The following is a 134,405-nucleotide window of genomic DNA, read 5'->3' as shown; positions in this document are numbered from 1 at the left end:
CACACACACACACACACACCCTGTCCAGCATCAGTCATGATGTATAGACTGATTAAAACTTGTTCATACAAGTTAAGGAGTACCACCCATGACCTCACCAAAACAGATAGAGACTACGGGACATATGAAAAGCATCTCAGAAAAGGCAGGCTTGTTGACTTACTAAACATACCAGACCAACCAAAGGATGCCACTCTGTCACCTAGCTCAGGTAAAATGGGGAACATGTGACATTGGGGTGGTGGTAGCCCCACTAGCCAGTCACTCAACTACCCAATTGCTGCACCAAGGAGCAGACAGGCAGAGAACTTCAGTGTAGTCCCTGCTGCACCATATGTCTATCTCTTGAGCTGCGCCCTGTGGATCTGGGTTGGTCCTGAGTTTTCTGTCAACTTTCTATGTACCAGCTCAGCTCTGCACCTGGGCTCTGCTGCCTACAGCAGCTCTCCGAGTTCTTTAAAATCGTACCCTTAACCAGCCAGGCATGGTGGTGCACGCCTTTTATCCTAGCACTCTGGAGGCAAAGGCAGGAGGAACTCTGTGAGTTCAAGGCCAACTTAGTCTACCTAGTGAGTTCCATGACAGCTGGAGCTATCAGTGAGACTCCATCTCAAAAATTAAAAAATTTAAAAAAGGAAAAAAAATCTAACCACTAGACTCTTTCTTAGCATCCATGTCAGCTCTCTACCTCTGCCTTCAGGAAGGTGTCTTTGAACTGTGATCTATATATAGTTGTATAATGTGTAATACATGACCTAGGTTAATATTAGTAAATAGGATTATAAACCGGGCAGTAGTGGTGTATACCTTTAATCCCAGAACTTGGGAGGCAGAGGTGGGCAGATCTCAAGTGAGTTCAAGCCACCTGACCAAGTCAGCCTGGTCTACAAAGTGAGTTCCAGGACAGCCAAGGCTGTTACACAGAGAAACCCAAATCCCCTTCTCCCCCACCCCCCAAAAAAAATTAAAATAAAGGCTGGGCATGGTGGTACATGACTTTAATCTCAGCATTCAGGCAGCAGAGGCAGATGGAACTCGGTGAGATAGAGGCCAGCTTAGTCTACTGGTGAGTTCCAGGCCAGTCATGGCTGCATAGTGAGACCCTGCCTAAAACAAACAAGTAATAAATCAATAAACTGGAATAAAGGAACTGTGACCATCATGGCCATACTACTGTCAAGAGAAATCTGGACAACTCTAAATTGCAGCCAATAAAACCAACTAACGTAGTCTGTGAACTTGTTTTTTTTTTTTTCAATAAACTCTGACATCATGGAAAAACACAAAATATGTTCATGTTTCTGATATGATGTGCTTATTTTGGGTCTTAGGAAAGGGGTTTATGTTCAAACACATACATTTCAATTGCTATCACTGTACGTCATACAGAGTTAATCTAATGAATGAACTATTTTGTTTTCATGCTGGGATGCTAGGGGCAAACAGACGCTCCCCATATCAATTTCACTCTACATCTGACCTGGGCAGCCCCAAGATCCTCTGGAGGCTACAGTCTGCTGAGGGAGCTAGAGAGAGGCGTACCGGCCTGAGGGTTAGGTCTTGACTGTATGGGTGATTCAGCACAAGGTCTAATTGGTTGCCAGAACAAGAGGCTGAGCCTGGAATGGCAGACAAAGATAAATGGCTGTTGAGGAGTCCTCATCATTTTTGGAGAAGCCAGAAGGGTTCTTCCTATCTGAAACAGTGTAGAGATGGTCATGCCCTGCGGCTCCCTTAATCCCTAGATGAGCTCTTTACTAGATATAAGAACAAACGTAGTTAATAGTTTTCTTGTTTAACAAGAGAAAAGCATAAAAGTCTTTTACTAACTTTACATACACATTGTGGGGATGTTCATGACATAGAACTGTTTTTTTCTGCGGTGTTTGGGGTGTGTTTTTTTATTTGTTTGTTTTTTTTTTTCAGTAGGAGTCAGACACACTGAGCTGGGACTCAGATCAGTTCCTTTGCTCGGCTATCATCAGGAAAGCATCCTTTTGGAAATACTTGGGAACTAATAAAGACCTAAAACTGGACAACACAGAGAGCAAGAGATTCTGGAACATTCAGTCCTAACTGGGATGTCTTCATCAAACTCCTTCCCTCAGGGCTCAGGAATCTATGTGGAAGAGGAGCCTGCAGAAAGATTTAAGAGCCAGAGGGCATGGAGGGCACCAAGGAAACAGTGTAACCACAACAGGGCTGACACACATATGAACTCACGGAGACCGTGGCCACGTGCTCGGGGCTGCACAGCTTCAAGCCAGATGGAGTCCCAGCACTGAGAGAGGGAGTGGACATGAACTCCCATCCCCAACCAAAAAGCTATGTCCCCTTGGCATCCACTTTCAAATGAGAAATCAGTTTTCTCCAGTGGAGTCTCACTGGATGTATTAACCACACTTAAGGTGAAGCACGCACACACACACCACAGGAACACACACACACCACAGGAACACACACACACACACACACACACACACACACACACACACACACACACACCACAGGAAGAATACTCACCTGTTTGCCGAGACCCATAGGCAGTAGATGGCCAAGACAAGAACTCAATGGTAGTAGACTTCATCTCATACTGCCTTTGTGTGTGTGTGTGTGTGTGTGTGTGTGTGTGTGTGTGCATTTTTGACCTACTGATCTTTTGCTTATATATGATTTCACAATTTGTATTTTTATGGGTTTTATTTGTGTGTACATTTATTTTTTGAATTTTAGCTTTTGGCCAGGCAGTGGTGGCGCACACCTTGAATCCTAGCACTTGGGAGGCAGAGGAAGGTGGATCTCTGTGAGTTCGAGGCCAGCCTGGTCTACAGAGTGAGTTCCAGATGTTAGGATTCTGCCCCCACTCCAGCTGCATAACTGCACATGTGCAGTTCAGGAGCTAAGCAAGGGGTCTTGCATCTTACGTCATCAGTGGTCACGCAATCAGTGCATGCATGGTGTAGCTCCCTAAGCCCACCTGCATATGTTCACGGGAACCCTTAAAAAGCTGGACACAGACTTCTCCTCCTTCTTCTCTCTGTTCTCTCCTGCCCCCACTATCCCTAGCTCCCTCTCTCTCTGTTCTCTGCACTTGCTTCTTCCCCAGGCCTGGTTCTTTGTCATTGTGTCCCGTCCCCCCCGTACCCCTCACCTTCCTCCTAATAAAGGTCTGATACTGGGTTTTGTCTGGGCTCAGGACCTTTCCATACAGTAGCCAGTGCCGCTTATCATTTCTAAACAGGAAAAAAAAGAATGTGGATTTGGATGACAGAATGATGGGGAAGATCTGGTAGGAATTGGGAAAATGGATCAGAAAATATTGTAAGAAAAAAAATTTTCCAACATAAATACATAAATAAAATAAAAGTGGAAGTCACAGGACAGTTCTCTCCTACCATGTGGGTCATGGGGATCTGTCAGGCCTAAGTGCCCTGACCTTTTGAGTCATCTGGCCAGCCTATGAGAGGGAGAGATTAGAATAAATAACCAAAGTATGATGTGCCCACAAATTACTATCATATTTTTATTTTTTAAAAGGCAGAATCCAGGATGACCTTGAACTTCTGACCTTCCTGCCCCTACCTCCCAAATGCTAGAATTAAATGTGTGCACTGCCACACCCCCTTTATGCTGTTTTGGTGAGGTCATACCAAAGGCCTGGTGCATGCTCGTGACGCCTTGAGACAAAGGACAGTAAGTCTGTGAAGACAAAGATAAATTCATCTGTGAATAACGGTGGTGAGGTCTAGGGCTGGCTTCAAGAGATAGGGGTAACACAGTTAGTACAAGGGGTGTGTTCACTTCAAGGTCCAGGCAACTCAGTTTGGTCAACTCAGTCAGTTAACTAGCTTAAGTTAGTGGCCACAGCAGTTCTCTGCTTCAATGTGAGAACATATGTTTCCCTAGAGACTCACTCTGTGGCTTCTTGCCTGTGAGGAAGGAGGCCAAACAGCCCTTTCTCAAGTTCCAGCCCTGGAGAGGCCTAACCCTGAAACAACTCCAGCTCCCCTGTGGGAGCTACCACCTCCCTCACTGCAAGGGCTTCCGGTCTGCTGTGGACCCCACCCCATTCCAAGCTAACGGGGAGTCGGCCACGTTCTTGGAAGCTGTCAGAAAATAAGAATCTTGGAGTGAGAGCCAAAAGATGTGGCTCCCCCAGCCCTAGGAAGAGAAGGTCACCTGCCTGCAATGTCACAGTCCAGACTGACCCTTCAATTGGTGTGACCTTTGGCCTGGGGAGCTCTGCCTGCTGTGCTCAGGGTGGCCGAGCAGAGGAGGGGTTCCACAGGCGAGACACTCAGAAAGGGTCTCCCCCACCTTTCACCTTAGAGCAACTTTGGCTCTGTGAAAAAACTATTCCCCCTAAACTGAGACCTAGAGTGGCCCCACCAAGTCATTTCCCATCTCTGAGTCGGGAGCTGCTCACTGGACTGCCTGCTCATGCTAAAGTTTAGTTGGAGTGTTAGAATACTGCTCAGGACAGAGACCCTGCCACAAGTGGCCTTTCGGGGGTCGCTGCTTCTCTTGAGAGGCTGCCAGCTACAAACTTACAAAGCTGAGGTTTTCCTTCCCCCAGCCTCCCTCCGAAGGGAAACTGGCACTGGGCGGAACCCTGGCAGCACCCCCACTTGGGACTCACGAATTTCTCCGCTGTGCTGAAGGATTCTAGGACCAAGGGCAGAAGCTGGGTCTGGGCAAACAGGGTGGACATTCTTCTTGAGGGGTGTGTGGTGTGTGTGTGTGTGTGTGTGGTGTGTGTGTGTGGTGTGTGTGTGTGTGTGTGTGTGTGTGTGTGTGGGGTGTGTGTGTGTGGTGTGTGTGTGTGTGGTGTGTGTGTGTGTGTGTGTGTGTGTGTGGTGTGTGTGTGTGGTGTGTGTGTGTGTGTGTGTGTGTGGTGTGTGTGTGTGGTGTGTGTGTGTGTGTGTGTGGTGTGTGTGTGTGTGTGTGTGTGTGTGTGTGTGGTGTGTGTGTGTGGTGTGTGTGTGTGTGTGTGTGTGTGTGTGTGGTGTGTGTGTGTGGTGTGTGTGTGTGTGTGTGTGTGTGTGTGTGTGTGTGCCCGCGCTGCCTCCCGTATTCTGGGCCCTTCTTTCTCTGTAAAGTCCGAGCTCCAGGGGCCCTCACCCTCAGACCTAGCTCTTATTCCTCACCTTCCCAGCTCCGGTGATGTACTCTCCCACAATTGCAGGCCTCTTCCTCCCCCTTCCCCCTCTTCGGGCATCTCCCTCCCCCGGGCCTTCATTCGCTTGCTCCCCTCCCCCCATCCTTTGGGAACTCCCTCCCCCAGGCCCCGTTCGCTCAGTCCCCTCCCCAGCCCGCTCTACCCAGCAGTCCCTGTCACTTCTCGGAAGAGAGGAGGCGGGAAGCTGGGAAGCAGCCAGTCTTCTCTGTCCTCCCACGTCCCCACATGCCCGGGTGCATCACAGTTCTCCAGCTCTAGCCCCTCACCCACCCGCCCTTATCCAAACGGGCCTGCTCCCTGTGTGCCCCCTTCCTCTCTCCAAGTGTTCCCCATACATTCCCACGAACCCCTTCTTTGACCTCCAGCGCTACTGGCTGAATGCCCTCGTACTCCCACCCCCCTGCCCTCCCGCTCCCCGGACCCTGTCCCTTCCTGCAGCCTGGAGACTAGGGCCTCTGTATTCGAGGACACTGTGGACTCAGCCTCCCGATATTGCGCCCAGACACCAAGCACATGAGAAAATGCCACTCGCTGCCAACAGCCCTCCCGAGCACTCAGGCAGCTCAGGACTTCCTAGGCGCAGCCAGACGCAGATCCTGACCGGGGGCAAAGCCCTGAGCACTCTGAGACCCAAACAGCGAGCCTGCGGCGCCACCTGGTGACCATTCTAACAACACGGACCTCGAGGACAAGAGGGGTGGGGCCCAGGGGCGGGAGCGGGAGGGGGATGGGGTGAGGGGTGCGAAGGAGTAGGTGAGGAGGGTGGGCTTCCCCAGAAGACATCCCTTTCATTTCGAAAGGACCCCAGGCGCCCGCATTTCTTCCAGATGTCAAGCATTCCTGGTTATACTGAAGCTAAAAAGCCAGCATGGTAATTGGAGAAAGGTGGAATTGCGACATGAAAGAGAGGTCCGGGTCCTGTTGGCCCTAGGGTCTGGAGCAGGGTGTACGGAGCATAGAGATGGAGAGGATGTGAGTCACAAAGGCTGTTTGGCACAAGTCACCGAAACCCACTCATCTCCGGGAAAAGGTACCCACCTCCCCAAGAATTAGGGACAAAACAGAGAATCGGGGTCAATGACAGGTTCCAGGACAGAAAAGACCCAAAGATGAGCCGGGGAAATCCCAAAACGTCATAAAATCAAGAACTCAGAAAAACAAAGCCCATGAAGGTAGATTATGTCATAGCAACACAGGAACCAGACAAAAGAGCCCTCTTGTGGTCAAAGCTGAACAATTTGAGCAACTAGATGAGCAGAGGGGGGTTGGAATACCCAAAAGCATGAAATTAATGTCTGGGAGTCCAGTCTGCGCCACCAAATCGACGAATAGGAGCAGTTCTCACGAAGAATCCTACAGCAAAGAAGAAGTTCCCCCGGAGACTTTAAACCTCGACTCTTTCCTCCGCCTTTCCCAGAGCTCGGCAGAAATGGTTGTTCTGAAGAGACACAACAAACACATCTCTTCGATGCTCTGTGTCAGTATCAGCGGTCCTGAGCCACAGAGCAGAGCGTGAGGACCCCATGGGAGGTGACCTGAGGACATTGCCTTTGGAGTCTCCGTTTCCAAGCCCCCAGTCTCAGGATTTCCCCACCCTGAGGAAAACAGCAGGCAGCTCTGGATGGAGCAGAGACCTTGCACAGGCTGACCAGTCTTGTTCTTAACCACCTGGGACATCAGAGGCAGCCTGTTATCACCTGAAGAGACGTGATGACTCCGTGTTCTGTAAGACTCTAGACAGATATCTGGGGCAGAGGAGGACACTGGGGGAAATACGAGAAAACTGAGGAAAATAAACAGAGCAGGAACTTCAGTTTAAATAGTGTGTCAGCCTGGGGAGATAGCACAGAGGGCGAGAACACTGATTGTGCAAACCTGAGGACCTGACTTCCTGGCCCTAAAAGTCAGGCCATGAGGGCCTGTAACCTGAGCACTGAATGAATGGAAGGCAGAAACAGGATGACTGGGGTTTGCTGGATAGCCAAACTAGCCAAAACCCAGAAGCCTCCAGATTCAGAAAGAGATCTTGTCTCAAGACGACAGGACAGAAATGATAGAGAAGGACACTTGATGTCTTCCCCTGGCCTCTAAGTCCACGAATACATGCACTTACACACACACACACACACACACACACACACACACACACACCCATGGAGTAATATATTAATATTACAGTAGAAAATACATCACAGAAAAGCAAAATTATGGCTTGAAACTATGTATTATATGTTCTGAATTTCTATAAATGTATATACTGTTCTAAAAAGTTATTATTTGGGGGAGTCTATGACTCTCAGGCTGGCCTGGAACTCACTGTCTTCTTCCCTTAGCCTCCCATGATGAGGTTACAAGTATGTACTATATTTTGCCTTGATTTTATTTTATTGTTTTTTGAGACAAGATTTCTCTGTGTAGTCTTGGAACTCACTCTGTAGATCAAGCTGGCCTCAAACTTATAGAAATCCACTTGCCTTTGCCTCTCGAGTGCTGGGATTAAAGACATTCGCCACCACACCTGGCTTTTGATTCCATTTTTTTTATTGTTTTGAAACAAGGCTTTTTTGTTTGTTTGTTTGTTTGTTTGTTTGTTTTTCAAGACAGGGCTCACTATGTAATTCTTGCTGACCTGGAATTCGCTCTGTAGACTAGGCTGATCTTGAACACACAGACATCCATCTGCCTCTGCCTCCCAAGTTATAAGATTAAAAGCATATACTACTGGGGCTGGACAGATGGTTCAATGGCTAAGAGCACTGGCTGCTCTTCCTGAGGTCCTGAGTTCAATTCCCAGCAACCACATAGTGGCTCACAACAATCTCTAGTGTGATCCGATGCCCTCTTCTGGCATAAAGGCACATATACAGATAGGGCACTCATACATAAAATAAAAACTTGTTTGTTTGTTTGTTTGTTTGTTTTTCAAGACAGGATTTCTCTGTGTAGCTTTTGGAGCCTATCCTGGAACTTGCTCTGTAGATCAGGCTCCAGGCTGGCCTTGAACTCACAGAGATCTGTCTGGCTCTGCCTCCTAGTGCTGGGATGAAAGGCATGTACCACCACGGCTATTTTTTCAAACTGCTACACAGCTGAATGTTGTATTTGTTTGCCCAATCCTTCCCTGACTGGGCCCCCAGAAACATTTGGAAGACCCTTCCAATTCACAGGGCCCTGAGACTGATTGACAAGGAGATTCTGAAAGCCTCAAGGGCTCTGGTAATACTGCCACTGAAGTGTGACTCTAGCAAGGCAGGGCCAAGGGGCCTTCACCTCCAAAGATGAGGGAAAATGATGATTCCGGTGAGCAGTAGTTAAAGAAACAAAGAACCAGGCATGATGGTGCACACTCAGGAGGCAGAGGCAGGCAGATGTCTCTGAGCTAGAGGCCAGTCTGCCCTACAGAGCGTGCTCCAGGCCAGCCAGGGTTACAGTGAGACAGAGAAGAAGAAGAGGAGCAGGAGGAGGAGGAAAAGGAAGGAAGAACTACTCACAGCAGAGGGGGCTGGGGTGAATATTTAGCAGGTAGTCTTGCAAGCATGAGGACCTGAGTGGGATCCACTATAACCTATGTAGCAAAAGCTGGGGATGCCATGCTTATAATCCTAGCACCAGGAAGGTGGAGACAGGCAGGACTCAATGACCAGCCACTCCAGGCTTCCAAGTGAGTTCCAGGCCAGTGAAAGACTCTCTCTCAAAAACCAAGGTGGGGACTGGAGAGATGGCTCAGAGGTTAAGAGCATCGACTGCTCTTCCAGAGGTCCTGAGTTCAATTCCCAGCAACCACATGGTGGCTCACAACCATCTGTAATGAGATCTGGCGCCCTCCTCTGTATACATAATAAATAAATAAATCTTTAAAAACAAAACAAGAGCCGGGCGTGGTGGTGCACGCCTTTAATCCCAGCACTCGGGAGGCAGAGGCAGGCGGATCTCTGTGAGTTCGAGGCCAGCCTGGGCTACCAAGTGAGCTCCAGGAAAGGCACAAAGCTACGCAGAGAAACCCTGTCTCAAAAAAACCAAAAAAAAAAAAAAAAAAAAAAAAAAAAAAAAAAAACAACAACCCAAGGTGGATGGCACCTGAGGAATGACCGCTGAAGCCATCCTCTAGTCTCTACATGTGCACCTAAATGTGCACGTGAGATCGAGCACACACACACACACACACACACACACTCACAATGCCACAAACATCTTTGCTGCTAGCTAGTTTGTAATAGTGTCCAGAGGCACAAAATCAAAAGGCAGCTGTTAAAACTCAAGTTCCATTTGCTTTTGGGATACCATCTTACAAGGACTCCAATTTGCAGTAAGGCTCATTAAGGAAGGGAATGGTTCAATTGCCTTTAGCCTACTGGCTATGGTGGGTTAGGACTTCTGTTGGTCTTTTCTGTGTCGAACACACAGATTGCAAGCCCAGTGCCACTTTGAGATCTTTGGCAGCAGTTAACTCTGCAGCTCACACACAATTGAGCCTGTATGATAATGAGTATTCAGAGATGGGTAATGCCTGGGGGGCACTCACCAACCTAAGACAGAGTGCCTGTGTGGCCTGGGCAGGCGTCTCCATGACGGGTAACGTGACCTGCTGACGTCCCATGCAACCTAAGTCAGAAGCTCATTTATTATTAAAAGGGGGACCTGTAGGGCCCTGGCCCCCATTTTGGGTAACTGTTGCCTTGCTTGCTGACCTTGATATCCTCCCTATGCTAATTCCTTCCCGGATTCCACCCTCCTGAATGCTTAAGGAAAGTTCCTTGTCTGTGTGTCATGCATATTGAACGTTAACAGCTTAGATGCAAGATTTTAAAACATTGGTAGCGAACTTCTGCCCTCTGGGGTTCTCCCATTGTGCTGTAAGCCTGTGTTTAAGACCTCCTCCCTCCTTCAAAAAAACGGCATTCGACATTAAAAAAAGAAAAATCATATATATGTATATAAAAAAAGTTTCTATCCAAGCCAATCAGAGTTACATCGTGGAGCAGGGGTGGGTGGGGGGTGGGGAGGTGGGACGGGGGTGGGGGTGGGTGGGATGGGGGAGTGGGGGGGGTGGGGGGGGTGGTGGTGGTGGTGGTGGTGGTGGTGGTGGTGGTAAGGAACTGAAACAAAGTGTGGTTCACAATTGTAACCTCAGCACAGGAGGAAGCCTATGAGTTCAAAGCCAGAATTGGAGAAAGAGACACAACATCCCCCCCCCACACACACACACCCCACTGCCAAATGAACACTTCTTTCTTTCTTTCTCTCTTTCTCTCTTTCTTTCTTTCTTTCTTTCTTTTTCTTTTTCTTTTTTCTTTCTTTCTTTTTTTTTAAGATTTATGTATAGTGTTCTTCCTGCATGTGTGCCTCTGAAAAGCAGCCAGTGCTCTTAATCGCTGAGCCATCCATCCAGCCCTGAACCTAGTTTCTTAGAACATTATTCACTTACAGAAATTCAGTAAGTAGAAACTTGCCAGACAGCTAGGACATTCATAACCAAGTACTGAAGAGTTCTGGCCTTAGGGCATGGGGACAGGCCCCAAGAAGTTCAGGACCAGAGAAGAGGCAGACACTCCCACAACTGCAGAGTCAAGGTTCTGGAGACTCACTGACCAGCGTGTGGTCCTGGGCAGTAGCAAGTCCAGTGGATCCCCAAAATTTGAGTCAGAAGAACATGAACCAGACAAAAGTGACCCCATCTAAGCCAGAATGCACTTGGTTTATCTCAAGCTGTTATCAATGGCATTGCACACATTCCGGCACAGCCAGCATCCACAGTCAGTGGTGAAGTAGTACCACCTTAGTGGTTTTGCCTATTCATAGCCTGCCAGAAAACTTCGTAGGGAAAAGAAACTAGGGTTACCCGAGGCATCGTGGCAGTTACAACCCACAAGGCCTAAAGCCAGGGTAAGTTGGATCCATACATAGAGAAAGAAATGAACTGCTCACTGCTCTGGAGGCCAGAAGTCTGAAATCAGGGTGTAAGTATGGCCAGGTCCAGGATCACACTTCCTTCCTTGCTGCCCAGAGATTCCACATTGCTCTGTTCTTAAGAGGGGTGGGAACTGAGCTCCCTTATAAGAGACCAGGACCCCTCCATGACTTCACCTAATGCTAGTTACCTCCTCCAAATCCTACTTCATACCATCACGCTGGAAGCTAGGACCCCAGCATATGAAGCGGGGACTCTGCACCTATAGTAAGAGCCAAGTCAGACCATCACAAGACGGAATCTGAGCCTGGGAAGGGGAAATAGGCAGATCTTCCAGGGACTTTGGCTCTGAATTGGTGGATTCCTAGAAACCTGAAATCCACTTGTCAAAGGGGCTCATGGAGGACAGGGCATTCATGGGCTCTCACCTAGGCCCAACTCTCAGAAGGGCTGTGGGTTCCTAGACCCAGGCTGTTTACTCCCCTATGGCCCAGGCATAGAGGAAGAACCCTGTGTAGATTCCCCAGTCCAGGCAAAAGCTGTTGAAATACCTACACCTGGAAACTGGGACAGCATAAGTGTACTGCCTCCTGTTGAGATGCCTGCACCTGGAAATGGGGACGGTACAAGTGTACTGCCTCCTGTTGAGATGCCTGCACCTGGAAACTGGGACAGCACAAGTGTACTGCCTCCTGTTGAGATGCCTACACCTGGAAAACGGGACGGCACAAGTGTACTGCATCCTGGAGCATGTGTTCCCATAAAAGAATTGCTATGGCTCCACATCACCCTGCACTTCGCCTATGTTTGGCCTATGGAGAAAACAGTACTTCTTAGAGAATGAAGATTTGTTATTGTAAATGTGATCAGACCATAGCTCTTGCAACTGCCTTTCCTGATTAGTTTCAGCACACTTACATCTCTACCCCCGCCTCCACCCCACAGCTGTACTGATGTGCAACTGCCCTTTCTCCATACTTGTTATACAAGTGTGAAAAAGTATGAAAAAAGGGTGAAAAAGTGAGGATGAAGACATTCCTTTCAAAAGACAGTTACACTTTCATGGCCCTATCTCCCAGGAACAATGCTCTAGCCCAGAATTATCTCCTAGTCCATAGGGACCTTCATCATCTTTCCTTCCCATCACAGTCAGTGGCACAATGGTGACTAACTTGGCGGACAGAAAGTAGACCTTACTATCTTAGTAGAATTCACATGCCGAAGAGTGGATGCCACAGAGCCTGGGATGCACTGTCTCTGGAATTCCAGGGTATTGACTTGAATGAGAATGGTGCCCATCGGCTCATATGTTTGAATGCTTGGTCCTCAGTTGGTGACATTGTTTGAGAAGGATTAGGAGGCAGGGCCTCGTTAGAAGAGATGTATCAGGGGCTGGAGAGATGGCTCAGAGGTTAAGAGCACTGGCTGCTCTTCCAGAGGTCCTGAGTTCAATTCCCAAAATCCACATGGTAGCTCACAATCATCTATAATGAGATTTGGTGCCCTCTTCTGGTGGGTAGGCATACATGCCAGAACACTGTATACATAATAAATAAGTAAATCTTTAAAAAAAAAAAAAAAAAGAGGCGTATCACTGCGGGGGTTGGGGGTGATCTTTGGGGTTTCAAAAGCCTATGCTATTCCTAGTTCTCTCTGTGTGTCCAACTCACATGTCCAGATGTAAGCACTCAGCTACTGCTCCAGTGCCATACCTGCCTGCCTGCTGCCATGATCCCCAACATGGTGATCATGGACTCTCTAACCTTTTGGAACCGTGAGTCCCAATAAATGTTTTCTTTTAATTTGCTTTAGTCATGGTGTGTCTTCATAGCAATAGAAAAGTAACTAAGACACCAGGGTCCAGTGCATCTAGTCTCTTCAAGCATAAGACCACCACCACCTAGTTGTCCCCAGCCTATATACTCTAGCTCCTCCCCAAGATCACAGGCAATTAAGGCAGAGTTACATACACTAGATGGTAGAGAACAGCTGGATACTCAAGTGAGAGTCTCATGACTCTCTCCACCCCTCTGTAAGGGGGTACAAACTGTCAATAAGCCCAACTGGGATGGTCTTTTGCAAAGGGCTCAGTTGAATTTGAAGTTTATTGGCTCGGATATCATTCGCTCATGACGGGGTGCTCACTGCAACTCCCTGTTGGGGAATATTATTTTAAGGTGTGTTACTTTTGTTTATGTTGCATTTATTTAATTCTGTGAAGGTATGACAGTTTGCCTGTCTAAAACACCTGATGGTCTAATCAAGAACTGAATGGCCAATAGCAAAGCAGGAGAAAGGATAGGTCCGGCCGGCAGGCAGAGATAATATATAGAAGGAGAACTCTGGGAGGAGAAGCAGCCAGCCCCCCATCAGGGGCCAGCCACCCAGTTACACAGCAAGCCCCAGAGTAAGAGTAAGATTTACAGAAATAAGAGAATGGGAAAAGTCCAAAGGCAAAAGGTAGATGGGATAATTTAAGTTAAGGAAAGCTGGCAAGAAACAAGTCAAACTAAGGCTGGGCATTTGAAATTAAGAATAAGCCTCTGTGTGTGATTTATTTGGAAGCAGGTTGTGGGCCCCCCCCCAAAAAAAGCAAAAACAACCAACAACAACCCCCTAACTGAATAACCCAAAACAAGAGAAGGCTCCACAGTTATGAGTACTTACTGCTCTTACACAGGACCAGGGTTTAATTCCCAGTACCCACCTGGTGGCTCACAACCATCTGTAACTCCAGTTCAAACAGACTGCAATGCACTCTTCTGGCTGCAGAGGGTACTGCATGCAAGTGGTACATACACATACATGCAGGCAAACACTCATACACATAAACTAAAAATAAACAAAACCTTTAGTTGGAGCAAGGGACAATAAGTCCAGGCTGTCAACAGACTAACCCAGTGGAGCCTCTAGCTTGCCCTTCAGATGATTATTGCATTTGGCAAAGTGCTGCCCTCACCAGAAGAGAACTATTCTGGTTCCAACTGGCGCCCTAGATACTGAGCATCTCTCCTAAGCCACTGTTAGAACATCTGACCCACTAAACCCTGGAGTGGAGTTTATGGTAGTGTCCCTCACTAATGAAATGTGATATATAGTGCTGCCTCAAGGAAGCCCTGGAGGTCCAAGTAGGCAACTCCATCAAGCAGATCACACTGTTAAGTCCCTCTGAAGCTATCCATACCAATGTCTCAGTGGGAAGCTGCCCCATGAAAACACTGACCCAAGCACCACTTCAGCCAAGGAGACAGGAGATGCTGAGAAGAACGTGGATGGGACAGCCCATCTGTGGAATTATCACTTCTCCCCCAGCCCCAGCACCCTGCTCTTATCCAGGAGGAAAAAAAAAAAAAAAAAAAAAACAAGCACTGTGGCAACACGAATACATGTTAGACACAACCTCATGTGCTGGTTAATTTTTTTCAACTTAACACAAACTGGAGTCACCTGGAAAGAGGGACCCTCAACTGATGAACTGACTTGTGGGCGTGTCTGTAGGGCATTTTCTTAATTGCTAATTGATGCAGGAAGGCCCAGCCCACTGTGGGTGGTGCTATCCTTAGGCAAGGTGGGCCTGGACTGGATAAGAAAAGTAGCTAAGCAAGCTGGTAAGCAGTGTTCCTCCATGGTCTCTGCTTCAGTTCCTGCTTCTAGATTCCTGTTTAAGGGCCTACCCTTGCTTTCCTTAATGATAGACTGTAATCTGTCAATTGAAATAAATCCTTGCTCCCATAGCTGCTTTCTGTCAGAATGTTTTATCACAGGAACAGAGAAGCAAACGAATACACACCAGAACCTGGATTTCCCATCACAGGCTCATTCAGTTATGGCTACTGCTGAGTGCCCAGTTGCCAGAGCAGAGAATGTCAGCAACCCTTCCATCCTGAAGCGGGCAGAGCTTTGCTCTCCCTGGGATAGGTGCTTACTCTGGTTGTGGATGCACCCTCCCTGGCAGCCTAAGGGCTTCTGCCCAAATGGCAATTTATGGACTCAGAGGAAGACCTACTCCACACAGCATAAGTCTCTCCAGAGAACTCACTGTCTGGCCATGTTCCCATTGAACAGTAAAATGGCTCCTAAAAGCTGTTTTGGTGCCAGCAAAGTGGCCACACTGTGGGGCTGGGATGTGCCCAGGATAGGCCTGATGCTCTGGATCAGTGCCCACGCTACAGCTCACCAAGGGTCCAGGGGTCAGGAGAAGAAGTAGTGTAATGATCTTGTTTCCTGTCCCTACAACTTTGGCTCTACTTGTCTAGCGATCTCAGATCCCAAGGGACCAAGTAATTCATCTCGGTTCATCCAAGACTCCCCTGGGGTTAAAGCTAAAAGTACTTGGTCTTTTGAGCCCCTTTCAGTCCTGGGCAAATGCAAGAGTGTTCTACCAGGGGACATATCGTACAAAAGGCTGTCGTGGAGGAGATCTATAGAGAGAATGGTCTGTGTGTTGTCCAGGATGCTAGGTCCTGTCAAGAGGAGATCAGGGCCATGTTATAGACAAGATGAGAGATTCAGAAGGCAGGGATTTCTTGAGGGTGTCCCTTAGCACCTGCAAGTCCCACAGGAAACAACTACAGAAAACCAGCTCCATCGTGTACAAACAAAACTGTTGAAAGCGCAGACCTTTTGGGAACACGGGCTTAGGTTTCCCCCATACCAGGGGAAGAAGCTCAGCCTTTTCTGAGGGCAAAGGTATCAGGATGCCCCATCTAAAAGGGCAGCTGTCGGTGCCACTACAGCCTGGGACTGAATGGTAAGTGCTCTCCCTCACCCTCTGGTGACCAACTCCTTTGCCTCCTTCTTCCTTCTCCGGTTCCCCTCCCATCTAACGCATGTGTTCACAGTGGCTAATGTGTTTCTGTTTGTAGCATTTACCTCTAGGATGTGCTCAGGGAGTATGACTCAGGGAGCATGACAGGAATGAATAGCACCCAAAGGTGAACTTTGCATCCTCTGGCGAAGCAGCCGATTTGGGTTAGGAGAGTTTAACTGTGGTTTTGCTTTGGTTAAACACAGTTGTAGGAGCTGGAGAGATGGCGCGGCAGTTAAGAGCACTGGTTGCTCTGCAGATGACTCAGGCTGAGTTCCCAGCACTCACATGGCCGCTAATCTCCTGGCAGTCATCCAGGAGATTCAACACCCTTTTCTGGCCTCTGTGGGCACCAGGCGTGCACACAGGCAAAACACCCATACACATAAAACAATAAAAAACTTTTTAAGTAAACAGTTTTTTGTTTTTTTTCAGAGTTCATGCACACTTTCATCAGGAGGGCTATTGTCTTTTTGTCAGCTTGGTTAGACTGGAACACTTCCCTCCATGGTTGGGGTGAGATGTGGTCATAGCAAGGTGTGGTAGCAAGAGGAACAGCTGGCTAGCTGGTCAAAGATTGCCTACTCAATTGCTCTGCCACCACCCTTTACCCTACTTGCTGGATTCCAGATGAACAGAGGAAATTCCCTAGCTGGGGACCAACAAAGGGTTCCACACACTTCTTTGCCAGTACCTGCTTCCCAACATCTGTTTTCTTTAAAGCGTTGCTTATTTTGTGTCTGCCTAGTACAACATGCTTCCATCCTCGGAAGCAGAGATCTTATCTCTTGTTACTAGTCTTCCAGCTGTAAAATACTGAGTAATGTCTCTTAGCTGAATGACTATGAAGATACAAAAGCAGCTACAACATGTGACGTGGAAGGGGTGTGTGCATGTGTGTGAAACAGACCGCTGTTTGAGACAATGTTTAGGATATATAGGTACAGGCAACAGAAACAAATCAGAATATTGAGACAATGTTTAGGACATACATATGTGCAGGCAACCAAAACAAATCAGAATAAGGGGTGAGCTGATGAGAACAGCAGCTGATGGTTTTTTAAAAAACCACTTTGTAAGGATAGAAATGTAACCAATTTGTTTTTATGTCCCAAGGATATATATACACAGTGATGGTAGGGCAATGTTAAAACAAAAGACAAGCCAGGCAAGCATGATGACCCACGCCTTTAATTCCAGCACTCAGGAGGCAGACGGATGTCTAAGAGCTCCAGGCCAGCTAAGGCAACATAGGGAGACCCTGTCTCAAAACAAAACAACAACAAAAAAGAAAGACAAAGAAAAAAAAGAGCAAAGCAGCCTCCCAAACGGGACCAGTGGGTTGAAGTGATGCATGTGGTGTGGGGTAGCTCCACTGCTGAGCTGGAGGCCATCCCTTAGAACAGGCACAGGAAGGTGCCCCGTCATCTCCGCTGGGGCACAACCACTCCAGGGTGAGGAGGTCTCTGAGTGATTCCACCACGTGCCGGATGGCATCTTTCCACTTAAGGCCATGACATCAGGGAGGAGGGGAGACTATTCAAATGCCCAGTCCACATTCCTAACCCACGAGTTCTGCAGGCTCACAGCAGCTTCTGCTACACCAACTGAAGTACCCTGGTCAATAGGCTGGAACCTCAAGAAGAACCGACTGGTGGCAAGGTGGAAGAGAGGCGGTAGTCCGGAGGGTTTAGATGCGCCAGCAAGAAAGCAAACAGAGTGCACAACTAAAGCAGTCTCGACAGAACCACCCTCCACCCACCTGTCCTCCATCACAGCTAAACGAACTAGAACATCCCAGCCTAGTTCAAGTCCGACTGAGACCTAAGCTGAGCTCCTCTTTGGTCCACAAGCATTCTCTGCGTGCTCATTATCCCCAAGGTTTTCCCAGACACATAGCCGTCTTCCCACAGCACCCCTCACCGCGGCCACGGCCTCCACGGTGACAGCGATCTCTTACATCCCTCTCCCTGAACGTCCCTGGTGTCCCTCACCGCGGATTCGGTACCCGCAACCCCCGCATCCCCGGGCGCGCGGCCGGCGCAGACCAGGTAAGTGCGCGCGTCGTGAGGACCACTGGCACACCCTAACGCGCCGCCCCGCCTCCGAGCATCACGGATTGGTTGTGCGCAGGCTGGCCGCGGCCGATTGGCTCTAGCCACGCGGCCGCCGGTCCCGTTTCACGGTGGGTAGCACCGCAGCGTGGATGCTGCTCGGTCCCGCGGCGGCCGGAGGAGCTTAAGCAGCCGGGAGGGGCGGGCGGGGGAGCGCCTCGAAGAGCCGCTCCCACCGCCCACCCCGACCGCGGCCCGAGCAGCCCGGGCGTCGCGACCAAATCCCGTAGCCCCGGCAACGGACAAAGGGCCATGCGAGGCTGCAGGCGCTGAGAGCAGCAGGGTGGGCCGGGGGATGTGGGGCGGGGCAGGCGGGGCCGGGGGGCCGCAGCGACGCCTCTGAGTGTGGCGTCGCGATGCCGTGGTTCCCGGTGAAGAAGGTCCGCAAGCAGATGAAGCTGCTGCTGCTGTTGCTGCTGCTCACCTGCGCCGCGTGGCTCACGTACGTGCACCGGAGCCTGGTGCGCCCGGGCCGCGCGCTGCGCCAGCGGCTGGGCTACGGGCGAGGTACGCGAGGGCGCGCGGCGTGAGGGCCCGGGCCTCCCAAGGCGCGGGGGTCTGACTGCCCAGAGCCCCTGCTGCTGTGCTCCTCCCAGCTCCGCTATATTGGGGGAGGGGTCGCGGCTCTGTTCGGCGGGACTCCCGATGACGTCAGCAGTAACGCCGGGGACCCTCTTGGGGCGCATCCCTAACCTTTTCTGACCCTGGAATCTGGCTTAGACCCAGTGGTGATGGAGTTAACGGTGGGCTATTGCGGGCACCCGTGCCTTTAGCCAAGAGGCCTGGCAGGCCCTTGCCTACTTAGCAGGGCCTCAGTTTCCTTGTCTGCTGGGAGTGGGGGGTAAGGGTGGCGTTGAGGGATCCAGCTGCCTAGAGTGGCCAACACAGTTGGAACCCCTGGGTACACCTGTGACTGTGGACTGAGATGCCTATGTACTAGGGACCAGTGCTAACTTGAGTAAATGCTTGTAGTCTGCACATTTAAGTAAGAGTGGGTAGAGGATGAACAAAGCAACTCAGGCCTGGCGAGCCCCGTGGGCTAGAAGCAGGGGAGAACCTCTGGAGATGGTGGCCATTGACCCACACTTCTGTGGAAAAGTTCCAGAGCAGGGCGGGCGTCAATAACAGCTAGGTAGAAAAAGACCAGGGAATGGATCTGAGGAGCCCGACCAAGCTGGATAGAGCCCAGCCAGGCTGTCTCTGATCCTTGTGAAGGAGGCTGGTGAGCTGAGATTACAAGGAAGAAGGTAGCGAGTGTCTGTCCTCCGAAAGACTCAGAGCAGTGACACTGACCTGTGACATCCTGGTCCACTCCACCCGATGGATCCCAGACTCCCTGTTCAGCCCTGCTCCTGTCTCTAACCTGCAGAAGTTCCTTTGCCTCCGCATGCACCTGGACACCTGTTTCCATTCATCTTCCACCAGATCCTGGGCCAAGGATCTGAGACAGATCCCAGCCCCAAAGAAAGTCTATGGGTCATCCCAGTCCATGTACCTTATAACGGTGACATCTTCAAGATACCCTGGCACATCTCTATCTGTCCCTAAGAGAAGCCTTGTCTTAGCTGTGAGCTGATAGGTCTGGACCCAGAGCTGACCTAGTACCCAATAAACCCAGCCGCTATCAGCTCCCCTTGTGGGTTTCTCAACAGCCACGGGCCTCCCTTCCTCCAGGCTAACTTCCTGAGCAATGTGATCCTGAGACTAACCAGGAAGGGGTGAAGACAGGGAGACCCACTGCTGAAGGTTAGGGCAGCTAGCTCTGATTCCTCCTAGGTGGGTAGGATCTCTCCTGGCTCCTGGAAGACCAGTGCTGCCCAGTGGCACTGCTAGAAGCAGCCTGGGCTGCACAGATGGGGTCCCGACCACATGGGCTTTACTCTGGGCTGGAGCTCCAGCTCTTGTCTGGCCGCCTGGGATCCCACCAGGCACTACACGGCTTGTGAGAAGCTGAGCAGCTGCATGTGTCCAAGGCTTTCCTCTGACCATGTAGTCAGTCTTCAGTGCAGGCAACATTCAGTGGGTGTCCAGCAGCCTGTGCCTCCAGATTTCTCCGAGTGGGATTGGGGCAGAAGCCTGTCTGCACACCCTCTGTACTGAGGCTTAGCTCCTGTAAGATGGTGATAGTGGCCTGGGCTGAAACCCCACTACGGAAGGCTCCCATATGCCAGATGCCTGGACTTAGCTTGATGGCCTGTGGGTATCCAGACCAGGCTATCCAGGCCAGGCTCTGGGAATTGGACCAAGCGAGTCTCAGTTGTCCACTTCCTGGCTGGTCAGGAAAGGATCGAGAATGTGGAGCAAGTGAGAGGTACCACAGGAATTTCAAGAGAGGCGACCACAGGCAGCCCCTCACCTAGAGACTGTTCAGACCCGTCTGTACCTGAACAAGAGCCTAGCTTCTGAGCTCTGCACTGAGGGGCCGATGTGGATGCAAAGCCTAGTTTGAAACAGGAAGGGTTCCTGGATTCAGGGTCTCTCACTGGGAGCACCAGGAGAGACAAGACTACGATGAAGTGAAACTTCCTGTCTTTGAAGACTCAAGTCCAGAAGAGTGGACACCTAGAAATGATGTGGGCATGAAGCTTAGAGAGAAGGTCCAGGAAGTGGGACGAAGCAAGGTACAGGGGTGTTATACCCCAAACTGGAGGGGCAGTTGTGGACATGTCTTCATAGAGATCTGGGGAGAGGCAGGAGGCAGGCACCCTAGCACATGGGCAAGGAAGGCATCGAGGGTGGTAGACCATCTGCAGTTCTTCCCAAGGCAAAGCCCTTCAGAAGATCACCAGATGGGGGTGAGCGTGTGTAGTTTCACAATTCCCTGAGTGTGTGCATAGTCCTGCTTCCAGCTGTCATCCAGGACTGGAGAAGAGCTGGTGAGGGACTCTTGCTTTGCACTTCCCACTCTAGGTGGGTTCTAGAAGAGCCCCAAAATGAAGGAGCAGGAGCTTCAGCAACTCTTCCTGCCCCCCACCCCTGCCAACAACAAAGATGTTGACCTTAGAAAGAGTCTGGGACCTGACACACTTCACATGCTCTCTGCAGATAGTGAGAAGCTGACTGGTGTGACAGACAGCAGGGGTGTCCGAGTGGTATCGTCCACGCAGAGGGCAGAGGACTCCAGTGAAAGTCATGAAGAGGAGCAGGTGGTAAGCAGTGACCAGGAAAAAAACTGTGCACAAGAGGCCACTGTCTGGGATGGATAGCTAGAGCCGTGGGCTGTATGTGAGCTTCAGCATCCCAACCTGGATGCTGTGTCTGGGTAGCAGTCGATGATCTGCTTATGTTGTGCATCCTGTCAGTGCATCATACACTTGCCTGGGCAAGCTTGCTATGTGGAGAGTACTTAGGTGATGTGCAAAAGGGGGACCATGAAGCTCTGCTTTGCTCTGTGTGTGTGTGTGTGTGTGTGTGTGTGTGTGTGTGTGTGTGTACACCTAGATGGACTGTGCAGTTGTGACACTTCCTGCCTTTAGAACGCTAACATGGCTACCCTTTCCTGCAGCCTGAGGGGCGGGTCCCCAACATGCTGTTTCCTGGAGGAGCTAGGAAGCCACCACCACTGAACCTCACTCACCAGACACCTCCATGGCGGGAAGAGGTGAGCTCTGTTGGGTTGGGTGGGACTGGGCTGGACGGGGCTGGGAGGAGGGGTGAAGCAGGCTGTATAACAGCTCAAGTCCCCTCTGGCCCCTAGTTCAAGGGACAGGTGAACCTGCACGTATTTGAGGACTGGTGTGGGGGTGCTGTGGGCCACCTGAGAAGGAACCTGCACTTCCCGCTCTTTCCTCATGTGAGTACCCCAGGAAAGGATGGGTGGGCAGAGTGGGCACGGCATGTCATGAGCTGTGAGTCAATGGTTGTTGCCCTACCGGCAGACTCGCACCACTGTGACAAAGTTAGCCGTGTCCCCTAAGTGGAAGAACTATGGACTCCGGATTTTTGGCTTCATCCACCCAGCCAGAGATGGTGAGTAGGTGGGGTATGCCAGGGGCAAGATGCCTCGAACAGTCCAGCTTACTGCGCCTCTGTCCTGTGGACTAGGAGACATCCAGTTCTCTGTGGCTTCGGATGACAACTCTGAGTTCTGGCTGAGCTTGGACGAGAGCCCAGCAGCTGCCCAGCTTGTAGCCTTTGTGGGCAAGGTAGGTTCTGCCCTCTTACCTCGCTCTATCTGCACCATATCTGTCTTCACTGGGCCTCCTCCAGCCTCTTCAAAATACAGGCTGAATGTGTCAGATGCCCACAAGGAAAATGTGATCACTCATCTGCCCCTTCCTTGTGTCACCCCTAGACTGGCTCTGAGTGGACAGCACCTGGAGAATTCACCAAGTTCAGTTCCCAGGTGTCTAAGCCGCGGCGGTGAGTGAGGGTGCATGCATCGTGTGTGTGTGTGTGTGTGTGTGTGTGTGTGTGTGTGTGTGTGTGCGTGTGCGCGCGCTCATATGTGTTGACATGTGAGAGGGAGGCTGGGTGTCACCTTTGCCCATATTACACAAGCATCATCCTCTTGAGGGACCATCCCAGAGGGATGTGAGAGTCTTTCTTCACTCTCCGGGCTCTTCATCTGTTTGGTGGGAGACAACTCCGACTTCTTATGTCCACAGGCTCATGGCCTCCCGGAGATACTACTTCGAACTGCTTCACAAGCAAGACGACAAGGGCTCAGACCATGTGGAAGTGGGTGTGAGTGTGGCCAGCCCTCTGGAGGAGCTCCAAAGACCACAGCTCTCCTCCCATCCACTTCCCATGTCCTTAATGGATAGGCACTGCAGGGTGGTCCACAACCCAAAGGGATTTCCAGTCTAGGAAATAAAGCAGATGTTCAGGGACATGGGCCAGGGTCAAGAGGGCACGTTGTGCCTGCTGGATGCTCAGAGTGGCTGCACTGAAAAGTAGCCCTTCACCAGGAGACGTGGGGGAGAGAGTACAAGCAGGAAGCACAGCATGTAAATGCTATACCCGGAGAACTGGCCCCCATCTTCTAGCATCTTCTGAGACTCTAAGAAGTCTGGTGGCCAGGCCAGGCCTGAGCTGTAATGCTGCGCTGAACTTCTCAGACTGTCATGTGAGGCGGGCAATGAGGTTTGCCTGCCAGGAATCCTTCCGGCCTCTGTGGAACAATGGGAAGCCGAGAAATAGGACATTGGAAAGTGTATTGTTATCTTTGTATTGCCATGATTATCACTGTAACAAAGTCCCTGACAAGAAGCAACTTAAGGAAGGGTTTGTTTTAGCTCACAGTTTGAGGGTGCAGCCCATGACGGAGCGGGAGTCCTGGCAGGAGTGTGAGGTAGCTGCTTAGATGGCATCTGCAGTCTGGAACAGAGAGAGATGAACGCTGGTACTCAGCTCACTTTCTCCTTTCTATTCAGTTTTGGACCACAGTCCATGGAATGGTACTGCCCACATTTTAGGGTAGGTCTTCTCCCCCAATTAACCTCATCTAGGTAATCCCTCACCGACATGCCCAGAGTTCGCCTCCAGTGATTTTAGATCCTGTCAGGTTGAAAATCAGTATCAGCCATCACAGGGAAGACAGGCATGTAGCTGGGAGGTAGGGAGAAGGGTTCCTCAGCAAGATGGAAGAGCTCGGAAGATGAGGTACAGTGACCTCAGTAGCAGTGGGGGTTCTCAGCCTCAGCACCATGGGATATTACCTATCTACCTCAGTAGATAGAGACTCAGGGTTTTGATGGTCCTAGGGAAGCAGAGGTATTGGTACAAAGGTCTAGGACAAGCTGGCAATGGAAGTACACAGTCAGCCCCCCAGGAGCCCCAGATCCACAGGGGAACACATCTGCAGGGAGACTCGGGAGCAGCCATGGAGCTGGGCTATGGGGAAGCCATCTGGCGGTAGATCCTAGGTCTGGGGCTGAGGAAGAGTTCGGCAGAGACCTCTGGAAGGCAACATGCAAAACCAGAGAGAAAAATGGGATAATAAATTATAACTGGCAGTCCTTGGAGGAAAGGGGGAGGGGGAATGAAGTTGGATGGGGTCTGGATCTGTCCCTTGAACCCCTCAACCTTTTGGGCCTTCTATCAGATTGCCCCTCCCTCCCTCCTCTCTACCCACCAAGCTTCTTACATCCTTTGAGGATTTTTGCTCTCTAGTCCCTCACCCCCGAACTAAGGAAAACCACCTACCACGACCCAACCTCTTTCCTATCCCCACACCCCCAGTGGCGAGCTTTCCTGCCTGGTCTGAAGTTCGAGATCATTGGCTCTGCTCACATTTCCCTGTACACAGGTGCGGGCTGGGTCCTTCCTCAGGGGAATGGCTGGGTTCTGATGGGCTCAGCATGGGGATGGTGAAGGGTAGGCCGAAGCTCCAGACATCCTTCTACTCTCAGATGAGTCATCTCTGAAGATGGACCATGTGACCCATGTGCCTCAGTCTCCCGCCAGCTATGTTGGGGGATACCCAGCACACGAGGAACCCAGTGCCGACATGCTGCGGCCAGATCCCAGGGACACCTTCTTCCTCAGTGAGAGGAGGCTCCAGAGGAGGGTGAGGTTGGAGTGGGGTGAGGCCCAGGCCACCAAGTGACTGACTGCCCTCTTCTTACAGCCCCTCGGATGGAACCCCTGAGCCTGGAGAATGTCCTGGAGCCCTGTGCCTATGCGCCTACCTATGTCCTCAAGGATTTTCCCATAGCCAGATACCAAGGACTACAGTTTGTAAGTGCCCAGTGGGAGAGGCTTCCTAAAGCAACCCTTTCCCCCAAGCCCTACCCCTGAGCTCTTGGCCCTTCCTGCAGGTGTACCTGTCCTTCATCTATCCCAATGACCACACCCGTCTCACTCACATGGAGACCGAGAACAAATGCTTCTACCGTGAATCCCCACTATACCTGGAAAGGTAGCTTGGGGTGGGGGGGGTTTGTCCCGTCGGAGTGAGGAGGAGGGGCCTCCGGGAGGAAGGTCTCTGATGCCCTTTCTCCTCCAGGTTTGGGTTCTATAAATACATGAAGATGGACAAGGAGGAAGACGAGGAGGAGGAGGAAGTTCAGCGTAGAGCCTTCCTCTTCCTCAACCCAGATGGTGAGTGCCCAATTCCCGCTGTCCACCCGGCCCATCTGCCAGATACTCGCTTACCAGACACTCTCTGCAGACTTCCTGGATGATGAGGATGAGCAGGAACTGTTAGACAGTCTGGAGCCCTCGGATGCATCCCTCCGGCAGAGCCACGGGACCCCCACCCCAGCAGCCTCCACTGGGACTACAGCCACCCCTACCCCACCTACAACCAGTCCTCTGGATGAGCAGACCCCCAGACACTCCCGGGCACTGAATTGGGCCCCACGTCCCCTGCCCCTCTTCTTGGGGAGAGCTCCACCTCCCCGAACTGTGGAGAAGTCTCCCTCAAAGGTGTATGTGACCAGGGTGCGACCTGGGCAGCGGGCTTCCCCAAAGGCACTGAGAGACTCACCCTGGCCGCCCTTCCCTGGCGTCTTCCTACGTCCCAAACCTCTGCCCAGAGTGCAGCTGCGGATGCCCCCACATCCACCGCGGACCCAGGGCTATAGGACCAGTGGCCCCAAGATCACAGAACTAAAGGCCCCAGTCAGGGCACAGACCACACAGGAGGGCAAGTTGCATGGACAGGGACTCATGGTGCCCACAGTGGACTTGAACTCCTCAGTGGAAACACAGCCTGTGACCTCCTTCCTGAGCTTGTCTCAGGTGTCCAGGCCACAGCTGCCTGGAGAGGGTGAAGAAGGGGAGGATGATGGGGCCCCTGGTGATGAGGCCACATCAGAAGATAGTGAGGAAGAGGAGGAGCAGGCCGCTGGGCGGCCGCTGGGCCGCTGGCGGGAGGACGCCATTGACTGGCAGCGCACATTCAGCGTGGGTGCCATGGACTTTGAGCTGCTGCGCTCTGACTGGAATGACCTGCGATGCAACGTATCTGGGAACCTGCAGCTTCCTGAGGCTGAGGCGGTGGATGTGGTGGCTCAGTACATGGAGCGACTTAATGCACGCCATGGCGGGTATGGGGCAGGTTGCTGCTTGGAGCGAGGGCATGCTGTCCCCCACAGGAATCTCAGGCCTTCCTCGGCTCTCACCGGCTCTCTGATCCCCTTTTCCCTCTGCAGTGATGAGTGTCTTACTGTTCTGCCTTGCCCAGGCTGAAGGGCTCCCTGGAGCCCCACTCAAGACTGGCTCCATACCCCTTCACTGCCAAGCTCCAGATCCATCACCTTGGACCTAGACTCTAGGATGAATCCAGACTACAGGGAACAGTTGTCAGGATTAGCCAGGTCAAGGGCAGACAGCCTTTTCAGGGACAAGAGACACTGAAGGGTCAAGGTCAGGACCACCAAACATCTCCTTGTAGAACACTGAAGGGTCTGGGGGACTCTAACTCAAGGGGAGACCCCAGGGCCCCTGCCCACTGGCCCCCTTGGCCTCCTAGGTCTTAGGAATCCAAGCTGTTTCTACCCCATTTTTAGGGAGATTAGGGCCATAATTTGTCTTTGGGGGAATTCTTATGAGAGTCTGTTCTGTACATGGTCAGCCTTGAGGAAAGGTAGAACCTTCTGTGGACCTCGATGAACATAGGGAGATCAAGACAGGGTGTCTAGCTCGTGGATAGAAAGAGCCAGGCTCAACGGGAAGTTTTGGACAGGTAGGGGTTGTACGGCTATTCCAGAGGACAAGAGCATGGTAGTCCTCAAATAGGGCAGTGATGAGGTGACCTAAGACTCTCCCCCCATTGGTGGTGCAGGATAGTCCCAGGTGGTTCAGAGGACAGGTTTCCTGAAAGCAGTTTGTAAGGACAGTCCCAGGGTCTCTTTAGGGCACTGTCCACCTCGAGTGGTCAAGGCGTGACCTTGTTTTTCACATCTGGGTGCTAGGGTGTGGGTAGCCCCAAGGAGTAACCTAGGGGAGAGGGGAGCGGGGTGAGTCACACCTGTGAGTCTGGGCCCATCTGAAGTCACACTGCTGGGTTCCTATAGAGAAGCACTAGCTGTCACCAGGAGGTAGGAAGCAGAATGAATAGCCTGAGAACTCTTGCCCGAGACAAAACAGAGATGCCTGATGGAGGTGGGGGGGTGGCAGGGGAGGACCAACACCCTCCTGATGGCTCCGTAGGAAGCTGACCATAGCAGGAGAGGACTGAAACAGCACCCCAGGACAAAGAAAATCAGGCAAAGGGAGTCATCTAGAGAACACGACAATCCTGGGCTCACAGCACCTCCTAGTGTAGCCTTCTCTACTTCCTGCTGGTCTGGGGAAGTGAGATGTGGGAAGGTCAGCTTGCCTCTGGGATGGAAGGAGCGGGTAGCAGGTGTCATGCAGTCTGAGGAGCGTAGCTGCGTGGTTCTCGGGGTGAGGTGGGGGGGGCGTGTGGGGGCGTTAAGTGGGATTACGGCCCTTGGCTAATCAACTCTGTCTCGCAGGCGCTTCTCGCTTCTGCGCATCGTGAACGTGGAGAAGCGCCGCGACTCTGCACGTGGAAGCCGCTTCCTCCTGGAGTTGGAATTGCAAGAGCGCGGAGGCGGCCGCCAGCGCCTGTCAGAATATGTCTTCCTGCGATTGCCTGGAGCGCGCATCGGGGACGAGGATGCAGAGAGTCCTGAGCCCCCTCCTGCCCCCTCCATCCGCTCAGACAGTCGCCCAGAGCTCTGCCGGCCCTTGCATCTGGCCTGGCGTCAGGACGTCATGGTTCACTTTATTGTGCCAGGTATGTGCGCCTCCAGGGTGGTGGGGGCATGCTAATGCCCAGGGTATGGGTGGCTGAAGAGGGTCTTCCAAAGGAGAAAGCATGCTGTTCAGTCATGCTGGCTCAGTGGCACCCTCTCTTCCAGTGAAGAATCAGGCTCGCTGGGTAGTGCAGTTCCTGGCAGATATGACAGCGCTGCATGTGCATACGGGAGACTCGCACTTCAACATCATCTTAGTGGACTTTGAGAGCGAGGACATGGATGTGGAAAGGGCCTTGCGTGCGGCTCAGCTACCTCGGTAATGATGATCACCACCACCACCTAGTGAGGCCAAAGATCTTTTCTCTTGGGGGAGGTGGGTTGCCCTGATCCTATCTACCTCCCTTGATGATGCCTGTGATTCCTTCCCTTCTCCCAGGTACCAGTACCTGAGACGAACTGGAAACTTCGAACGCTCTGCAGGCCTGCAAACCGGAGTGGATGCAGTAGAGGTCTGTGGGCCAGTCAAGGGCTTAGGGGAGAGAAATGAGGGTGCTGAGCTCACCTTGGGGGGGTGGGCAGGGCTCAGACCTCCCAACTTACAGGACCCCAGCAGCATCGTTTTCCTCTGTGACCTGCACATCCACTTCCCACCTAACATCCTGGACAGCATCCGCAAGCACTGTGTGGAGGGCAAGCTGGCCTTCGCCCCTGTGGTCATGCGTCTGGGCTGTGGGAGTTCACCGTGGAACCCACATGGTAAGGATCTAAGTGTTCCCCAGGAATTCCAGGTTCTCACAACCACCAGGGCAAAATCCAAGTCTAACCTCCCGGGTAAGAGGACCCAGAAGTGCAGGGTTCATAAGACCCTTTCCTCTGGGGACCTGTGAGTTCGTGGGTTATGATCAAATACCAAGCCCCTTAAGAGACTCGAAAGTAAGGAGGCTTCTTGGAATTCCTCCTGGGGTCCTCCAGTCTTCCCTGGGGAGAAAATGTTAAGGACCGCGGCCTGATGATCATCCTCCCCACTCCAAGGTTACTGGGAAGTGAATGGATTTGGCCTGTTTGGGATCTATAAGTCAGACTTCGACAGAGTAGGAGGCATGAACACTGAGGAGTTCCGTGACCGGTGGGGAGGCGAGGACTGGGAACTTCTGGACAGGTGACTGAGACATCTCATCTTCCTCCAAAACCCCTCCCGTCTGCCCCACTCCCAAGACCCCTCCCCAGCCCCAGGCTTCTGCAGTGTCTGGGCAGCCCTGAGTCACAGCACCTGAACCAGGGCTCTAACTTCCCACCCACCCATCCCAGGGTCCTGCAGGCAGGGCTGGAGGTGGAGAGGCTTCGGCTGCGGCACTTTTACCACCACTACCACTCGAAGCGGGGCATGTGGGCCACGCGCAGCCGCAAAGGTGCCCGCACACAGCGATCCTGACGACCTGGCAGCTCTCGGTGCCACTGGGTTTTGAGGCAGCAGCTAGAAGCTGCACCCTGAGCCTGATTCAGGCTCTGCTACCACCTGCGCTGGCCCCATCAAGCCTCCTCTGTGACTCCAGATAGGCAGCCCTCATGGCAGGGCTGGTACCTTGGTCCCCACACTCCCTGATGATTTCTGTGAAATTTTCCGTAGCAATGACATTGTTTTCAGAATTTACAAGAGTTCTGTCTGTTCTGTTTTTTATTCAGAATGAAATGAAATATTTTTTTTAGTTCTGACTTGTTCTGTGTGACTGGTCTCTCGTGAGGCAGAGCCCTGGTTAGCAGGGCGGCTGTGAGCAATGCAGCCCGCCCCTCCCATACCCACTTCCTGCCTCTAGCGGCTGTGTTTCCACCTGGTTTCTGTGGAGCCTGGCTAGTCAGAACAGACATTGCATGAGACCTTCCCACACAGGAACTGCTGCTGAACCAGCAGATGTGGAGACACCAAGTCTCCTGTGTGATCTCCATCTGTCACTCTGCAGGGAAGGACCCACACAGCCAGAGCAGACACACTGAAAGCCCCAGTTACCCACATTGCCTTCTCTATATCTAGTTCAGAAGAAGTGCCCCTGCTTACAGATGTTTTACAAGAAAAGCATTGGGTTTAAGAATAGATGTTCTAGGAGCTGGAGAGATAGCTCAGTGGTTAAGAGCACTTGTTGCTCTTGCAGAGGACATGGGTTCAGTTTCCAGCACCAACATGGTGTCTCACAGTTACCCCCAACCCAGTTCTAGGCGATCCAACACCCTCTTAATATCGCAGGTCACCTGGTACACATGTATATGTGAAGGCAAAAGACTCATATATAGCCGGGCAGTGGTGGCACACTCCTTTAATCCCAGCACTCGGGAGGCAGAGCCAGGCAGATCTCTGTGAGTTTGAGGCCAGCCTGATCTACAGAGCGAGATCCAGGACTGGACCAAAACTACACAGAGAAACCCTGTCTCGAAAAGAAAACACACACACACACACACACACACACACACACACACACACATAAAATAAATAATCTTAAAAAAAAAAACCCACACATGGGGTGGGGGTGGGAGGGGGGAGAACAAAGGAATCCGTGGCTGATATGTAAAATTAAATTTAATAAATAAATTTTAAAAAACCCACACATTAAAAGAAGAAGGTGTGGTGGCATACACCTTTAATCCCAGCAGTTGGGAGAAAGACTGTCATATCTCTGTGGCCCAGATACATAGTGAGACCCTATCAAAAAATAAAATAAAAAAGGCAGCATGCTACCAACCCTGGCAAGATGAATCAGCAGCCAAATCTGATGACCCAAGGACCCACATAATAGAGAGCACTAACTCCTGCAAGTTGTCCTCTGACCTCCACAGGCATGCCATGGCACATGCACACATAAATACATATTTTTTTAAGTACTGCAAGTTAAAAGAACCTCCTCTCAAAAAATAAAAAATAAAACAAAATGATGTGGGCTGGGCTGGAGAGCTGGCTCAGCAGTTAACATATGCTGCTCTTGCAGAGGATAGTATTCGGTCCCCAACTCACATGGTCGCTCACCACCATCCAGGACTCCGGTTCCAACGTACCCAACACCCTCTTCCGATCTCCACACACACCAGGCATGTACACACATGTGGTACAATACATACATACAGGCAGGCAAGACACTCATCCACGCACACATGCACACTCGTGAGCACATGCGCACAAAATGTGAGCTGGAGAGACGGCTCAGCACTTAGCACTGCTGCTCTTCCAGAGAAGCTGACTTAGGTTCCTGGCATCCACATCAGGCAGGTCACAATTTCCTGTAACTTTCAGATCCGGGGACCCAACATTCTCCTCTGGTCTCTGTGAACACCAGTACACAGATGGCACACACACACACACACACACACACACACACACACACACACAGGTATACACACATACGCATAAATAAAAATAAATTTTAAGGCTGGGCAGTGGTAGCACACGCCTTTAATCCCAGCACTCGGGAGGCAGAGGCAGGCGGATCTCTGTGAGTTTGAGGCCAGCCTGATCTACAGAGCGAGATCCAGGACAGGCACCAAAACTACACAGAGAAACCCTGTCTCGGAAAACCAAACAAACAAAAAATCATTTAAAATTAAAACAACAAAAACCAGGTGTGATCATGCACATATGCAGGCCCCGCCACTCAGGAGACTATGCAGGAAGGTCTCAAGTTTGAGGCCAACATGGACTATTTAGCAAGACTTTGTCAAAGTGGAGTGGAGAATATATGATACCAAGAAAGAAACATTTTTTATTTTCTTTTTTTTTTTTTTAATTTTTATTTATGTGCATTGGTATTTTGCCTGCATGTATACCGGTATGAGGTGTTGGGTACCCTAGAACTGGAGTTACAGACAGTGATATGCTGCCATGTGGGTGCTGGGAATTGAACTCAGTTCCTTTGGAAGAACAGCCAGTGCTCTTAACCGCTGAGTGATCTCTCCAGCCCCAAAGGAAACATTCTTAAAAGATAAGGAAAGGAAAAAGGAGCCATAAGTAAAAGGGAAATGAAGATTAATATCAGAAGCCCAAGTCAGCAGGCTACACTCACACCATAAATTCACATTAACACATTAAAGAGTTTCTCTCTCTCTCTCTCTCTCTCTCTCTCTCTCTCTCTCTCTCTCTCTCTCTCTCTCTCTCTCTCCTTCCCTCCCTCCCTCACCTAGGGTCTCTCTACATAGCCCTGGCTGTCCTAGTTCTCACCATGTAGACCAGGCTGGCCTCTAACTCACGAAGGTTCACCTTCCTCTGCCTCCCAGTGGATCAAAGGTGTGTGCCACCTTGCCCTGGTATGTTAAGGTGTTCTCAGTGAGTACCAGCCAGAGGACAGGACTTGTCCTGGGAGGACTTACATCCTAGCACAGTACTGGGTGGTGCTGTTGGGTGCTACACCTAATATGCACACTAGTATAATGTCCAACATCAGAGTGCCCGTTAATGGAAGTGCTATAATGAATAAGGCCAGAAAAGCAATTAACACATCTGAACAGTGCTGCATTTGTAGTGGTCAGGAGAAGCAAGCCTGCAAAGGTCTTCCTCGAGGAGAACAAGCAGATGTTTGAGGGAAATTTAGAAAACTGATGAAGACAACAATGGAAATAGATTTTATTAACAGCACTTAGGTAGAAAAAAATTTTAAAGGTAAATAAGAAGCTGGGCAGTGGTGGTGCACACCTTTAATCCCAGCACTCGGGAGACAGTGGCAAGGTGATCTCTGTGAGTTCAGGCCAGCCTGGTCTAGAGAGTGAGTTCCAGGACAGCCAAACTGTTACACAAAGAAACGCTATTTCAAAAAAGAAAAAAAAAAAAGTTAAATAAGATCTTTGCAGAAATAAAGCCACTTTAGCATTTGGGATATAGCTGAGTGGTAGAATGCTTCACTGGCATACAAAAATCCCTGGATGTGTTCCCAAGAACCCACACAGAACTATCAGTAATAATAAAATAATAAAGAACAACATACAGAATGAAATGCTAAATAACACAGATAAAAGAGAACAAGGCCTAGTGGCACATGGCTGTAATCCCAGGATTCAGGAGGCTGAGGCAGGATGATGGCCACAAATTAGAAGCCAGCCTGGGGCTGGAGAGATGTCTCAGCAGTAGATGGCTCAGCAGTTAAGAACACTGCTGTTCTTCCAGAGGTCCTGAGTTCAATTCCCAGCAACCACATGGTGGCTCTCAACCATCTGTAAGGAGATCTGGTGCCCTCTTCTGGCCTGCAAGGATACATGCATGCAGACATTAAACTGTATAATAAATAAATAAATAAATAAATAAATAAATAAATAAATAAATAAATAAATAAATAAATCTTTAAAAAAAAGAAGCATGCAGACATTACACTGTATAATAAATAAATAAATAAACAAATCTTAAAAAAAAAAGAAACCAGCCTGTTCTACAGAGTGAGTTCTAGCCAACCAGAACTATGTAATGAGATCCTGCCTCAGACAGAGAAAAGAACAACAAAAGTGACTCATGAAAAGACAGTAGCTGACAAAGCTCAAATAGAGAAGCCATAAGAGGTGGAAGGGGAAAATATGTGATAAAACAAAAGAAAACTTTCCCAAAGTAGAGGCCAGAGTCAAAGGAAGCCCCAGGCCAAGAGTGATCAGTACCTACGTAAAGGAAGCTGCTGGATTTCCAGTAAGACCTCCAGGACACAAAGCAGGCTGGTAGAAGGTTCTGCTAACCTGGAGGTAGCCAGCTGTGGAACTCAGCAAGATCTCTGATAAATCCCAACTATAGCAGTGGGCCTCAAGTGGTCGGGCGTGGTAGTGCATGCCTTTAGTCCCAGCACTCTGGAGACAGAGGCAGATGGATCTCTGTGAGTTTAAGGCCAGCCTGGTCTACATGGTAAGTTCCAGGACAGCCAGGGTAGGTAGAGAGGGCCCTGTCTCAAAAAAAAAGGGGGGGGGAGGGAGTCTCAGGCAAGCACTAGGGCTAGCCAAGAACTCCATAGAGGCAGTAGCCTTAGCCTTAGAAGAGAACTCACAGAACCAAAGAAGCAGTCTTCAAGACAGAATAAAACCCCGCCACTAAGAGAAACAGACCGTCCCCTTGGAGGAAGTGTCCAGGAAGTGGTCCAGACAGAGATGACTATCAAGAACTCTACCAAGACCCCATTCTGCCAGTGCAGTGAGCAACACCCCATCACCCCTGTTCTGCTGCTCCTCAAAGTTAGAAATGTTTCTAGATGCTGCATGTGATGGCACATGTCTTTACTCCCAGCACTCAGGAAGCAGAGGCAGGAAGATCTCTGTGAGTTCAAAGCCAGCCTGGTCTACATAGAGAGTTCTAAACCAGCCAGAGCTACACAGAAGAACCCTGAAACTCTAGCTAAAAAAAAGAGAGGCAGAGACAGATTCTGGCTTTCTTTACAATTTATGTAATTAACAGAAACTCATTTAGCCTTATGGAGCCTCAGTTTCACCATCTATAAATGGAGGTAGTCATAGCTCCACTCTTCTGGAGTTCCTGCGAGGATTAAGGGCAGAGTATGAACTAAGACTTCATCACCCTGCCTGGTACATCATCATTCTGGGGTCAGCATTAGCCTCACTCTAGGGACAACTCACTGCCGTGTGTCAGCTCTTCCCACCCCCCACACTTCTGCAGGATGCCACCCCGTCTTTTCTCTCCTAATTCCTTCTCTACAAAGGCTAACTACACACACACATACACACATGCACACATGCATGCATAGGCACAGGACCTCCCATTCTTACCTTATTGCTGTGCTGCTGTCTTTGGTACTTGGTTCTGCTTTGGTACTTTTGCTCTGCCCCAGACTGGCCATTACCCTGCCTGCCTCGAATCCCTGCAAATCCAGGAGGGACTATTAAGGGAGAAGTCCCGGGTGTCATGTCACAGGAGTCTCCTTCAGAAGTGCCTGGTGCACAGGAGGAGGTGAACTTGACCAGTGAATGGATTAATGTGGATGGACTGACAGGCAGGTGGACATGTTCCCACAGGTGTTGGTGATCTGGACTGGCACTCCCCAGCTACCTTCCACCCCTGGGGTGTAAGTCTGCGATTGGAGCATGGGCAGTGGTGGTGAAACCCGGATACCCGTGGGCCCAGGATGGGATAGGGGGCCATAATGCCTGAGAAGGTATAGAGCGACACCCATGGGACAAGTCCGAGTAGGCTTGAAAGAGGTGGTCTTCGGGCAGGCATGATGACGCTCAGGCTTCTGGACATCACCAGCACAAGGATGTGCACCACAGGTCTCTCAGGTCAGGCTACTGCACCCAGCCAGTTCATCAACTCATCCCAAAGCAGTGCTGGCATGCCCTCACCCTGCCCCTCGGGCTTCATGAGCACCAGGAACCTCCTTAACCTGTCTGTGCCCCAGCATACTCATGGCATCTGTGTTTGGAAGAGTCTGCTGTTACTATCCTAACACACTCCTAGGCATTTAACTTCCACTCCCTAGTAAGCCCGTCCCTCGCCCTTGTATTATTCAGTCTCCCAGCCCATAGGTTCGCTCACTGTGTCCCTCCCCCAGCTTTCCTCACATGCCCACCCACATGTAGCGAGCAAAATTCTCCCACTCCGCCGCCGTTCAAACCCCCCTCCCCACAGTTTGCTCCCCTCTCTGGGAGGTAACAGCCACTGGGAGGGTGGCAGAGAGGGTGACTGGCAGAGAGGGTGGCAGCCCACCAACTGCTTCACTCACTCTTCGTGATCCTGAGTTCCAGGTTCTAGGCCTGATTACAGCAGAAATTCAACCATCCATCTCTACGCTCCGAGTAAACTTTCTTTCTGCATCAGACCACCTCCTCCTGGAAGCCCTGCTGCATCCTTCCCATCCTCTCTCCAAGAAAAGGAAGAGGAACACTCACAGAAGTTGAGGGGAATCCAGTCACAGGGGTCAGATACAGATCCAAACCTGGGGCTCAGAGGAACAGACTCTGAGTATTACTGATCCTCTGAGCAATGGAGCCATTAAAGGAAGTATCCACAGTCCAAGCTTTTTAGGGACACTGAGCCCCAGAGGTGGATACAGCTCTCAGTCCCCATGTCTTTAAGGAGGCTGGTCATAGCTGTGGCACCTACAGCTCTCTGCCAGATAACCCCCAGAGCTGACTCTGGCCTTCTATCCAGTTGCCATCAATGCTCACCAGGTACCTCCTTATCTGGCTATAGCCAGACCTAAGCCATGTGTAATTATGGCCCTCTACTTTGTACTCTCCTGGAGCCCTCTGTCTCCTCTGCCCCGCAACCTGGCTGCTGTAGGGCTCTGGGTGGACCTAATACATACAGGGCGGGCCTCTTCAGACCAGGCGTGTGCCTCCAGGCCGCACGGCGCCGCACAAACTTGTCTCCCAGGATTTTTCCACACGAAACACGTCTCCCAGGGAAGCAACCGGTCTGATGAGATGGGTGTGCAACGTTCCCACCCCACCCTCGGGTGCCCCCACGGAGCCATCTCCAAACAGAAGCTGTTGCCCACAGGAGCTGGGCCCTGATGGAGCCCACCACAGGCTCTCGGACCCGGATGGAGCCCAGGAGGAGCTGTCCTACAGCCGTGGCCTCTAGAATGAGCCAAGGGGCCAGTGGGATCCAGGCCAGCAGCAAGGTAGGTTGCCCAGCCCTTGCCTCCACCCATGACCAGTAGACCCAAGCCAGACTATCCTGGAGGGGCTTCACCCTCGCCACGATCTCCCCAACAACCTCTAGCCTCTGACGACTCCCATCCTCCAGCCCTGCCTACTCACTTTGAGCTTGTCCCTGACGCTGTCTATTTTCTCCGAGCTCTCCCCACTTCCAAGCTTCTGCTCCTAGCCACCGCTGTTAAAGCAAATGTCTTTAAGGGACCAGTACTCAAGGCTCAGGGCCTGGCGTGGGAGAGAGAGGCTGAGCCCAGGGACTAGGTTCTGGGAAAAGACAGAGCCTCAGGATAGAGTCCCAGGAATGCTTAAGAAGCACATGGAGCGTGCGGAGGCAACTTGTCCCCATGCTCGAGTTCTCCTAGCTTCCTCCTTTAACCCTCCAATCTACCTGGATGCCAAGCCTAACTCACACGCTGACAGGGGTTCTTGGGAGACCTTCCAGGGACAAGCTCTGATGCCCCTCACTTCCAGCCCTCCCCCCAACCTCCTGGCCCCCCCAGCCTGGCAAGTGCTGACATGAGCCTAGGCCCCTCTGAGTCAACCCCTTGGGGCGGCTCCGCCTGCCTGCCCTGACTCATATGTTGGGAACGGGCCTCCCACCCCAGGCCTGGGGGGCAGAAGCTGGGGAGAGGTGCCAGAGAGGGCCAGGCAGCCCTTCTGAAGCCTCTGTAGAGGTGGGGGCTGGGTGAGTTTCTAGGTTTGCAGGTCATGGGGTGGACATTTGTCTACCTCACTGGGCAGTCTTACTGAGTTATAAAGCCCAGGTTTAGCACCTTCATGGGGTTGCTTTTAACCTTAAAACTCCAGCACCCACGTTCTTTATCCTCTACCAAGAAGACTCTATAAACATGAAACTATCTCTGGATGCCAACCCTGCCTGGACCCCACCAAGCCCGGGGCCCAGCTTGGAGGCTGCCTGGTCTTTGATGCTCTAGAACTCCCAACCCCCAGGCTGGGACACTCCTCATATGGCTTGGAGTGACAGGCCCCCACAGGCTTCCTGTCCTACTCTCGTACTTAGAACGCTGGCACCCACGGGGCTTGGGCTGGGCTTGGAAGGCTGAGAGCAAGGAGAACCCAAGTCCCGTGGCCCTGTTCTGGGATAGGAGGAAAGGGAAGGCCAGGCCATGACTTGAGGACGCGCTGGGCCTGTTCTTCCGCCCAAATTCCACCTTAAGCAGGCAGAGGCCCCTCCCTCCCACCTGGCCCAGGTGTCCCCGCCCCCAGCCAAGCTCAGGGCTGGCCGGGCGCGTCTGTCTACGAGAGCCAGCCAGGAAGAGACTTCTGGAACCGGGCCTTGAGGGACAAGACCGGGAAGAGGCCCAGGACAGGTGGGGTGGCGAGTCGCCCCTGTCACTATGCAAGAGGGTAACTTCCTGCTGTCTGCCCTGCAGCCTGAGGCTGGTGTTTGCTCCCTGGCGCTGCCCTCGGACCTGCAGCTGGATCGTCGGGGTGCTGAGGGGCCGGAGGCTGACAGGCTTCGAGCCGCCCGAGTCCAGGAGCAAGTCCGAGCCCGCCTCCTGCAGCTGGGCCAGCAGTCACGCTACAATGGGTCTACTGAGCCTGATGGCGCCACCGAGACCGCCAGAGGTAGGCCAACGTGGGCATGGTAGGCACCAGAGGGGGGTGAAGGCACTGGGGGGTGACGGCGGCGGGTGGAGGTGGCTAGGACAGGAGTGTCGGTGTCAGGGGCAGAGGCCATAGGAGCTCGGGGTTCAGGCCTTGACTCACCTCACTGAGGCCTGCTCTGAGTCACCGCCCCGCCCCAGCGGGCATGAGGAGCAGCCTGGGTGGGGCGTCCCTCCTCCCCAGCCAGGACAGGGGTCTGGGGGCTGAGCCCACCCACTCCCTAAGTTGGGAAGACCCAGGGAGGCAACAGAGAGAGCAGCCAGACCCACCTGTCGGCTGTCCTCCACCCCACCCCGCACCCTCCCAACACGGTCCCTCCCATCACCACAGAGCAGGGCTCACTGGAGGTCTCAGACAGAGGCCAGAGTGCCTTCCAACCAGATGGGAGTGACTCTAACAGTAGTATGAGAGAGCGATGATCCTGGGTAGAGCCCAGGTCTGTCTGGAGCGGGGGCTCCCCGAGGAATTACAGAACTGGGCCTACCAGGAGTGACCCAGATACTCTACATGAGAATAGCCTGCAGGGTACTCTTCAGGGGCTCTCTCTCTCTCTCTCTCTCGCTCTCTCTCTCTCTCTCTCTCTCTCTCTCTCTCTCTCTCTCTCTCTGTGTGTGTGTGTGTGTGTGTGTGTGTATGTGTGTGTGTGTGTGTGAGAGAGAGAGAGAGACAGAGAGACAGAGAGACAGAGAGACAGAGAGACAGAGAGAGACAGAGAGAGTCACTCAGACATGCTGGGCTCAAGGCAGTCATTCCCCAGGCTACAGCAATAGGGATTAAATGTAGACAGTACAATGAACCTCTGTTCAGAGGCCCAGACCCCAGTTCGCAGTGGTCCACATGATGTCTAGAGAGGGTTGTCTGGCAGAAGGGCTGGTCAGGAATTGGATGGCTGCCTGAAATCTTCTGAGCCTAGCCCTCCCTGGAACCAAGTTGATGCCCAGGGGTCATGGGGTGGGGGAGGGCACAAGGAGGGCTTAATTAACACCTGGCTACTCTGCCAATTAGGGGGCGGAGGATAGTAATTTGGGGGTGGGCGTAAGGTCCCCAGGCTGGGGTGTGCCCCCCTAGGCTGGCCCTCACTAGCGTCAAAGGGTTAACAGCCCCTGCCTAGAAGCCTCATTAACCTGGGTGGATCTGGGGAACACCAGACTGCCCACCCCCTGGGCGGGGTTAGGAGGAGTGAAGGCCCCTTCCCCACATCCATGCAGACCTCTGTGGGAGTAGCTTTGCTCAGGGAGCCCTTGCCAATGGCAGAGGACCCTTGGCAGAGGCGGAGTCCACCGGAGACCTGCCCACTATCACCATCAACTCTTGGGATGATGTTTCCTGGGTGACCTCACCTCTCTCACCTCTGCACCCACTGTCTCCCTGTTGTCCATTTTCTACCCCCCCCCCATGTGATCCTCTTTCTCCTCCCTCCCCCACCCACCCGTTCATCTCCACATCATTCCAAGCTTCTGACCGGCCCTCCTCACCCACTCACCCTCCTTTCTGTCCACTGACCACGGAGCTGGGCTGACGCCCTGTCCTCAGCTAATGTGCAGCTGGATGGGGTAGGTGTGGTCCCTGCCTCAGGCTCTACCGGGTGGCTCTCCCACTGTCCATCAGAGCAGATGGGTCCAGAGAGACTACATCCCTGGTCTGCATAGTGTCACTACCCTGTGACTGTAGTGCAGATGGAGTCTGGGCTCAAGGGGAGCTCACAGGAGGTCATTGTGGGTTGGGGCAGGTTGGGCTGGCTTCCTGGAGGGGGCCAGATGCTGTGCTCTGGCGGGGACTGGACAGCTGATGGAGATCCTAGCGCATTCTCCAGGCAGGCCAGAGGTCAGCAGGATGAGTTGTCTGACCTCCTTTGAGCAGAGAAGGAACTCTGGAGTTCCAGGGAAAGGGGGCCTACCAGAACAGATTGGCTGAAACCAAGCTGCAGCCATGGCAGGGCCATGGACAAGGCGGTAACCCCAAAGCCCACTTGGCCTCCCTGCCCTGGTCTGATGTCACTCTCGGGGTCGTGATCAGAGACCTCTGGCAGAAGGGAGAAGAAAAGCCAACACTTTGCTATCTGTCATGGTCAGGCCGTCTCTGTTTCCGTCCACAGGCATGCCCAGGGGTCAATACCACACTGTGCAGGCTGGCTTCAGCTCCCGATCCCAGGGTCTAAGTGGAGACAAGACCTCGGTGAGTCAGGGAGTCAGCTCTGAGTCCACACTGAGGGGGAGGCTCCACAGGGGAGGCTGGGAGCTCTGGATCAGAAGGGGAGGGAGCCAGGTAAACCCCAGATATCCCTTCTCTGTGCCCTCCCCTCCCACAGACCTTCCGGCCCATCGCCAAGCCAGCCTACAGCCCAGCCTCCTGGTCCTCCCGCTCAGCTGTGGACCTGAGCTGCAGTCGGAGGCTGAGCTCTGCCCACAATGGGGGCAGTGCCTTTGGGGCTGTGGGATATGGGGGTGCCCAGCCCACTCCACCTATGCCCACCCGGCCAGTGTCCTTCCATGAGCGAGGCGGGGCAGCCAGCAGAGCCGACTATGACACATTGTCCCTGCGCTCACTGAGGCTGGGGCCTGGAGGCCTGGACGACCGCTACAGCGTGGTATCTGAGCAACTGGAGCCTGCGGCTGCCTCCACCTACAGAGCCTATGCTTATGAGCGCCAGGCCAGCTCTGGCTCTAGCCGGGCAGGAGGCCTGGACTGGCCAGAGGCCGCTGAGGGCCCACCCAGCCGGACCATTCGGGCACCTGCCATGCGAACCCTGCAGAGATTTCAAAGCAGCCACCGAAGCCGTGGGGTTACTGGGTCCATGTCAGGTACTGGCCTGGAACCCGTGGCCCGAGCCCCATCTGTGCGCAGTCTCAGTCTTAGCCTGGCTGACTCAGGCCACCTGCCAGATGTCCGTGGACTGGACAGCTACACAGGCCATCGCACCCTGCAGAGGCTCAGCAGTGGGTGAGGAGCTGGGCTTGAAGAGGGAGGGGACTGTACCACAGTCTGGCCCACTCCTAATGTCTGCCTGACCACTGACTAACCCCTGTTTCTACAGCTTTGATGACATTGACCTGCCCTCAGCTGTCAAGTACCTCATGGCCTCAGACCCCAACCTGCAGGTGCTGGGAGCAGCTTACATCCAGCACAGGTGCTACAGCGATGCAGCAGCCAAGAAGCAGGTGACATATCCCACTGACCGTCCCCTGTTATCTCTCGATGACTGCCCCACTGGCCCTGGGTGCCCTTAATGACTATCCTTACCAGCCCCCAACCCTCCCTGACTTCTGGTCCTTGGCCCTTCTTGCTGATCACTAGGCTATCTGGGCAAACCTCACCTCTCCATATCCTCAGCAGAGAAAGGGCAGACATGTCCTGTTGGTATATACCTGCATCACCTATATACACCAGAGACAGATACATATACCTGTGGCACATATATGCATCATTGCCATGTACTTGGATGACCTCCATATACTTGAATATACATGCACAGTCCTGCATATATAGTCACCATTTCCATGCATCTGCACCACCAAAACACATTTGCATGTGTTATGTACAAACTTGCATATCACCTGCAACCATCTGGATCACCTATGTACATATGCACTTATTCCCATGCATGTGGACATGTCGGCATGCATCTTCAGTCCACATGTGCCCACATACACCTCTACCTATGTGCCACAGGCTCGCAGCCTCCAGGCGGTGCCTAGACTGGTGAAGCTCTTTAACCACGCCAACCAAGAGGTGCAACGCCACGCCACGGGTGCCATGCGCAACCTCATTTATGACAATGCAGACAACAAGCTGGCGCTGGTGGAGGAAAATGGCATTTTTGAGCTGTTGCGGACACTTCGAGAGCAGGACGACGAGCTCCGCAAAAATGTTACAGGTACCCTTGTCCCCCCAGCCTCTTCATTCAGTCCCCTCCTTGCTCCCCTCCTGTCTTTGTCCCGCTCCTCTCTTACTGTGCTCCCCTCTTTCCCTTCCTTATTCTCAACACTCCGTCTTTATCGTATGCCTTCCCTGTCCCAGATTGAACTTTGGGGGGGGGGGGTTATTGTTTGAGGGTTTTTTTGTTGTTTATCTTATTTATTATTATTTTGTGTATCTGCATGCATGCCACAAACACACATGTAGAGGTCAGAGGACAACTTTGGGAGTCAGTTCTCTCCTTCAGCCACGGGTTTTGGGGAATCAAATTCAAGTAATTAGGCTTCCACAGAAAGCATCTTTACCGGCTGAGCCATTTGCCAGTCCATTTATTTATTATTTCTATCAAGACAGGCGCTCACGATGTAGCCTTGGCTGTCTTGAAACTCATTATGTAGCCCAGGCTAGTCTCAAATTCATAGAGATCTGCCTGACTCTGCCCCCTGAGTGCTAGCTTTAAAGGTCTGTGCCATTACGCCCAGCTTATTTTATTATTTTTTAAAGATTCCTTGGTTTTTGTTTTTTATGTATATGAAGTTTTTGCCTGCATGTATGTTCATTTACCACATACACACCTGGTACCTACACATGTCAGAAGAGGACATTGGATTCCCTGAAACTAGGGTCACAGACAGTTATTAAAAGCCATGTGGGTGGTGGGAACCAAATCTGTGTCCGCTACAAGAGCAGCAAATGCTCTTATAGCCACTAAGCTATTTCTCCGGCCCCTGGTGTGTGTGTGTGTGTGTGTGTGTGTGTGTGTGTGTGTGTGTGTGTGTGTGTGTTCAATTTATTTACTTTATTTTATGTGTATGAATGTTTTGCTTGCATAAATGTCTGTACACAACATGCATGCCCAGTGCCATGGAGGTCAGAAGAGGGCATTAAATCTCCTGGAACTAAAGTTAAAGATGATTGTGAGCCATCATGTAGCTACTGGGAGATGAGCCCAGGTCCTCTGGAAGAGCAGTCTGCTCTTAACCACTTAGCAATGTCTCCAGCCTACCACACCCCCTTTGTATTGTCCCACCAAATTGTATTGTCCCGCCAAACTGGCTTCCATCTCACTATGTATCAGACACTGGCCATAAACTCATGGCAATCCTTCTGCCTAGACCTTATGGTGATGGCACATGCCTGTTGTGAGCCATCACAGTAAGCCCAGCTTATTGTTGTTGGTGTTTCCTGTCATTGTTGTGTGTATTGTCTGTTTTCCAGACAGGGTCTCACTATTAGTTCTGACTGACCTGGAACTCATAGACCAGGTTGACCTCAGATTCACAGAAATCTACTTGCCCGTGTTTCCCAAATGGGATGAAAGGCACGTACCACTATGCCTGGCTATTGTTTATGAGAGAGGGTCTCTCCATGTAGCCCCAGGAGGGCCTCAAACTCATGGCAATTCTCCTATCTTAGCTCCCTACATTCTGGGGTTACAAGTGTCACACCAACAAAACTCTATTTTTGTGGCTTCTCTCCTGATTTTCTGTGGTGCTAGGTGTGGTACTTACAGCTTCATGCACACAAGCAGGGCATACCTCTGGCTCTGTCTTTCCAGTCACCTCCACTCCCAGGCCTTCAGGTCCCCACACACCTTGTTAGTCTCTCCTGCTCGGCTCCTGCCCCATGCTTCCGCTTCCGAAGGTCACACTGAGGACCTCTCCAGCGGAGCTCTAGAGCAAGGCCAAGAAAGTGTGGGGCCAAGCGCTGAAGTGATGGCTCCGGGAATAACAGCGTTCGCTGTTCTTCCAAGGGACCCACGTTCTGTTCCCAGCACCTACCTCAGGCAGCTCATGACTGCATGTAACTCCAGCTCCAGGGGGATCTGACACGCGCCTCTGGACCCCACGGGTACCTGTGCTCATGTGCTTATAATATACCCACGCGTGGACACACACATAATTTAAAAAATAAATAAATCTTTTTTAAAAAGAAGCAGCCGTAGAGAGCCTCCTCTGCGCCATCCCCAGAGGAAGCAGAAGGGCCAGGGAGCTGACCCTGACCACAGCCTCGGCCCGTCTTGTGCAGGGATCCTATGGAATCTGTCCTCCAGTGACCACCTGAAAGATCGTCTAGCCCGAGACACACTGGAGCAGCTCACAGACCTGGTGCTAAGTCCCCTGTCCGGGGCAGGGGGTCCCCCCCTCATCCAGCAGAATGCCTCTGAGGCAGAGATCTTCTACAATGCCACCGGCTTCCTCAGGTGCGCTAAGTGGAGGCGCTGGGCCAGGAGATGCTGAGGGGAACGAGCCATGTGCCAGAGAAGGACCGGGGAAGCTTCTAGAAGAAGTATGTTCATTTGCCACCTAAATGGCAAGGACAGTTAGCCAAGCCTGCAGGGAGAAGTAAAGAGCAGGGGAAAGTTTAGGGGCTGAGGCAAGAATGGGATAGGCCAGGTGTGGCTACCAGGTATAGATGTCAGGACATTCTGGAGCTTTATGATTCATTAAATCAAGTCCCTTGTCCTGATGTCCATCTTCCGAAACTTTGAGGAGTTGATTTGGAGGTGGGTAATGTGAAGGGCAGAGGCAGAAGTGTGTGGTAGGGTCTGGGAACAGAAAGGCACAGGGCCAGTCCCAACTCAGGATGCAAAGATCAGTGCCTGATGATTTCATCGCCAGGACAGGGGCTTCAAGTTAAGGGTCCCTGAGGTGGCACTTCTAGGGTCCCTGGGGGGACTGTGTTGGTATCCCTGTGGGAGCTCTGATCTGCCTCCATCCCCAGGAACCTCAGCTCAGCCTCCCAGGCCACTCGCCAGAAGATGCGTGAGTGCCATGGGCTAGTGGATGCTCTGGTCACCTACATCAACCATGCCCTGGACGTGGGCAAGTGTGAGGACAAGGTGAGGGGCAGCTGGTGAGCCAAGGGGGCCCAGGGGCTTCGGCCCACTCTGACCACCCTCTATTCCCTGCAGAGTGTGGAAAATGCTGTGTGTGTGCTGAGGAACTTGTCCTACCGCCTCTATGACGAGATGCCGCCGTCAGCACTACAGCGGCTTGAAGGCCGGGGCCGCAGGGATGTGACTGGCGCACCCCCTGGTGAAGTGGTGGGCTGCTTCACACCCCAGAGTAGGCGGCTGCGCGAGGTGAGCACGGACCTGGGAGGCCAGGAGCAGGGAGTGCCAAGCCTGCCGCCCTGACCTCAGCTGTAGCCTTGGCCCTGGTTGACTCCTGTGTCCTCCCACTCAGCTTCCTCTTACAGCTGACGCGCTCACCTTTGCGGAAGTGTCTAAGGATCCCAAGGGCCTGGAGTGGCTGTGGAGCCCCCAGATCGTGGGGCTGTACAACCGGCTGCTGCAGCGCTGCGAACTGAACCGGCACACCACAGAGGCGGCTGCAGGGGCACTACAGAATATCACCGCCGGTGACCGCAGGGTCAGTGGGCTGACAAGCCCCACTTTAGGTCTTGTGCTGGGCACTGGGGCACATGGATGGGAGCCACACCCTAGGAGTTCATGGTCTACTGGGGGAAGGAACCCCAAGAGTAAGATATAGAATGAGATCCGTGCTCAGTCTGAGGAATGGGGCCCTACGTGGATTTGGGTTCTGATATTCTGAGCAGAAGGGTTACCTGGTCATGTCCTGGGTCGGTAGAATAGGCAGAGGTAGCAGGCAAGAAGTAAAGTGGTTCTGCCTCAGTCTTGAACAGGGCTGGCTAGGGATGGCTGGGGTGCTGCTGGGCTTTACCACATTCCCTACCTTTCCCTGCAGTGGGCGGGTGTGCTGAGCCGCCTGGCCCTGGAACAGGAGCGCATCCTGAACCCCTTGCTGGACCGAGTTCGTACCGCTGACCACAACCAACTGCGCTCACTGACCGGCCTCATCCGAAACCTGTCTCGGAATGCCAGGAACAAGGATGAGATGTGTGAGTTGTTCTGCCCCTGGTCCGGCACACAGCCCGTGCCTCCCAAGGAGCTGGCTTCCGGCTAGCAAGTCAGATAGAGTGGGCAGGTGGGTGTGCCAGCCCCGAGGGGAGGCGGGGGTTCTGGGTGCCAAGGCAGCAGGGAATATGTCAGACTGACCCTAACCTCTTATCAGCCACAAAGGTAGTGAGCCACCTGATTGAGAAACTCCCTGGCAGTGTGGGTGAGAAGTGTCCCCCAGCTGAGGTGCTGGTCAACATCATAGCTGTGCTCAACAACCTGGTGGTAGCCAGCCCGATTGCTGCCCGGGACCTGCTCTACTTTGATGGGCTTCGAAAGCTGGTCTTCATCAAAAAAAAGAGGGATAGGTGAGGAACAACCCAACCCACAGCAACATGGCCAAGGGACACCCTACCATCCGACCTCCTAACCTTGACCCTGACCTCTTGAATGTCCCCAGCCCTGACAGTGAGAAGTCCTCCCGGGCAGCCTCCAGTCTCTTGGCCAACCTCTGGCAGTACAGCAAGCTCCACCGTGACTTCAGGGCGGTATGTTCTACAGAGCCTGGGGACAGGGACTTGGGGCGTGCAGTCCAGTGCAAGGTGCAGATCACCAGGGGAGGGACACAAGCCTGGAATACAGAGACAAGAGGCCCAGGCCATGCCCAGAATATTATGGGGAAGGCAGGATTTCAGGGACAGCAAAGGCAGTCCTGACCTCTCTGTCCCCTCTCCCCTGCAGAAGGGCTATCGGAAGGAGGACTTCCTGGGCCCATAGGTGAAGCCTCCTGGAGGTGAAGTGATTCAGCTTCCAAGAGACAGGCTCAGCTCCTACTGTTCCACAACCCATGGAAGGGGAGCTGATGGCCACCAGACCTCCCTATCTCTGGAGTCCTGTGTGTACCCTTGAGGGACCAGGGCCCCCAGGAAAGAATGGGGGCTTGCAACTGGGGATTGATTGGCTTCTGCAGGGCAGGGGAAGGGGGCAGGGCTTGAGCTGCTCTGGTGCTCGGGGTGGTGATTTAGTCACAATGGCAGGGGTGGGACTGCCTGTGGCCTGACAGCCTTGTGACAGCTGGGAATAAAAGTGGTTTTGAACAGAACCCCAGCTCTGTGTTTCCATAGCTGGCCACAGACCCTCAAGTGTGCATTGTCCCCAAAACATGCCTACTTGTCCCAGAAGACGCAACTCCAGGCTCACACACCGGCCTCCCAAGGCAGAGGACACAGGGAAGGAGTCGACAGTCGGGATAGCCAGCCTTACTGTTATCCAAGGCACAGACACAGCAGAGCAGAGGACGTCATGAGCAGTATCCATACCACAAACACATGCAACACCCTCTATCCACCCAGAGCTGATGCTAGGAGGTACCCAAGGCTTGACGTCCAGGAGTATCAGGAACAAGGCTACCCATTTTTCCTTGTAAAATTATCAACAGTAGCTTCCTACTGAAGGACCTGTCGCGATGAGATGGGGCTAGGGGCAGTCACATTCCCAACCAAGAACCAAGAAGGGATACCAGGGGCTATCAGAACAAGGGATATGCCAGGGGTGGCTGAGGGTAGAAGGCAGATTTGGGTTTGAGTGGAAACCTGGTGCGGGTGGCGATGAAAGGAAGAGTCAGGGCGTCATGGTGGAAGCGATAAGAGACACAGCAGGTACCACCCAGAAGAGAAACGGGCCCAGGCAGGAGCAAAGACAAGTTTATTTTGTGACACCCTGGAGCCACACTCCTTCCCCGAGAGGTTCAGAGCTACAGGCAAGGGTTGTGGTCCTGGGGAGAAGAGGTGCCTGCCTCTACCCTGGAAGCTGCCACCGTGACCCTATGATCTGGGCTGCTAGGATAAGGGCTACACATCATCCTCAGACACAAGGCAGTAGAAGTCTGTTCGTGCACTGTAGTTCCGAGAGCCAAGGTCCGAGACATCCACTTCACTGCTGTGGCCCTCTCCCATGGAGACCCTGCTTGCATGCAGTGGAGTTGGCGGCTCCCCAAAGACAGGTCCTCGGACACCTGCAGGACACCATAAGGCCTGAGGCTGTATGTCTACAGCCAGTCTTCTACTAGGATCTGGGACAAGAAGGGCTTACTCCATGCTCACCCACCAGCCACAATGATACTAGAAACCCTGGAAGTTCCCCCGACAGAGGCCAAGGGGCAAAACACCTCCCCAGTAAGAGGCAGTTAGGGGCACTGCCAGTGGAGGTCAAACTTCTACAGGAGGCGAGATCTCTCCATCCCAGACTAGGACACTGGATGGAGCTGTGTCTGAACCCTTGATCTGCAGTGAGGCCAGGTGAGCATACCCAGGTCTCCCTCAGGGTCTGGATCCAGCTCTGACTCCATGGCCCGGCCCTGGGCAGCTCGTCCTCTCACGATTAGCATGGGATCTTTGTCGTCCTGGAGTCGGGTCTGGGGGTCTCCCTCCACCGGCCTGTATTGCACCTTCCGCGGCAGTGCCAGCTGTAGCTCTTTCCAAAAATCGGAGGAAGGCGTCTGGGGGGCAGATTTGGACCCTCGGTTTAAATACATGGGGATCTATGAACCGGAAGTCTCTAGCTACCCAGATCCAAAGAGCACACTGATGGTGCCTGACTTGCAGGTCCCCTAGCCCTCCAGCACCTGAAGCACCCACTCACAACCCCCCAGCCCTCGCACCACGGAGCCAGGCTTCCACAGCAGCAGGGTCACGAGGTGGCGGTGCTGGCGCAGGAGCCGGAGAGCAGGGTGCATGGGCTCCCGCCTCTGGCTCTCGAAGGTGATGAAGATAGGTCTGCGAGTGAGCTCCAGTAGGCGGCACAGTCCCTCCCTGCGGGGACCGGACCGTCAGGCGGGGCAGGACCAGGCCTCCCGGTCCCCCACCCCAAGCCAAGCGCCCGACGCACCGGAAGCTTTGGCTACACCAGGCCCGGCCCAGAAAGGCGTCTGAAAGAACCACGATGAGGCGCCGACAGCGGCTCAGGTTCACCAGGAGGTCGGCAGAGGGCTCTGTGGGCAAGGGCGTGGGCCGGCCGGTGAGAGGCGGGGCCAGTGACAAGGGCGGGACTCAGGGAACAGGGTGGGGATTAGGAGGTCGGGCAAGGGCGGTACCAGCGCGCGGCAAGAGATCGCGGTCCTCCAGGAAGAGCTTGTATCCCCGACGCCGCTCCAGCTGAGGCTTCAGAATAAAATTCACAAATTTGCGGTCCTCCGGGCAGTCGCTATAGGACACGTAGGCATCGTATAACTTCCCATCTGCAGAGGAGGCCATTCAGCGCGGCCAGTTATAGAGATACTACTACCCAATGTCCAGCACTTCTCTGAACAAGTGAATCAGACCCCAGGACTCTAAACTTCTGTTGACCCTAGTCTTGTGCCCTTCTGAGACACCGCCTTTCCGGACTGTACACCTAGAGCCCTCTTAGGGCTACAACTCCCTCCTCCCAGGCCGGAACCCAGCATGCAGCTGGCACCTCAGTAAGGCCCTTGGCAGAATACTGTGCCCTAATCCATGCAGGACCCTACGCACCGTTCATCTCCACCTCCCCATAGGCGTCTTGGTACCAAAGCAGCACATTCAGACGACACTTAACATAGAGCAGGGCCACCAGCAGCAGAACCAGCAGGACAAGGAGGGAGGCCAGCACTGCAACCACATGGCCAGCAGGGCCTGCAGACAGGGAGAATCACTATTCCTTCAACCTTAGGACTTCAGGAAACCCTTGCCCTCCACCACCTTGAACTCCCTCACCAGCTCTCCAGAGGCTGAAGGAGTGGGAGCTGACATTCCAGACAGAGCAGGTGAAACTTCCATAGTCCTCAGCATTGGTCAAGTTGAGCACCAGAACACTGGACACAACCTCTGAGAAGTTGGCGCCGACCCTGGGAAAACCAGGCCATACCCTCACCTGGGGACCAAGAACATCAGTGGATGCTCGAGTCCCACCGGCCTAGGATTCACCCAGGGAGATTGCAGATTTGGGCTAAGTGATCAGAATTTGGGCCTGGGCCCTACCCTCTGGTTATAGGCTTGGGTAGTAAACGGCCCATTCAGGAGTTAAGATTCTATCCCCAGACAGTCTACAAGATGTACAAGATGAAGAAACTTTGGACCTGTCCCCTTGGTCAACCCTCTATCTCTGTCCATGGGAACACTTTGCCATGGCAGGTTTGCACGGGTACTACATAGCTCTTGTCCAGGTTATGATGGTTTAGGGTGTAGGTCAGAAAGGCTGCTAGCTATGGTGTACCCTGGCAGTTACTCTAATCCTGGACACCCCAGTCTCTTACCAAAAGCCCTGATGGAGGTTGAAGTGGCTTCCATTGCCCAATGGAAGACCATCTTTTAGCCACTGTACTGAGGGCTGGGGACACTGGGGTGTAGAGACCACCCAAGCTGTGCAATTCAAAGCAACTGTACTACCAAGGGCAGGTCCCAAGGCCTGGTTTTCAGATGGCGAGAGGAAATTAGGGGCCCTGTCACAGACATCTGCAGAAAGAAAACAACAGGTCAGCCATGCTGGGATGCCTTCTCCCACTCTGCGTATAGATGCTCTGTGATCAAGGAAAACAAGACAGTAAGGAAGTGGTGTCAGTGATCACACTACATCCATCCATGGGTCCTGCAGGCCAGAACCCAGGCTTGCATTCTTCCCTCAGTAGTGGCCAGTTGTGTTCTTCTGGCCCTCATGTGACAGCCTTGTGCTCAGGGGGAACATTAACAGGCAGAGGAGTGGCCAGAGTCACGTTTGAGCTGAGCCAGCCCAGCCACAGGGGCCTATCTGTTGGTTTATCCCTGCTGGATGAGTCCAGCCTCCACATGACCCCCTCAGAGCAGGGTCAAACTCCTGCCCCCCTCAGCCTGGCTGGCTTCTACTGAAGAGCTAACTGCAGGGACTATGGGCAGCAAATGTGGAAAGAATACATATACTAGCATCTTTCACAGGGACAGGGCAAGCCGGAGCCTGGGCTTCCAGGATCCCCTCCACTAACCCCAAGACCTGCCCTCCCACTTCACTGAGGCCTAAAGGTTTTCATCTTCAAGTGAAGATGATGACCCTAGCAGGAGGCTGGAGAGGTATACTATGTCACCTCATTTAACACCCACACCCCAAGACACCCCCCCCATTGAGATTCCTAGGCTTACTGATTCTTTTTTCGGGTGGGCGTGGGGATTCAAGACAAGGTTTCTCTGGGTAACAGCCCTAGCTATCCTGGAACTCGCTTTGTCTCTGCCTCCCGAGTGCTGGGATAAAAGGTGTGCGCCACCATGCCCAGCAGGCTTACTGATTCTTCTATGCCTCTTCCTTAGGCCTTGGGCAGGAGAGAAGCAGAGGCTCTCATCATCCCTGCCCTGAGCTCAGAACCAACTGTTAGAGAGAAGAGATGAGCACAGGCCTTGACCTCTGGCATGTATCCAAGCACAGAGCTCAGCAGAGAGTGCAATGTGGCGCCAACCTGACAGGCAGAAACTGGGGTGGAGACTTGGTCATGGACCTCTCTGATCTACCTACCTGCCATGGCTCTTCCAGGGCCTCTGCAGGCCGAACACTGGTTCCACCCCTGCCTCCACTGGGGCTCCTTAACCGAGCAGATGGGTCCACTGAAGACTGAGAAGGACTCCTTTCTGTCTATTCAGCCAGCTGGACAGGGTCCCTGGAGGTCAGAGGCTGTCACTGTCCCCAGGGGACAAGTTAAACAGGAACAGGGTGAGTTAACCAGTAACTGTCAGCCAGCAGCAGTCCTTACTGGCTGCACAACAGATAGCTTCCTTGCGATTTCAGCCAGTCTCAGAGTGCTGTGTGAGCTCCTGCATATCACAAAGCCAGAGCAGACTCGGCCTCACACAGCTTGAGAGGGGCAGTTCCACAGACCACTTTCATTTGCCCTGGAGCCACTGTGGTGACTCAGGGATACAACAGACATGCTCCAAGAAGGATGTGACCTCAGAAGACAGCAGTTAGCCTCATTCCTGGCTGTCCCCTGTAATGGACTGCTGCTGTATGCAGGTGGGTGCGTGGGTGCTTGTCTCCTGGCCAGGACCTGGGGGTTAAGGGGATATGAGCCATAAGTGAAACCTAACTGTGAGATTTTGCTCTGGGTGCAGTCACACATGCACATGGGAATGGACACATCACACCTGCGGACACCTTGAGGTTCATCTGGGCCAGGAAAGGTAAATGGGGACCAGGCTACTATAGAGATCACTCTGAAGGGCCTTGGGAAGCCCTATTGGGTACCCCCTAAACAGATGACTCTTACCTAGGGTCCTGGGTCATTCTTAGCCCATAGCAATTATACACATCTGGGACTCTTAAAAGCTCCATAATGGCATGACTGCAGGAAACCTTCAGAATGCTCTTCCTTAGCAGCCCAGGGCCCTAAGTGACCCCTCTTTCCTTGGTGAACACCAAGTTCACTCTCTTTATACATTTAACTGAGTTCCTACTCTCCTCCATTCTGCACAGACACATGGGCAGCAGGAACATGGGGTCAAGCCCTGGGCTTGGCCTGCCTCAGATGCCCCCAGATGCCCCAGAGGCTTTGATGAGAATTAGTATCTTATACTCTCTCGCTTTGTTCTGCACTGGGTAATGCTCAGCCAGAAATCTCAGACTTGGCTAGACATCAGTCTCCTTGGGAGCTAGTTCAGGAAGAGGCACATTACTGTCAAGGGTGGCAAGGTGATCCTTCCAGAAACCCTTTGGGGTGAAGGGCAGTCCTACTACAATCCTGGAAGCAGAACCACTTACCAAGGGCCTGTAGAAGACAGGCTTCTCAATTGACCCCTCAGAGTGACCAGAAGTGGGTACCCCAGCCCAGCAGGTCCCAGAGCATGTCCTGCAATAGCCCTCAACCTCCTCAAGCTCAGAAGACCTTGACCCCTGCAAAGGCGGCAGCAGACACCGCCAGAAATCAAGACCAACCCTCCAGGATGTGACTCACGGAGGCAGCAGGTGCCCTCTTCCCTTTCCCATTCTACGCCTGCACAGCCCCCTCGGGCCCCCAGTCAGCCTCACCGAGTTCACCTTAGCCAATGTGCACACACGTATCTTCCATACAACACTCCCTTCACACAGCTTTTGGGCTGCACACACCTCACTTCACAGGATCACTCCCAAATACCTCAGGGGCCACAAGCACACCCATACACGCATACACACACACACACACACACACACACACACACCCACACACGGTGTGCCTTCATGCACCTCAGTACCATGGGCCTCTCCTCAACCAAGCCTACCTCCAAGGACAGACCACAAGGCCACAGGATCCCTCAGCAGTAGGGAGGCACAGTCACCTCATTTCCGGATCTTTTCCTCCAAAGGGGAGATGGTCATTGAGGTCAGTAGCATGCACTTGTGAGCAAATTGTCCCCTCTGCTGGGCCCCAGAGAGGAGCCACAGTGTTGTGGCTACCCACGATGCATCACCAAGCTTGGGCGAGGACCTGGCTTTTGTTGATATATATTTTAGTCAGAACTTTCCCCCTTAGTTTCCTGGCCTTACAGTCACATCCTCTCCTAAACCTAAACCCCACCCAGGTACCCACCCCTTCCCCTGGCGGGGCGGGCTGTTGGCGGTCCTTGCCCCGCCTTGCCTGGCTCTTCCTGTAACTCTAAGAGGCCCCTTCCTCCCAGGACAGCCCCAGTCCCTGAGTACTACATTTGCTCCTACTCTAGAGCGTAGGTAGCTACTTCAAGTGACAGAGGTTGGGGCGATGTGCAGAGATCCTGGCAAGGAGATCTCCAGCCAGAATAGTCCTAAACATATACTGGGTAGGAGACGTGCCTTCTAGATTCCATCTCCCACCCCACCTCACCCCCCGTTTGGCACAAGGTCTTACTGTGTAGTCCTGGTTGGCCGGGAACAGTCTGTGTAGACCAGGCAGGCCTGGAACTCACAGAGCTCCACCTGCCTCTTTCTCTTGAGTGCTGGGATTAAAGGCGTCCTCCAAGCCTGGCAGCACTCTCGTTTTTTTTATACTATACTCAGGAGTGGAGAGGAAGAATTATATTATATGCCCCACCCCCCAAAAAGCCCCAGGCATGACTCACCTCTGACCTACTGTAACAAAGGGGATCTCTCAGAAACTGGTGACCAATAATGAAACAATAGAGCACATGTCTCTGGTCCTTACCCTGTCCACCTTCCAGGCAATAGACTCCAATGAATGAACAGTTGTGACAGGCTATGGTATCTCATAGCTCAGGGCTGGGGTGAGAGAGCAGAGACCCCTTTCAAGAGCCAAACACAAGAGCCACAAGCCTCTGGCTCTGAGGTGGGATGGGGGGGGGACGACACACAGCTGGTTTCTCCTATTGTTACCACTGACTCCAGATTGACTTGAGCCTTGGGACCCAGTGGCGTTATTTACAGAATTGGACAAAGGTCTTCTCCAGTTCCTGTCCCTCTCTCTACCCTCACAGTTGCAGGAGTAGGTCCTGGATACTCTCCTGTGGTCTTCCCACCCTTGGTTCAGGCCACCCAGGAGTATCCTCAATTCAGGAGCAGGCTTTCCTGCCACCTTACCTGGTTATGACCCAGCCTTGTTCAAGCCCCTGTGGCCTGGCCTTCATGACCTCTGGGTGATGGTGCCCCTTAGGCTCAGGGCTGGAAAGGCTGAAGGGAACAGTTCCCCTTCCTCTACACTTGTGGAGCTGCTTGCTACCTGAAGCTGCCTTATAGGCCTCCTGAGTATCCCATGCACAGTAACTAGCTGACCTCACCAGAGGCAGTTCTGTACTTTCCCACATTGTGAGTAAAGAAACTGAAATGTGGGGCTGCAGAGATGGCTCAGCAGTTAAGAGCACTGGATCCTCTTCTAGAGGACCCAGGTTCAATTCCCAGCACCCACATGGCAGCTCACAACTGTCTGTGACTCCAGTTCCAGGGGATCCAGCATCCTCACATAGACATATACACAGGCAAACACCAATGCACATAAAATAAAAATAAATTAATTAATTAAAAAAGAAAGAAACTGAAATGCAGCAAAGTTCAAGAGCACCCAGGTCGGAAATGAAGAGGTAGGTGCCCAGTACTGAGGTCAGTACTCCCAAACACCTTTGCCCCCTAATAAGCCTGGCATGTTTGTGCCCCCTGCTCCTAGTCTCTGCCACCCTCTCAGGGTCTTGAGTCGATATCGTTCTCCTTCCCTTTGTCTGCTAACATCTACCACCCTCTATCCTACCCTCAAAAGCAAGGGTTGGGACCCCTTTTGGCAGCGAACGACCCTTTCACAGAGGTCGCCTAAGACCATCAGAAAAGACAGATATTTACATTACGATCCCTAACAGTAGCAAGATTGCAGTTATAAAGTAGCAATGGAAATAACTTTATGGTTGGGGGTCACCACAACATGGGGAACTGTATTAACTGGTCACAGCATTAGGAAGGTTGAGAACCCTGCTCTATCCAGTAGCCCAGCCTCAGGCCAGTCTTGCATAAAAGCCGGGATTGCCTCAAACACCTGCCCCTGCAGTCCTTTGGAGGCGCTCCAGGGCCCCGGAATTTAAATGCCAGCCTGGACCCTCGCCTCACTCAGCATTGCCTCCACGTTATGAGGTTCCTCGAAAGCCCAGGTCCTTCTCCCGCCAGGCCCAGTCCTTGAGCTCTCCTGGCACCCGGTGCTATGGGAAGAGTTAGTACTCAGGGGCTGCGGACCCAGAAGCCAGAGCCCGTTCCCCTCTTGCGGATCTGTTTCGCTGCTTAGCATCCCGCGGCCGGAGTGCTGCTCCTGCTCAGTTCTTGATTTGTGCAGCTCCTGGTTTTAGGGTGTGCTGGGTCCCCAAATATCTTTTTGTTAAAAAAAGGAGTGTGCCTCAAGGAGACCATCATGCTCCTACATCTTGCCTTTCGTTTTCTGTGGGTGGCACCTGACCAGTTTCCCCGGACCCAACAGGTGCTGCAAGCAGATCTATCAGGCACGCGTGCAGAAGACGGGGACGCGCACGGAGAGCGGAAGCGCGCCGACAGCTAGTTAGGGCGAGGACCAAGTGCTGGTGCTTGCTGAAGGCGGAAGCTCTGCTGGGGTCCCCTAGAGCCGGGGCCCCAGCCAGCCTCTCAATCTGCCCAGTGTGTCCTAAAATTGCTCAGGGTTGAGATAAGCTCGTGGGAGCGAAGGTGGGGTCTTGCGCCCCTGGCCCGCCTCTGTAGACTTGCGTTGAAGTCAAGAGGAGGCTAGTGACCACGTCGGGCAGAGTGAAAAGAGAAAAGCCAGGGAAGGAGTCTGGACGTAGCGCTCTCGAGCTTCCGGGCTGCTCAGGGGAAACCCGCCTGGTTCAGAGCTACTTCCTGCGGGACCATGGCCCCGAGGCTCCTCGGAGCGAAGTACTCCCAGGTTCCCAACCCTAGAACTGGAGCGGCTCCAGGAACCACAACCTCTACTCACCTCCAGGCGTCTGAGTTACGACTGTCACCCACCTGCTTTCAGACCTGGGACTCGCGCGGAGGCTGGCAGTTTACCTGGCCTAGGTGCGCAGCAGCGACAGACCCAGCGGCAGGTGCAGCCCCGCCCCGCAGGCAGGGCGAGGGCGGACCCTAGTGTCCCGCTTTATGCCTGAGGTTAATGCTAGAGACTGTCGGGAGTTCAGCCCCCGGATCTTCAACCTTCCCCGCTTTGGGGCAGTGGCCAAACCAGCCCAGCCAGCCCAGCCCGCAATGGGCCATCCAGCCGACCTTCATGGTGTTCTGCCTCTCTAGCCTGAGCTCTTCTATTTCGTCCAGGAAGTCTGTCTTGATCCACACCCCACCCATAACCGACCCTGTGTCTTCTCTTGCCACCCTAAAAATCCAGGTATTAGGAAAGGAGAACCTTCTTGATAAGGTGTGCCTCATAGATGAAGAGATAAAGTAAACCAGAGAAAAGCCAGGTGGTCCGAGGCTACCACAGTTCAGAATTGCCCAACAGTGGGCATCCTTCCTTTGTATAGCCCAGGGCAGAAATAATTCCTAGAAACTGGATCTACATAATGAGGCTCGGGAATCAATACACACAGGTTTATTTTGTTTGTAAAAAGTTTTATAGGTGGTGGGGATCCAGCTAGTGGGGGGGGGGGTGCCAGAAATTAATCTCTGGGCCTTCCACCAAGCAGGAGGCCACAGAAAATGATCTGGGGCCCCAAAGCCAGGAGGTCAGTGGAACTTGGGCTACTTTTACTGCAGTGGGGTTTTGTGAGCAGCCTGAAATTCTATGGGTACTAAGGTTACTCAAGAATTTTAAGTCAGGTCTGTGCCACGTTTGAACCCTAGAAAAGTTGGAGCAAACCCCACAGACACATCTGTGCTACTCATAAATACCCTAAATATACCAGTGACCCCCTACATATACATACATACATATATATTGGTTTACATATATACATGGGCTTCCTAGGGTGCTCATATATGCCTACATATATTCAAGACCTCCTATGATCTTCATTCACTGACATATATGTAGACCACCCAGGCCCCTACATATGCATGGACCATTTTACAGCCACCCTCAACACACGGATACATGTTGTCATAGACAGGGGCAAGCTGTAGAGATGAGGACTCCTTCCTTCCTAGTCCAGGCTCCTGGAAATCAGCATTTCTCCACCTGCCCCGGATTGTCTATACGTCTGTGCTCCTAGAACTGAAGCTACAGGAAGAATGAAGTTGGTATGGGTCAGAGGCATGGCCTGTCCCCAGGCACAGACCTGCCCCCAACCAAGTAAGCCACCGCATCCCTACCACATTTTCTCCCGAAGTATTCGGTACTTCTCCTCCAGAACCTTGTTCTTCACCGACTGGGGCACATCAGGCACAAACCATGCAGCAATGAGCTTGATACACAAGGCGACATGCTGGGGGTAGGAGGGGGGAGAAGGCCAGGCAAAGTCGGCAGCTAAGACGAACCTTTAGGATTTGGGGGCTGGGAAAGAAAAGTGAGAGAGCTGCCTTTACCTGGGCTCTCACAATTCTACCCACCTCAAAGAGGATGACGAAGGCCAGCCGGATGGCCAGAATGAACCAGAACTGCTCAGAGAAATTGTAGTCATGTTCGTTTCGGTAGTCCCGGTACCTGGGGTAGGGAAGTACCTAAAGTCAGGAATCAGGAGTTTAGAGGGCATTTATGGGGGAATAAGAGGTTCCAAACCTGCATGTGGTCACATTTTCTTGGCCTTCCATCCTGCTGTGGTCCTGGAAATCCTTGGTGTAGAAGACAGACAAGCTGTGGTTGACATAGCCCTTGAGGCAGCTGGGGAGAGAGAAGTGTGGGACTCTCATGACCTGAGGCCCCTCCTGAGAACTCACGTGCATCTAGGGGGCAGGAGGGAGGACATACCATGGGAGGCCTCCAACATTTCCCTTCATGAGAAAAGGCCTGCTGTCCAAGCACAAGGCCACACTTGGGAGGGGTGAAAGAGGCTGAGAGGCCACCAACTGTCTACCCTACCGGGCTGGATGAATGCTCCTAGGGCTGACCCAAAGATGCCCAGTCTGCAGGTGCAGTGGGAGCTAGACATATTTGTTCTCTGCCTTCCCATGCCAGAAGCAAGACAGAGGTGTACAACTTTGTGGGAAAGCCATTTAGGTACTGCCTGCTCACTACCAAGTGGGCCTGGTACTTCTCTCCCCACCAAGGGTTCATTAGTTATTCCTGGGATCCAGCCAAGGTATGTAGGTCATATAGACCGTTCAAGGAAGAGCCCAACCTCAGTGCAGTCCCAGCTACCACTGGCAGCACCCACGTATACCCAGGAGAGCCCCAGGTCTGGACTCCAAGGGCTTAACTGGAAGGGCCAGTCTGGGGTGGGGGGGGGGACGGCTTGACAGTTTAATGCCTTACTCTTCTGTGAAGTTCCTGTTCTGCCGGCACGGGCCATAGCGGTACTTGTAGACCACTCTGGGAATGAACTCAGAGGTGAAGGCGATGACCATCCCATTGGCAATGACTGCCAGCACTCCAATGGTCTCCAGTACCTGCAGCCAGGTCCCTGAACCACAGCAGTACAGTGAGTGAAGCAGCCAGTCCTGATCTTTGGTAGTCTCCCATCCTAAAAGCTTAGAGCCTGATTGGTCAAGGAACCTTGTGACATCTCTGCTCATGCCTCATTGTAGCTATGTGGGCCAAATTATCTACAGGGAGGCCCCCAGCTAAGACAGACCTAGTATGGCTGCACCCTCTTCTCCTTGACATGAGCAGTGAAGGACTCAGGTTTCCCCATCCCCATTCTTCCGGGAACTCTTCTTCGGCGGGTTGTTTATCTCCTGGACCCCACCCAAGTGAGGATTCCTAAACCTGGGCCCTAGCCTGGGGTTCTTCCTAATGTTTCTCCAGCATCTAGCAGCTAACCCCTCTGTTTCCCTGACACCTGTCGTCCTCCCTAGGGAAAGTCAGGATGACTGAGGGCTCTCTGTTCCCTCGCATGTGATCAGACTCCGGCTCTTCCATTTGGAGAGTCCCCTTGGAGGTTGCAAGACCTTCAGCCACACGCTGGAGGCTCAGGTGTACTCTGGCCTGCCTTTTTCTAGGGATTGAGCCCATGAGGCTTAGTCTCCGTATCTGGAACACCTAGGAACTGTCTCTGGAACAAGAGGGAAGGGCCCCAGCTGTTACAAGTTGCTTCAAGGCGGCCTGGCACAGACAGGTGAAAAACCTAGGGTTGGAGGTTGCTCTTCCCAGTGCCCTGGCTCCTTTCCTCCACTGTACAATTTGTATGCCCCCTGACCTATGTCCTTAGCCTTTCGAGGAACCAGGCGCCGCTGCAGTCTGACCATCTTGATGGCGTCCAGGCGGATCTCCACAAGGTTGCTGAAGAGTGCCAGTAGTGGTGCCAGGGGGAAGGCAGCCACAAAGATGGTGGTGAAGCCGTACTGGATCACTGCGGGGGATGGAAATGTCACCCCGGGTCCAGGACAGCCACCCGCTCTTCACCCCACGTACCCACCCCATCTGCGCAGCCCCCTGGAGCTTCACACACTCATCTCCATGAATTCGTCAAACAGGCTGAAGGTGTTGACTGGATTCATGCGGTAGTTACGCTGCCACTCCTCCAGATCTGGGTCCCTGGACTCACGACCATGTTTATGAGCCCGCATTAAGCGACATTTCAGGGCCAACCACCTGTGGGCACCAAGAATGTGTGGAACATACAGGAAGACTGCAGGGCAGGGGGACGGCACTGTGGGCACCGGGGCGGGGTAGGAAGAGGTCCTCACGGGCGCAGATACTCGATGCAGTTGCTCAGGGTTTGCTTGAGTCCCATAATGATGGCCATCTGGATGAACAGGTCCATCATGCAGCCACTGAGATGGCACTGTGGGGCCAGTGTGAAGGTCAGGGATGGAGCTCCAGGGAGGAGAGGGACTCAAGAACTAGGCAGTGGGGTCTTAGGACAGACTGACCTCCTCTAGCTTCCACAGCCCCGCCAGGCGCGTGGACTTCCCAGGGTGACCATTGATCCTAGGGAGAAAAATCAAGGCCTGTGAGGAAGTTGAATAGCACCCTGACGCTTGCGACCACGGGAAGGTAGAGTAACTGTGGTGGTTTGAATGAGAACGCCCTCCCCCCACAGGCTCATATATTTGAATACTTCATCCTCAGGATATGAGATGGTTTGGGAAGGATTAGGAGGTATGGCTTTATTGCAAGAGGTAAGTCACTGGGGTTGGCCTTTGAAGTTTCAAAAGACTCATGGAGGGGAAAGGGAAAACATAATCAAAATACATTATATTACAAAGTTTGTTGTTGTTTTTTCCGGCCCAGCGGTGGTGGTGCATGCCTTTAATCCCAGCACTTGGGAGCCAGGGACAGGCGGATCTCTGTGAGTTCCAGGCCAGCCTGGTCTACAGAGGGAGTTCCTGGACAGCCAGGGCAACACAGAGAAACCCTGTCTCAAAAAGCCAATAAATAAATAAATAATTTTTTTCAATTAAAAAGACAAAATAAAACACGTGAGTCCCAGTACTCTCTCTCTCTCTCTCTCTCTCTCTCTCTCTCTCTCTCTCTCTCTTTCTCTCTGCCTCAAGGCTGTAGATCAAGATGTCAGCTCTCAACTGTTCCTTCACTTCACTATCACAGATTCCAACCCTCTGAAACTAAGCCAAATTAAGCACTTTCTTTTATAAATTGCCTTGGTTATAGCGTTTTATAGTAACAGAAAAGTAACTAAGACAGGAGGTGGTTATTGGGTTATTACTGAAAGATCTGATTATGTTGCTTTTGGAGAAATATGGAAGACTTTGGGACTTTGGACTAGATAGATGGCTGAATGCTGTAGGCAGAGCTTAATGGGCCTTCCTAGGAACTTGGAAGACAGAGTACTGAAAGCCATGTGAATTATGGAGGTCTGGCTCAAGAGGTCTCACAAAAGATAACATGAGCAACTTGGCTAGAGACAATTCATGAGATATTTGGGCGGGTGGTGGGGTGGGGTGAGGTAGTAGTGGGGGTGGCTGCCTTCTGCCTTAGGTCTAAGAATTTGCCTGAGGCTAAATTGAAAAGTATTGAACTAATTTCCTTGGTGGAAGAGATTTCAAGACAGCCTAATATTGATTCTGTCATGTGGCTATTAGTAATCACTCTTATGCAGGTCTACAATGAAAACGAGAGAGCAGATGAAGAAGAAATATAAAATACTCAGTTTAAAGAGAAAAAGAGTACCAGGAAATTTAATGTTGGAGTCTAGACTGTGCTGAGATAAGGGGATTCAAAAAGGCCTGATCCGAAATGGGATAAAGGAAGGGGGCACTCAGAGCAAGACCACACCCAGCTGAGCTTCCAGGTTGTAGAAAGAAAAGGACCAAAGAATTTTCTGCTTTTAAAAAGCAACAATCAGTCAGGCACTAATGGCACACGCCTTTAATCCTAGCACTCCGGAGGCAGAGGCAGGTGGATCTCTGAATTCAAGACTAGCCTGGTCTATAGAGCAGGGGAAAAAAAAAAAAAGATAAAGAAAGGAAGAAAACCAAACTACTGGGATATAGGGCTTGAGAAAATATCAGTAGTAGCCAGGGTTAATGGCAGAGGCCTGTAATCCTAGCACTCAGCACACTGAAGCAAGAAGATTAAAGATGGTGAAACCTTGTCTTAAGACAGAGAGAGAGAGAGAGAGAGAGAGAGAGAGAGAGAGAGAGAATAATAAGAATGAAATGAAATTCACAAGAAATCTACAGGACCTATGTGAAGACAACTACATCCTGCTAGAGTCTGATTTGAAGACAGCTATACTCTGCTAAAGAGCATAAAGACTTGAATTGAAAAGAAAAACTGTTCTTTACTGAGAGGGCTTGGATTTGACCTAGTACAGCAGGATGACAGGGACAAAACGCTGGGAATGATCTCCAAGTCAGGGCAGGTTAAGGGACTCCCATGTCTTTAAACACACTAGGAGGTTTAGTGGGGGGGGAGGGTTGGTCGGAAGCTTGTGATTATTGGTAATATTTAAATGCCTTATAAAATTTAAGCACGTATACAAAGCAGCAATTATTTTCATCAGAGAAAACAGAAAGGCAAGCATTGACTGCACCAAAAGTGGTTCATCCAAACCAGGAAGGTGAGGCAATATTCATTTGGCTTCTTCATGAAGCACAGCACCCCACAAAAGGTGTGTAGAATATGGGACACTCCGCAGAGACACCTGGATGTTTCCATGCAAAAAGTAAGTCTGGTTGCTGACATGGCAAAACCACCTAGCCAGTGGGTGTCTGTGTGCAGATAAACATGTACAAACAAGAAGACCCACCAGGCTGAGCTGGGTCACCTCTGGGGCCTAGGGTCACAAAAGGTGTTGTTCTATATTGAGTTTCTAAGTATTCTGGGCATGGACTATTTTTTAAGCTAGAAGAACAGATCTGATCAGGCCGTGGTGGTACATGCCTTTAGTTCCAGAACTCAGGGAGACAGAAGCAGGTGGATCTCTATGAGTTCAAGGCCAGCCTGGTCTCGAGAGTGAGTTCCAGGACAGCCAGAACTACACAGAGAAACCCTGTGTCAAAAAAAATGAAAAAGAAGGAGGAGGAAGAGAAGAGATCTGACCACTTTTTTTTTAAAATATGAAACACTTTGCAAATTTGAATGTTATCCTTGTGCAGGGGCCATGCTAATCTTCTCTGCATTGTTCCAATTTTGGCTGCCGAAATGAGAACTTTTTTTTTTAAATTCAGGATCTTATGTAGCCCATGCTGACTGAAAACTCACTCTCTTGCCTCCAATTACTGAGCCCTGAAATTACAGGAGTATGCCACCACATCCAGCTTATGTGGTGCTAGAGGTCAAAGATAGGGCTTCTTCATTCTTGCTACACAGGCACTCCAACTGAGCTGCACCCCAGCCTCAAGATCTGGCCACTTTTATTTTTCATATTTATTTATTTACTTAGTTTTTTTTTTTTTTTTTTTTTTTTTTTAAACAGAATCTCTCTACTTAGCCTTGGCTGTCCTGGAGCTTGATAGGTAGACCAGGCTGGCCTCAAACTCACAGAGTTCCACCTGCTTCTCCCCCCCACCTCCCCCAGTGCTGGGATTAAAGGTGTGTGACTAAGATCTGGCCACTTTTAAAAGCAAGAAAGAGTCAGGAGGGCTGAGGCTGAAGGAGGTGCTGGAGGCTGGGGTGGAGGGCGGGCATATGGGACGGGGAGGGGTGTGTGTGTGTGTGTTACCTGCCTGGGGTGGAGGGCAGGCATATGGGACGGGGCTGGGTGGGTGGGGGCTTACCTGCCCAGAATGAAGGCAATGTAGATGAGAGAGGAGAAGTGAGCAAAAAACTGCAGAGTGAAGAACTTGACGGTGAACTTGCTCTCTCGCTCTGAAAAGGTCCTGGGATCCTCTGGAATGAGACATGGCCATCCTGTCTTTCCCTACACCAACAGGACAGCATGACCTACACCTCTCAAGTGAGAGTCCCAGAAGAGCAGGAAGCCCCCACCCCAGGTCTGGTCACAGCTCCACGACTCTCAGCCCTGAGTCCTCCCCAGCTCCCAGAGAGAGGGTGGCCTCTTCTCACCAAAGTTACAAAGCTTCTGGGCTACCCATTTGTTGACCTGAGGGAAGAAGGAACCAAGTGGGATTTCCCTGGCACTTCAGTCGAGCCCCCCAGGGCCTCCCCTGCCTGACCTCTACCTTAGTCATGATGACTATGATTACATAGTGTACCACGGCCCCGGTCACCACCACGACAGTGGTCACCTGCTGCTCCAGGAAGCTGCTGAAGAGAGCAGCGGCCAGCACACGGTAGACAACCAGCACATGGGCCATGCCAATCATGAAACAGATCTGCAAAGGGTTGGGGGTGGCCATGAAGGGTAGGGACAGCTGGGTCTCCAGCCCTTGCCTCAGTTCCCAGCAGTACCATGAACACGGACAGGATCAGAATGATAGTGCTGTTCAGGTAGGAATGGTGATGTGTTCTCAGCTTGTAGTCCGGATAGTTAATGAGCTCAAGGGCCATCTCTTCCTAGGAAGGTCACCAGACACACCTCAGATACGAGGTATGGGCCACACGGGCCACTGGAAACAAGCCACCTTGTTGCCGCTGGCCCCATCTTACCTCCTCCTCATCCCATCCGTACAAGTCCCAGTGCAGGACCACGCGGGCACGCTGCCGCTTCCAGATCTCCAGAAACACCGTGGCTGCAGTGAGCATAGGGAGCTGTCAGAGCACCACCTAGGGTGAGCCAGGGTGGCTGAAGAGCTCAGGTTGGCTGTCCCCAGGGCCCTCCAGGGATGCCTAGCAGCAACTCACCCCACAGAGCCATGAAGATGGCAAACATCACGGTACCCTCGTTGTCGAAGAGATGAGTGAGCTGAGGAGAGGAGCAGAAGGCTCATGCTGAGCCTCCTACCCACGTCCCCTAGCGGGGAAGGAAGAGCCCGGCCCGTCAGGGCATCCAAGTGCCTTGTCTTCCCCACTTCTAGACAGACATGCTGTGCCAACCCTTGCATACGCCCTGGAAAGACTCCAGTAGGCATCAAACCTTCGCAAAAGTGCACATTTCTGAGAGCGGCTGGTATCTGCGACTGTGGTCGCCAAGGGGGCACATGAAGATGTCCTTGGCCGCACAGATCTCTTTGCTGCGAGTATAGAGAGAGACAAGAGCAGTGATTCTCAGGTGCAGGGTCCACCCAGGCTCCCACCTCCATTCCTGGCCCACATGGAGACGGCAGGCCTCAAGCCCTAACCCACCTGATCTGGCTGGAATCGAACAGGGCAAAGCCGCTCAGGAAGATGACGAGGCCCACCAAAGCAGCAGGCACGAGCATGTAGGTGTACCAGCCAAGCCAGGCGAAATACAGAGCCACCTTCTCGCCAAAGTAGTTCCTGTGGGAAAGCTTCCCCATCAAGGCCACCCTCCCCAGTGGCCTCAGTACCTAGTAGGGTATGGTCATATGAGGAGAGGGTAGGAGGGGGAAGGTATTGCTAGCATCCGTGTGAGTGGGGACTGTATGTGTCACTTAAGACTGGACGTGCTGGTGATTGGAGCACAGATGTGTCTGTGGCCCACAGGTGAGCTGCTCGGTGTGGTATTACCTAATGTCATCAATCGGCTGTTTCCGGAACATGTTTCTCCATCGGGCCCATTTTTTCTTCAAGTCTTTTTCTCCCTGTGTCACGGGAGACAGATGAGAACTTGGCTTCCTACCTCAGGTTCCCACCCTCAGGCCCATTCTGAACTTGTCACCCCTCACCTCGTGCAGAGGAAACATGGTCTCAAAAACCCCATCCTTCACCAGGTCCTCGAAGGTCTCTAGGGGTTACAGGGAGCCTCAGTCAGAGAGCGAGCAATGGAGGGTAGGAGAATCCAGCCCACAGCAGCGCCCTCCTAGGCCACCTGTCCCTCTGTGCTTACCACCAGGTTTCATCTTGTTGTTCACGACAAAGCTCACAATTCGGATTCTGAAACCCAAGAATCTAAGAATCAGAATGGCCCCACGATGGCCTAGTGGACCTTGCCCATTAAGACCCTGCTTTCCACACACCCAGCCCTCTCTGTTCTAGAAAAGACATCCCACCAATACTGACCAGAACCCAGAGTCCATAAGTCACCCTGAAAGCCTGCTCAGGTCAGGTTTGCCTGGCCTCCAGGATGGGGTCCTGTCCTTACTCTCAGGTTTCCACAGCTCTCCCAGGTTCAGGGTCAAGAGCCTCCACCTCTGACCACACATGCTGAGTGTTAATGTGCACAAATCCTCTTACTTGGTTATGAATCACTCTGCTTATGTGGAAACTGAGGCTCAGAGGCTAGGGTACCTTGCCCAAGGCCACACAGGCACTTGTTCAGAGGTTAGGGTACCTTGCCCAAGGCCACACAGGCATTTGTTCAGAGGTTAGGGTACCTTGCCCAAGGCCACACAGGTATTTGTAGAGCCATATTCAGACACATCTTAAGTGTCTGAGACAGTCACCTTATGAACACATGGAAATCGCCCCGCCTGCCCGCCCCTCTGAGTCTTTCTTCGTGCCCACCAAGGTGTCTCAGCTCTTCTGATGTCCCCTCAGTCCTCCCCAGTACCAAAAAACTCTGTGTTCGCAGGACTCTGCTGCCTGGTACCTAATTCTCTGACTGCCCCTTGCCAGGGTCAACTAGCCAGGCCCCAGAGCGCTCTGGCTGGACGTGGGTAGGAGACACAGAAGGTCCAGGAAGGGGTGGGTGCGTGAGTGTTCCTGGGGGAGCGGGTGACTGGGGACACAGGAGGCTGTCCCTGTCAGGTAGCCAGGACCAGATGTCCAGAGAGAGGGTCTTGAGCTGATGAGGAAGGGATCTATGGGAGATAAAGACCTCAGAATCCACAAGGGGTGTCTGCTCATTTCACTGCTGACTTTGATTCAAGAAAAACCATGACAAGGAGTTCTCACAGGATGTCAAGAAGTGAGCTGTTGTTGTGGAACATTATTTTAACCGGGCAAAGACGTGTTAATTTGTTCATGCTGCACAATATTACAATATTACTTTAACCGTGTAAAGGTGTGTTACACTTGTTCAGGCTGCATTTGTTTAATGCTGTAAGGAAGTGTGTTTAATTATGTAAAGATGTGTTGGTGTTTCACCTTGCCCGCCTAAGGCATGTGATCGGTCTAATAAAGAGCTCAACAGCCAACAGCTAGACAGAGAAAGGATAGGTGGGGCTGCTGGGCAAACAGAATAAATAGGAGGAGAAATCTAGGTGTGGGGGAGAAGAACAGGAGGAAGAAGAGAGGAGAGAACAAGGGAGACACCCAGGGCCAGAAGCCAGGCAGCCGCCACCCAGCCAGCCAGGGGAAGCAGTGAGAGTAAGATATGCAGAAAAGATGAAAGGTAAAAAGCCGCCGGGCGGTGGTGGCGCACGCCTCTAATCCCAGCACTCAGGAGGTAGAGGCAGGCGGATCTCTGTGAGTTCGAGGCCAGCCTGGTCTCCAAAGCAAGTTCCAGGAAAGGTGCAAAGCTACACAAAGAAACCCTGTCTCGAAAAACCAAAAAAAGAAAAAGAAAAAGAAAGGAAGAAAGATAAAAACCCATGAGGCAAAGGATAGATAAAGAGAAACAGGTTAATTTAAGTTAAAAGAGCTAGCAAGAAACAAGCCTGAGCTAGATCAGGCATTTAAAACTAATGATAAGTCTCCATGTCATGATTTGGAAGCTGGTTGGTGGCCTAAAAGAAAAGGCCTGGTACAAGCTGCCGTTATTACTGTCACAAAATGAGAACTGGGGCACAGAGTCTTGCTCAAAGAGTGGGGTCTGATCCCCTGTGACATCCACAGTAAGACTGTATAGAGCTGTGTTGTCCTACCTCAGGTGGAATGTGACCCTTGTTCTGCCTAGACAAGAGCAAGGGTTCTCTTGCTCTGGACTCTGGATATGTTCTCACCTTGTGGTAGCTGGGATGCAGTTCATCTTGTTCAGTTTGGCTCTGGGGCCAGGATCTTCAGGCTTCATGAGAAGAGTCCGGTACAGGTCAAAGATCCCACTGTCAGCTCGGATCCCAAAGAACACCTTCTTCCGGTCCTTTATCATCTTGGGAGCCACAGGGGAATCAACTCATCCACAGCCACTATCCTGTCCCCTACTCCTGGGGCATGTGACAAGGCATGCCCCATGACTCTCTGGCCCATGATTTGGCCCCTGATGCAAACTAGCCCACCTTGAATTGGAAGCCTTTGCTCTCAAGCTTCTCCAGGAACTGCTGTTGCCTCTGAACCTTCTTCTGGATTTTCTGGGTCTGGAGATCAGCCACCAGGACACAGTCCCATTGATGAAAGGCCTCAAGCTGGAGGAAGAAGATGTGGGGTAGAAACAGAACACTGGATACAGACAGGAGGAAATGTAGATGTGGATACAGGATAGGAAAAGGTGTGGGGCAGGAACCCAGCACAGGGCATGGCTATGGGAGGAGGTGTAGGACCATAACCAAGTACAGGATACACAGTAGGCGAGGGGTCGGTGGGATCAGGCCTGGGAGGCCTGATCAAACTCACCTTACAAGTACCCATTTCCATCAGGGGCAAGTTGTCCCCATCTGACCCCACAAAGATCTGGAGGCTCTCATCACCCTGGGGAACAGAGAAAAATGGGGAGATGAGCATGTAAGCCCCTCATAAGCCTCCTCCTCCAAATGCTCTGAGCAGGCACACAGGCACACAAAGAAGCAAGACTCCCACTTTGTGCCAAGCTAGTTGGGAAATAGGTAATTCCTGGTGGAGGAGAGACTGAGAATGTCACAAGGTAAGGTAGCAGAAGGTGACAAGAGAACCAGCACTGTCTGTGTGGAAACACCAAGGGTCTCCTTCAGGGGCTTTTTTTTTTTTTTTTTTTTTTTTTTTTTTTTTTTTTTTTTTTGGTTTTTGGTTTTTGGTTTTTCGAGACAGGGTTTCTCTGTGTAGTTTTGGTGCCGGTCCTGGATCTCGCTCTGTAGACCAGGCTGGCCTCGAACTCACAGAGATCCACCTGGCTCTGCCTCCTGAGTGCTGGGATTAAAGGTGTGCACCACCACTGCCTGGCTCCTTCAGGGGTGTCACTGAAAGGAGTCCCAGTGAGCACCTGATGGGTGAAGAAACGGCAACCTCAGGAGAACCAGGGAGGGGCAGGTCAGAGGGCTAGAAGACCCCGGCTGCACACATTTTAAGAGTCTGAAGATGCCAAAGTCACTTGTGTACTGCTGGGGGTTCACACAAATTTGGGGGACGTTTTGCACTGGGATCGTAACTGGGCAGTACTAGGGCCTGTGGCCTGGCCACCCTTGAGGACACAGACAAGAACTTAAGGCAGGCATATTCCCCACTGCTGAGAACCACTAGTGGAATCTGAAGGACTTGAGTTTTTTCTGACTTGTTCCCTACTGGACCACAGTGAGGATCCCAGATCTTCTGGGAGATGTACTTACATTTCTCCCCACTGTGGGTTAGGTTCAGTGCCCAGAGAAAGCTGTGAGCATGGGAAACACAGTGGGCACCAGTATTACCCCAATCCATATGAGGAAGGTTGGGGTACATCCCTGGGAGTCGGGGATGTACAACAAAAGACGGAGGTGAATGGTGGTCCTGCTGCCTGAAGCCTATCATCCACCCACCCTAAGTCCTCAGAGAAGTTCAGAGGGTCATGTGAAGAGTGTCCGTCCAGGAGTCATGTCACCAAGACAAGGGCAAGATGTGTCTTAAGGGGAAGCTAAGAAGATGGTGACTAAAAGCTACACTGAATCCTGAGTGACAAGAACAGGTGAATAGTGACAAGAAGAGATACAAAGGTGTGTGGCTGCAAGTGCTGGGCAGCACAGGTGTGTCCTCAGACTTAGTCAGGGGAAGCTAATGGAGGGCTGGGGGACACCAGAATGACCTTCTAGCTCTGTTACTAACCGAAATCTCAAACAAGCTTGTTTTTAAGAAAGCAACCCCTCGGAATCTGCATCGACCGTGATATCCTTTTTTTTTAAAAAAAAAAAAAAAAAAAAAAAAAAAAAACAAAAAAAAAAAAAAAAAAAAACGTGTATAGAATAGATATTTTGCCTGCATTTTTGCCGGTTAAGTCTGTGTACCATTTGTCTGCCCGGTGCCCATGGAAACCAGAAGAGGGCATCAGATCTGCTGGAACTGGGGAGGTAACACAGAAGGACCAGAGGAGTTACAGATTTTAATGAGCCACCACGTGGGTGTCTGGAATTGAACCTGGGTCCTCTGGAAGAGCAGCCAGTACTCTTAACTGCTGAGCCATCTCTCCAGTCCCTAGCATGATATACTTTTCTATAAAATGAAAGAAAGTGGCAAGTAAAGCTCTGCTTTTTAACTTTTTATTTATTTTGTGTGTGTGGGTGTTCTGCCTGCATGTATGTCTGTATACCGTGTTTGACCCTTGTGCCCAGAAAAAGCCAGAAGAGGTGTCAGGTCCCCTGGAACTGGAGTTACAGAAGTTTTGTGAACCACTGTGGGGGTGCTGGGTTTCAAACTCAGATCCTCTGGAAGAGCAGCCAGTGCACTCTTAACCACTGATTCATTTCTCTAATCTGCTTTTCTTCCTTTCTTCCTTTCTTCCTTCCTTCCTTCCTTCCTTCCTTTCTTTCTTTCTTTCTTTCTTTCTTCCTTCCTTCCTTCCTTCCTTCCTTCCTTCCTTCCTTCCTTCCTTCCTTCCTTCCTTTCTTTTTTTTTCTAGACAGGGTCTCACTTTGTAACCCTGGCTAGCCTGGAACTCACTATGTAGACAGGCTGTCCTCAAATTCAGAGATCCATTTGCCTCTGCCTACACAGTTCTGAGATTAAAAGTACATACCACTACACCTGACCCCATTTTGTTTTGTACATTTTTTTATATCTTTACTTTTTATTGTGCAAATGTTTTTCTTCCATGCATGTGTGTTTGCCATATGTGTGCCTGGTCCCAGTGGAGGTAAAAAAGGGGGTATCAGATTTTCTGGAACAGGGGTTACAGGCGGTTGTGAGCCACTGTGAGTGCTGAGAATTGGACCCCTGTTCTCCGCCATTTTGTTTTAGTTTTTGAAACAGTTTCACACAGCCCGGATTGATTTAACTTCACTACGTAGTCCAGGATGACCTTGAACTGCTAATCCTCGTGCCTCTATGTCCCCAGCCCTGGAATTGCTGGCAGACACTACCAAGCCTCGTTTGCGTGGTACTAAGGATTGAATTCAGGGTTTCATGTGTGCTATGCGGGCTTTCTACTGATTGAGCTACATACCCAATCCAGTACGTTTATTTTTGAGTTTTTGACCCAGGCCTGTATGCCAGGCCTCAAATTGGCTAGGAGGGAGGATGACCTTGAATTTTTGATCGTCCTGCCTCTACCTTCTGAGTGCTGGGATTACAGACATGGGACACTATGCCTGAGTTTTTTGTTAGTTTGTTTTTCTTAAATAGGGTTTTAATATGAATCCCAGGCTGCTCTCAGGTTTTTCATCTTCCTGCCTCAGCCTCACAAGTAAAGTGGTACATTTTTAGGAATACTCACAGTTGGAATAAAACTACACCACCATCTGGGTGGTGGTGGTGCACACCTTTGAGCCCAGCCCTCGGGAGGCAGAGGCACGAAGATCTCTGTGAGTTGGAGGCCAGCCTGGTCTACAGAGTGAGTTCCAGGACAGCCAGGGCTACACAGAAAAACCCTGTCTCCAAAAAATAAATAAATAAATAAAACAAACGAACAAAAAACTACACTACCAAGGGAGGGGGCAGAGTCAGGACAGTGGGTGCTGTGGCCTCTGTCTCTGTGGGTGCTGCTGGGTCCGGGCTTCTCGTGAGACTTCATTTACTCTCAACAAACAAGGTGCCCGAGGACTGAAGGTAAGTGGCAGTCAGGGCTTCTTTCCTGAGGGTGTGGGCTATAGGAAGCAGGGAGAAAGGCCTGGGGAGGTGGGGGCTGCCGGACAGGTTGGAGCAGGTTGCACTTTCCCAAACCTGGTGGAGTAACGGCCGAGGGAGGGGTTGAATGGGCAGATGCTGAGGATGCCAGTTTTGTAATACATTATGTGTAATGCATGCTCTGTGCACATGGGTGACACAGTCCTGTCCATGTCCCTAAGAGCAACACACAGGGGTTGATGGAGGGACTTCAGAGGGACTCCAGAGTGACAAGGACCTGTGTGTGGCTCCAATGTCCCAGAAGCAGGTACACTTAGGTACCCTCTAGGCACCTGAGCCAAATGAAGCTGTTTCTCTGGCTGTCCAGCAGGTTGGGAGGCTCTTTTCATATCCCATGGCCCAGATCCCGAGTCTTGCTTATCCTGTTTCCAATTCCAAATGCCCACCTCAGTGGCCCCCGCCTCTATCCCCACACTACTACCTCTTACCATCCCTGAAGTCACTCCAATGCCAGGTCTGGCTCCTGCTTCCCCTGCCCAAACACATTCCTCCCACCTCCTCCAGAGAGTCTCACTATACTGCTCCAACAGGCCAGTTCAAGAGCTGCCAGGTAAAATACAGGCCACCCAGTTATGTAGGAATTTCAGATAACCAAACAGGCTTTGGGATGGGCATGGTGGCACAAGCCAGCAATTTGGAGGGTTGTGGTGAGTTTGTGGCCAGCCTGATCTACACAGCAAGGCCTTGTCCCAAAGCAAAACAAAATGAAGGGGTTTTGTTTGTTTGTAAGTATAAGGATATCCCAATGTTGCCTGGGTATACTTATACTGAGGAGGGAAAAGTTGTTTCTCTGAAATTCAACCTAAGGTTCTTTGTTTTGTTTGTCTGTCTGTTTGTCTTGCTGCTGAATCCACACCCTGCTGCATCCCCGTGAGTGCACAGACACACACTCACACATCCCCAAGGAGCTGCTGGTTGAGGATGGGCTGGTGTTGCCCCTGCCCGAATCTCCGTCGAGCTGCTGGAGGGAGGACAGGCCTCAGAACTTCATCTCCCCGTCTCCCTGTGCGCATCCTGTGTGCTATACTTCCCTGTCCCCCTGGGCTCCCAGGGCAGCACTTCTGTGTGCTTCCACCCTCCCTGTTCTGACAACATTCCCCAGACTCCTGGGCTCTCCTGGGCTTCCCATCCTCTGCCCACAGACACCTATGCCTGGTATTGTGGGCAGTGACTGAAACTTCTCCAGGAGAGAAACCCTACACCTAGAGCTGTAAGACAGGGTGAGCACCCGCATCTCAACTTGGGAAGGTGACATCTCAACCACAGGATAGATAGCCAGGGGACCCTTATGTCCCTGGCACCTAGCCTAGTAATCCACCCACCACGAAAGTTTGGGTGACTCAGCAAGTGTCATGTGGGATGAATTGGTAAGTGAAATGTGTTTGACTTTGGACCTGAGCAGACATTCTCTCATGCCTTCCCTTCCCATAAGCCACAATCAATCAGCGTGGGACCAAAGCGTTAAAACATGTGGAACAAATTAGAATGGAGATAAGACCTAGGAGAGAACCAAGAACCTGTAGGATTTTGGAATCCAAACTGAGAGGGATCCTAGGAAGAGGAGACTGTCCACAAAGTATACATTTGAACGCTGGGCTAAGAGGCTGTCTCTAGTCAGCCCCAAAATTAGACTAGAAAGCCCCTTCCCACTAGAGATGTGTGCAGCTTTGGAACAATTACCTGGAGCCTCATGGGGCTGGGGTCGTCACTTCAGCCAGTGTAGGTGGGCTGACGCCACTCTGGGCAGGACCACTATTTAAATATACATGGTAAAACAATATACACACAGCCGGGGGCTGCACCAGCTTTTAGCTGCCACCATAGCACAGGGACAGTGGCCAGCCTAGGCCAGAGGTCCCCTAGCTAGCCCTGGTTCATCCATTCCTAACCCACAGCAAGACAGGTCCGGCCACTAAGTTCGACATTCATGCATGCTGGGCTTACCAACATCCACAGCCACAGCACCCAGATTTCAAGGTCAGGCGGTCCAGGGCCACACCTTGTTGTTCCCCCATGGATGATGATACCCAGTGTTGCCCTTGGGTCATTCATGGTGGGACCAGCTAGTGAAGCTGTCTCTATCTCCAGCCAAGCAGCTTTCTCAGTATTCCTGAAATATTCAAAACTTCTGGGTCCTGATCTATTGGGTGCCACCTCCAAGAAGCTGTGTGGGCTTCTGAAACTCCAAGATACCCAAGGCAGGGACAGGGCTGTCCCCACACACTCCGCTGGGGCCTTGGACCTTCAGTTCCAACCTTGCCATACATAGCCAGCCTAGGATTCAAGCTCAGGCAGACAGACACCCTGGCTCTGATGTGATCAGCCCTCTCAGAAACTCAGTTTCCTCACCTATAGGATCTAAGGATATCACCTCCACAACAAAGAAACCTAACAGTATACACGGACAGGAAAGGAGTGAAGAAAATCATGTGCCCAGGCAGGCACTTAGGTTCCTGCCATTTTCCCCAGTTCTTCCCACCCCAAATCCTGCAGGCCATACACAGTGGGCTGGGGCTCAGGGTTCAGGGCTCAGCTAGGGCCCCCAGCTCCTTATTATGTCCCACTCCTCCAGTGAGTGGGACACCATAGCACCTAAGGAATCCTCCCTTTGGAGGATCAAGAATGCAGGGAGCCAGAGCTGGGCAGTCCTGCTCCCTACTGTCCATCTCCTCTCCACCCTCCTGGTCAGTACAGGCAGAAGGACAGCTGTGCATACAGCTGCCATCCGTCTCCAAAGCGAGCCTGACCTGTGGGTACACAGTACACATACTGACTGTATCCCAGCCACACACAAAAGACATGTGGGCCTCACTCCCCACCCCATTCGCGGCCCACCTTGCCCTAAGGTCATGTTTACCTCCCTTGCTAGTGCTCTGAGGCCTACCACACTCTTCAGTTTCATTAGCCACAGGGGGACCCACCTGCTCCACCACAGTGTACAACGTAGAGGCCACTTCTGCTGCCCTGGGCTCTGTTTTTCTAAACCCACTGCCTTCTGGGCACCATGTCTGCTTCCTCTGCCTCCTAGGAACTCCCGAGGCCTCTGTCTCTCTCTCCATCTTTCCTTGAGCGGTCTGTAACCATCTGTCTTCCGTCGGTCCATCCTTTTGTGTGCCTGCCCATCTGCCCATCCCTAGACGCTAAACAGGCAATTCATTCTGTGTTCTCAGTGCTAAGTCCTGGAGGGTAGTGCATGGTGTGGGTGCACATAGGGACTGAAGTCATGTCTACCTGGTGGGAGAGATGGCCCCAGTCTTTACCTCCTAAGGCAAGAGATTAGCAAGAGGAGAAAAGGGGTTGGAGCAGCATTTCTGGGAGAGGAAAACGTATATAGATTAGTTCTGAGAGGCAGGTTGCACTTGGAATTTTTACTCAGTTCTCAGCCCTTCGGAAACTCAGTCCTTACCATCTCTGAGAACTCAATAGCTATTGCTCTCAAGAACTCGGTCCTGAGCTGGAGAGATGGTCAGCGGTTAAGCGCACTGGCTGCTCTTCCAGAGGACCCAGATTCAATTCCCAGCACCCACATGGCAGCTCACAACTGTCTGTGACTTCAGTTCTAGGAAATCTGACACCTTCACACCAATGCCCTTAAAGTAAAGTTAAATAAAATTATTAAAAAAAAAAAAAAAAAAAAAGAACTCAGTCCTGGACCACTGAGATAGCTCAGCAGGTAAAGACACCTGCCAACAAAGCCTCGTGTTGATCCCTAGGACCACATGGTCAAAGAGAGAACCCGACTCCAAAGAGTTGTCCTCTGACCAGCCACATGCATGTCCTGAATGGACTCAGTCCTCAGCACCCCTGGGAGCTTGGTAGTCACTACTCCTGGTGACAGTCCTCAGCACTTCAACTTTGCAGGAGTATAAAGGGCAAGGACGGGGCCACCAGGCGAGGCTAAGTTCACAGAAGCCAGATCGAGGAAGGTTTCCTGGACTTCAACAAAAACAATGGAAAGCCATGGCAGAAATTTAAACCATGGAGGGCAGGCGCAGATCCAACCAGGAGCTGGGACCACCAAGCCCTCTGAGTGCCTAAAGGCTCATGCTCTCTCTTTCGATCACCAGTTTGGGAAAGAGGCTGCAAGGGGGTGCTGGGGCCAGGCTAAGGGGTGTCTCTGTGCTGGCTTGAGCAGTCAGCTCCCAGAGCTGGGTTCTGGAAAGCCCAGTGAGAGGACTGAGTAACAGCAAAGGGAGCAGCCACCCACACAGCCCACACCGGGAGGCCTGGTGCCTGAGTGGGAAGTTGGTTTCACTCTCCACCTCGCCCTTCCCTCCTCCCTGGGGATGCCAGTGCTGGCCTCTGCCACAGGTGAGCTTTTTGGTTGACAAGAGGAGAAATAATGCTTTCTAAAAAGTTACCACACACACATATGCACAGACACAGACACACGCACACGCACACACATTTCACCTTCTGCTCTACACTTGCTTCAATTCATCATTAGAGCTGGCCTCTGCCTGGAGCAGGATCCAGAGAGCGCGGCACATAGCTGCCCAGGCCAATCTAGCATAGTGCCCATAGTCCCTCCCCCTCAGTGCAAGTTGCAGGTCTGGGGATTCCACCACAGCATCTCTGTCCTCACCTCGCACAGACAACTCTGGCAGAAAACCCTAAGTCACACAGTCATAGGAGCCCAGTTCTGGGGTCTCCAGAATTCCAAGGGCTACAAGGCTACTTCATGCCCTCTATGTAGGTCCTGATCCAAGTCTAGCCACATTCTCCCTGGATGGCAGGTTGTTGGGAACTAACTGCCTGCCACCAAACCTTCCAGGGAAGGGTGGCAGTGGCGGGGGCGGAAGGCATGTCCCTTTAGAACCCAGGCTCACCTGCATGCTGGTGGCTGGTCCCTGAGTCAATGTGGGGCTCCGGATGCTGGTGCTGGCAGGTGTGAGAGTGACTGCCAGGCTGCTGGCTGTTACCTGACTTCCGTGTGTGATTGCCCCGCCCTCTCCTCTGATAGCTTGCCCCGGTGTGCTGAGGCGGAGCCAGGAGAAGCCCGCCAAGAAGATCCCTTCCAGTGTCCAGCAATTCCAATACCTTCCTTTTAGGGGTGAGGGTGGGGCAAGAGGGCAGAAGAGCACTGGAGCTCTCTCCTGGGTTCCCTATTATCCTCCCTGCGGGGTGCATTGACTATGAGGTGGGGTCCATGGCACCCCCTCCTTCCAGAGAAAACGGTGACATAGATGACCTTAACAGAGAGGTGCTCAGTAGCACCTATCCCCAAGACACCTGCAGAGTTCATTTCTGACCCTCCAGATGTACTGTTGACACCATAGAAGAGAAAGAGGCAAGGGGATGGCAAGGCAGACCCAGAAGGAACTGTCTTCTCACACCTGGGCTCCTGAAGCCTTTAAGTCTTGGGTGATCCCGAGATCACGAGCTCTGGGGTGCAGCCTGCACTCAGGCAGCTGCTGGAGAGGGCTATGGGGCAACCAACATGTGGGAAGCAGGCTGAGGATGCTGAAGCTGGCAGGGGGTGGGTGGCCTCCATCAGAGAACATAGGACACTGACTATGAGTGCCATTACACACACGACAGGGGCCACACCTGAAAACCAATGTGAAGCTGAGGATACAGGGACAAGGCTGACAGTCAGGACAGGATCTCTCTGAAGGTATCACAGGGTGGCTGGCCGCCAGGAAGCACCCAGTGTCACCTGATCAACACTGTGTCACCGTGGATTACTCTCCTACAGTTCAGGCACTGAGTTGATGTATACTTGCTCCGGTTTCTTGGAAGAGTGACATGCCCTTACTTCTGTTTAGGGGCAGTAGCAGGCTCCAGGACTGAATTGTGATTGGTCAAAGAGAAAATAGAAAACAGAGGAAAGAAAGGGAGAGGGAGAGCAAACTGTGTAACTGTGTCTTAGTCACGGTTCTATGGCTGTGAAGAGACACCATGACCACGACAACTCTTAGAGAAGAAAGCATTTATATGGCGCTGGCTTATAGTCTCAGAGGTTTATTCCATTGACATCATGGCAAGGAGCATGGCACTGGTAGAGTAGCTGAAAACTACATCTTGATCCCAAGAGAGAGAGAGAACCCCCAGAGACACACTTCCTTCAACAAGGCCGCACCTAATCCTGCTAATCCTATCAAAGAGCCCGAATCCCTGGTGGTTAAACATTCAAATATACAAGCCTTTCCTATTCAAACCACCACACTGTGTAAGCAACGAAGTCAACCCAGGACATACTGGTATATGGGCAACAAATGGAAATGGTAGTGGCTTAAACACATTTCTGGATGTTCTTTCCTAAAAAGGAAGTCCGGAGATGGACAGTGAGGACTGACATGTTCAATCCCTAATCATCAAGGGCCCAGATTTTCTTTACTGTGTTTTGCCACCGTAAACACTTGGTCTTTATTCCCTTTGCTAGATTTTTTTTTTTTTTTTTTTTTTTTTGAGACAGGGTTTCTCTGTGTGGCTTTGCACCTTTCCTCGAACTCACTCTGTAGTCCAGGCTGGCCTCGAACTCACAGAGATCTGCCTGGCTCTGCCTCCCGAGTGCTGGGATTAAAGATGTGCACCACCACCGCCCGGCTTTGTTAGATTATTTTAAAAGGCCGCTGTTAGGAGGCAGAAGGCAGAAAGAACGAGGGGCTTGGTCTATCCTTAAGTGGAACCATATTTATTCCCAGCAAGGGGGCATCTTGTCACCCACATGTGGATGGCCAAAATGCCTACTGAGGGAAATGGGAGGTGGTCCTTATAGGGTGGAAACTACTTCTGTAGTCTGCAAGGGAAGCTGGGATGTGTAGTCCTTCAGCAGGGAAACTATCATTCCTCCCTTGTAAGACAGCTGCTCAGTCTCCTAGCATTACATCCACACTCAGCCAGAAGGAAGAGGAAGAACAGAGGGTAGCTCACCCCTCGCATGGCTGGTTACATAACCATACAAAGGCAAAGAAGCTTGGAGAATGTGGCCTCTTCTTCTAAGGAAGAAAGTAGGACCATTTGGTACCTAGCAGCCTCAAATCTATGGACATCCAGTCTCAAACACCCAGTAGGAGAGTCAGCAAGGGTTGAATCCAGACTAAGACCCACACTACAGCTGTTTGTCTTTCTGCCAGCTCCCACTGCAACCTGCCCAGGACACTGGCTCCCCACTGCCATCCTATTTCTTTCTTCTTTCATTGTTTGAGATGAGGTCGCACTAAAATTTGCTATATAGCCCACACTGGGCTGGAACTTGCAGTGTTTGTCCTGCATTAGCTTCCTGAACTTTCCAATATGTACCACCAACCTAGCAGGAGCATCAGTTTTTTGTTGTTGTTGTTGTTTTGTTTTTTTGTTTTTTGGTTGTTTTGTTTGGTTTTTTTTTCTTTTCTTTCTTTCTTTTTTTTTTTTTTTTTTTTTTTTTTGGTTTTTTGAGATAGGGTTTCTCTGTGTAGTTTTGGTGCCTGACCTGGATCTCACTCTGTAGACCAGGCTGGCCTTGAACTCACAGAGATCTGCCTGGCTCTGCCTCCCGAGTGCTGGGATTAAAGGCATGTGCCACAGCCACCTGGCCAAGGAGCATAAGTTTTAGTGGGTGAAATAAACTATGTTTACTCAGATTTTTTCCTGTTATTGAACATCTAGATGGTTTACAATCCTGGACACAAAAGGCATATCTATATCTATCTATCTATATATATATATATATATGTATATATATGTATATATATATATATATATATATATATATCTTCATTATTTTGAATTTTTCCCTCTCAGAACAGTCATAGGAAGCAAGGTTAATGGGCATCACCAGAAACAGTTCTGAGGCTGTGATCAGTCTTGGGGATCGATGTCTAGAAAGACTGGTTCAACTTCTCTCCAGATGGAGGTGCTGAGAAAGGCTCTGGCTGTACTCACTCTCCGGAATGTGGGCTCTTCTATGAGACAGGTAAGGCTAGAGTAAGATCTGTCTCTAAGAAATAAACAAAAGTGTGCTATAGGGCTGAATTTTAAGTCAACAGCAGAGTGTGTGCATAGCAATCTAGAGGTCAGGGCTCCATCCCACACACTGCAAAAAGAAAAAAAGAATACAGTCCATGAGAATACGGAAAAATGCTTAGAATGTAAAACAAAGAAATTAAAACATGAAATTTCAGCTAAGCTGAAAACTGTGAAAATGCTGGAAAATCAGGTTCACAAGTCGATACTGTGTAAAGTCAATTCACTGATTGTCACTCATGTTTCTTTCTTTTACATTTTCTACCACAAACACACATCTATTTGATGTTCACTATTCAATTACTTTATTAGCATATCATGATCTAGTATGACAAACCTTATTTTCCCAGACTTGCTGTATGTATTCTTTGGCCTCTGTTCTGGGTGCAGTTGAGATGGAAGTGACAGCGTCACGCATGAGGCCCCGCTGTGGTGTGGCCCAGCCTCCTTGGCTGTTGGCTGTGCTGCCCTGCCTTTCTAGGTAGAGAACTTTGGCCCAGGCCACATGGGGCTCTGGCTCTTCCCTGTGGACCATGGACCTTTCCGCTCCTTCCTTATTTCTCCAGCCACAAATCTTGGCTCCTTCCAAGGGCCAAAGTGCATCAAGAGGCATCTGTTGCTAACCAGGCCCCGGTGGCCTCACTGTGGATCAGGATGACAAGGCCAACGAGGGCTCCAGGGAGCACTGAAACTCCAGTGACATGAGTGAGCACTGTCTGCCTTACCCCTTGACCTGGGACCTCCAGCCCTTCAGGAAGGTGTCTCTCAATCCTGATGGCTTGGATGTGAATAGATATACTCTGATGCCTTGACCAAGATGCCTCTAAGTGATAGAAGTGGATGCCTCCAAGAACCTGCTTCCCATCTTCTCTCTGGGTTGGTTTCCAACCTTGTTCCATACAAGGGGAGCCCGAATCATCTCTCAGGTTGCTTGCCTATCAGGTCTCTCTTTCTGAAGCTGGCCTTGTATTTTCCACACATAGGGTGGGGCCTCCCTACGGGGACTACTTGGTTTCTCTGCTTTGCTCCTTTAAAAAAACTCTCCGGTGGCAGGTGTGCTGGGAATGAGTTTTCTGTAATCCATTCAGCTTTGTAGATTTACCACACCAGTAGAAACAAGCCATTGTTCCTTTGCACAGGCTTTCTCTTCTTTCCTTGTAAGGGTATTTTTAGAAAACATTTCCGTCAGTGTTCCACTGTTTCCCACCATCAATGTGATTCCCTGGGCCTAAGGAAGCCTTGGGCTCTGATGCCAGGCCAGGTCACGCCCATGTGAGCTTTGGCGCCCTCCTTCCCAGGGTAAGGCCGGAACTGGCCATTTCCTTTAAGCCCTGCCTGGCTCCAGAGCCTTGGGTCTCTGATATTAGGCTTCACAGCTGAGAAAGGCCACTCTGTGTCCCACTCCCTAGGGGCTGGGGTGAGGGCTTTCGCAGCCTGCAGACAAGATGGAGTGAGACACTGGTGCGAACCTACAAGCGGAGGGAGCGCCTGCAGAATCCTGGGGTTCAGGTAGAGGCTTCGTGATCCTGTAAAGTGTTGGGAGTGGAGGTCACCAAAATTTCCGCGGTTCAGCATCTGTTTCTTTTCTTTCTTTCTTTTTTTTTTAAATTAAGAAATTTTCTATTCACTTTACATACCAACCACAGATCCTCGCATCTCTGTTTCTAAACAAGGCGCAAAGATAAAACTCTACAGTTGTGAAGACTAAAATCACTTGTAAAACATTGGAAACTTGGGAGAATGTCCCACAACACGTCCCCAGACCGGGGCAGTGATTACTAACACTTGTACAGAGCAGCGTGGTCCGACTAAACGGGGGGCGCGCCCTCCCAGACCACGCCCTTTCCGGGCTTGCTCTACCCACCGCCCACGAGCTGCCGGCCGGGTCCCTGAGCAATTCAGCTCCGCCCCGGAGCTGTCCTCTCCAGGCCGGACCTTTAAATCTTGGCTCCGCCCTCGAACCGCCCGCCCACCCGCCGCTCAGAGCCCGGCCACGCCATTCACCCCGCCCCTCGACCCCCCAGCCCCGCCCTTCAGCCCCGCCCACAGGCCGTCATGTCAGTCCACCCGCAACCCCGCCTCTTGACCCTGGACCGGCCCCAAACTGCCCTTCCAGAGGTCCGAGGCCCGCCCCAGACGACGCCCCCGAGCCGGCCAGCCTTTGGCTCCGCCCCTCGCCGAACAGTCCCGGATTGATGTTGCCTTTGCTCCCTGAACAAGGTTGCGGTGCTCCAGCCATGCTTGGGAAGGAGGAGCCTGGTCTCTGCTCGGGAGAAACACCCACACCAGGAAAGCTCTCTCTCTCCACCAAGGGAGCCCCGAAGGGAGATACAAGAAGAGGGCACCGAAGGATGGCTCGGAGGGAGCCGCCCTTGGCACTGCTACTGGGTAAGCCGGTAGCCTGCCGCCCGGCGCTGGACTCGACCTCGCGTGGTATGACATCACTTCCTCGCCAAGTATATGTTGGTACCGGCCCATTGTCTTAGTCCCAGACAATGCAGTCGTGGTGTCGCCGACCCCATCACGCTTTCAGCTGCTTCAAGGCCCGTTACAGGATGGAAACTGAGGCCCAGCCCTGCCCTTCTTTGTAGCCCCGTATTGTCCTCTCGCACACCCAACGATAACACAGGGCTGACACAAAGTGGGGGGCCATACCGGACCAGAGCAGTGGGCGGGAGACAGGGTGCCCAGAGGCAAAGCACTAAGCTTACCAGAAGAGTCATACATCTGTGCATAGAGCAAGGTTCAGTATTCAGGTGATGAGTATTTTAACAAACAGAGGAGGTTGTGAACACTGAGGCAGGCTAGAAAGACGGGGGGGGGGGGGGGGGGGGGGGGAGTAAGGACACATGGGAAGGGAAAGGAACCCTTCCTCAGCTGAAAGTCAAGAATTCCAACACAACAAATTTGCTGTGAAGACTGGCGACATAGAGACTACATACTTCTTTTATACAGAAGTACTTTCAAATAACAATGTTACAACAGCAATGAACCATGCTTAAGCCCTGAGTGTATATAACCTTACAATATGGACTCCCTTCTTTCTCTTTCTCACATCGGAACCTGAAAACTTCTGAGAGTTTCACAAACAGAAGTTTACAGTAAAAAGTAAAGTAAAAAAAAAAGTTTACCCATGCAGCTGGACGTGGTAGCACACACTTTTAATCCCAGCACTCAGGCAGAGGCAGGCAGATTTTTGTGAGTTCAAGGCCAGCCTGGTCTACAAAGACAGTTCCAGGACAGCCAGAGCTGTTGCACAGAGAAACCCTGTCTCGAAAACCCAAACAAACGAAAACCTCCATGCAATCTTTGTGACCTAGTGTTTTACCTTATCAACTGCAATCCTCTACAGTGCACATCAGGAACTGCTTTATGACCACATTTAAATTCTCTAGCAACCCTTTGAGATGTAACTTCAGATGATACCAACACCTTATATGGCTACTGTAACGATACTTAAGAGGGACTGTCTTGGGAATTCCCACTTTCCCGCTTGGGTGTGTACTATTCTAGTCCCTATAAGTCTATTACCCACCCCCACCATGTATAAATCTGTGTTAAACTCTCTTCTTAATTAATTCCAACTTTACTTCATACTGACTCATCCTGAAGTGTCCTAGGGTATATAGTCAAGAAGTCCAGTTTTGAAGGCCTAAGCACGGAACTGTGTCTTCAGCCCACACTCCAACTACTGCTGACAGAATCCAAATGGAATCTCTTTGTCAAAACCCTAATCAAATGAAGCTGAGTATGCCGATACATGCCTGTAGTCTCAACCCTTGGGAGCCTGCCTGTGCCATTAGGATTGCTGTAGGTCCCTAGCCAGCCTGGACTACATGGTGAGGTGCAGGGCAGTTGAGGGTACCTAGGGAGACCATGTCATAATAAAAACCTACCTAGAGCCAGAGAGATGGCTCAGAAGGTAAAAGAGCTGGCTGCACAAACCTGAAGACCCCAGTTCAGTGCCTGGAACCCATGTAAGAAGTGGCGTTCTGTGGCATGCATCTGTAATCTTAGCACTCCTATGGGTGAGGTGGCAAGCAGACACAGGAGAGTCTCTTGGAGAGCTGGCTGTGTCTCAAGAGCCAGCTAGCCTGTACTATGCAGTACAAGAGCAGTAACGAGAGACCATGCCTCAACAGGTGTGCTAGAAGTTAAGTTCAAGGTCTCTTCAAGGGTAAACTTTACCCTTGATTGTGCGCTAAGGAACAAATAGTCAGAAACAGGAAGTGCATTTGATTTTTATTCTAATTCAAGTGGTGATGAAGAACCAGCCTGCCCTCCATTTTAGGCTTAAAAGCTATCTTATAGTAAAGACAAACCAGGTTCATTTCTGTTTATGATTAAACTTCTGTTTCTCAAGGATCGGACTATGTCCTGCCTGTAACCTTAACTACAAATGGTTCTGGACTGCCTGTTCAGGAATGGCAATCACGTCTTTGTTTTAAGAAGTTCTTTATAACCATCTTGCAACCCTACCTTTGTTTCAAAAGGTTATATGACTACCTATAGCCACCTTGTTAGGACCACCTGTTGTTATGACTACCTCATTACGCCCACCTTGCGACCATGTCTTTGTTTCAGGAGGTCATCAGGACTAACTGGTTATGCCTATGTTCTTCTCCTGTAGCCCCAATTTTGCCTGCCAAATTCCCCATGTGGAAACTCCCTACCCCCAGCTCTAAAAGCATTGTCTTCCTCACATCCAATGCTGACCTCTCAAATCCCACCTTAGCCCGTGTTCAGGAATAAAAAAGTTTGCTTTAAATTGCTTGTTTTAATTAATGTGGCCATGGTGATTTGAGTTGGTAGTCTTTTCCTCCCAGCTTTGGACTTAACATTGACAGTATTTTTTCCTCATTGGCTGGGGTCTAACCTCGCAGTCTTTCAAGATTGACCAATTTTAAAGGCATCTGCTGCAGAAAAAATGGAGGAAAGGGGAAAGGAGTCACTTGCTCCAGACATCCAGTTCTTGGAATGCATGATGCCTGTGAGTAAAGGAAGGTTTACTGGGTGGAGATTAAAATATTTGCATAAATGTTATATAAGGTGGGGGAGATGAAATAATTTGGATTTCTTGTTTTAAACACAGTTTTATAGTATTTGATAGAAAAGACTCATCTTTAATATTTTGTGCAAGTGGAAGGCAAGAACCGGTTCCCAAATGTCCTCTGGCTTCCACATGTACAGCCATACTCTTGCATGAACACACACACACACACACACACACACACACAATCTTTTTTTTTAACAGCTGTGTTTTTATTTGCTCACTTAACATCACAAATAAATGACATCAAATTTCACACAGTTCCTTTTACTTAAAATTCAAATGCTTTGTGCATTTTTTGAAGTTGCCAATTGGCACTTTTTCCTCCAGGGATTGCTACTGCATTTTCTAAATACACTGATGGGGACCACGGTTAAGCAGGCTTCTGCAAAGCAGGACAGTCTCTTAAGATGGGTTTGTGAAAGGATAGCAATTGACAAAGAATACATTCTCCCGGTTTTACCCAATAGTCAAAAAGGATGTTAGGTTGAATACAGAGGTGGGGAATGAGTGGCTATTAAGGATACTAAAGACAGCTCAAAATAATTTGGATTGGGATCTGAAACATTGTAATTCTCCTCTATCATGAAGTTTTACAGGTGGAGCCTTTTTTTTAAATGCAGAGTTTTACAACCAAATGTTGGGTCCCTCTTGTTGTTCTCACAAAATATTTCATCCTAGCAACATGTCTCTGAGTTTCCTTTTTCACTTGTAACTTTGTCTCAAAAAGAAAGAAAGAAAGTCTCACTTTGTAGCCTGGCCTCTGGCTGTCCTGCCTCTGTCTCCTGAGTGCTAAGACTAAAGGTATATGCCACCATGCCTAGCTGTAACTTTATTTTCTTGAAACCTAGACATTGTCAGTTTAAGAAATTCACTGAATCCACGGTGCTCTTGCCTTTAAATTCTGAAGTAGGTAGTACATTCACAAGACTGCTTAAATTTCTTTTTCCAATTTACAATCCTAATTGTAATTTTTTTGTTGTTATTGTAAAAAAGATTATATGATGGTTGATGGTTTGTGAGCTTTGTTTTAATTTTTTTTTTTCCTTCGAGACAGGGTTTCTCTGTGTAGCTTTGGAGCCTGTCCTGTTAATTCTTTTTTTATTCTTAATTAAAATAATAATAAAAAATCTGGGAGAAACATGAACCACTGAGAATGAAATCAAATGCCTGCAGTTGTGGTGGCCTTGTTTACAGCTCAAAAAAAAGGACTAGTAGGATAAAGGGACTATGGTTCTGCCTCTCTGAGATAACTGGTGTTTTTTTGTTTTTTGTTTTGTTTTGTTTTGTTTTTTTGTTTTTGTTTTTTTGTTTTTTTTATGAGACAGAGTTTCTCTGTGTAACAGTCTTAGTTGTCCTGGAACTCACTTTGTATGCCAGGCTGGCCTTGAACTCACAAACTACAAACTCTAAGAGATCTATCTGCCTCTGCTTCCCAAGTGCTAGGATTAAAGGCTTGCACCACCACTGCCCAGCTTATGAATTTTGTTCATTTGTTTGATTGCTTGTTTGCTTGTTTATTTGTTCTTGTTTTTGTTGTTTTTTCGAGACAGGGTTTCTCTATAGCCTTGACTGTCTTGGAACTCACTCTGTAGACCAGGCTGACCTCGAACTCACAGAGATCCGCCTGGCTCTGCCTCCCGAGTGCTGGGATTAAAGGCGTGCACCACCACCACCACCCGGCATCCGACTTGGTTTTTTAAGATGGGGTCTCCTGTAGCCCAGGCTGACCTCAATCTGGCAATGTAGCCAAGAGTTACCTTCTATGTTCTTTTCTCTGCCAGTTAAAGAATTAACTGGTGGTGGTGCATGCCTTTAATCCCAGCACTTGGGAAGCAGAGGCAGGTGGATCTCTGTGAGTTCAAGGCCAGCCTGGGCTACAGAGTGAGTGCCAGGAAAGATGCAAAGCTACACAGAGAAACCCTGTCTTGAAAAACCAAAAAAAAAAAAAAAAAAAAAAAAAAAAAAGGCATAAGCAGCAGAAGAGGAAATCGAGATACAACAGACAGAATCAGCGGGTAAAGAAAGGCTTTTATTAGGGTGAAGAAGCACACAGGGCACATAGACCCTTTGCAAAGCTCAGGGGGCACTCAGGAATCACAAACCCGGTCTTTCTTTGAAGGCTGGGTAGTTGTTTGAGACAGGATCTCACTATATAGCCAAGGGTGGCCTGGAACTCACTATATAGGTCATAATGGCATCCAAACTCACAGAGACATACCTGCCTCTGGGTCCTGGGATTAAAGGTTTGGACCACTGTGGCCATACCAGCAACATAGGCAGAAGGCTTTAAGGATCTTGAAGCTGTCTTGTAGCTGGATTTTCTCCAGTCCTGCCCAGCCCCATGGACCCCACAACCACTTATAAAATAATCACTCAGAAGCTCACATTAATTAAACTGCTCAGCCATTAGCTCAAGCCTATCACTGTCTAGCTCTTACACTTAAACTCAGCCCATTTCTATTAATCTATACCTTGCCACGTGGCTCGTGGCTTACCAGTAACGTACATCTTGCTACTCATCAAGGCAGCTGGCAGCGTCTCTTGACTGAGCCTTCTTCCACCCAGCATTCTCCTCTCTCCTTGTTCTGCCCACACTATCCTTCCTGCCTGGCTACTGGCCAACCAGCGTTTTATTTATCAATCAATCATAGCAACCTATATTCACAGCATACAGGACATCCCACAGCAGGGTCTCCCTCCCTAATTTATGCTTTGTCAGTTTGAACAGTAGCAGGGAGGCTGATAGGCCCACAAAAGGATCACAACTTTTTAGGCAAGCATGTTCTTATCAGGCTGGTCTGTAGACTGGGGTTCCTACTGCCAGAGAAAAAGCCCACCACAGCCTTTCTTTTAAGCTGCCAGAATTTTGTTTCAATTCAGGAGGGTGAAGAAGATACCAGAAGTTAGCCATCTTTTTTGTTTATCTTTGTTTTTGTTTTTTAAATAATTTATTTAAGTTTATCTTATGTGCATTGGTGTGAAGATGTCAGATCCCCTGGAATTGGAGTTACAGACAGTTGTGAGCTGCCATGTGGGTGCTGGGAATTGAACTCAGATCCTCTGGATGAGCAGACAGTGCTCTTAACCTCTGAGCCATCTCTCCAACCCCTTGTCTTTGTTTTTGTTTTTTTTTTTCTTTACTTTTTTGGGGTTTTGTTTGTTTGTTTTTGAGACAGGGTTTCTCTGTGTAGCCTTGGCTGTCCTGGAACTCACTCTGTAGATCAGGCTGGCCTTGAACTCACAGAGATACACCTGCCTCTGCCTCTGGATTATTGGCATTAAAGGCATGTGCCACCATTCCGCTGCTGAAATTTGCCACCTCAATGTCTATTTGTAGGTTCTCTTCCTATCTGTCTACCTATCAGGGACTGTAACTCCTAGTCCCACAGAAGGATGACCATGAACTTCCTGATCTACCCACCTCCACTTCAAAGTTTTAGGATTTCGGGCCTGTGGCACCACATGCCAACACAACTGATAAAACTGAAAAAGAACCTACATACTCATACAAGTTTAGGTAACCCATTCTCTACTCAATGGCAGAAATGTATTTTCAGCAACTACCTGTGCTCTTTTCAACTTTCCAACATGACTCATTCAGTTAATTTAAAGCAGTAACAAATGATAGATAGATGATAGATAGATAGACAGATAGATAGATGATTAATTAATTTAAAAAACTTTAAGGAATTGAGACTAAGTCTCACTGTACTGTAGCCTTGGCTGATCTGGAGCTCACTATGTAGACCAGATTATCTTCAAACACATACAGATCTTCTTCCTGCCTCTGTTTCCTGAGTAGCTGGGATTAAAGCCATTTGCCACCATGTCTGGCTAAAATTTTAATTTTTAAAAAATGTGTATAGGTGTTTTGCCCGCACCACCAGTGTGCAGTGCATGCGAGGTCACAAGAGGGCGTTGGGTTTACTGGAACTGAAGTTACAATAGATTGTGAGCTGCCATGTGGGTGTGAACTGAACCCAGTCCTCTAAAAGTGCAGCCAGTGTTCTTAACTGCTAAGCCATCTCTCCAGCACACCCACCCACTTTTTAGAACAAGGTTTGTCTGTGTAACCCAGAGTGGCCTTGAATTGGTGCAGTCGTCCTGCCTCAGCCTCTCCGGTGCTTAGTTCGTTTGCTAGGGCCACCACAACAGCTTAAGCTGGTTCTCTTTGCGTCCCCAGACACCTGTCTTCCGAACTCTCTCAACACCAACCACTGCCACACGCTAGAACAGTCTCCCAGCAAGGCGGAGCACGCGGCCGGTCTCCTAGCAACCGGACAGCGTCCCTCCCCGGGTAGCTGCTCAGGACCCGGGCCGCCAGCGCCCAGCATGCCCTGCGGCTCGGCGCGCACTACGCGTCCCACAATGCTTCACGGCCCCGCCCCACTCCCGCGGAGACCCCGCCGGGCGGCAGCGCGACCCCTGCCCGCCGCCCGCAGCTTGGCGGGCTGCGCAGGCCGGGCGCCATGCGGAAGGGCGAGCGCAGAGGCGCCGGAGGCTCGGAGTCCGGGTCTCCGCTGCTCGAGGGCCGCCGGAGCACCGAGTCCGAGGTCTACGATGATGGCACCAACACCTTCTTTTGGTGAGGGGCTCCCCGCGTCCGGGTCCGGGCTTGGGACAGGCGGTTTGGGTTGGAGTCGGGGACCGTCAAGGCCAGGATCAGTCGGGGGAGCGGCGCACCGGGGCTCAGAGACCGGCAAGCCGGTGGAACACCCCCCTCCCGCCCCCGTGGTCGTCTGCGTGTGAGATGGCGAGTGTTTTTCGGGTCGGGGGAGCCCTGGAATGAGCTCTGGAAGGCCTCGCCACCACACATTAGCAACATGCAGGCTTCTCCTCCGTTGGACAGTTAGCATCCCCTTCTCCTCCCCGGTGGCATTGCCTTGAACTGGCCTGATGGGTATGGCATGTCTGTGTGCTAGGTTTTGCTCATTGCTACCTTTTTCAGTGACTCTGGACTGCACAGCTCAGCCCCTGACAAGTTTTGGAGTCGGGCTGCCTCCTCTGCCTTGAGTGGAGTGAGTGCCTAAGAATTGCAGGTGCTTTGCTCCTTTAAAGGGCCATGTCACCGCCCTGGCTGACCAGCCAAATGTGTGATCCCATGACCTTGGACTAACCCTTCACCTTTCCTCATTTGTGAGAAACGACAAAACTCATACACCAGAGAGCATGCTTCATGAGAGGAATGGTTTTGCTGTGTGTGTGTGTGTGTGTGTGTGTGTGTGTGTGTGTTTCGAGACAGGGTTTTTCTGTTGTGATAGTTCTTGCTGTCTGAGAACTCACTCTGTAGACCAGGCTGGCCTTGAACTCATAGAGATCCACCTGCCTCTGCCTCCTGAGTACTGGGATTAAAGGCGTGTGCCATCATTGCCCAGAAGCTTTACCAGTCTTCAGATGGCTAAGTTTCCACCCACCTATGCAATACGGGGTGGGTCCTGTAGATAAGTGGGACCCAAGTGCAGGGAGACAAATGCATACCCACTGGGGATGCTAAGTGGAAGTAGCTTTGAGAGAACAGCAGTAACAGTGCTGAGAGCACATTTAATCAGTGAGAGAAGCCTGGCCGAAAGTGATTGGATAATTCAGACGGTGCCATTACACAGATAGGATTCTCTGAGGGACTCTGGCTTGTATCTCTGGCTTGCAAGAGGGAGTGGTAGCTGAGGGCTCTGGTGAGATACAGTTGAAGTAGCAGGAAAGTGGGTGGGTGTAGGAGATAGCTTTGCTTCTTATATTAGTAGCACTTTCTCCAGGTTATGGACAGCTCTTCTGCAAGGGGGTCCAGCCAGTACTTCTTTTCAATATGATGCCCTCTGGTGACTGTGAAAACATTAGAAGGGAAAGAAGCAATCCCAGCACTCGGGAGGCAGAGGCAGGTGAATCTCTGTGAGTTTGAGACCAGTCTAGTCTACAGAGTGAGTTCTGGGACAGCCAGAACTACATAGCGAAACCTGGGGTGGGGGAGAGAAAGGAGGGGGCAACTGAAGTTGTGAGTAAGGGCCAGAGCTAGTGCCAATGGACTTCTGACCTTTGAGGTCCTTTGGACATGGAAATGACCCAGAAGAAGTCAGGCTGTCCTGACCCCATAACTGACCTCAGGACTGACCCCATACCTCGTCCTGCTTGACAGGACACGTGGTTTCTAATCCCATGACTGACCCCGTACCATCTCCTTCACATCCTGCCTGACAGGACAAAGGATCCTTTTCCCTTTCAGGGAAATGATTCCTGTAAAATCCTTGGCCCACACCTGCTTTTTGTTTTTATAAACTCTGTCTTGCCTTCAGGGCCAAGAGTTCTTTGTGGCAGGAGCCTACTTTTGGTCCCCTGCTTAAATAAAGGGCTCTAATTGGCCTTATATTCATGATGGACTATACATTACTCAAGTGGATATTTCAACATCATTCTCTGTCAGGTAGCCCCCACCATGCCTCTTTGGCAGGAGGGAGGCACCACCCTCCCCCAGTATCATTGATGGCCACTGGAGAGAGAATCCTGGAGTGGGCAGCTGGCTTGCCTTTCTTGTTTTATATTCATTTATTCATCCAGTCATTCTTCAGTGTGTATTTTGGAGACCTCTACTGAGTGCCGTTACTATCTTAGGGGATATGTCAGGAAACTAAACAAGAGCTCAGACTCTAGCACAGTCCTGGAACTTTATTTAAAATTTTATTTTGTGTGTTCTGATGTTCTGTCTGTATCTGTATCATGTATGTGTGCAGTGCCCCTGGAAGCCAGAAGAGGATCTAATAGTTAGTCCTTGGGACTAATAGATAGTTCCAGACTGATGAGGTGCTGTATGGGTGTTAGGGGTCCAATCTGGATCCTCTGGAAGAGTGGCTGGTGTGGTTTTTTTTTTTCTTTCTTTTGTTTGTTTGTTTGGTTTTTGAGACAGGGTTTCTCTGTGTAACAGTCCTGACTATCCTAGAACTCACTTTGTACACTAGATTGGCCTTGAACTCACTGAGATCCACCTGCCTCTGCCTCTCGAGTGCTGGGATTAAAGGCGTGCGCCATCACCACCCGGCACAGCTAGTGTTCTTAACCTCAGGGCCATCTCTCCAGACCCCCAGTGTCACTTTCTAACCTACTCCCACCAGCATGGAATCTGTGACAATTTGAAAATTGGTAGTCTATGCTTGAATCTTAAAGCTTGGGCCCTCTGGTGAGCCTTCTAAGTGAGTTGAGGCAGATATCACCAGTGCATCCTCAATAGTTCTGTATTTCTGCAGCTTCAGGTGTGTGTAGGTAATCACTGTGGACTAGGGCTTGCCGAGGTTTGCCCACATCCAGCAAACATGATTTGACAACTCATACCTGTTTAACTATCAGATCAGCAGGCCAGGAAGGCCAGTGTAACAGGCTAGGAGCCTCTTGCAGACCTGGGGCAAGCCTTCTCCCTTTCTTGGCAACACCCTCATGTTTCCCTGGTTGGTTCTGGCAGGGCTGCCTTCCTACCCACTCAGCATGAGGAGCATGGTCATCTCTAGGGAGGAACAACAATTGGGTATTTTCCACTCATAGCAAGGAACCAGTTTGTCCTCGTGCTTGCCCCATGCAATGACTGAAGTCCCAAGATTTACATAAGTCAGCTCTCATCCTGGGCCTAGTCATGGGACCCAGACCATCCCAGTGTCTGCCCACAGGACGGGGGAGGAAGCGCACCATTGCACAAAGCTGACATTCTGGAAGGGGAAAGATGACCTGCCTTTGGAATCTGTTGCGTGCGTGTGCGTGTGCGTGTGCATGTGCGTGTGCGTGTGTGTGTGTGTGTGTGTGTGTGTGTGTGTGTGTGTATGTGTTGAGCGAGCGATACATTCTGAAGTCTACCTGCTGTGAGTTTGTCTGGCTGATGCCCTTGCCTCTGGATCCCCTTCCTGCTGCTTCACTTTTCCCAGGTCAGGGGAGGCCAGGTACTTGGTAACTATGTGAACGATAGGGCAAACAGTTACCTCAGGGGAAAGGTGTTATTTCTTTTTCAGATATTCCTGGTATATTTAAGAGAAGTTAGAGATAGTACTCCCGGCCAGGCGGAGGTGGCCCACACTTTTAATCCCAGCACTTGGGAGGCAGAGGCAGGCGGATCTCTGTGAGTTGGAGGCCAGCCTGGTCTACAGAGTGAGTTCCAGGACAGCCAGGGCTACACAGAGAAGCCCTGTCTTGAAAAACCAAAAAAAAAAAAAAAAGAGAGATAGAGAGAGAGAGAAAGAAAAGAAAAAAGCCAAGGATGTCCTCAGCTTACTGGCTGCTTCAAAAACTATGAGAAGATCAGTGTACTAGTAAAAAAATAACAGTAAAGTAACCAAGGAGCTGAAGTAATTTTTAAGATCTAGGGGAAGAGCTGGGGACTGTCCCTCGGTGGTAGAGTACTTGTCTGGCACATGAAAGGCCGTAGGCTCACTCCTCAGAACTAGAGGGAAAATGGGGAAAGCCTTCCATGTTTGACTTGTGTTAGTTATGTGATCCTGTCTACCTGTGCTGTAGGCAGTGCATTCCAACCCCTCTGGTACCCATGGGAATGGTCAGTCAGCTCGGGAGTGCAGGTCAGACCCTCTCCTGTGCTGGGTGAGTAGGTATCAGGAGTACTGGGTAACCTTCTCTCTGCTCTGACACTGCCCGTGTGTTTTGAATTCAGGCGTGCCCACACCTTAACTGTGCTGTTCATCCTCACCTGTGCACTGGGTTATGTGACTCTCCTGGAGGAAACACCTCAGGATACAGCCTACAACACCAAGAGGTAACTGCCTATGTGCGGAGGGTGTGGTGTTCTGTGGTGCTCTGTGGTGCTCTGGCCAGCCCAGGATCTGAATTCTCCTTGTCCGTCAAAGTGACAAGCTTCTGCACCTTCCCTTGGAACTGTGGAGTAGTTCTTGCCCAGGACCCTACCTACTTTTAAGTAATAGGAATGTTTTGCAGCAGCCTTCAGGGTGATTCTCCCTAGCTGTGTGCTTCTATGGTGGTGTTGATGCCAGCACTTTCTAAATATTTAAACAAACTGCTTAAGAGGCCAGGTGGACATTCAATGACCACCTGTGACCATGCTTCTCAAGATTCTCCAGAGCAGCAGGTCCCAAGCACTGTTCTGAGGCCAGTCCCTAGCATACAGAGTACTGACAGGCTTTCCTATTGCTCCTCTAATTCTCTAGCCTGCGAATCTGCCCTGGAATGCTGCCTGGCAAGGCAGGTCCTTCTTGCTCTGGGAGGACTAGAGAGGAGACCAGAGAGGATTTAGTAGGGCAGAGGCACAGGGAGATGTCAGAAGTCTATTAGTAAGATTTCAGTGCACCTTAGTTGCTTGCCCTCCAGACTTTCGGAGCCTCCATGGTCCTGACACTTGTAGGTCAAAATTTTGTTTTTGGAAAATGGAAGTCTTAGTACTTTGCTATAAGAATTGAATGGGGTAATAGTGAGTATGGTGTGAACATACATGTGGATGTAGTCATTCCCTTCTCCCCAATTTCTGTGGGTCTTGTGAGAGTGACATCACACCGAACAGCTCACCATCAATGTGGTAGACTCTAGGACATAAGGATACCCAGCCTGTCTGGGATGTAGAACCTTTGTAATGGAGCTTATGCCTTGGGTACAGCTGGATTCTTATGGTAAAACACTGCCATTAGGCTGCTGGACCCACAGGCTCCCATCTGCCTTTCTTGGGCAATACAGGTACCTTCTCTCTAGCTGGTTTTCCAGCTATTCCTGGCCCATTTTCTGTGAGTTTTCTTTACTGTTTAGTAACTTCCGACTCACAGTCAGCCTCTTCGGAGTTTCCTTATGTTTTCTGAGCTTGAGATGGCTTGATTCCAGGCCCACCAGCCCTTCTCTAGTCCATCATGTCTGGCTGGGCCTATACTGGCACTTCCTGCTCATTCTCATCTACAGGCCTGCCTGTTTCTCCCCTCTTTCTTGGAAAGGCTTCCATCACACTCTTAAGTCCCAGGCTAGGCCTGTAAGCTCAACATGCTCTTAAGGAGATGAGCTAATACTGAGAGAAGAACTTGTGCTTCCTGGGCCACTAGGTAGGGTCTGTTGTGCCCTTCCTTGTCTTGGTCCTGGCAGAGGGACCATCTGCACATACTAGCCCCTAGGGTATGGAGGCTGTAGACTCTTGTTTGAGCCTATATCTGCTCAGAGGGAATTTTCAAATAGAACTGATCTTAACTAGGTATGATTGTTCATACATGTAAGCCTAGCACTTGGGAAACAAGAGGCAGAAGGATCAGGAGTTCAAGGTCAATCTCGGCTACATGGTGAGTTCAAGACTAGCCTGGGCTACGTGAGACTGTATCAAAAAACAACCAAAAAGGACGTGGTGGCACATACCTTTCTGGCACTGGGAAGCAGAACAGGCAGATCTCTATGAGTTTGAAGCTAGCCTGGTGTCCATAGAGAGTTCCAGGACAGCTGTTGCTACATAGTGAGGCCCTGTCTCAAAAACAAAACAAAACTGGGTCTGAGTATGTTGGATTTCTCTGAATTCATGTCTGTGTACTTGGGCATGGAGGGTCAGTAGCATTCTGCAAGGCTAATAAGTCCAGAGATGGGACATGGCTACACCTCAGAAGGTGTTCTCCATGGGCTGAATGTATGGCTTAGGGGCCTAGAATTTAATCCTTAGCATCACACCCTGTACCCCCCAAAAGGTTTCTCTATATGAGAAGTAAAATTAGCTCAAGATGCCCAGCTCTGAGGTCACTGGAAAAGAGTTGTCTCAAGGAAGAGCAGGAACATGCAAAGGTCTCTGGGATGGTCACCAAGCACCTGCCAGAGCAGTTACAGAGCTGTTGTCCACCCAATGTGTTGGTCCTGTTGTCAGTACTAGATGACCCAGACCCTGGAGAGTCCAAGAGCTCAGCCCCAAGCATAAGGAGGGTGGCACTGTGGACCTGTGTGGATGAGGCCACTTTTCCTCCAGCACTGACCTCAGGGGAGCTGCCTCACTGCTCCTGCTCTAGACACTCATTCCTCATGTTCTTTGTCTGCCTCTTCGTCTTTAAGAGCATGAAAGAACTGACCTTTCTGGCCTGTAATTCTTTTGATAGAGCCTGGAATCTGCTATTTTCTCCTCCCTGGGAATATGTGGGAGTTTTCTTTCGCTCTTAGGGTAGGCTTCATGTGTAAAACATAATTTTTCATTACATTTGTTTCATTTGTGTATATGTATATGTGTGTTCACGTGTATACAATGCATGCGTGCACAAATGTCAGAGGACAATCTATAGGAGTTAATTTTCTCCTTCTAGCATGCACATCCCAGGGGTTGAACTCAAATTGTCAGGCTTAGTGACAACCATATTACCTGCTGAGCCATGTCACCAGCCTTATAGAAAATATTTTATAATTTTTGCAGTGTTGTGGATGGAACTCAGACACTCACATATACCAAGCAAGCACTCTTGCTTGCTCAGAGACACAACCCCAAGACTTGCTTACTTTTCATTTAAACAAATATTTTTATTTATGTGAATTATGTATTAGGATAGGTGAGTGTTCTCAGAGGCCAGAAGAGGGTTTCTCTGAGTAACAGTCCTGGCTGTCCTGGAACTCACAGAGATTCACCTGCCTCTGCCTGCTAAGTGCTGGGATTAAAGGCGTGCACCACCACCGTGGCCTATAATTTAATGCATTTCTAATAAAATTACAACTTGGTAAGTTGAGGTACATACATACACCTGTGTGCCTGCTGCTGGCCCAGGAATGGAGTTGCTGTGTTACTCTTCTGTGTCTGGCTTCTTCTCCATGACAGTGGCTGTGTGTCTTGTGGACTGTTGGACTGTTGTACTGTGCCACACAGATGCTCATGATTTATTATCTGCATGTGGCACTTAAGGCTCTCTTACCTCAGTTGGTGAAGTGTCCATTCCATCTACAATTTAAAAAGTTGTACAAAATTAAAGGCCAGGCATAATGGCACACACCTGTAATCTCAGAACTCAGGAGTTTGAAGCAGGAGAACCCTAAGTTCAAGGCCAGTCTGGGCTACATAGCAAGACCTGCCTCTTTTCTCAAAAAACAAAACAACCCCCCCCCCCCCATTTTTAAAAGGGCAAACACAATTAAAATCTGTTGATACACACATGTACTCCCAGCTGCTCGGGAGCCTGAGGTGGGGATTGCTTGAACCCAGCCTGGACAGCATGAGAAGTCTGTTCTCTAGAAAGTAAGGTAAGGGAGGCTGGAGAGATGGCTTAGCGGTTAAGGGCACTGACTGCTCTTCCAGAGGTCCTGAGTTTAATTCCCAGCAACCACATGGTGGCTCACAACCATCTGTAATGAGATCTGGTGCCCTCTTCTGGCCTGTAGGCATACATGCAGACAGAACACTGTATACATAATAAATAAATAAATCTTTAAAAAGAAAGAAAGTAAGGTAAGGACCTGAGTAAAAGACCTGGACTTCAGAAAAGACACAAAGCTACACAGAGAAATACTCGTCTCGAAAAACAAAAAAAAGAAAGAAAGAAAGAAAAAAAAAAAAAGACCTGACAGAAGGTGCAGAAGGCTGGAGAGGCGTCTCAGCTGTTGAGGGTGCATACTGTTCTTCTTGTGGGGAACCAAGATCAGTTCTCAGTACCCATCTCCAGCTCTAGGAGCTCTAACACCGTCCTGCACCTGCACTTATGTGCACATTCCCACATACATGCACACACATATTTAATTAAAAGGAATAAAAATAAAGCACTCGGGAGGCAGGGGCAGGTGGATCTCTGTGAATTTGAGGCCAACCTAGTCTACAAAATGAGAAGGACTGCTAAACAGAGAAATCCTGTCTCAAAAAAACGAAATAAATAAAGAAATCTTGGAGGGGGAAAGGCCTGAACAGATAACCTTACCAAGGAGGAAGCAGAGGGAAACAGCATATGAAATGTGCAGCACTTGACATCACAGGGCATCTCAGACCTGCAGGGAGGACTGAAATGTAAAAACTGATAAGGATGTGAAACAACAGTGACTCATTCATTACTAACAGGGATGCAGAGCGACCTGTCCACATTGGAAAGAAACTTAGGGAACTAATATCTCTTTCTTAATTTTATGTGTGTGTGTGTTGTGTCTGTGCACCATTTTTGTGTCTAGTGCTCATGACAGATCTGGAACTGAAGTTAAAGATGGTTGTAAGCTGTCTTGTGGGTGCTGGAAATCAAACCAGGGCAAGCATCCAGAGCTCTTAACCACTGAGCTATCTCTCCAGCTCCACTGTGTTCACATGTGGTCCAGCATCAAGCTTCTAAGGGTGAGATCAATAGTAGAGCATTAGAGCATTTGTGTTTGCATTGTTGAGGCTCTGAGTTCCATTCCAAGTGACACACACACACACACACACACACACACACACACACACACACACAAAAACTATCTTAGATGGCGATGGTGACTAGGACCCTAAGAAGGAAGGCATATGGACAAGAGAATCAATTAATAGATGCACTGAGATGCCTGAAGTGCCAGGAGCTGAAGTCTTTAAGAACAGAGGCAGAGACACTGCAAGAGCTCATGTACTGGCTGACAGCTGAGCCCATGGGTACCTGTATAGTTGCTGCTGCTGTGCCTTTGATGTGCCTTTGTGACAGATGCCAGAAACCAGTAGAGTTTTTATGTCACCAAGGACAAAAGTCAGAGCTGTCCCCACTGGGAGACATCAGAGACAAACTCAGGTTTAGCTCAATATGGAGCTAACAGGTGGTTACAAGTAGTATATGTTATCTATAACACTTCAGCTTCCCGTGTCCACCAGCCTCGTCTCTGAGGGTTCAACCCAACTTTGAAAACATTTGAAAGGGGACTGGAGAGATGGATAAGTGGGCAAGAGCACTGGCTCCTCTCCCGAAGAACCCAGATTCATTTCAGCATCTACATGGTAGCTCACAACTCCAGTTCTAATTCCTTCTTCTGGGCTCTGTAGACACTGCATACATGTGGTACAGACATTCGTGCAGGCCAAACACCCGTGCACATAAAAATAAATAACTTTGTTTCTTTTGTTTTGTTTTTCGAGATAGGGTTTTTCTGTGTAGCCTTGGCTGTCCTGGGACTCATTCTGTTGACCAGGCTGGTCTTGAACTCAGAGTGCCTCCCAGTGCTGGAATCAGAGGCATGCACCACCATACCTTGTTGCTGGCTGCTCAGTTTTGACTGAGGCCATTGATGTCAAATGACCTAAGAACACTGCAGGCTTTTCTGAGTTTCAGACACAACAGGAACCTCTAGGCCCATTGTGGGCCTTTTCTGCCTCAGTCCTGGCCTTAAAATGACTCCATGGAGTCTGGGTCTCTTACTACAGAACACTAGAAGCCAAGATCTGGTGCTGGGTGTGCTTCTTGCCACTAGGGTAAGGCTAGCTTTAGGCTCTGAGTTCAGAGAATGGTATGCACTTGCCTTCACCAACCTATATCCACACATACAATTACCCTGATATCTGTTATTTTTAGGATCCTCCAGATATAATGAAATGTGCGGACACTCAAATCCTTTACATGCAGTGCTCTCAGTGTATAGCACATAAATCTCCCATTTACTAAAATCATCTCTAAACTGCATATACTAGCTAATAAAATGTGGCTGCTACATACAGAGCTGATTCAGTGCGTGATGGACAATGACAAGGAAAAAGTCTATACATGTTCAGTGTAGATGTGGTTTATTTTCAGATATTTTCTTTTTGTGGAGGTAGAGGGAATAGGTTTTGAGACAGAGTTTCTTTCTTTGTGTAGCCTTGGCTGTCCTGGAACTTGCTCTGTAGACCAGGCTGCCCTTGAACTCACAGAGATCTGCCTGCCTCTATATCTCAGGTGCTGGGATTAAAGGTGTGTGCCAAAACAAAAAATGTTTTCTTTTTTTAAAAAAAATTGTAGTGGTGTATCTTTAGTACCAGCACTCAGAAGCAGAGGCAGAGGCAGGTAACTCTCTGAGTTTCAAGCCAGCCTGATCTACAGAACGAGTTCCAGGACAGCCAAGGCTACACATAGAAACCTTATCTCTGGAAAAAAAAGAAAACAAAAAACTGAGCAACAAAATCGGTAAAGTGATGTTGGAATATTACCCAAAGCATGAAATCTCATATACAGGAGTCCATAGTGAGATATGTGATTAAATCATTAAACAGGAGCAAGAGACATAGTTCCCATGCAGAAAAATCCCACGTGGACAGGCTCTACCTGAGGAAGCTTTAAGCCCTGCACCTTTCCTGCTCCTTCCCCAGAGCTCATCAAGGAGGTGGAGGATTGCTCTGTAGAGAACAGCTGTGCTCAGGGGCAGCATCAGAACCCTAAGAACAGATCAGGTAGATAGTGGGGACTATAGTTGGTGACCAAGGGGTGTTTGACCCCTGGGCCTTCCTCCCCAAGCCTACAGCCATATTCTTACTGTGAGGAAAGCAGCAGGGAAATCTTCAGACAGGCTGAGCGTCCTGCTTCCAGCTGGATCACCAAAACCAGACTGTCACCACCTGAGGAGCCTACAGCGATGTGAAGACCCATCATCATTTTTCAAGGGCTTTATGAGGGCTAATCATCATGTGTCCGAGTGGATGAGTGGTGACACTGTAAATGACATGAGAAGCCTAACCCAAGGACATCTGAGAAGGGAAGTGAATCTTTGTGCATCAGCCGAGTAGCTGCCAGACTGAGTGTGGGCTATTGCTCACACCTGATCCTGCATGCCAGGGACTGGCTAAGATGGGTGTCCTCTGGGGTCCCTGCTGCCTCCCACCTCTGCCTGGAAGAAGCTTGCGCACACTGAGGGGCTGTTTGTTCTTTATTTGCAGAGGTATTGTGGCCAGTATTTTGGTTTTCTTATGTTTTGGAGTCACACAAGCCAAAGACGGGCCATTTTCCAGACCTCATCCAGGTAACTCGCCATTTCTTTCTCCGTGTGTGCTACGTAGCCCTTCTGTTCTGAGCAGCTGCTGTGTCTGTGCTGCTGGATGTGAATGTCCTGTCCCCGCTCCTCCTGTGGCTGCCACCTGCATGGCAGGGATAGCTGACTAGACTTCCTCCACTTGTTCCTCAACTGTTCTATGGCTCTCACCTTCTTCCTGCAAGACCGGGGTGCCCTAGGATCATAGGAGGGCTGGAGACCTAGGGTCCTATTGGGTGCTGTCTCCATCACCCCTTCTCCAAGTTCTGACAGATCCCTGGCATCAAAGTGCCCCGTGTGAACCTCAGCTGGAGGTCACAGGCCACCACCCACTTTTCTCCCCAGTTGGCCAGAGCTCAGACTAGGAGACCCCTGAGGCTACAATTTGGTTGATGGGACTCAAGGGCCTCATCATATGTTTAGAAACATGTTTCTTTTCTGTCTCAATGGGAGTATAAACTGGAAATACAGAAACTATTTTTTAGGCATTTTAAAAAATAAACACTTAAATTTGGATGTGTTGTGTATATTTATTTATTTACCTATTTTTAAGAGTCTCACTATTACTCAGGCTATTCTCCAATTTCTGGATTCAAGGAATTTCCTTGCCTCCCTTCCTTAAAACTAGGACCACAAGTGAGTGCCACAACACTACTGATTCCTAGGTTTTGGTTGTTTGTGGTTTTTTTGGTTTTTGTTTTTAAAGATTTATTTATTTATTATGTATACAGTGTTCTGTTTGTATGTATGTCTGCACACCAGAAAAGGGCACCAGATCTCATTACAGATGGTTGTGAGCCACCATGTGGTTGCTGGGAATTGAACTCAGGACCTCTGGAAGAGCAGCCAGTGCTCTTACCCTCTGAGCCACCTCTCCAGCCCCTTTTGTTGTTTTTGTATTGTTCTGTAAATTAGGCAGTCTTGAGATTTTGCCCATATGTCTCTGTGTACTTATCTGATTGTGTAGCAAACCACTGTAGGAGCAGAGATAAGGAATTATCCCTGAGCTTGTTAGCCTTCAAGATGGGGCATGTCTGCCAAGAGTAAGTCAGTTCTGAGCTGGGAACAAGACAAGACTCCCCTGTGGCTCAGAAGCTCTGAGCTGGGCCCTTCAGGGATCCCGAGGCTGTGTGGTCTGTGATTGCTGCTAGTTTACTGAGTCGCCTCAGAGTCTTAGTGAGCTTCCCCCTCTGAGCCTAGCCAGCCTTGCCTCAGTAGTAGGGTTTGGAGCAGAGCCCCAGAAAAGCAAAATAATTAAAAAAGTGCCCAATTTGCTTTGTTTCTCCTTTGATATGTTTAATTGTGATGTTTTCAGATGGCACTTCTGAAATAAGTCTCTCCTAATGATGGCTTGAGCTCTACCACACAGTGGGAAAATCAACAGAACCTATAGAATTTTATTTGGAGCTGACATTCTCTGTTTTGTAATTGAATTATGATGATTACACACACATATACTTGGTTTTCCCTGGAAAGGAAAGATGCTCAGTTTTAGGTGTTAATGTTGTACACATTGCTTTGTTAAAATAAAACTACATGTGTACAGGGGGGTGGGACTGAATGCTAAGTGCTTGTCCTGTGTTTGGAAGAAGAGGGCTATAAGCCCATCCGGGAAGGCATACTTCCTCCCTCTTGGATGCCGCATCTCAGTGAACATGACAGATGGGACCAGGCTGGACACTGGAAGTGTCTCTAAGACACTCTAGTCCGGGGGCACAAGCCCTCTACCCTGGCAAACTCAAGTCACCGTGTCTGGAAGGGTTTAGAGCTTTCGGAGGCTCCCACTGGACTCTGAGCCAAGTGACTATTGAGCTAGCTCCCAGTACTTGTATGTTGGTCGTCTCCCTCTTGTTTTTTTGACAGGATCTCACTGTGTAGCCCTGGCTGCCCAGAACTCACCCTGTATAGCAGTCGGGTCTTCAGCTCAGTATCTGAAGATACTGTCTCTTTCCCAAGTGCTGAGATTAAAGGCCTTTGTTACCATGCCCAGGAGTCCTCTCCCTCTTAACGCGCATGCTCACCTGTGCGTTACTTTGAGCGCTCTGCTCTGCCTTCTCTCGCTCCACTGTAGTTGCTTTGCATAAGTTCCAGGCTTCTTCACCATTCCTTGTCTTACTTATGCAGGAAGTCTGTCCTCAGCCATCTCCCCCTCACTCTTTGTTAATATACTGAGCATGGAACCGTCAGAGCCGCCAGTCAAAAGGCATGTGATGCCTAAGTGAGACATCATCAACAAGTGGAACATCGGGAGGGACAGCTCAAATGTGTTCCACTCTGGGGAGGGTGTCCTGCAGGGCTCTGCCCTCGACCCTACCTCCTGGTCTGCACTCAGGAGGACCCAGTCATGCTGCCTCAGCTAGGACCATTATTTGCCTGGCCTCATTAGAGCAGCAAAAGGAGGTTTCAGCTGACCTGTCTGGGGAGTTGCTTTATTTGGAAACTTTAATTGGCTGTGATTCCAAGTGAACACCTTGAAATAGGTCCTGGTTCTTTTGAAACAGCCTCCCCCCTTGGTTTAATGTTTTTGTTTTTGTCTGTGTGCAGTGCTAGGAGCTGAACCCTGGGCCTCGTGCTTACTAGACAAGTGTGCCACCCCTGAGCTACCACCCCAGCTCCTATCCTAGTTCTTTTATCTGTGGCTGTGTCCAAAGCTAGGGTTCAGATGTCATCCCCAGCACTGCTAAACTGCCTGTGTTCCTTCCCCACATTTTATATTTGGGTGGACAGGGGACACTGGCATCAAACCCACCAAACACCAGGTTGGGAGGAGGTGTGTGGAGGCAGCTGGATATTTAGGGATAGGCCTAAAGGAGGCAAGGATTCAGGTGGTTCAGCTTCTGATTTGGGCTCTTCCTTAAAAAGAACATGGGAAAGACAGGAAACAGCAATAGTGAAGAGATGGTATCAGCCTCAGAATTGAGGACATAAGATAGATGTTCCTGTTGGACTGGGTGGTGGTGGCACATGCCTTTAATCCCAGCACTCGGGAGGCAGAGGCAGGCAGATCTCTGAGCTCAAGGCCAGCCTGGTCTAAAAAGTGAGTTCCTGGACACCCAGGGCTGTTACACAGAGAAACCTTGTCTTGAAAAACTAAAAAGAGCCAGGCGGTGGTGGCACACGCCTTTAATCCCAGCACTTGGGAGGCAGAGACAGGTGGATCTCTGTGAGTTCGAGGCCAGCCTGGTCTCCAAAGCGAGTTCCAGGAAAGGCGCAAAGCTACACAGAGAAACCCTGTCTCGAAAAACCAAAAAAAAGAAAAAGAAAAAAATGTTCCTGTTGGAATGTGTGGCTTTAGGTATCTGGCTCTTCTTTTAAGCCCCCCCACCCCACCCCCCCATTACACCAACTCCGGTGGTGTAGGTCACCCTGCCGCCCTCAGCTGCCATTGCACCTCTAGAGCTGGTGAAGGTTTTCACACAGGCTCTTCCCCCACTTCAAGTGGGAAGCACATGCCTAACCTCCATCTGTATCCCAGAGTGACATGAGCAAATCCATTAAGAGCTTCCCGTCATGTTCCCATCTGGCTTTGTCATTCTCAATCAAATAGATAGGTCACACACACACACCCTGAATGCATGGAGCCTCCCTGGCTCTTCAGTAACATGGTGGTGTTGAGGGTGGAGGATATTTGAATATCAGAAATCTGCTGATACGGTTTGTGTTAAAACACCTTCCTAAATGAAGAAGACTAAAACTTTATACTTATTCATGATTAAAAACTGAACATACTAGAATTACAAGGTTCTCATCCCTGAAAAAGGTGTCCAGCAGAACCTGGTGCAGGTCAGCCACATGAGTAGTAGATAAAGAGCAGGATGCTGTCATCACCTCTTCTACCCAACGTTATAGGCCTCTGAACCTCTGGGAAGGCAAAATGAAACCAACTCCTCAGGACTGGAGTAGAGGAAACATTTCAGAGAGAAGATCTCTGGTGTAAATTTATTTAGGCCATGCTTATAAAAATTCTATGAAGGACACCTGAGCACTGCCCCCCCACCCCGAAAAATACTGTCTGTGATCAAGAACCTCCTGCGGCCGGGTGGGGCCAGAGCCCCAGAGCAGAGCCCTGACATTGCTGTTGTCTTGTTGTAGCTTACTGGCGGTTTTGGCTGTGTGTTAGTGTGGTCTACGAGTTGTTTCTCATCTTCATCCTCTTCCAGGTAAGCGGTTTTCCTTGGTTGATAAAATAGGAATAGATAACAGAGGCGGCCTTGACTTGTCAGTCCCCAGAGTCCTGGCAAGAAGCCACCAGGCAGGACCAGCACAGGTAGCTACAAACTGTCTCACTCCAGGAGGGCCCTCGGGGAGGACTGTCTTATGTAGGTGCCCGCAGAGGCTGCTGCCGTGTCTGTGTACGAGCAGGGACAGACGTAGAGAAACAGCTCATCTGATTCCAAGACAGGAAATGGGCAGGTTTGCCCCTGGCCTGTAGCTGAGCAGCTGCAGCTTTAGGAACTTTGGCCTACCTGGGACCCCCAGGGCTGGTGGGGCTGGCAACTCACCAGGGGGTGGAGTGGGGAGGGAGTGTCACACTGTGTTCACTGATGGTTCACTCACTGAACTCTGAGCTTCGTGGGTGAGCGGCCGGGTTTGTTACTGTGCCATCTGTGGAGTTATTTAGGGCCGAGTCCCTGTGCATATACAAAGATCGTAGTAGGGCCCAGAATAGTTCTGTCTCTAGAAAACTCACTCAAATCCCTTGATAGACTCTTCTGCCCTGCAGTCACCTGCCGTCTGTCAAGACCTGTCTCAGAACAGCCCATGTGAACCATGTAAGCTTGTCATACCTGAGGTCCACCCAGCTCTATCGTCAGCACAGTGCCTCTTCCTGTGGCCAAGGGACATACAGGATGGCATTCTGCCCACTCAGCCGACCTGAGAGACATTTGGTTTCCCATTTGGAGCTGTTATGAATCAAGCTGCTTTCAACACTCCGATCAGGCCTTGTATGGACAGATTTCCGTTTCTGTCCTGGACAGGCCATAGTGGTCTCACTGGTCACATCACACATGCGCCTTCAGCGGTGTGAGGAGCTGTGAGGCTGGTTTCCAGCATGGCTCTGCCATCTTGCATCCCACCAGCACTGACTTAGAATCCCTGCTGCTCTGTACCCTTTCTTCCAGTTCTGTTGTGTGAGTGCTCAGAGTGTAATTGCTGCTGGTGAATGGAATTATATCCTAATGGGTAAAAGGGGGCATTTCCTGGTTTTGTCTTTTTCCTAGGAGCCAGGGGTCCACTTGAAAACACCACAGCACACCTAGGTTCACATCTTCTGGGCTCCTCTGGACTATGTAGTTCTCAGGCTGACCTTGCTTCTCATGGGCTGGCATCTCTGCAGAGGCTGGTGGGTGTCTGGTTGGTCAGATGGTAATGCAGTCTTCCACACTTTGTTCTTCTTTTTCAAGATTGCCCTGTCGGCTGATCTACATTTCCAAATGAGTGGTAGACTCACTTTCCGGCCATGTAAAAGCCCATGAGATTTTTTTCTTTCTTTGCAGTGCTGGGGATGGAACCCAGGCCTCCTGCATGCTGGGCAAGCGCTCTCCTACTGAGCCACACCCAGCCCTAGCAGGTGAGATGGTGACAGGGTTGCATTGGTCAGTGTAGAATACTGCCATCACAACGTCATTAAGTCTTGCGATCCACGGACACGGGATGTCTTTCCATAATTTAGGTCCTTAATTTCTTCCTACTGTGTTTTAGTTTCCATACTGTAAGTTTTGTACTTCCTTTGTTAAACTGTTCCCAAGTATTTTACTCATTCTGATGCTTTTCTTAAGTGGAATTGTCTTCTCAGGTTTGTTTTGGATTGCTTGTTAATAGTGTGTAGAAATACAGTTTATTTTCATGTCGATTCGTGCCCTGTGGCCTTGCTGAACTTATTAGCTTCTGTACTTCTGTAGGATTTGCTGTTTTCTAGTTCGTGCCGTCAGCCTTTTTCCTAGGGCTCTGTTCCTTTCCTGAAGGATGGAGGACAGTCTTAAGAGACTGCAGTCTGGGAACTGGGTTTGCTGATCAGGTGTCCCAGTCCTCGGCTACAGAAGCAGCTCCATTTGTATTGGTCATGTGTGTGACACGTCTTTGCTGTCTGGTGCCTTCTGTTTCCTACTCCTGCCTCCTCCCCTAGTGGGCCTCCAGCAATGTGTCGGGTACAAGCATGGACCTCCTTAACCGGTTCTTGATCTTAGAGGACTATCTAGCCCGTCTGTCCTGAGCGTGCTGGGAGCTCTGACTTTTCCCAGAAGCCTTCACCAAGTGGAAGCAGTTCAGTTATAGCTAGTTGACTGTTTTTATTATTAGATTTTAGGATATTAGATTTTGTCAAATGCATTTCCTGCGTTGAGATGGTTATGTGAGTTTTTCTTTATTGATGATGGTATTTATATTGATTAATTTTTTAAAACAACATTTATTATATATAGAGTGTTCTGCCTGCATGTATGCCTGCACACCAGAAGAGGGCACCAGATCTCATTGCAGATGGTTATGAGCCACCATGTGCTTGCTGGGAATCGAACTCAGGACTTATGGTTAAAGCTAGTGCTCTTAACCTCTGAGCCATCTCCTGAGCCTTATATTGATTAATTTTTAAAATGTGGTTCACTTGGGATATCCTGTTCTGCTCTGTTTTTGAGACAGGGTCTTGTTGTGTAGCCCAGGCTGGCCCCGAGTTTGCAGTAGTCCTCTTGTTTCTACTAACCGAGTGCTTTGGTCAGAGGTGTGCACCGCCATACTTGGCATGACTTTTTTACTGGCACTTATGATGCATTCCTGAGATGCAGTTGGTGGTGTATGACCCTGTCTGTAGTCAGGATTCAGCCTCGTATTTTGCCTAGGATCTTTGCATATATATTCAAGAGACACATGTCTTTGACTTCCTGGAACTGTTTTTTCTGGCTTTGGCGTCAGAGTTAATTAGAGTTTGTCTGATGTGTTTGTTAGGATTTGACTGGGATTAAGGTATATGTCACCTATCTGTCCATGGGGCTTCTGCTCGCCCGGTAAGACTGGCCTTGATTGTGGATGTGCAGCCTCTCAGTGTCCCTCCATACGGTGCCTATTTCTGTCCTCTCTCTTTTTCTTTTTCTTTTTTCTTTTGGTTTTTCAAGACAGGGTTTCTCTGTGTAGCTTTGCGCCTCTCCTGGAGCTCACTTGGTAGCCCAGGCTGGCCTCGATCACAGAGATCTGCCTGCCTCTGCCTCCCGAGTACTGGGATTAAAGGCGTGCACCACCACCACCGCTGGCTCCGTCTGCTCTCTAGAAGGAAGTTTCTGTGTGCTATCCATGTGGGAGGAGGAGCCAGGATTTGAGCTCCACTACCTCAGAGTTGTGTGTCTGTGTTATTGGAATTCCTCTTAAGGAAAGGCCAACTCTTTTCCACCATGTCCTAAGTATCTAATAATTTGTTGGGATTAGTGTGACTCAAAGTTACTTTGTTTCAGGTTGTAACCAAATACTCTTTTACATTTCTCACTGGAGTTCTTTAGGCCATTGGCAGCTCTCATTTAGTTTCTATCTTGTTTGACACACTCCCGTCTTTAAGGGCTCTGGGTTTTTTGTTTGTTGAAGCCCTTCCTGACTCATACCATAGGATGTTCCGATTGTATGCACCCCCTACGTGAGACCTGGACTCAGCCTTTTCCCATGGCCCTGTTCCTTTGCTGAAGGATGGAGGAGATTCTTAGGAGACTGCAGTCTGGGAACTGGTTTGCTGGCCAGGTGTCCCAGCCCTTGGCTACAGAAGCAGCTCCATCTGTGTTGGCCCGTGTATAAAACATGACTGGGGGCATCGCAGTTTAGTGCGCTCTCTGAAGGTCCTTCTGCAGTCTGGCTACTTCCCACTTGCTCACCTGCCCTCTACAAGAATGCCACGGGGTCAGAAGGTCTCTGCATGTTGATCGGGGAGCAGGGGTTTTGTACCTAGCGACAGGTACCCCTTGATTCTAAACTTCTGCCAAGCCCAGAACTTGCCTTTTCTGACTTCATTTGAGGCCTCAGGCCCTTAGCTGAGGTAGTTTCAAGAACATTCCTGCCTCAACGTTTCCTCAAGTCTTGATAGTTTTCAGGACACGTGGCATTAGCAAGATGGCCATCTGTGGAGTCTGCACCAGGAACAGGTGAACCCTGACCTTCCGATCAGGGGCTAGACTCACAGCTGGTCCTGTCTGGTGTGTTTTCACTTCCACCTCCTCTGTGGACCTCGGCTGTATCATTGAGTCTGTGGGCCTTTTAGCCTTTTTTTGTCCTAGCTTGTGCTTTCCTCTAGGAGCCTTCCTCCTTTGCGTCCAAAAGTGCTTCCTCCACTGAGGGGACAGAACTCTGATCAGCTGCTGCGTATCTGAAAAGATGGGGTTGTGCCTGGCAGAGTGGCCTTGGCATGGCCCTGGACTGTGTGGAAGGGCAGCAGTGTAGGCTGCCTCTTCTGGATAGGGACCTAGTCCTGTGTCCCCTGGGAGAGTGTTGTAGGGGGCTCCCTGGGACTCAAGGCACCCCCAGGTCTCCAGCCCTAGCTGGAGTGGAAGGGCCATGCTGACCCAGACAGAGATCACACCGCAGACTCCTCCATCCGGGCTGCCCTCCTAAGCCTGACCACACTAATGGCTCTGCTTTGCAGACAGTCCAGGATGGCCGACAGTTTCTGAAGTATGTGGATCCCAGGCTGGGAGTCCCGTTGCCAGAGAGGGACTACGGGGGCAACTGCCTCATCTATGATGCCGACAACAAGACTGACCCCTTCCACAACATCTGGGTAGGGTGTTCTCCTCCACTGCAGGACTTGAGTAACCCCAGGGCTGGCCTTCACTGGATGGGATCAGGCAGGGTACCCTGCAGGACTGCCCCCTCCTGCTTTTCCACACTGCACGTGGGGTCCAGGCCCATGGCCCTGTTCATGTTAGATGAGGATCAGGCATCCTGCTCTCTGTTACCAGCATGGTCATCTGAAGGTGTCCACATAACAACATACTTGCCAGACTCTGACTTGGCATCAGCCTGAAGGGGGGGGGGGGCAGTGACCCTGGGCCTCTGCACAGCATGAGGTTGTATGATCCCTGGAAACTTGCCCAAGATACCACAGGGGAGGAGACTGCCTGAGGGAGGGAGGGGCCGCCTGAGGTAGGAGCTGTGCCTCAGGGTCCCATCCTTGTTACCTACAGGACAAGCTGGATGGCTTTGTTCCTGCACACTTCATTGGCTGGTATCTGAAGGTAGGGTGACCTAGCTGGCCTGACACCCTGGTTCTCTCTAGTTGCCCTTCCTCCATGTTCCAGGCCATTTGGGGCCACAGTTGACCCGAGTGGTAGATGGGTGAGCCCTGGTACGGAAGCACTGCCATCCCGCGAGTGTGTGTACAATCCTGGAAGTTTCCAGGCTTCTCGGTAGAACTCAAGTGCTGTGCTGACCCTGCTGCTCAGATCTGTGCCCTGTCCCCAGCACTGCCGCCCTTAGGAAGGGACGGGGAGATGGAGGGCAGGGGGCCAGGTGCTGCCCACCAGTTAACAGCACACACCTTGAACCAGGCCTCCTGGCAGAGCTCAGTGCCAAACCTCTGGGCCCCTCCATGTTAACCAACACTCTTAAAGTTGCCCATCTAGTACACATACCAGGGACCCCCCACCCCCGGCTGGGGGCTGGAGGCAGGAAGCAGGGGTAGTTTGTTTGAAGGGCAGTCTGTAGGGGTGAATGGCAAAGGCTGACGGGGTGCTTTCTGGCACCTCACAGACCCTCATGATCCGTGACTGGTGGATGTGCATGATCATCAGCGTGATGTTCGAGTTCCTGGAGTATAGCCTGGAGCACCAGCTGCCCAACTTCAGCGAGTGCTGGTGGGACCATGTAGGTGCAGCGGGCAAGGCTGGGGGCGGGGCTGTCGTCCCAGGCCCCGAGGCTAACACCTCTCCTTTCCCGACCTAGTGGATCATGGACGTGCTCATCTGCAACGGGCTGGGCATCTACTGTGGCATGAAGACCCTCGAGTGGCTGTCCTTGAAGACATATAAGTGGCAGGGCCTCTGGAACATTCCAACCTACAAGTACATCTTGGGAGTTGTAGAGGGAACCACAGAGCTTTGGGCCCCCAAGCACAGGGCCTTGCTGCTCAGGAGGGTGGCAGGCGAGATGGTCTTTGTCCTCCAGACGTTAGAGTGGTGGAGCGTCAACTGTTCCTCCTCCATCTGGCCCCTGGCCTGTTTCTCTCAAGAGGCCGTGGGTATGTTCGGTCACCTCTCATACAGCCCAGGTTAGCCACAGATTTGCTGTGTCATCTAGGGTGACTCCTGCCCCCATCTCCCAACTCCTGGGAGGACTAGTGTGTATCCCTATACCCAGTTTCTCTGCTACTTAGGAGATTTAAAAAAAAGAAATGATACCAGAAATGATGGCATACACTGATAGATTTCACTGCTTCAGGGAGCTGATGCAGGAGAATTCTTTGAGCACAAAAGTTTGAGGCTAGTGTAGGCGGTCCAGTAAGACTTTGTCTCTAAACCAAGAAGAAGTGGGGGCTGAGAATGTAGCTCAGCTCAGTAGAGTGCTTACCTACCATACTCAAAGCCCCCAAACCACATAAACCAAATGTGCTGTAATCCCAGCACTTGGGTGGTAAAGGCAGATCAGGAGTTCACAGTCATCCCCAGGTATATAGTAAATTTGAGGCTAGCCTTAGCTACATGAAACCTAGTTTCAAAATAAAACTAAAAGTTAGCCAGGTACAGTGGCACACACCTTTAATCCCAGGAAGGCAGGAAGATTTCTATGAATTGGAAGCCAGCCTAGACTATACAGTAAGACCTTGTCTCAACAACAAAGGTGAGGTGCACAACTTTAATCCCAGCACTCGGGAGGCAGAGGCAGATAGGTAGTTCTCTCTGAGTTTGAGGCCAGCCTGGTCTACATAGCAAGTTCCAGGACAGCCAGTGCTACATTACAAACCCTGTCTCAAATAAATAAATAAATAAAATAAAATAAAAGTAAAAAGGCTGGAGGAGCTAGGCAAGACAGTCCCAGCACCGAAAAGGTAGAGGACAAGAGGATTGAGACTCTGGTCCCAGGCACCACAAAAGAGAAACAAACTGGGGGACAATAAGGAATGAGGTCCCCTCCTGTCTGTGTGCCTCAGGCATGGGAATAGCCCCTGAGTAGCTGTGGGATTTTGGACAGGACGGAGCCTGTGTCTGCTGAGAGCAGTATGCAATGGCTCTGGAGCTCTGGCAGTATGCTCCATGACCTGACCGTTGTCCTCAGGCTCCTGGCTTTCTGGTTCCCAGGGGCAAGATGAAGAGGATTGCCTTTCAGTTCACGCCCTACAGCTGGGTACGCTTTGAGTGGAAGCCAGCCTCCAGCCTGCACCGCTGGCTGGCCGTGTGTGGCATCATCTTGGTGGTAAGTCCCAGCAGCCTGGTGACTGTGTATCCACACACCATCAATGGTTACTTCTCAAACTGACGACTGACCTTCTCCCATTCCCCAGTTCCTGCTAGCAGAGCTGAACACATTCTACCTGAAGTTTGTGCTATGGATGCCCCCTGAACACTACCTGGTCCTCCTGCGGCTGGTCTTCTTCGTGAACGTGGGTGGTGTGGCCATGCGTGAGATCTATGACTTCATGGATGAACTGTGAGGGCCGCCCATAAGGCCTAGGGTGTGGGAGGCAGGAGCCTGGGAGCCCCAAGGGCATTTGGGGTGCTGAGCAAGCCAGGCAGCTGCTGCCTCTCTGCAGGAAGCCCCACAGGAAGCTGGGCCAGCAGGCCTGGCTGGTGGCAGCCATCACAGTCACAGAACTGCTCATCGTGGTGAAGTATGACCCGCACACACTCACCCTGTCACTGCCCTTCTACATCTCCCAGTGCTGGACTCTTGGCTCCATCCTGGTGCTTACGTGGACTGTCTGGCGCTTCTTCCTGCGGTGAGTGGGGATGGGGCCCCCGGCCATCAGGCTTCACTGTGAGTGGAGTCTGTCCTCCATCCATTCCCCACCCTTGTCTTGTGGCTCTACTTGTCCCTGTGCTCTCTGAGTCTCTGTGGCTCTGCCTGGTAGGTCCAGGTTCTTGAGGTTTCAAGGTAGCCTGCCTTGCCTGTAGCTGGCACTCCAGCTTAACCTCTACCCAGCCATCCCCAGAACTGTAGCAGGTGTAACCTCTTGCCGAGCAAAGTATCCAGGCGTCTGTGGGCCATGTGCTGGGGGCTGCTGCAAGGACAGGGGCTAAGGTGGCTCTGCTGCCCCACAGGGACATCACCATGAGATACAAGGAGACCCGGCGACAGAAGCAGCAGAGTCACCAGGGCAGAGCCGTCAACAATGGGGATGGGCACCCAGGGCCGGATGATGACGTGCTAGGGACTGGGACTGCAGAGGAAGAGGGGGCCATCAATGACGACAGTGTACCTGCTGCAAAGGAGGGGGCCTCAGCCGCCTCATGATCCTCCCCCTCTTCACTGGCCTTGTGCCATAGGACTGTCCCATTTCTCCCATTCTTATGCTCCCTGCATCAGAGGAGGTGGGGGGCCCCACCCCACTTTACCAGGGGCACCTGAGTGTACATGTTTGTGTGCAGGTAGGTGTGTGCACATACTGGCTCCTGACACTTCTCCAGGGCTGTGAGCCTGGAGCTTGCTCTAGAGCAAGGGTCCTGCCCTGTCCTGGTCAGCCAAGGTCCTGGCCCACGGTCTCCCTTGTGCTCAGTCTCAGCACAAGCCAGGAGAGGCATCTCAGCACTCTTTCTCTACCCTCTGTGGGGTAGGCAGAAGCCCCGTGAGACCCTGTGGCCCCACCCAGCTTGCAGCAGCAGAAGTGAAGGATGTCACACCACCAAGATGGCTACAAAGTGGTGGGTCTGGAGTCAGTGCTGAGCCGTTGGTTTCCTTTGGAGCCTTCCTTTAACGGACTCTAAGCTGAAGGGTGTGTCCATGGAGGGAGGTCGCCAGATTGGTCCCTTGAGGGGTATCAAGTCAGAGAGTCCAACTTGGAGACCTGTACCCCAGGTGCTAGGGTTTGTTGTCACCATGGCCCCCCAAGTTTATAGCTGTACTCTTGAGCAATGGAACAAATAAAGTGATGACGAAGGTGCGCAGCCTCTGGCTGCCTGCTCTGCCCCATGCTCCCAGGGACCTCATGGGGGAGGGACTGCTCCAGCCGTTTGGAGTTCTCACTGGGCTTCGAGGGCCGGGGACACAGCTCTCCAGGGGCAGGCATAGCTGCTCAGGACATGTCCCCTGCCTGCCACATTGTCTCTCACGGGGTGGGGCTGGTGATCACTGAAGAATGACTATGGGAGACGACTGAAGCTAGCTTTACAGTTACAGCCATTGGGAATGCAATGACAAACCACCTGCCTTCTGACAAGTTCAGTTGTCCCACAAATGCAAACGCGCAAGTCTTGTCTCAGTCTGCTCAGGCAGCATGTTGTTTCTTGGGGTTTTTGAGACAGGGTTTTGCTGCATAGTTCAGAGTGGCACAGAACTCCATATACAGCCCAGGCTGGCCTCAAATTCTTGCCAGTCTTCCTGCTTCAGCCTCCCCGTTTCTGGGATTACAGGTTTGTGCTACTATGCCTGACTAAAAAAATCTTTTAAAAAATATTTAATTTTTTTTCTTTTTAAGTATATGAGTGCAAGTGCCCATGGAGTCCAGAAGAGGGCATCAGATCCCCTGGAGCTAGAGTTAGAGGTTGTTTGTTTTTCTTTCTTTCTTTCTTTTTTTTTTCCCCAGAGCTGAGGACCAAACCCAAGGCCTTGCAAGCGCTCTACCACTGAGCTAAATCCTCAACCCCCGAGTTAGAGGTTGTTAGCTCCCATCTCTCCAGCCCCATGTACTACTCCCCGACCCCTTTACTTTTTTTTTTCCGAGACAGGGTTTCTCTGTGTAGCTTTGGACCCTGTCCTGGAACAACTCGCTCTGAAGACCAGGCTATCCTGAAACTCAGAGCTCCGCCTGACTGCCTCCCAAATGCTGGGATTAAAACTCCCCACTTTCTTACTGCTATAGTGATCAAGGCAGTACAGATGTCTCTGACAAACTGATTGAGTTTGTTTTGTGTGTGCATCTGATAGTGCAATTCCTGGGTCATACCATAGCTCCATCTGTTTTGGTTTGATTTGATTTTTGGGTTTTTTGTTTGTTTGGTTGGTTTTGTTTTCTTTTTTCTTTTTTATTATTATTAAGAGATTTTGATTCATTTTATATACCAACCACAGATTCCCCTCACCTCCCTCTTCTCGCCCCCAGCCTCCCCCCCCCATTCCCACCTCCTCCAAGGCAAGGTCTCCCATGGGGAGTCAGCAGAGCCTGGCACACTCAGCTGAGGCAGGTCCAGGCCCCTCTGCCCTGCAACAAGGCTGTGCAAAGTGTCCCACCATAGGCACCAGGCTCCAAAAACTGGCTCATGTACCAGGGACGGGTCCCGATCCCACAGCCTGGGGGCCCCCTAAACAGTTCAAGCTAAACAACTGTCTCACCTATCCAGAGGGCCTGATCCAGTACCATGGGGGCTCCTCAGCTATTGGTCCACAGTTCATGTGTTTCCACTAGTTTGGCTGGCTGTCTCTGTACATTTTCCCATCATGATCTCGATGTCTCTTGCTTATAAAATCCCTCCTCTCTCAGGCCGGGCGGTGGTGGCGCACGCCTTTAATCCCAGCACTCGGGAGGCAGAGCCAGGTGGATCTTTGTGAGTTCGAGGCCAGCCTGGGCTACCAAGTGAGTTCCAGGAAAGGCGCAAAGCTACACAGAGAAACCCTGTCTCGAAAAACCAAAAAAAAAAAATCCCTCCTCTCTCATCAATTGGATTCTTGGAGCTCGGCTTGGCGCCCAGCTCTATATCTGCTTCCATCAGTCACTGGATGAGGGCTCTATGATGACAGTTAGGATATTCAGCCATCTGATCACCAGAGTAGGCCAGTTCAGGCACCCTCTCGACTATTGCCAGTAGTCTATGGTGGGGTCATCCTTGTGGATTCCTGGAAACTTCTCTAGCACCCTATTTCTCCCTATTCCCATGATGTCTTCTCAATCATACCACAAGGACACATGGTCAGCTATGTTCATAGCAGCATTATTCATAATAGCCAGAACCTGGAAACAACCTAGATGCCTGTCAACTGAAGACTGGATTAAGAAAATGCGGTACAGCGGCGGTGGTGGCACACGCCTTTAATCCCAGCACTTGGGAGGCAGAGGCAGGCCGATCTCTGTGAGTTCGAGGCCAGCCTGGTCTACAGAGTGAGTTCCAGGAAAGGTGCAAAGCTACACAGAGAAACCCTGTCTCAAAAAAACAAAAAAAAAAAAGAAAGAAAAAAAAAATGTGGTGCATATACACAGTGGAGTACTACTCAGCAGAGAAAAACAATGACAGCATGAAATTTGCAGGCAAATGGATGGAACGAGAAAATATCCTAAATGAGGTAACCCAGACTTGGAAGGACAAACATAGTATGATTTTTTGTGTTTTTTTTTTTTTTTTTTTTTTGAGACAGGGTTTCTTTTTGTAGCCCTGGCTGTCCTGGAACTTGCTCTGTGGACCAGGCTGGCCTCAAATTCAGAGCTCTGCCTACCTCTGCCTCCAGAGTGCTGGGATTAAAGGTGTGTATCACCACTACCTAGCAAGATTTTTTGAGAGCTTTATGAGTATGGAGAGTGTTTTGTCTGCACATATGTATGTGTGTACCACATAAGTGCCTGAGGCCAGAAGACAGCATTGGATCCTCTGAAACTATAGTTAAGAGATGGTTGAGAGCCAGCTTAGGAATGCTGGGAACTGAACCCCAGTCCAAGCAACATGTGCTCTTAATCTGAGGGCCACTCTGCAACACTGTACACTGTCTCTCATCCTGTCGGCCATTTTCAGTGAGGTAAGGTGACATCTTACTGGTTGGTTGTGTGTTTGTTTGCTTTTTGGTTTTGTTCTGAGACAGGGTTTCTCTGTGTAGCTTTGCACCTTTCCTGGAACTCACTCTGTAGACCAGGCTGGCCTTGAACTCAAAGAGATCCGCCTGCCCCTGCCTCCCAAGTGCTGGGATTAAAGGCGTGTGTCACCACTGCCAGGCATCTTACTGGTTTTGGTTTGCATTTCCCAGGTGACCAATGATAATGGACACTATGCTTTTTTGTTTGTTTGTTTGTTTGTTTGTTTGTTTGTTTGAGACAGAGTTTCTGTATAGTTTTGGAGCCTGTTCTGGAACTCACTCACTCTGCAGACCCGGCTGGCCTTGAACTCACAGAGATCTGCCTGCCTCTGCCTCCTCAATGCTGTGATTAAAGGCGTGCACCACCACTGCTTGGGCTTCGATCGATATTCTTGATGTTAATCCTTGGGTTATAGTTGGAACACATGCCACTGGTACACACAAGTAAGTGTAATTTTAGCTGGTCATGGCAACACATTCAGGATGCAGGAGGTTGATCTCTTAAGAGGCCAACCAGGGCCACATAGAGAACCTAGCTTTAAAAAAGAGAAATTAATTTGGGCACTGGAGATGACTTGACAGTTAAGAGCATTTGCTTTTGCAGAGGACCCAAGTTCCAGTTCCAGCACCCACATGGCTTTAACTCAGTTCCAGAGGATCAGACACTCTTCTAGCTTCCTTAGGCAAGCACATGGTACACAGACATACATACTGGCAAAACATCCATACACATAAAACAAAAATACATTTGCCACTCAGAGACACACTTTTAATCCCTGCATTTGGGAGGCAAAAGCAGGCAGATCCATGTGGATTCAAGGCCAGCCTGGTATATTTAACAACTCTGAAGTCACCTAATACATAGTGAGACCCTGTCTAAAAAAAAAAAAAAAAAAAAAAAAAAAAAAAAAAGCAAAAATAAATGAATAAATAATAATTTTAAGTAATTTATTTGTATTTTTTGTACATTGATGTTTTGCTTGCATGTATGTTTATGTGAGGGTGTTGGATCCCCTGGAACAGAGAGGTTAAAGTTGCAAGCTGCCATATTGGTGCTGGGAATTGAACCCAGGTCCTCTGGAACAGTAGCCAGTGCTCTTAAGCACTGAGCTAAATTTTAGCCGGGTGTTGGTGGAGCACACCTTTTAATCCCAGCACTCAGGAGGCAGAGGCAGGAGGATCTCTGAGTTTAAGACCAGCCTGGTTTACAAAGCAAATTCCAGGATAGTTAGGGCTACACGGAAGGACCCTGTCTCAAAAAAAAAAAAAAAAAAAAAAAAAAAAAAAAAAAAAAAAAAAACGAAAAGAAAGAAAGGAAAAGAAAAGAAAAAATTTAGAAGTGTAATTTTTAAAAAAAATTAGGAAGCTGGGTATGATAGTGCACACTTTTAATCCCAACATTTAGAAGTACTCTTTTTTTTTTTTTTTTTTAAGATTTATTTATTTATTATGTATACAGCATGTATGACTACAGGCCAGAAGAGGGCGCTAGATCCCATTACAGATGGTTGTGAGCCACCATGTGGTTGCTGGGAATTGAACTCAGGACCTCTAGAAGAGCAGTCAGTGCTCTTAATCTCTGAGCCACCTCTCCAGCCCCCCAACATTTAGGAGGCAAGCAGATATCTGTGAGTTTGAGGCCAGCCTGGTCTATATAGCAAGTTCAGGCAAGCTAAAACTACAACGTGAGACCCTGCTTCTAAAACCCCAAATAAATAAGTAAAATAATGGCTGAAGAGGTGAATCAGTGGTTAAGAGCACTAGCTGCTCTTACTAAAGACCTGGGTTTGGTTCTCAGTATCCACATGACAGTTCACAATTGTTAGTCACGCTACATAAAATACAAATCTTAAAAATAGCTAGACGGTGGTGACACTCAGGAGGCAGAGGCTGGCAGATCTCTTGAGTTCTGGAACAGCTACAGAGAAAGTTGCAGGACACAGAGAAACCTTGTCTCAAAAAACCAGAATAAGTAAGTAAATAAATAAAAATAAAACCCAAAGCTTTCCTATTTGCCACATCACATAGCCAGTCTCTTCTCTAGAATTGGACCAGGCACCCTTCTCTCATTAAGCATTAAGTCATGGAAATTATTTCGGCAATTTCACTTTGAAGATTTCAACCTTTTATAGTTTGGGGGTTTTAAACTTTAGAGATTTTGATCTCTTGGGGTTTGTTTTGTTTTCAACCCTTTTTGTACTAGGAAGAGCGCTACCACTGAGTCTTACCCCAGTCTCCTGAGATTTCAGTATGAATCTTCCAGAGTCATGCTTGACCATTGCAAGCAGAGATCATCCTCACTCACACTACTGAGTGTGGGCAGGAGGAAGCTTCCGCTTTGAAAGTCCCTTTAAGACCTGTCTTGGAGCAAAGTGTGAAGCACACAGCTGTACAATGCCTGTAGTCAACATGCGGGCAGTAGAGTATGGCGTATGGCCAAGGTTCAAGGCTGTCCACAGCTACAGCAGCAAGACCCTGGTTTCTTGGAAGGCCATATTAGAGATTGAATAAGGACCCACTGCTGGGCTGAGCATGTGAATGAACTGCCCCATACACAGGAAGCAGTCATAGCATCATGGGTCCATAGAACAGCTACGCCAGCCCACAAAGAACGACAAGGACCTTTCTTGCCAACAAAGTGTTTTAATAGTTATAAAGTGTCTATAAAGTTTTCTGCTGAAATAAGATTACAATGCTTATCTCCAGTCAACACTAGGACACCCAGAGATCCTGCTGGCTGTCCCGGGGCTGGATTAATGTTGTGTGTCCAGAGAAGTACACATCTCAGGAAATGATCCTCAAGGATGGCCTTTCCTCCTCCAGGGCCCGCAGCTGGTCTTCCACCTCCCCCGTCCAGTAAATGTCATACAGGCTGTCACAGGCAGGCAGGAAAGAGTGAGTGAGTTAGGGTGCTCCTGTTTACTCATCCATTCCCACCTTCCTGCCTGATCCTGTGAGCTCAGGCACCCCTGTCCCACCACCTTCATTCAGCACATCCACTTACACTAGCTGCTGAAGGGCACAGCTGGGCTGTTTGAGGCTCTCCATCAGTTGCAGGACACCCGAGTCACCCATGCAGTTGTTACTGAGGTCCAGTTCCCGCAGGCTGCGGTTGGTCAGCAGGACTGAGGCAAGGCTGCTGCAACCACTGTCTGTCACATCGCAGTCCCCCAGCCTGGGTGGAGAGGGCAGAGCTGTTCTCCATACCTGGGCTTTAGCAGGAAGGCAGCCCCTCCATACTTCAAGTGCCGCTAAGCTCCCCTCAGCTGGATACAATAGCCGGAAGCCTAGCTTCCCCTGACAGGAATGGCGCACAGCCTCAGAGGGCACATGCATCTCTTTGAGTACCAAGAGCCTGGCTAGATCAGAACCTTGTGCACCAAGGCCAAGAACATCAGGCTGCCTATAAGAAGTGACAGGGTAGACAGGTTCCAGACTGAGTAAGACTGGGGTATAGACCAAAGGAAGAACAAGTGAGCAGGGCCAGTACCCATGCTCATCAGCTGGAGCCTGAGGAAGCCAAGGTACTGGGAGTTAAGGTACAAGTAGACCAGGTGACATCAAGAAGCTGCAATGGCTTGCCTCCCCAAAGTGGGTCTGAGATCGACAGGACCCCATCTGTAAGTGGCTGCAGCAGGCCTCAAGACTCCTGGGACAGGACCCTCAGACTTCAGAGTGTCCTATGGCCCTGGTGTCCCTATAGTGGCCTGGTCCACCCTTCAGCTAATGCCCAGTCCAGAATGACCAGCAGTTACTTTGTGCCACCACACAAGGCAGGGCAGAGATAAACGGTAAATGAGACTCTGGACTGGGTAGAAAATGGGGAATGGCTAGAAATTTGAACAAAAGCTTGAGAAAGAAAGTGAAGACAGGAATTGAACTGCCCTTAAAACCCAAGGACTGACTCCAGGACCCTGCAGAAAAAGGAACGGAGAAGGATGAAGAGAGTACATGACTTCTCAGGGCCAAGGCCCACACAAAGGCAAATCAATAGCCCAGAGCACAGTGGACAGAAAATTGTAAAAGCTGCCAAAGAAGGCTGGGCCCACTTGCTGCCAAGTTCAACAACCTGAGTTCCATACTTGGAACCCCAGGGTAGAAGAAGCAACTCCTGTAAGTTATCTTCTGACTTTGACATGCATGCATGGTATGAGCTTGAGAGCACACACACAAACAGAAATGTGAAATAATAACTTAAAAACCTGCCAAAGAGAATAAGGAGGCACAAAGGGAATTTGGGACAGCAGAGTCCTCCCTGGAACCAGAAAGAAATGGGAGGAATGAGTGGCTCAGATTCCTCATCTAGCTCTATGGCCAGGATACACGAGGTTCTATAGAAGATGAGTTTCTAGTACTCATGGAAGCTGTTAGAACGTGACCAAGAGAATGGAAGAACCCAGGCTTGGTGATGCATGCCTTATCCGAAACAAACACTATCACGAGGTGGGGATAGGATATGGAAAACCCTAGGACTTCCATGCCTACCTGGGGTTCCTCACAGGAGGAAGGTGGCCAGACTTGGAGCTGTACCCACCTCCCAGCACATGCCCACCTGCACACTCACCAAAGCACACGCAGCACAGTGTCTGGCTGGCCCAGAGCCTTGCAAAGCTCCAGGACTCCCAAGTCCCCCAGGGGATTGCTGCTCATTTGCAGCTCCAGCAGAGAACGGTTCTTGGTCAACACGGAGCAGAAGTGGGAACAAGAGGCGGCTGTGAGGCTACAGGTCTTCACCCTGTGGGAACAGAAAGGCTGGTGCCAGTAGCTCCAACTAGCCCTTCCCTAGGAGGTCCATAAGGAACCCAGGTGGCACACCCACTACCCCATCCCTCCCTCACCCTCTGTGGACCTGCACCTCAGCTCAGCACTGTCCTCTTCCTGAGTCCCCCAGCAGCCCCCAGACCTCACTCCACTCTAGCCTTGCTGCATGTCTGCCTAGTCCCCGTTCTGTCCTAGAAGAACCTCAGGCCCCTCACCACAGCGACTCCAGCTGACAGCCAGGCTCCAGCAGGCTCTCACACAGCAGCTGGGCACCTTCATCCCTCAGCTCATTGCCAGCTAAGCTGAGTTCCTTCAGGCTCTCCTTGGCCCTGAGGACACGGCACAGGTCCTTGCAGCCCTCTGCAGTGATATCACACTCCCACAGCCTGTGGGACATCAACATTCTTGAAGGATGGTCCTCACTCACCATGTCCTCCATCCCCATGCAAGGAGGCTGGGAGCTGACTCACCACAGAGTCCTGAGCCTGCAGCTGGGGAGCAGCAGTCCGGAGCACAGAGCTGCAATGCCTGCATTACCCAGCTTGTTGCTGCCCAGGTCCAGTTGCCGCAGTGAGGCTTTGGAGGCCACGACATCACACAGATCCTTGCAGTTGGCTGATGTGATACCACAGCTCTCCAGCCTAGAGACACAGGCCATAATAAGAGGAGTACTGGTGCCTGCCCCTCCCCCTTTGCCCCTGCGGCCTAGTACATACTTGAGTGACTCCAGTTGACAGGCAGAGGCTTTCAAGCCCTGGCACAGCATCTGGATACCAGCCTCGTGGAGGTCGTTGTTGCTCAACACTATCTCCTTAAAGTCAGGTTTCACCCTGAGCACCGAAGCCAGGGGCTCGCAGCTGGTTGCTGTGAGGTTACAGTATTCCAACCTGAGGGAGGCAGGGGTCTCAGGACATCAAAAGGATTAAGGACGGGCCTAGAAATTTGGCATCGGGGAAACAAGGGATTGCTGGTATCTCATTTCCCATTGCAACCTTAGGCCTCCTCTGGTCAGGCACAGTGAGGACCTAGAGCCTCCAGGAGGACACCAACATCACTCAGGAAACTTTTACTGGAAAGAGCCCCACCTCAAATTCTGAGGTCCTCCCAGAACCAGCAGAGAGAAACAAGTTCCTACTGGAGAGTATCTTCGGCTCATCTGGGGTCACACTACAGAATCAAACCAGACTACCAGTATCAGTTCCCCCTCTCAGAGGCTCGGCCAGCTGCCAGCACCTAGCAAAGGAGAGCCCCTCAAATCTTAGGAGTTCCCTCCAGAGTTCTTATCCATTGTGTTGGTGTGAGGCTTACTGAGGATGGCTGGATGGCTGGGCTCTGGGTCGGGGGCGGCAAAGAGCTCAGGGACCCTGGCAAGACAGACACTCACTGAAGCTTCTCAAGGCGGCACTGGGGGTCCAGAAGTCCTTCACAGAGCAGCTTCAGGCCTGCATCCCCCAGAGGGTTGTCACTGAGATGTAGCTCACGCAGGGTAGGCAAAGAGCGCAGCACGTTAGGTAGGACGCCACAGCCAGCCTCCGTTAGGCTGCAGTTCTGGAGGCTGAAGCACATGCCATCAGCAGCAGTAAAGAACAGACTCAGCCCATGCCTGCCAGAGCTCCAACACACCCTACAGGGTTAGGACACTACTTTCCCTCTAGATGGGGTTCCAGGCCAAAGGAGGACACCAGTGTGGCTCAGTCAGATTCTCTCTTGGGGCTGGGCCCTGGAACAAAGCCACAGTGTGGCTTGTCCCAGCACTGCACACTACATCTGTGTTCTGGATGGAGCTGCGAGTGCCTAGTACCACAACCTGTCCCTTCCTGTGTCACCAATGTCTCAGTGGCTTTCTATGTCATGGCTGCCTATCTGCCCGCTTGAGGTTCTGCCCTGAACAGGCTGGGCTGAGTCCCTGGACTTACCTCAGCTTCTGGATCTTACAGGTGGGCTTCTGCAGGCCCTGGAGCACCAGGCTCACACCAGCATCCCCCAGCTCATTGGTGCAGAGGCTGAGCTCTGTGAGGGTAGGGTTGGCCTGGATCGCTGAGCTGATGTCTTTGCACCGCACCTCAGTGAGGCCACAGTCATCCAACCTGCAGACAGGACCCCTGGGTCAGCATGGCGCTGGCCTCAGACCCAACCACCATCCCACACAACAGGAGCCAAGAAGTCCAAATGTGGATTATAACTACAATGTTTAAACTTGAAACAGGCATTTATGGTGACAGGTGATCACTAAGCTCCAACGCAGTCTGGGCTACACCTACACAGTGGAAGAAAGCTTTCTCAAAAAAAACCAAAAAAACAAGAACTAGAGTTGCCTGCCTCGCTTGCACCAAGCTCCAGCACTGAGAGTTGGGGGTGGGGAGAGCAGGGACGGATGCTGATAGCAGGCAGAGGAACTCAGACCTGGTCAGAGCTGCAGCAGTGTGAGGACGTGCTGAATCACAGCAAGTTATGACTCAGTTGTGTCCACACGGACACAGTGTGGGAGGCCACACCCACAGTCCCTCCACACTCTCCAAAAGCACATGACCAGCATGAAAAGCCCTCAGACCAGCCAAGGGGACATGTGCAATGTATCCAGACTCAAAACTCAGGTCACTAGGACAAGAGGAAGAGGAACCCTACAGAAGGGGCTATGAGCTGATCAGCAGAAGTCATGTGGGATCCTAAGCAACTAAGGATGGGGAAAGTCACAGGGCAAAGCCAGGAACCCACATCTGACTAAAAGTGCTAGGCAGCATGAGAGTCTTAAGACATGGTCATGGGAAGCTGATAGAGGGCTGGGATGCCTCCATGACCTTTGGATTCTGTGGCAAACCTAAAACTATCTTGGGGAAGATGAGGATGAAGCAGGTACCTATCTCTTGCCTGGGAACCTGAGAGCCTAGTGAGGAGGGCTGGTACCAACTCCCTTTCTCAGTCAGAGACGGACAGACAGGGACAGGGATGGACAGGCACCATCACCTCCTGAAAAGCCTACTCTGTCTCCAGAGAAGGAAAAGCTGAGTAATAAGGGTCCAAACTACCAGATTCGAGGTGCCCACCACCTGCCATCAGTCGCCACATCAAGCCTGCCCCTACCTGAGCCTGCAGTGGTTCACATATGCTTCTCATACATTACACATGCTAGTCAAGTTCTACTGCTTAGCTACATGAGCTACATGCCTAGTTGTCAGTTTTTAAATTCTTGTATCTCAGGCTAACTTGTTATGTTACACTCACTATGTAGCAAAAAATGACTTTGGGCTTCTGATCCTCCTGCCTCCACCTCCCCAGTGCTGGGAGTATAGGCTTGTACCATCATGCTCATTTCTATTTTGTTGGCAGTCAACTGAACCCAAGACCTTGGGCAGGCTAGACAACTACTGAGCTAAGTTCCTGTAGCCCAGTTCCTTGGCCAGTATGGGCTACAGAGTGAGACCCTTGTCTGATAACAAACAAACAAAAAGGTTGAAGAACATCTCATGAAGATTATGCAAAACGTCTTTGTGTCCATTAATAGCATACTTTTGGAACACAGCAAACCCACTGGGTGGCCACAAGCTGCAAGAACCACCCATCTCCACAACCGAGTACTACCCTCCCAGCCAAACCCAACGGTACCCACAAGGTCCCCAAGGCTGCCTCTACCTGACCACTTGGTATTGCTGGATCAGGGGAACGAGCTCTGTCCACCTGGCATCACTCAGGTGCTCACACTGGATGTCAAGACTCATGGTGGGTGCACAATGTAATCTGGGCAGAAGAAAGAAGGACGAGAGAACTCTTGAGGAAATTTCCAATGCTTGACAGGATAGACTTTGTAAGAGGATGAGTCCAAAAGCCAAATGAGCACATTTTTTTCCCAGTAGGGGCCCAGCCTCTCCCCAGCAAGTGTGTCCACACATTCAGTCTCTAGAAGTAAACAAGGTATCAGGAGAGGCTGCCTACATGGTACCCCTAGCAAATACCACGAAGAGCAGCAGAACATAAGGGCCAGCACTGAGACAGTCTGAAGGAGCCCAGCCACCCGGGCACCTCCTTCTTGCTGAAGACAGCACCGGGACACCAAGTCTGGCCTAGAACTCCCCTGCCTCGGATGTGCCTGAGCATGGCTGTCTGGAAACCCCAGCAGGGGAGCTTCCTGCTCCCTCAGCTCATGTTCTTGGAACAAACTGGGTGGAAGGCAGCGCCATACTCTACTGTTGCCAAGCCATCCACAAAGTCAGATGCCAGGGAGCCGGGATCCTGGACAGAAGCAACCACCTGAAGGGTGGGAAGGCAAAGGACTCTGGGAGAAAGGGGAGTACTGAAGGGCAGCCACTGAGGCACGCACTTCCATGATTTCCTTCTGAGGCTAGGGGCTCAGACCAGGCCAGGATTACCTTCTGCAAAACCCTCAGCCAGTTCAGGCCCCACCCACAGAGGATCCAGGCTGTCCATCGGGCTGAGAAAAATGAGACCTATATCCAGGAAAACTGAGACAAACTGGTCACAGGCTCTGACAGGGATGGGCACAGAGCCTGAATAAACAAGGCTGGCACTGGCTGTGGAAGGATGTTCCTGAGGCCTGGGGGACAGGTACCCATGTCCCCACATTTCCTGAGCATCTGTTAAGCAGGAGTTTGGCCAGCATGTAGGTATCCTGGAGGGCTCCTTGGAAGAAGTGGTCTGTGCTGTGCTGCTAGCACAGAGGTGGGAGAGGGGAACTGGGTTCTGTGGGAGGGTCCAGTGCCTGGCACACCATGGCCTTGCTAAAGGGGCCTTCCCTTTCCTTCTCAGAGCTGGGAGGATAACCCTGTAATGCCAACCAGGGAGAAAGATTCACTCTACACACCTTGACACAGAGTGAGTGACCCGGGAAACTGATGAAAGGCATGGATACCTCACTGTGGTCCTAACAGCCACGACACGGAGCAACCATTTATCCCCACCCCCATGAGTCAGTGAGTAAAACCAGCACAGCCTGGATTCTAGGGTGTGTCATCCAAACACAGTCATGGCTGCAGCACTAAAGGTGAGGTGGCAGCTACCGGACTTCCCTCACAGCACCATCCCCAGGCCCTGGTCCACAAGTCTGTTCTCTTTTGCGCTACAGACTAGGGGATCCTCGAGTGTCTGTCTTTAGGGAAAGTACAGGGCTGGGCTTTGAGGCAGGTGAGGCAGCCAGTTCTGACTGATTATCTGAGGCCAGGGACAAGGGATGTGAAAGTACCCAGGCAGCTGGCTCTCCTCACACACTCCTCCCCTGGCTTGGCCTTGGGACTGGGCCCTTGATCCTTTGGCTGTGGGCCCTGGGAATGCACACAGGTGACGAGTCGGGAGGCCCCACAAGCCTGGTTTAGAGGCACTATTCTGATCTCCGCTTAGCTGTGACTAGGGATCGCTAGCTAGCCGCTCCTAATGAATCCTGGGATCTGAAGACGGCCCGGTTTGGGCCAATAGGCCGCTGGCGACGGAGCCATGAGCTCGGCCTGCAAGCACCGAGAAAGGATCCTCCTGGGCACATCATCTGTGCCTCCCTACGAAGGAACAGGCCTCAGAGGCTCGCCCGGCCGGCGACCCCGCCCCCGCCCTATTTTTGGTCCCCCGAACCTTCTGGTCCAGACGCTCTGCCACGTATTAAGAGGGCCAGGAGGGGACTCGAGAAAAACTCTCAGGGCCAGCCGGGCGCCCCGGAGCATGGCCCTAGCTCACCTGGCTCTGCTGCTAGAGGTCCCAGCCGGTCCCGTTCCTTCCGCCCAGGGCGGGGCCTCGAGACTGCCGGTCCTCTCTGGCCCCAACTAGCCTTTCACTTTGCCTTCAGGAAACCGCCCACCGGGTCTGCCCCTCCCACATGCAAGCTGCACTTTGGGAACAGACCCAAACAAACCTGAGTCACTTTGGGGCCTGACTAAAACTATGTGAAATGATCCACAGCTGCCGCGAAATGGGTGCGCCTGCGAGGACAGCTTCTGGTGCAAAAAACAGCACCCAGCCGCGTCTCTGACGAGCAGACGAGGTTTGCACGCACAGAACAGAGTTCAAAACATCCTTTATAAACCAGGCGTGGTGGCGTACACTTTAATCCCTGGGCTCGGGAGGCAGAGGCAGGAGGAATCTTTCTCCCTGGTTGGCATTACAGGTTTATTCTCTGTGAGTTTGAGACCAGCCTGGTCTACAGAGCGAATTCAGGACAGCCAAGGCATTATTAGACAGAAAAACCCTGTCTCAAAACATGCCCCCACCCCACTCCCCCCCCAAAAAAGAAATCCTTTATGGCCCCGGGATGTGGCTGGGGGTGGTAAATAGTGTCATCTTATGCATGAGGCCCTTGACACCCCAAAAGGGCAAGCATTTTGTCACTGTTTAATCACTTCAGTATTAGTTTTATCAATTTTATTTATGTATATGAATGTTTCATTTGCATACATGTCTGTGCATCGTGCCCAAGAAGGACAGAAGAGGGTATCAGATTCTCTGGGACTGGAGTTATAGATGGTTGTGATCCACCATTCAGGTGCTGGATACTGAACCTGGGTGCTCTGGAAGAGCAGCAGCCAGTGCTCTTAACTGCTAAGCCATCTCTCCAGCCATGTTTAAACTTTGTAACATACTCCTACATTATGGGAATTGTTTTTGTTGTTTGAATTTTGAAACAAGGTCTTGATGTGTAGCTGGCCTGGAACTTCCAGATTCTAGCACTTTGGAAAAGGTCAGCAAAGGGAATTTGACTGTCACTCAGGAGCCCTGTTCCCCTGCACAGATACCACACACTTGTCAAGGAATCAGCATTCACCCACCTATTTCTTGAGCACCTACTGTGTGCCAGGCACTGTTCCAAGTCCCAGCCCTCCTGGGGCTTAAGTAACACATGAAAAGAGGACTCCAACATGCTAGCATAGGAGGTCAGGGATTGTCTTCCCAAAAAGACCTGGGGCAGGGGACCCTGAAAACGGAAAGGGAGGCAAGAGGTAGACTGGATTTCAGCTTCATAAACCCTGCATCGTGGTCACTACAGACCTAGCTTAATCTTCTTGGCAGCAGGAGCCATGAGAACTCAAGACCCCAGCAACTGTGAATTAGGGAATCTGTTCTATGGGGAAGGTAAAGGCTGCCCAACTAGAAGGGAAGCTTTGGCCAGGCCAGCCCTTTCTTGTTGCTGCTGGGAGAGCTCCTGATAAGAAGCTGTACCTACAGAGACTGACTGATTAGAATTTCAGTGCTGTGGAAAGACTGGAATGGTGAAGTTCCGGAGCCTAATTACCTTATCTTGGGCGAGTTCTAGCCCTCCCAGGCAGCCTTTTCTTGCCCATCTCTGCTGGAACTAACATCCCGTGACTGACAGATAGGAACCTTTTAGAATCTTTTAATTTAGCTTCCACTAACCCCAAAGCTGAGAATGTCATCAGATAGCATCCTGGACCTATAGGAAAGCTTCCCCCATCTTTCTGTACCTGTCTCTCTGATATACCCACCAATGTCATTTGAACTTGCCTTGATTTATGACTTTTTTTCTGCAAAACTACAAAACTTCATGACACCTCTTCCATGTTGGAACATGGAATTTGGGGCAACCTAAATCTGTTCCCAGGCCATGGTCACTAACAATAACTCCAGAGTAAACTCTCTCTTCTTCCCTGAAAGATGAGAGCTGTGAGCTGGGCGGTGGTGGCACATGCCTTTAATCCCAGCACTTGGGAGGCAGAGACAGGCGGATCTTTGTGAGTTCGAGGCCAGCCTGGTCTCCAAAGCGAGTTCCAGGAAAGGCACAAAGCTACACAGAGAAACCCTGTCTCGAAAAACCATAAAAAAAAAAAGATGAGAGAGAGCTGTGTTTTTTGCATGGGTACCAACTTGGGGTCCTGGGTTCCAGGCAAGCGTGATTCTAGCACCTCACCAGGACCTCAGGACAAACTGAAGACAGTGAGCACCTCTCTTCCTGCCACATGCATGAAAATGGGGTTTTCTATAGAGACCACTTCCACTGAGGGAGGGTGAGAAAGGAGAGAAAGAGGGTGCATGGGCTCCCTGGGTATGTTGAGTTTCCATCAACTACTGGATGCTGTAAGGGAAAACTAACAGGGGTGGGTCTGTGTAATCATGAGGATCCTCCTTTTTGTTTTGTTTTTCCGAGACAGGGTTTCTCTGTGTAGCTCTGCACCTTTCCTGGAACTCACAGAGATCCACCTGCCTCTGCCTCCTGCATGCTGGGATTAAAAGCCTGCACCCAGCGCCATGTGAAGATCCTCTTAAGGAAATTACAGAGATAACGGGTGGAAGGGCAAAAAAACATTTGTCTTTTGGAGCCTCCAGAAGGAACAACCCACAGACACTTGATTTTTTAACTCATTTTGGACTTCTCTCCAGAACTGTAAAGTGACAAATGTAAAGTAACAAACAGATTTGCAATTTTGTTACAGCGGATATGAAACTGGTATTTTTACAGCTATTACAATTCTGGGTGTTTTGTTCTCCTTCTAGACGGTCTCACTGTGTAGTTCTGGCTGTCCTGGAACTCACTATGTAAACCAGGCTGTCCTCGAGTTTACAGAGATCCACTTGCCTCTGAGTCCTGAGTCCTAGGACTAAAGGCATGCACACTACACATGGCTCTGTTTTTTTGTTTTGTTTTGTTTTTTTCTTTTTTTAAGCTGAGGTCTTGCAGCAGGACGTGGGCTGCCTTTAATCCCAGCACTCTACCCCAGAGGCCCAGACAGGTGAATCTCTGAGTTCCAAACCAGCCTGGTCTACATAGTGAGATCTTGTCTCAAAAAAAACCAAACCAAACCAAAAAAAGATACAGCCTTGCTATGTACTGTAGTCCAGGCTCACCTTGAACCACATGTAACCTCTTCCTCCTTCACGCTGAGCTTGGAAGCCTGGGCCACCACACATAACCTACTTTTTCTGTGTACAAACACTGTGAGGAAGCCCAGCCTTTACGTTAATGCCAGCACTTCATCCAAAGGGCTGGGCCAGAGTATCAGCATGAGTTCAAGGTTAGTTTGTGCTACATAGTGAGTTCCAGGCTAGGCTGGGCTACAGTGTGAAACTTTGTATTTAAAAAGAAAAAAAAAAATCATATATACAGTGGTCAGACTACAGAGCAAGGGACCCTTTCTCAAAAATACGTATTTAAAAAAACAAAAACGTGTATACAATGCAACTTTCCTCTGAGTACAATTATCTGTTTACGTGGCTGTATCAACCATCCCTATGGTGGACTGTTTTCAAATTTTCACTACCCCCTGTAAGAGCTAGCCGGTTCTAAGGTCCTTCCCAAACACGGCCAAAATGACAAAACTTGCTGCAGAAATCTAGCTGTCGGCAAAAACAACTCTCTCGAGATGCGGAACCAGTTCCATGCCCTCCCACGGGAGCGGCTTCCACTTCCCCTGGCGTCCAGGAGGCCGAGGGCTAGCCCGGCTGCCCGGTTCAGGCCCCACTGTGAGTCCGCAGTTCTCGGGGGACCTGGACAATCGAGCGACCCTCCACTTCAGATGTCGCTCCCTCCAGGCCCTCCACCTGCTCCTCGAATCCCGAGGAAGTGCTTGGGGGTGGGGGTGACGAAGGCCCAGGGCTGCTCAGGGAAGGAAAGCAATTCTAACTGGGCGGGCCCTTGCTTCGGGGACCTGAAAGAGAGACGACGCACGCGCACACTGACGCGCCAGGACCCCACCCCACCGCACCCCTAAGGCCGACCGCGGGCGGGGGGTGGGGAGGGTGTAACATGGTGCGATGACGTCATCCACGTGCGCAGACACCGCCTCGTTCGTCCCTCCCCTCTCCCCCCCCCCAGCCCCACCCCACTCCGTCCGGGAGCGCCCGTTCGCTTCCGGCTCTTCACCGGCTGAGCGGGGCACGGACAGCTGAGTGACCACAAGCGGAGAGAGCGTGTGACACTGACCTCGCGAAGACGGAGGCCTGGAGACCCGGGGCGTGATGGCGGCCTTCTGACTGGAGTGGGCAAGGCGAGGCCCTGCGAGGCGTGTCAGCATTGTGGGGGGCGGGGTTTGTTGAGGAGGCGGGGCCTAGCGCGTGGTACTTGGGGCTGGTGAGAGGATGCTTGGAACCAGCCAGACTACCGTCGTCCGGAAGTCGATCCCGAGTGGTGGGCGGTGGAGCAGTGATGCGCCAGGGGTGCTTGGCGCCTGCGCTGGAGTTCACTCATTTATTGTGACGGGTGTTGCTGGCCGATTTCTGGACCTACACGATAAATATTTCCCGAATTTTGCCAAAATGTGTTGGAGAGTTTTTTGGTTTGTTTGCTTGCATCTTTGTTTCAGAGCCAAGGTCTCCTTGTGCTCTTGATGGCCTGAAACAATTCTATGTAGCCAAGGTGGCCTCGAAGTCAAGTCCATCCTGCCTCAGCCTCTCTGGGTTCTGGGATTACTATGCCTAACTTGCTTGATATATTTTTTTTTTAACAAACTCTGGCTATGTGGCCACCACACCTGACCTCTGGGTTATATCATCATCATATTTGTGTGTGGTTTATGTATACTTACTTGTCCAATGCTTGGGAGGAGGACATCCAGGGTCCTGCTCTATCACATTCCACCCTATTCCCATCAGACAGGGTCTCTCACTGTCTTTCTACTGTTGTGAGACACCATGTCTAAGGCAATTTATAAAAGAAAGCTTTTAATTTGTTGTGTCCCAGAGGTGAATTCATAACCATCATAGTGGGGAGCATGGCAGCAGGCAGGCAGGCAGGCCTGACTCTGGAGTAGTGGCTGAACGCTTATATCCTCATCTGCAAATAGGAGGCAGAGAGACCTAACTGGAAACAGTGTGGTAGGATGTAGAAACCTCAAAGCCCACCAGGCAGTGGTGGTGCACGCCTTTAATCCCAGCACTTGGGAGGGAGAGGCAGGCAGATCTCTTGAGTTCAAAGCCAGCCTGTTCTACAGAGTGAGTTCCAGGATAGCCAGGGCTACACAGACAAACCCTGTCTCAAAAATAAAAAGGCAATCTCAAAGCTCACTCCCAGTGACACACTTCCTTCAACAAAGCCACACCTCCTTATCCTTATCAAACAGTTCCACCAACTGGGGACCAACAATTCAAACATATGAGCCTCTGGGGGTCCATTCTCATCTAAACCACCACACTCACCAAACCTGAAGCTAAACTGGAACAGGCAAGACCCAACAATCTGCCTGTCTCCTCACCGCTGTGATGTTCCAAATGCAGAGGTGCTGAGTGACCAGGTAGCCTCCTCAGATCCACATGTCCATCCCACACACCCTCCAAAGTCAAGGCTTTCTGATACAATACTAGAAAAACCTACCCACTTTATAAGCTGGAAATTGATTTTTATTATCTTAAAAGAAGTCATTCATTATAGACAAACTGAAGCCACATAAGCAGAATAGTATCTACAGATAATCCTATGGTCTAGATGAAAACATTGGCAGGCTGGGAAGATGGCTTAGTGGTTAAGAGCACCGACTGCTCTTCCAGAAGACCCAGGTTCAATTCCCAGCACTCACATAGCAGCTTACAATTGTCTGTAACTCCATTTCCAGGAGACCTGACACCTTCATACATACAGACAGACAGACAGACAGGCAAAAACATCAATGCACATGAAATAAAAATTAAAACAAAAAAAAAGTTGGCATTTTGACTGCAGTTACTAGGATTTGTTGTATTTCAGGATTATCTAAAGAAAGGTATTGTGCCCACAATTGTGAAGTAACAGGACCCAATAGCAGGAAACTTATGAGAAGACTTCAGAAAGAAAGTGACGGCCCAGATAGCAAAGCCACCGTTGTCAAGTCTGAGACCTGAGTTCTCTTCCAGAACCCCACATGAGGGAGGGAAGAAACCAGTTCCCCTCGGCTGCCTCTGACTTCCACTCACAGGCTGTCGCATGTCCACATCCATACATACCCAAACACAAATAAATACACGTTAAAAGGGAACTAAGAAGAACAGTTGAAAACTCATCTTTATTTAAGTCAGTATGTCCAAAACATCATTTCAGCATGTAAGCGGTATCTTATAAATTAAATTGAACATGATTGTTCGCATTCTTTAATACTCAGTACTCGGGCCCTACAGTTATTTTGTTCATGGACGTCTCGGTTCAGGTGAGCCCTATTTCCAGTACGCAAAAATCTCATAGGACTCTTTTCTTTTTCGTTGTATTTTTCTTTTTTCTGGTTTTTCTAGACAGGGTTTCTAGCCCTGGCTGTCCTGAACTCACTCTGTAGACCAAGCTGGGCTCAAACTCAGATCCACCTGCCTCTGCCTGAGTCCTGGGATAAAGGCGTGTGTCACCACATGGTGGATTTTTTTCTTGGTGTGTATGTGTATGCGCGTTTATTTTTAAATTCCATATCATCTATTACATTCTCATAATTTGAGGAAGTAGATATGTATGAGCACATACAACAGGTAGAATCCAGAAATGAAACAAGCTGCTGCAGGGATCCCTCTCACTGGGATGAGTGAAAGCATTTCACCAGCAGGGCCAGCTGTGCAGGGTTCTGGCTCCCTCTAGTGGACACAAGCTGGCAAATCTACCTGGCTGCCCAGGGAAGAGGTAATGCTAGGAAGAAGTCATGGAGTTACCTCCACTGATTCATCAGAAACCACAGATGATCCACAGCCTGACAGGTGAGTGGCACACAGAGGCCTAGGCAGCACTTACCAGCTGGCCTACAGATGGCTGAGACTGAGTGATGTTTGCTATAAAGAGGATGGGGAATACTAGAGATGAGGGAAGATTTCCTTCAGGAAAGCAGAACATACCTGCCCTCAGCGCTGTGGGGCTGTTACCTCCTGAACATCTTATAAAATGACTTTCTTAAAAACCATTTTGTTGTTGTTTTGTTTTGTTTTGTTGAGACAGGGTTTCTTTGTGTAGCCCTGGCTGTCCTGGAACTCAACCTATAGACCAAGCTGGACTTGAATTAAGAGATTCACCTTTCTCTGCTGGGAGTAAAGGCATGTGCTACCACTGACCAGCTCCTTAAAAACCATTTCTATGATTTTGTTCCTCAGGTAGGAATGGTACACATGCTAGAATAAATCTTAGAACACACAGTACAAATAATAAAAATAGGACCCGGAGAGATGCAGCTGTTAAGAGTGATTCCTTCTCTTGCAGAGGACCCAACTTCAGTTCCCAGCACCCACTGAGGGCAGCAGGGCAGCTCACAACCATCTGTACCTCCAGCTCAGCTACCCCATACCCTCTTCTGACTGCGAAGGACACCTCCACACATGTGGCATACATTCACATAGGCACACACACACACACACACACACACACACACACACACACACACAAATAAAAATAAGGGGCTAAAGAGATGACTCGGTGGTTAAAAGTGCCTACTGTTTTTCCGGAGGACTCGAGTTGGTTCCCAGCACCCATGTCAGGCAGCTCACAACCGCCTAAAAGTCTAGCTCAGGGAACCTGACACCTGAGACTTCTTTA

The 134,405-nt window shown here is 50.7% G+C and overlaps 6 protein-coding genes and 1 non-coding gene across 20 annotated transcripts; 3 read left to right on the top strand and 4 right to left on the bottom strand.

The window, feature by feature from the left end:
- The first annotated feature begins 18,073 nt into the window (after nucleotides 1-18,073).
- On the top strand, nucleotides 18,074-29,367 carry B4galnt4 (beta-1,4-N-acetyl-galactosaminyltransferase 4). 2 transcript variants are annotated; one of them, XM_028869894.1, is made up of 20 exons: nucleotides 18,074-18,515; nucleotides 21,054-21,157; nucleotides 21,514-21,609; nucleotides 21,706-21,801; nucleotides 21,887-21,977; nucleotides 22,053-22,153; nucleotides 22,303-22,370; nucleotides 22,616-22,694; nucleotides 24,192-24,258; nucleotides 24,362-24,496; nucleotides 24,580-24,689; nucleotides 24,770-24,870; nucleotides 24,958-25,052; nucleotides 25,123-26,002; nucleotides 27,416-27,699; nucleotides 27,824-27,977; nucleotides 28,098-28,170; nucleotides 28,264-28,417; nucleotides 28,694-28,820; nucleotides 28,970-29,367. In XM_028869894.1, exons 1-20 carry the CDS (start codon nucleotides 18,365-18,367, stop codon nucleotides 29,091-29,093), a joined length of 3,090 nt encoding a protein of 1,029 aa, XP_028725727.1. In that variant the 5' UTR covers nucleotides 18,074-18,364; the 3' UTR covers nucleotides 29,094-29,367. The 2 variants fall into 2 exon arrangements, with proteins under 2 accessions (XP_028725727.1, XP_028725736.1); XM_028869903.1 differs by having other exon boundaries at nucleotides 18,374-18,450.
- Nucleotides 29,368-36,012: 6,645 nt separating this feature from the next.
- Pkp3 (plakophilin 3) lies at nucleotides 36,013-46,785 on the top strand. The gene is made up of 14 exons (XM_028869916.2): nucleotides 36,013-36,243; nucleotides 37,672-37,867; nucleotides 40,002-40,081; nucleotides 40,215-40,846; nucleotides 40,941-41,064; nucleotides 41,576-41,780; nucleotides 43,850-44,024; nucleotides 44,546-44,663; nucleotides 44,736-44,906; nucleotides 45,010-45,195; nucleotides 45,532-45,685; nucleotides 45,859-46,051; nucleotides 46,144-46,231; nucleotides 46,425-46,785. The coding sequence occupies exons 1-14, from the start codon at nucleotides 36,133-36,135 to the stop codon at nucleotides 46,458-46,460; spliced, it is 2,469 nt and encodes an 822-aa protein (XP_028725749.2). The 5' UTR covers nucleotides 36,013-36,132; the 3' UTR covers nucleotides 46,461-46,785.
- Nucleotides 46,786-47,365: 580 nt separating this feature from the next.
- On the bottom strand, nucleotides 47,366-53,492 carry Sigirr (single Ig and TIR domain containing). Of its 6 annotated transcripts, none has more exons than XM_028869938.2 (10): nucleotides 52,913-53,491; nucleotides 51,177-51,705; nucleotides 49,954-50,152; nucleotides 49,415-49,545; nucleotides 49,193-49,333; nucleotides 48,775-48,918; nucleotides 48,570-48,672; nucleotides 48,343-48,493; nucleotides 47,991-48,180; nucleotides 47,366-47,697 (listed from the first exon to the last, which is right to left on the bottom strand). In XM_028869938.2, the coding sequence occupies exons 2-10, from the start codon at nucleotides 51,181-51,183 to the stop codon at nucleotides 47,534-47,536; spliced, it is 1,230 nt and encodes a 409-aa protein (XP_028725771.1). In that variant the 5' UTR covers nucleotides 51,184-51,705; nucleotides 52,913-53,491; the 3' UTR covers nucleotides 47,366-47,533. The 6 variants fall into 6 exon arrangements, with proteins under 6 accessions (XP_028725771.1, XP_028725760.1, XP_037065227.1 ...); XM_028869927.2 differs by having other exon boundaries at nucleotides 51,177-51,338; XM_037209332.1 differs by having other exon boundaries at nucleotides 52,970-53,491.
- Nucleotides 53,493-56,655: 3,163 nt separating this feature from the next.
- On the bottom strand, nucleotides 56,656-76,404 carry Ano9 (anoctamin 9). Of its 3 annotated transcripts, XM_037209327.1 has the most exons (25): nucleotides 76,308-76,404; nucleotides 71,278-71,394; nucleotides 68,092-68,166; nucleotides 67,758-67,883; nucleotides 67,485-67,630; nucleotides 65,489-65,535; nucleotides 65,328-65,386; nucleotides 65,170-65,243; nucleotides 64,825-64,959; nucleotides 64,616-64,712; nucleotides 64,384-64,444; nucleotides 64,189-64,271; nucleotides 63,991-64,095; nucleotides 63,762-63,914; nucleotides 63,646-63,682; nucleotides 63,357-63,468; nucleotides 60,048-60,105; nucleotides 59,862-59,959; nucleotides 59,624-59,766; nucleotides 59,372-59,524; nucleotides 58,489-58,636; nucleotides 57,796-57,897; nucleotides 57,627-57,720; nucleotides 57,390-57,502; nucleotides 56,656-57,297 (listed from the first exon to the last, which is right to left on the bottom strand). In XM_037209327.1, exons 3-25 carry the CDS (start codon nucleotides 68,110-68,112, stop codon nucleotides 57,270-57,272), a joined length of 2,193 nt encoding a protein of 730 aa, XP_037065222.1. In that variant the 5' UTR covers nucleotides 68,113-68,166; nucleotides 71,278-71,394; nucleotides 76,308-76,404; the 3' UTR covers nucleotides 56,656-57,269. The 3 variants fall into 3 exon arrangements, with proteins under 3 accessions (XP_037065222.1, XP_037065217.1, XP_037065218.1); XM_037209322.1 differs by lacking the exon at nucleotides 71,278-71,394; XM_037209323.1 differs by lacking the exons at nucleotides 56,656-57,297; nucleotides 71,278-71,394 and having other exon boundaries at nucleotides 57,386-57,502.
- Nucleotides 62,691-62,794, bottom strand: LOC114695467. The gene has a single exon (XR_003734871.1). It is a non-coding gene; the product is annotated as a U6 spliceosomal RNA (small nuclear RNA).
- A 12,433-nt stretch (nucleotides 76,405-88,837) lies between the features above and the next one.
- On the top strand, nucleotides 88,838-113,396 carry Ptdss2 (phosphatidylserine synthase 2). Of its 4 annotated transcripts, XM_028869971.1 has the most exons (12): nucleotides 88,838-89,063; nucleotides 93,114-93,215; nucleotides 100,242-100,324; nucleotides 104,426-104,493; nucleotides 108,948-109,082; nucleotides 109,489-109,539; nucleotides 110,054-110,167; nucleotides 110,246-110,364; nucleotides 111,598-111,712; nucleotides 111,801-111,946; nucleotides 112,050-112,235; nucleotides 112,558-113,396. In XM_028869971.1, exons 1-12 carry the CDS (start codon nucleotides 88,948-88,950, stop codon nucleotides 112,748-112,750), a joined length of 1,428 nt encoding a protein of 475 aa, XP_028725804.1. In that variant the 5' UTR covers nucleotides 88,838-88,947; the 3' UTR covers nucleotides 112,751-113,396. The 4 variants fall into 4 exon arrangements, with proteins under 4 accessions (XP_028725804.1, XP_028725814.1, XP_028725820.1 ...); XM_028869987.1 differs by lacking the exon at nucleotides 100,242-100,324 and having other exon boundaries at nucleotides 89,006-89,063; XM_028869981.2 differs by lacking the exons at nucleotides 93,114-93,215; nucleotides 104,426-104,493 and having other exon boundaries at nucleotides 88,855-89,063.
- A 5,457-nt stretch (nucleotides 113,397-118,853) lies between these two features.
- Rnh1 (ribonuclease/angiogenin inhibitor 1) lies at nucleotides 118,854-130,965 on the bottom strand. 3 transcript variants are annotated; one of them, XM_028870002.2, is made up of 10 exons: nucleotides 130,860-130,965; nucleotides 124,622-124,726; nucleotides 122,908-123,078; nucleotides 122,376-122,546; nucleotides 121,708-121,878; nucleotides 121,462-121,632; nucleotides 121,207-121,377; nucleotides 120,795-120,965; nucleotides 119,235-119,405; nucleotides 118,854-119,102 (listed from the first exon to the last, which is right to left on the bottom strand). In XM_028870002.2, the coding sequence occupies exons 2-10, from the start codon at nucleotides 124,705-124,707 to the stop codon at nucleotides 119,015-119,017; spliced, it is 1,371 nt and encodes a 456-aa protein (XP_028725835.1). In that variant the 5' UTR covers nucleotides 124,708-124,726; nucleotides 130,860-130,965; the 3' UTR covers nucleotides 118,854-119,014. The 3 variants fall into 3 exon arrangements, with proteins under 3 accessions (XP_028725835.1, XP_028725840.1, XP_028725830.1); XM_028870007.2 differs by lacking the exon at nucleotides 130,860-130,965 and adding an exon at nucleotides 126,668-126,913; XM_028869997.2 differs by lacking the exon at nucleotides 130,860-130,965 and adding an exon at nucleotides 126,566-126,681.
- Nucleotides 130,966-134,405: the final 3,440 nt, after the last annotated feature.

The sequence above is a fragment of the Peromyscus leucopus genome, chromosome 1, assembly GCF_004664715.2.
Source record: "Peromyscus leucopus breed LL Stock chromosome 1, UCI_PerLeu_2.1, whole genome shotgun sequence".
Classification (NCBI taxonomy): Eukaryota; Metazoa; Chordata; class Mammalia; order Rodentia; family Cricetidae; genus Peromyscus; species Peromyscus leucopus.
The sequence above is the reverse complement of the archived record's forward strand: the minus strand, read 5'-3'. Positions and strand labels throughout refer to the sequence as shown.

Bases quoted from the DNA above. Each gene is read 5' to 3' on its own strand.
- B4galnt4 (XM_028869894.1), top strand. From the start codon at position 18,365: ATGCCGTGGTTCCCGGTGAAGAAGGTCCGCAAGCAGATGAAGCTGCTG. The intron at 25,053-25,122 runs GTGAGTGCCCAA...CACTCTCTGCAG, and splicing joins CCTCTTCCTCAACCCAGATG to ACTTCCTGGATGATGAGGAT. The intron at 27,700-27,823 runs GTATGTGCGCCT...CCTCTCTTCCAG, and splicing joins GGTTCACTTTATTGTGCCAG to TGAAGAATCAGGCTCGCTGG.
- Pkp3 (XM_028869916.2), top strand. From the start codon at position 36,133: ATGGAGCCCACCACAGGCTCTCGGACCCGGATGGAGCCCAGGAGGAGC. The intron at 44,664-44,735 runs GTGAGGGGCAGC...TATTCCCTGCAG, and splicing joins TGGGCAAGTGTGAGGACAAG to AGTGTGGAAAATGCTGTGTG. The intron at 46,232-46,424 runs GTATGTTCTACA...TCTCCCCTGCAG, and splicing joins TCCACCGTGACTTCAGGGCG to AAGGGCTATCGGAAGGAGGA.
- Sigirr (XM_028869938.2), bottom strand. The intron at 49,334-49,414 runs GTGAGGGAGTTC...CCCTGTCTGCAG, and splicing joins CTTCAGCCTCTGGAGAGCTG to GCCCTGCTGGCCATGTGGTT. The intron at 48,673-48,774 runs GTACCGCCCTTG...CCTTGCCCACAG, and splicing joins CGATCTCTTGCCGCGCGCTG to AGCCCTCTGCCGACCTCCTG.
- Ano9 (XM_037209322.1), bottom strand. The intron at 67,884-68,091 runs GTGAGTTTGATC...TTCTTCCTCCAG, and splicing joins TGGAAATGGGTACTTGTAAG to CTTGAGGCCTTTCATCAATG. The intron at 57,503-57,626 runs GTGGGTAGAATT...TCCTACCCCCAG, and splicing joins CCTTCGTCATCCTCTTTGAG to CATGTCGCCTTGTGTATCAA.
- Ptdss2 (XM_028869971.1), top strand. From the start codon at position 88,948: ATGCGGAAGGGCGAGCGCAGAGGCGCCGGAGGCTCGGAGTCCGGGTCT. The intron at 93,216-100,241 runs GTAACTGCCTAT...CTTTATTTGCAG, and splicing joins ACAGCCTACAACACCAAGAG to AGGTATTGTGGCCAGTATTT. The intron at 104,494-108,947 runs GTAAGCGGTTTT...TCTGCTTTGCAG, and splicing joins TCATCTTCATCCTCTTCCAG to ACAGTCCAGGATGGCCGACA.
- Rnh1 (XM_028869997.2), bottom strand. From the start codon at position 126,654: ATGCTCCGGGGCGCCCGGCTGGCCCTGAGAGTTTTTCTCGAGTCCCCT. The intron at 119,406-120,794 runs GTGAGTGTGCAG...CTCTCCACCCAG, and splicing joins ACTGTGCTGCGTGTGCTTTG to GCTGGGGGACTGCGATGTGA. The intron at 119,103-119,234 runs GTAAGTGGATGT...TGCCTGTGACAG, and splicing joins TGTGCCCTTCAGCAGCTAGT to CCTGTATGACATTTACTGGA.